Source organism: Prionailurus viverrinus, chromosome A1 (genome assembly GCF_022837055.1).
Source record: "Prionailurus viverrinus isolate Anna chromosome A1, UM_Priviv_1.0, whole genome shotgun sequence".
NCBI lineage: Eukaryota > Metazoa > Chordata > Mammalia > Carnivora > Felidae > Prionailurus > Prionailurus viverrinus.
The window spans coordinates 112,965,984-113,073,374 of NC_062561.1; the positions used below are offsets into that span (position 1 = coordinate 112,965,984).

Sequence of the window (107,391 nt, forward strand, 5' to 3'; positions counted from 1 at the left end):
GCGAATAGGTGACATAGAGGCCCTGGGGCAGGGGCGGGAGGGACAGGGGGTGCGATGCAGATGATGCTGATAGGCAAAGAGGTGTGGAGACCAGAGTGGGCAGGGAGGTGAGGGTGGAAGAGAGCCAGGCTCTCCAGTAAGAGCTACAACACTCTCAGGTGGCCCTGGTACCATTCCTGGGACTGCTGTCTGTAAACGCGTGTCTTTGGTTTGTCAGTGTTATAAAGCAGACAGCCCTTGTTAAGTGAAGGTCTGTCCTGACAACTGCAGACTTATCTGGATTGCACAGAGGGTGGGTGACCTGCTCACCTGGTGGCCTGGCCGAAAGGGGAAAGTAAGCACATCATCAATCCTTGTGGGAAGAGATAAACGACATAAAAAGTACTGGGTTATTATTACATCTTGAAAAGGCCCTAGGAAACTTGGCATGCTCCTGCCCTGAGGTGGCTTAGAATATCAACTTTACTGGAGCTTTTCCCTGGAAGACAAAAGAAGTTGAGAACATCTTGAGAGAGGTCAGAAGACACTAGAAGCTTGGGGGAGGGCTTCCCAGAGGCAGGAGGCGAGTTCCACCCCTGGAGGGACCCTCAGGGCACCTATTTCCCCTCCCCCCCCCCCCCCCACAGAGCAGCAAACCCTGGGGGCAGCCTCCAGGTGATAAAGGTGTCACTCCTGGCCCGGCTGGAGGAGGAAAACGCAAAGAGCCATTTTGGCAGCAGGAGCACCCAGGGAGGGGACGTTGTTTTTTCCCAGGGAAGAAAACCAGGTTGGCAATTGACACAGAATCCGCCTAGTGGTTGAGCTCCAGAGTTTAGTCTGACTTCTCGTCAAGCGTGAGGTCCCCATGTGGCCTCTGCGCCCTGGGCCTTGTCCATGCTTTGTGTCCTCAGCAGGGCCATTGCAAGGGCATTTGTTCCTCACGTACATTCCCTGGTGGGACTGAGGCACTCTGCCTGCAGCCTGGGCCCTTGTGCCTCCTGCGGGTGGCTTCGCTGGTCACCCCGCCTTCCCAAATCTCTGCTTCCTCATCTGGATTGCCCGGGCAGCGAGCGTACTCCTCCTGGACGACAGGGGCTAAAAGCTCAGGCTGAAGGGCCAAAGGGACCTGGAACAAGACACTCAGCCACACTGGCCTCACGTGCCACATCTCCAGAACAGAGATTTGAATCCCTGCCCCCGGGATTGTGAGGGTTACCGGGGAGGGTATGTTCCAGGTGCTTCCTAGGCGCAGTGCTCAGTACCCGGTCCTCGCTCCACGTTCTGTGACTCCAGAAAAGTCAGTCCGCATCTCTGGGCCCCATCGTTCCAGCTGGTCCACGAGTGTGGGGATCGAGAGGGGATATGCAGTGAAGCCACAGAAGGCCCATGCCTCATGAACTGGCGGCAGCCCCCAGGGGATGGGTCCCCAGTGGTAGAGGCTCTGCTGAGCCAGATGCTTGCTTGAGCTACAGTTAGAGTAAGTGGCACAGCAGCTGTGAGGAGGGGGCCCTCTAGAAGTCGCCTGAGACTTCTTGCATGTGGGGAGGAGCACCAACCCAAGGAAAAGCCAGAGGGGCTGGCTTTAAACTATATGGAGGGGCGCCTGGGCGGCTCAGTTGGTTGAGCGTCCGACTTTAGCTCAAATCATGATCTCAAAGCTTCGTGAGTTCGAGCCCCGCATCGGGCCCACTGCTCTGAGTGCAGAGCCCGCTTCGGATCCTCTGTCCCTCTGTCTCTCTACCCCACCCTCACTAGTGCTCTCTCTCGCGCGCAAAAATAAAACACTAAAAAAAAGAAGACTATACTGAAGGGGACGGGCTAAGTCCAGCACATATGGAATGAAGAAAGCACATTGTGACGCCTGAGTCCTTTTATGTAAAATGAGTTACAGTCATCCACGTCTACAGAGGCACGTGGACGCAGGGGCCAAACTGGAAGGGGTGAAGTGTAGTACGTGTGGCCTGGAGCACAGGTGTTCTCACGTCACCTGTGTGTTTTTGCCGTATCTGATGACAGCTTGTGATCAGTATGCAAGGAGACTCAGCATTTTATCGAAAAACAGTCTACCTTAGTCTTGTCCCAGGCAGAAATACCTGAAAAAATCATGGCTTTGATGGGACAATTATATTTTTTCTAATATGCGGTAAATCAAATGTATTTGCTGTTAAAATAAAAACTGATCACATGGTCACCTAAAATAATTTTCTTTTCTTTTTCTTTTTTTTTAATATGAAATTTATTGTCAAATTGGTTTCCATACAACACCCAGTGCTCATCCCAGAAGGTGCCCTCCTCAATATAAAATAATTTTCAATGGCAAAGTGATTAAATACTTTGGCCTCAGAATCCAGCTGCCTAAATTTGAATTCCAGCCCTGCCATTTACTGGTGGCCTTTTATTGCCCTCTTTAAACCTCCTTTCCTTATCTTTACAAAGGGGTAATAATGGTACCTCGCTGATAGGATTCTTAAGAGGACATAAAGTAATCAACAAAAAATGACCAGCATGGATCTCGGCCTAGAGTGACCACTGAAATAAATGTGACTATTAAAAACTGGTTACAGCGATTTCTGCTTCTAATCACATCAATAGTGCTGGTATTAGTTGTTCTCCCACTGTGAACAACTAGAAAACTGGATAAAATAGGAAGCCACTATTTGAAGACAGTGGAAAACAGAAAGTTCTGGACAGTGATCTAGGAGGGAAAGGGAACAAATGAAATGGGCCCTAAAACCCCCCCGCCCCCGGCTTTCTGCCTGATTTAGAATGCAGCGAGAAGGGACACTGGTGCAGAGTCCGTGGCCTCTGGCAGTCCAGAAGGCAGAGATCTATGTTCTAGAGGATGGGAGACTGGAACTTGCATCCGATTCTACTCATGTGAGTTTGGGGAAAGGCAAAACCACAGGGACAGAAAACAGATTGGAGGTTAAATAGAGGCGAGAAGGGTTTTCAACTGAAGGACACAGTGAGTGGTGCCCTAAGAAGCAGCTTACAGGTGCCCAGTCCGCACCCCTCTTCCCAACTGCACATTTAGTGATGCCGTGTCAGCAGTTTGAAACTGGCCAGGGTGGGAGTGTTGACACCAGGGAAATGAGCCAACAGTCAAGGCTTAGTTGTGTTGTCTTCTTTGTTTTTGAGAACCGGTTTACCAGCACACCACTGGGCAAAAGGGAATTTGGGGAGTAATTGGACTGGTCTTTATCTTGATTAAGGTGGTGGTTACTTGGTGGGATGATTGGTTAAAATTCATAGATCTGCAAACTATCGAAGGGGTAGATTTTACTAGCTAAAAAAGAAAGTGCAAAAAGCTTGAAATTTAGAGATAAATTCAACATAAATTTCTATGAAAGTGTGGACATAGGCTTTTGAACAGTATTTAATATTAATAATGTGTTAACATTAAATATTTAATATTATTTAACATTTATTTAAAAATTTTAAAATATTTAATGTATTTTTTTTTGAAATTTTTTAATCTTTATTTTTGAGAGAGAGCGCACGAGCACACACAGAAGTGGGGAGGGGTAGAGAGCGAGGGAGACACAGAATCTGAAGCAGGCTCCAGGCTCCAAGCTGTCAGCACAGAGTCCAACGCAGGGCTCAAACCCAGGAACCGCGAGATCATGACCTGAGCTAAAGTCGGACAGACACTTAACTGACTGAGCCACCCAGGCACCAGTGAACTATTTAATGTATTTTTTAAATGTTAAAGTATATTTTGAAAAAAAACGAAATTGGCAAACTACCCTAGCTGATTTCAAGGCATAGAGTAAATTTGCAGCTGTCCACAGGACAGCTCCCACATCAAAGAGTAATCTGGCTCAAATTGTCAATAGTGCCAAGATTGAGAAACACTGATCACGGTAATCAAGAATATGCCACAGTAATGGTCAGTTGGATAGAGCAGAGAGGCCAGGATGAATGGACCTGTGCATATAGTACTGATTATGAGAAACAGGAAAAGTCTTCATCCGATGACATTGACATAGTGGAGATCTAAATGGAAAAATAGATCCTGATGCCTACCTCAAACCGTATCAATTAAATAAAAAACAATTATAGGAGACCTAAACATAAAAGGTAAGGGTATAGAACATCTAGAAGAAAACATAGGAAGAAATCATCACAGTCTTAGGATAAGCACATGTTTCTTCGGATACCAAAAGCCCAAATGAGAAATGCAAATTGGATTTCCTCAAAATGAAAAAAATTTCCTAGAAAGACATTGTTAGCAAGATTGAAGTCAAGGCACAGCCCAGTAGAAAATATTCACAATACGTATTTCTGACAAAGGACTTGTGTCCAGTATATATAAAGAGCTGTTACAACATAACAATATGAAGACAAAAAACTTTATTAAAAGTGGGGGAAAGGAGCTTCCAGTGTTGGCATGGTAGCGTAAGCTCACTTAGTCAACTCCTCCCACTAATTATAACAAAAACTTTGAGCCATATTAAAAATCTAACTACCGGAGAACTCTAAAAAGTAAACAAAAACAGATTTTGGAGATGACGCTTCTAGACAAGTGATCCATTCAGGGGGAACTTTCCCATCTTCTCTCTCTCGATCTCTCTCTGTCTCTGTCTTTGTCTCTGTCTCTCACAGTCTCTTGGCTTTACCCAGAGGGCAGGCTCCACCTTGCACAGCAACAATGCAGCAGTGGCAGAAGGGGGGCCCTGGGAGGACGCAGAGTGTGGAAGGAATCCAGGAGGAGAGCCAGGAAAGTGGTCTCTTAATTCTGTGAATCAGTGCACACGGATGGCCTAACCTCTGAGCTCTGCCTGTACGGGACAGACCCAAACCAGCACAGCAAAGCTTTGAAAACCAAACTGAGCTTTAAACCATGTGCATGTACTTTTTAGCCTAATCACTAAATAATTCATGCTCAAGAACAGAGCCAAGCCAATACAGCACAGGCTTAGAGAACTGAACTGAGATTTGAGTCGTTACGTACGGAAGGCAAGACAGAACATGCAGCTTGAACCTAACCCAGTTGATTGTCTGCTAGAACAAAAATATAGACTTCTCTGGAGGATTATTTACAGGACCCAAAGTCTACACAACATAACATTCACAATGTCTGGGACAATTCAAAATTAGCCAACATACAAAGAACCAGGAAAATGTGGCCACTTCTCCAAGGAAGAAACAATAAATGCCAATGCCAAGGTGGCCCATGCATTGCAATATCAAACCAAGAGTTCAAAGAAGCTATTATAACTGTGCTCCATTAGGTCAAGAAAAACACATTTGGAATGAATAAAAGGATAGAAGTTCTCAGCGTAGACACAGGACCTATAAAAAGGAACCAGATGGAAATGTTAGGACTGAAAAATACAAAATCGGAATTTAAAAATTTACTGATTTCAATAGCAGCTTGGTGATAATGAGAGGGCGAAAAAAACCTATAAACTTCAAGATAGATGAATAGAAATTATGCAATCTGAAGAACAGAGAGAAAAGAAAATTAGAAAAAAATGAGCAGAGCACCAGGGACCTGTGGGAAAATATATTTAAATTTTTAAAGTTTAATTTGATAGAGAAGGCATCAAGGATGTGTCACGGAGAAGAAAGGGGCAATGCTGAGGGACTGGGCACAGACAGGTCAGGAAGGGTAGGCAGATCTAGGTCTGAATCCACAATGGGAGGTCCTGGAGCCACTCCAGGGAGGGGAGAGCCCAAAGATCTTGTACCCAGTCTGCCCTGTGACTTCAGGTGGGACACTGGCTTGGAGAGGGGCAGATGGTTCTTAGGGTCACAAACATCAGGAAGAGGCAAGAGCCATAAAAGGGATAGTTAGAAGGCCCAGGAAGAACTCCCAGCTCAAGAGATTCTCCAACAACCCCCACTGCCATTGCAGCTTGGTTCCTGTGCCCAGCCCCCACCCCATCCAAACAACAAGGTTCTAGACCAGCCCCCACATGAGTCCATGTTCCTCAGGGTGGAAGCCCAGAAACAGGGGCTAGGTGGTCCCTCAGAGGTGTCACTGGAGTCCCAGCAGGACAGGAAAAATCAACTGCAAAAAAATATTGGAAGAAATAAGCCTTCCAAGATTTGGTGAAAGATGTAAACTGATATATTCTGGAGGCTCTGCAAACCCCCAAAGGATAAGGTCATTGGAAACCATGCCTAGACACATTATAAATGGCTGAAAATGAAAGCTAAATACCATCAAAATAGCTGGAAAAACATGACACGCTACATATTGTGGAATAAGGATTGTGATACATCCATACAATGAAACAGCACTCTGTAAGAAAAAAGGAACAAACTATTGGTACATGCAAAAACATAAAGGAATCTCGCAAATATTATGCTGTGTAAGACAAGTCAAAGTAGGGGCATCTGGGTGGTTCATTCATTCGAGCGTCCAGCTCTCAGTTTTGGCTCAGGTGATGATCCCAGGATCGTGGGATGGAGCCCCACATCAGGTTCTGTGCTGAGTGTGGAGCCTGCTTAAAATTCTCTCTCTCTCCTCCCCTGTCCCCCTCTCCCCCATGTCCTCTCTCTCTTTCTCTCAAATTAAGAAAAAAGTTAAAGTAGCTGGTGTATGATTCCATTTATGTAAATTTCTAGAAAATACAGAATAATCTATAGTGACAGAGAGCAGATCAAATGGTTGCCTGGACATGGGAGGGACAGATTACAAAAGTGCATCAGGAAATTTGGGGGACTGATAAAAATACTTGGTATCCTGATTGTGGTGATGGTTTCCCAGGTGCGTACAAATGTGAAAACTGGGCAAATTGCATACTTTGCATATATGTGGGTTGTTGTACTTTATAACAATAAAGTTGTTAAAATATGCAAAAGATTCAAACACTTAACAGATGAAGGTATATGAACTGACGATATGCACATGAAAAGATGCTCAACATCACGAGTCATTATCGTAAACTAAAACCATAGTGCTGTCCTCGTACATACCCACCAGAATGGCAGAACTTTTAAAGTGATGGAGAGAAACTCCATCTTTCACACACTGCCCCTGGGAATGTAAAAGGGCGCAACCTGGCTTGGGAATCAGTGCGTCAGCTTCGTAAACACGTGCTTACCGTGTGATCAAGCTATTCACATCGTGAGTGCTTACCGAAGAGAAACGAAAACTTTGCCCTCGCCGTCTCGTACACTACCATGCCCAGCAGCCTAATTGCTAATGGAAACAACCCAACGGTCCACCAACGAATCGACAAACACACTGTGGTGTAGAAAGGTGCAAACAGAATGCCGCCAACGTGGGTGAATCTTAAAAACAAAATGCTGAAAACTAGGAAGCTGCGCACAAAACTACGTACTGTGTGATTCCATTTATTCTAGAACACACAAAATGAATCTCTGGCATCAAAACGCAAATCAGTTGTTGCTTGGGGCTGGAAGACCGGGGCGGGGGATACTACGTGAAGAGAGGCATTTCTGTATATTAATTTTGGGGTTGCTACATGGATTTTTAGGTTGGGAATGATATGCTTTATAATGTATATAAACTAGACCTCAGTAAAGCTGATTTTTTAAAATATGGCTGTATAAGGGGGTGCCTAAGCAGCTCAGTGGGTAGAGCATGTGACTCTTGATCTCAGAGTCATGAGTTCAAGCCCCGCATCGGGCACAGAGCCTACTTTTTTTTTTTTTAATGTTTATTTTTGAAAGAGGCAGAGACAGAGAGACAGAGACAGAGCGTGAACAGGGGAGGGGCAGAGAGACAGGGAGACACAGAATCAGAAGCAGGCTCCAGGCTCCAAGCACAGAGCCTGACGTGGGGCTCGAACTCACAACCTGCAAGATAGAGACCTGGGCTGAAGTCGGATGCTCAACCGACTGAGCCACCCAGGCACCCCGGAGCCTACTTATTAATAAATAAGTAAATAGGGGTGCCTGGGTGGCTCAGTCGGTTAAGCATCTGACTTCAGCTTAGGTCACGATCTTGCAGTTCATGGGTTTGAGCCCTGCATTGGGCTCTGTGCTGACAGCTCAGAGCCTGGAGCCTGCTTCGGATTCTGTGTCTCCCTCTCCTGTGTCTGCCCCTCCCCCGGTTACACTCTGTCTCTCTCTCTCTCTCAAAAACAAACAAACAAACAAACAAACATAAATAAATAAATAAATAAATAAATAAATGTATAATGTATGGAATTGGTACCAAAAGAGACAAAGAGGGACAGAGCAATAAACAAATTAGAGAAACTGACTGGAGTTTAAAATAGTTATGAATTTCAAATGTGGTTACTCTGGCTTTTCAAATCAGGTTGGTGGAGAGATCCATTATTCATCAATGGTATTGAATCAACACATATAACTCATAAAATAAAATTAGAGCCTTATCTGTTACCACTTACAAAACATACATTCCACGTGGATTAAAGAGTTAATTCCATAAAACAAGAAAAGCAAGCTTTAATGGCCCTGGGGTATGGGTGGGGGGTCCGGGGCCTGGCCACGAGGAGCCCTGCTGGGTCACACTGTGCTTGGAATCCAGCAATGGAGAAGCTTGAGGTCCTGGAGATACCAGGGCCTTGTGGCCCTCGCTGGGGTTCTCCAGCCTCCAGCCCTAAGGCTAAAGACTACCTCTGAAGGCCGTCCTAGCAGAGGCTCAGCTCCCCAGTCTCTAACACGGCACAACAGTGGTACTATTTCCAACTTGAAGGTCTGTAGAGAGGGCTGCATGTGGGGAAACGCCCAGTGCAGCAGCTGATTCTTGGGAGGTGTGACAACAAAGGCTGGTCTCTTCCCTCTGTGCGGGACCATCAGGCCTGGGACAGAGCTGGGAAGGGTGGCTCTGTGGGGGAAAGTGGGCATTAGGCTTTGTGTCTCACTCTGTGCTCTCAAGTGACTGGGAAAGGCCCACAGAGGAGAGGGGGCTAAAATCAAGTGGCAAGAGTAGAAACCCAAGGGGACTGAAGCACTCAGGTACGGAGCGGTCTAGACAGCCTGAGACAACAGCATGAATCCTTGGGGTGCCCCCTCACCTTCCTGGGGAGGCTGCTGAGGCGCTGAGGCACTGAATCTCTGGGCACAAGTCCTTGATTGAGCTCACTGGATCTGTCATGGAGAGCTGTTCTGATTCCAGAAGATGCCTGCCCTCCCTTTGTATCCTGCAAGTCCCAGGGGGGAGATCTGGATTAAGCTGAATTAAGAGGCAGGTGATGATCACAGGTGTTGGGTGCTTGGGCAGGGGTCTCCATGGTAACGGTGCCATCTGGCTTTCTTGCCTGGCAGCAGGCCTTGTGACTTCATGGTGGAACCTTCTCTGACAGGCAGAGGGGGATTTGCCAGGGGGAAGAGCAGGTCAGGAGGAGGGGATCTGCCAAGGGCAGCTTTGTCTTTTCCATCAGAGTCTGAAGATTAACCTTGATCATGGCACAATGTGGGGCTACCACTGACTCCAGAACGGATGCCGAGACAGTGGCTGAGGGACAGCATAAGCCCCTCTGGAGAGTAGGTGGGGACATACCTGGCCTCCTTGAATCCAGAACCCACTGGTGAAGTGGAGCCAGGGCCCAGGCGGGCAAGACTCGGACATGGGAGAGCCTCTGGGCCAACACCTCTGGATGGCAGGAAGGGTAAGGTCTAGGGAGACCCAGCCCCTGCAGGGAGACTCTCCCCATAAACTGCTCACGAGGCTCTGCAAGCCTTCATTCTTGTGTAGACTCCCTTCACTCACACAATCAGCCATCCAACCCACCTGTATGTGTGAGTGTCCTGGGGCTGCTGAAACAAGTCACCATAAACTGGGTGGCTTAACACAACACCAGTGTATTCTGTCACAGTTCTGAAGGCAGGCTCCTTCTTGGGGGCTCAAGGAGAAGGTGCTCCTTGCCTCTCCTAGTTCCTGGTGGCTCCTGGCGATCCGTGGCATCTCTTGGCTTGGGCAGCATCCCTCCCGTCTCTGCCACCACTGTTGTATGATGCTCCCCTTGTGTCTGTGTCCAAATTTCCCTCATAAGGGACACCAGTCATTGGATATAGGGCCATCCTGATCCAGTATGACCTCATTTTACCTTGACTGCATCTACAAAGACTCTCTTTCCAAATAAGATCCCTTTCCCAGGTACCAGGAGTTAGGACCTCAACATATCTTATGGGGGACACAGTTGAGACCACAATACCATGTAGGTCATTGTGAAAAGAGCACAGGCTTCAGAGCAGGGTAGGCTTGGCCTCCAACCCTGACAGGGCCTCCACACCATCTTGTTCCCTAGGCCCAGCAAAGTTGGGAGGGGGCTCCCGTGGTCTACCTGCAGAGGGGCCGTGGTGTGTCTGGGGAGGAGGAGGAGGTCTGGTCCCTGCTTTTCAGGAGCTCACTGTCTGTGGGGCCATGGACCGTCACCAAGGGTTAGGACTCTCAAAAGGGACAGTGGTGGTCAAGCTGCACACAAGGAGTTAGGACAGGCATGACCACACATGTGGCTGGGGTGGGGAACTCAAGGCCCAGAGACCCCAGCAAGGATCAAGAAGGCCAGGGCCAGACCATAAGTCCTTCCTATGGGACTCAGAATCCACGGGGTACCCCTGCATGCCACATGTACCCATGGGCTCTGGGTCTGACCCTGATGGGCAAAGGTGGAGGAGAATGGGTTGTTTTTTCACTGACGGGTGCTCTGGGCTTCTGTGTCCCACTCTGGGCCTGGGAAGTAATTCCTTATTTCCCTTCCCAGCCTCCCCACAAGACCTGCCTTCCCCTTCCTATTGACAGGGAGTCTGGCAAGGACTTTGCTCCCGGACAAGCCCAGTTTAATATTCTCTTTCTTCCTCCTTCTCTCCCACCTTTCTTTCCTTTATTGCAATATCTGTTATCTGCCATATGCCAAGGCTGTTCTAGGCCTTGAGGATACAGAAGACAGATGGGCCTAGCCTCAGTGGAATTTATAACTGGTGAGATGAGAGATATTAATCAAGTCACCATGCAGATGAATGTTTCACAGCAGAGGTGTGGGTGCTCCGAATGAGGGGCATCAGGGTGGTGGAAGTCAGCAACAGAGTGAAGCAGCTAAACCGGGGAAGGATGGCAGCCTGGAGCCACAAGCTGAAGTTGTCAACCAGGAAAAAGGAGAAGGAAGAGATTCCAGGCAGAAGCATTAGCATGAGCGAAGGGCCTGTGGCAGGAGGCTGCTTGGCGAGTTGAGAAGGACTGAGAGGTCTGTGTGGATGGACTGGACAGTGCAGGGAATATGAGATGGCCTGAGAGTCAGCAAATTAGCCCCGTCATTTGTTGGAAAAGTATCAATATTGCATGCCCACAATGAGACGAGACCACCACACCCCAGAATAGGCAGGCTCAGACCAAGAACGTTCCAGCGTGGGAGATGTGAGGCTGGAGTGATTGGGAGTCAGTGCAGGGATTGGGGGAGGCAGGGGCTGGGAAAGCTCCTTTGAACTGAGAGGGGAAGGGCAGATCTGGGCATAGGTTCTAAAGCAGGGCCAAGCTTTGTGTGACCAAGGAAGGGCAAGGAGGCCTGTGTATACAGAGTGGAACCAGATGTGCGTGGGGGAAGGATGCAGGTGCTGGCAGGGCCAGGCCCTCCAAGGCTCTTGGGTAACCTGACTGTGGCTGGCAGCTGCCGCTGGGTTCTCCTGGAGGGGAGCACACTCAGGTTTATGCTTTGGAAAGACCCTTCTGGCCTCCAGTGTCAGCAGGAATGGGAGAGCGGGCTAGGGGGCGGGGACTTTGGGCTGCGGTAACAGGTGGAACACCATTCTCTTTCCAGTCATCCCAGAAGAGCTGTGAGCCTGAGCCCAGCGTCTCGGCTTCCCAGAGCCTCCTGGAGGCAGCTGGCCCAGAGCCCGTGTCCCAGCACCCACAGGCCAGCTGTTCAAGGGGCAGTGAGCCCCTCAGCAGCCTTGACCTCTCCCATGGGTCTCCGGTGGCCTTAGAGTACCTGCCCTTCTTTCGCACCTATGGGACTCTCCTGGCTGTGGGGGAGCTGGTCCCACAGCCTGAGGCTTGCAGGGACCAAGAAGGAGACCAGACTGTCAGAGATCCAGCATTCCATGAGGACTCAGAACCGCCCAGCGGCTTTTTCCCTTTCTACCGCTCCAAGGAGGAGTGTTTTCCCAGGCTGGCCCTTCCTGGCAGGTCGTGCTGGGGCTCCCGAGACCCATGCACCAGGAAGGAGGGGCTGGCCGGCTGCGTCTGCAGGATGACCGTCAGCTGCGCGTGCTCTGTGAGTGGGCGTGGCCCCGGGGAATGTGTTTAAGCCCCTTGAGCTTCAAAGTCCTTACAAAGGGAGGCAATAGTGGAGCTACTGGGGGAGCCATTGTGAGAATTACGTACAGTAACGTGGTCATTACACCAGGCTTAGCCGGTGTTCCCCGACAGAAGCACCTGTGTAGTCCTTATGACTCGCTCGGCACCCCAGCCAATGCTCCAAGTACATCATCTCACCTGTCCTATTAATAATCCGATGAGAGACGGCTGATTGCTGCTCCCACATGACAGAAGGGAGAAAAATGAGTCTCAGGGCAGTTAAGCGACTTGGTAGCAAGAGCAAACCTGGGCTCCGACCCCAAGCCGGTGCCCTGTCACGTCACTACCAGTCACAGAGCTGGGGGCCGTGCCGTGACCACAGAGACGGAGCAGGCGGGATGAGTGGATTGTGATCCCAGATGCACTCCTTCCAGCCGGGAGGCCCCGGGGGGCTGAATGATATTGCTCACTGTTCTCCAGTCTGCAGAGTAGTCATGCACCCTGCCTCCTTCCCTACCGCTCCTGGGGTGTTGCAGGCACAAGGCCAGCGCTGGATTTCTAGCCAAACTTGGGAGCCTGGCTGACTGTCTTGTCTCCTTCCCACACAGGCTGCTTCGGCAAGCCCAGATCACCTCCCTGGGTCCTCTCGTTTGCCACCCTGCTGCCCCATCCTGCTGGTCCCAGAGGGGCACTGCCATGACAGCGGGCTGACTGCCCCTTCCTCCAGTGATGCTGCCTTCAGGGACTATGCCCTTGGTGCCTCGGGATTCGTGCCTTACTACAGAACCCTCGAGGAGGAGCTGCACGCCAGCCCTGGGCCTCTAGTCTCTCCGCTGGGGAGCCAGGAGCCCACAGGGATGCTGCCCAGGCCTGGTGCAGCGACTTTGTGAAGGAGTGTGAGTTATTAGCAGCTGGAGCCGCTGAAGATTGGGCCCCAGCACCTGCTCATCCGCAAGAGGTGAACGTGGCTGGGGGTGAGGGTTCCAGAACTGGCCTGGGACCACAACTCTGCCTTACCTCCCCCTCTGCCTGGGTGCCTAGGAACCACGGAGCTGGCAGGAGGAGCCCAAACACTGGCAGGCCCGTCCATCCCCTCTCAGTCTACTTGGGTGGGCCAACAAGAAGATCCTGTGCCCTGCCAGGGTGCACCTCCACACCAGTGTCCGACTGAGCAGGCCTGGGGCAGGAGCAGTCCTTCTCCTCGAGGACTGGAGGGGAGATGCTCAGCCTGTGCCCCCCGCAGCCACAGCCTCAGGAAGTGACCCCACAGCCCTGGGTGCTCCCTTGGCCCTCCTAGCTGGAAAAACTGCCCGAGGCCAAGGGGACAGCAGCAGCCCCCAAAGGCGCTCCACCAAGGAGATGTCTGCCCGGCCTAGCACTCAGACTGTCCCACGGTCCTCCTCTGCGGTAGCCTATTCCAAGCTCAGAGGAAGGGAGCAGGACCAGGGTCCTCTGAACAACTGAGGGATGCAGACCAGAGACTAAATAAATCACTTCACTACAAGGATTGGAGCTGGTGTGCTAACGTGGTGCTTTGGAGTAATGTGTGCAGCTTGCATTAAGTGAGCATTTGCTATGTGCTAGGCACCTTACAGAGACCGTCTCTGTATCCTCATGGGGGTAGACCCTTGCATCAGCTCCATTCTCCAGATGAAGAAACAGGCTCAGAGAGGTAAGTTGCCTGCCTGGGCTCACACAGCTCACAGACAGCAGAGCTGGGGTTCATAGCCAGGGCTGTGTGGGCTCAGGGCCTGAGTACTTAAAACCCTTCCCTACACACCCCTCCTCAGTGGGTCTTGATGCAGCAAGGAAAGAGCCAGCTGCCAGCCATCGAGCACCGTGGAGGCCACCCCACATCGCCTTTCCTCCTTCCCCCTTTCCTTCCCTGGCTCCCCATGCTTTGCAGCCGCAGGTAGGGGAGAGCAGCATATGACACATCTGCTGAGGCCCTGCCCTCCCTGGCCTCTCTGGATACCATTTCCTGGTGTCCCAGCCTGACCCCAGACTCCAGGCTCACCCCACACCATGGCAGATGGCTCTGAGGCTGCAGCACGTGGTTATGACGACAGCATGCGCTCACCCACCCCACCCGCTCCTGGGACTGTGCACCGTGGTACCCACGTTCACAGCCACTCTGTCCCGGTGCACTGGTTCCATGGCCCCCCTCCTCCCTCCCCTCCCCGGTGACCTGATGGCTGCCCCTCACCTGCTCCCTAGTCCTCCTGAGGACGGTGAAGTTGAAAGGCCATGGGAGAGGAATCATTGGTCATGTTTCAGTTATGTCCAAGAATTTCTTTTTTAAAATGCACTTTTAAGTATTTCTTGAGGCATTCCTATGACTTCCCTTTGGGCTGGGTTGGCAATATGGTGAAGAAATATATGTGCCCTCGCTGCAGGACTCCTTGGCTTTGTTCTTGGAGGGGGTGACTGGTCTTTCCCCTCTTAGATTCCCCATGGCTGGGTCCAACCAGCTGGCATCCCTGGGGTGTCACCACCCTCAGGGATACAGATTGGGTGGGGAAGCGTCTGGCTGCGTGTTAGAAACTGGGGCCACTCTCTCCCCGTACAGCCCAAGCTGGGTCGGCCATATGGCTCCCTCTTCCCATACAAGTGGCCTCCCAAGCATCAGCAGGGCCCAGAGCCCTGCAGGTTCTAATCGCAACCGTCCTGAGGGGAGATGGCACAAACCTGACTGGCTAGCAGGCTGAAGAGAACCTCCAGTGTTCAAGACTGAGAGTTTTCTTGAGGGAGCTATTTGCAGGAAGGATCTGGGGCAGGAGAGATCCTGAGTGAGGGAATGAGCTTATCTGGAAGATCAGTCTGCTTCTGGTCGGTCCAGCTGGTGTCAGCTGCGAGTTGTTCTGTGCTGACACAGACCAGGCATGAGTACACGTCAGGATGCAGAGGCCTAACAACGGTAAGAGCTAACTTTCATTGTTGGCCCTGTGCTGGCCACGGGGCTGAGCACTTCACGTGCATTGATTTTCAGTTAAGAATGATTTCATGTAGGGAGGCCTGGGTGGCTCGGTCAGTTAAGCATCTCTTGATGGCGACTCAGGTCATGATCTCACGGTTCCTGAGTTCGAGGCTCCCAATGGGCTCTACACTGACAGTTCGGAGTAGGCTTGGGATTCTCTCTCTCTCTGCCCCTCCTCCACTTGCACTCTCTCTCTCTCTCAAAATAAATACACTTAAAAAAAAAGAATGATTTCATTTAGGTACAAGTAGCACCCCCATTTCACAGATGAGAATGTCTAGGCACAGTTGCTTAAACGGCTGACTGAAGACTACAGAGCCAAAAAGCAGTAGAGGCAGGCTTTGAACGTATCTAATGTAGACCCCATGGTCTTGACCATTATGCTTAGATATAATACACGTTAATAAATGGTGGGCTTACATTAGCTTATAGTAGACCTCTAGTTCTGTGTAATAATAAGTCATCTCAAAATGTAGTGGTTTAAAATAACGACATACGTGCATTTTCTGACTGTTGTGAGGGTCAGGAATCGGGGAGCAGCTTGACTGGGCCGTTGTGGCCTGCGATTTCTCGTGAAGTTGTGGTCAGGGTCTTGGGCAGGGCTTGGTCATCTGAGGGCTTGATGGGCTGAAGGCTCTGCCTGCTCACTGCCTCGGCTGCCAGGTTGGTGCTGGTTGTTTGGGGAGAGCCTCACAGCATGGTGACTGGCTTCCCCAGTGACCCTAGAGACTGAGACAAAAGCTGTCATGACAGTTACAACTTAGCCTCAAGAGTCACTCTTCTCACCGTTGTCATACTCTGTTGGTCACGCAGATTAGCTGCAATTCAGTGTGGAAAGAGACCTCACGATGGTAAGTCTGGGGGGCCCTGTTGGAGACTGGCTGCCATAATGGTCTAAAAGAAGATAGCCAAATTCTGGTGATTCACGGGGAGAGAGAGCTCATTCACCGCGGCTGGTGCACAGGAGGAGAAGGGGCGGCTTGGCAGGCAGGAGCCCTGCGGTGGAGAGGTAGCCGGCTGACGTCACAGGACGCCGGCTACAGCAGAACCACGCAGGCTTGGGGGCAGTGGGTGACTTCCCTTCTGCCCCCGCCCCAAGTGGGCTTGTACCTCGTTTAAGTATGGTTCTCCTGAGCCTTCTCCCTGGCCAGAGCTTTTGTCACTTTGCAAATCTCTATTTTGGAGAAAATCTAATCCATATGGTTTGGGGGGATTTTGCTCTTTTAAATTTTTCCTTTGTACTTTGTACAAAGTTGAGAGTTCTTTGGAGTCCTTTAAAATCTCTCCTCCTTCAACCACAGGAAGTATGCTCTTTGCCATGTACACAGGGACCCTGGAGCACAGAACAGTGGGATTTGGGTGGGTTCAGAGCTGGGGGGTTTGTCATACCCTGTGTCTTTCCTGAAGGTGACTCACAGCAAGTGGGAAGACCTGTACTGTCCCTGGAGGTGGAAAGTAGCTCTAATTCCTGCCTGCCCCTCCCCCCAGTCCCCGGTCCTGGCCCCCGTTCTCACACAGAGGGCGTTCAGGTCACACGTGCTGGGGTAACAGTGAACTGCCCAGGCAGCTGCGGGGAAAGAGACCACAGCTCGAGCTGGTTTGCAAGGAGCCAAAGCCTGCCTCGGCGTGGGCCCGGGGAGTTTGTCTCAGTGAGATGCAGGCAGATGGCTGCAGGACAGGTCCTATGTCCACTTGCGGGGCAGCATGAAGACTGAGGACTGCCCACAGTCACTTTGCTGGCCAAGGTCCTCTGCCATCAGGCTCCCAGCCTCAGCCTCCCCTCCCACAGCAAGGAGCATCTTCCAGGCATCCTGCTTTCCCCACTTGACATTGTCCAGCCTCTTCCTTCTGGCCACCTGTCCTTCTCTACTACCTTCATGGGTCAAAACCCAGCTCATCTCTTTAGGACCGGCCCAAATGTCACCTCCTTCCCGAGGCTTCTGAGTCTGCCCTCAAGACTTTCCCCTGTCCCTACTGGCCTGTTTTCTTTTCAGGTGAGGCAGGGTATGGGGTTTTCTGGCCGCCCCTCAGGGTCCTGCAGCTGATGCTTGAAGAACACATTATGGGGGAGACCTGCCCATGGCGGAGCAGGTAGACATCTTCAACACAAACTTGTCTCTGCTATCAGCGTCTCGCGCCCTCTGCACCCCCAGCAGGCTGGCCCACGGTAGGTGCTCCGCAGGGGCTTTGGGATGTGATCTCAACTGCTGTACTGGATCCTCCCCCCACTCCCATGTCCCTTTCCTCCTACAGAAACTCCTCCAGTCTAGATCTACTGGTCCCTTGACCTGCCTGGCCTCCACTTCTCCTCAGCACCAGCCCACGTGCGTCCATCAGTTGAGAAGAAAAGGTCAAGGAGAGCCAAGCTTTCCTTCCTCTCAGATGAGCACAGAGCCAGCAAGGCCCATGGGAGTCTGTCAGGAAGGAATGGATGGAGGGTACCCCAGGGTACTCCCCTTGATGACCATGGCATCTGCTCCAGAAGCCCTGAGAATATGAGTGTCATTGGCAAATGTTAATACCAGCTTATTGATGGTGGGGAAAGTGAAGCACAGAGGTTAGGACATTTATACAGAGGGGCCAGGGCAGGGATGAGAGCAAGGGCTTTGGGGAAAGTCACCTCCACTTTCTGAGTCTTGGCCAAGAGGCAGCACCTTGGTTAAGAGCTGGTCCTGGAGTCCTACAGCAAGTGCATAATCCTCCATTCACTGCCTGTGTGGCTTTGGGGAAATTGCTTAACCTCTCTGAGCCGTACTCTTCTCACCTATAAAATGGGGAATTTCTTCCCAGAATACAATGAGATGGTATAGGTGGAGCATATAGTACTGGGCCAGCTTAGAGCCCTGGTTTAAAAAAAAAAAGACCGTGGTATATTTGAGGTCTTGATGAATCAAGGCAGGTGAAGACATTGGGGCTGTCACCTGTCTTTCCTGAGGCATTCTCCCTTCAAGTACAGTTAACTCCAAAAATCCTCTGCTGGGTCCTCACCAGTCCCCTCTGACACCCTCAGACTCCTCTGAGTCTCCCAGGTCTGCACCTTTTTCAGTGCCCAAGTGCATACTCCGCCAGCCCAGGGCAGAGGAAACCTGACCAGAAAACTCTCCCCACTGGGGCAGCCAAGCGGTTTTTCCCCTCCCTCCTGGGAGTCCCAAGTGCTGTACAGCAGCGCCCTCTGCTGGCACATCTTGACAAGACACGCATAGCTGGTGGTGCTGTGGCCCAGAAATTTCAGACCTTTTGGACACCACCTAAGAGGGAACTCATCTGCACTCACTCTCCAAAAGACAGAGGGGGAAATTGAGGCCTGGACTTGCCCAAGGGCAGCGGCAGCCCCAGAAGCAGAGCCCAGGCCGCCCAGCCTCCCAGTGGCTGCTTGGCCCCACTTCACAGCCCTACACCTCTTTTCTTGACTGGGAGTCACATTGAATAGACGCTGGGCCAAATACAGTCTGAACATGCTCTGAATAGACTTTCTCAAAGAACTGTCAATGAGAAGCTCAAATAGCAGCTAGAAAATCACCGTATGCTCCTTCCCTTCCCGTCAGAATCAGGAAGGGACCCGAGAGCTCCCATTATCTGAGGCCAATGCAGGACTGCTGCAGCAGGTGCAGCTGGAGGGTAGACGGGACGGGGCAGAGGGCCTCTGTCACCATGATCCAGGCAGAGACGTCAGAAAGGGCTGCACGTCAGAGCCATGGAGGAGATGGCTGTTGGGATGGGGCCCAGGGAGAGAAAGGAATCGCAGACGGCATCCAGGATCCGGCCTGGGTGACTGGCTGGGTGGGGACACGGAGTAAGGCATGCTTGAGGAGTTAAAGAGGTCATCAGGGACGTGTCACATGGGAAATGCTGTGGGGTCACCCAAGTGGAGGTGTTGAGTAAAGATAGGGAGGCTCAGAAGTGAGGTCTGAGTGGGAGATGAGTGTGGGTTTCCTGGCCTCCCCCCTCTCCCCTCCCCCCCTCATGGAAGCACCGGGGAGGAAGCACCAAGGAGTGAGAGCAGGGCAGCAGAGAAGGGGAGAACAGCTGAGGGGTGGGGGATGGGCTTCCAGGAGGCGAGAGAGCAGGAGACAGGGGCACGGCCACAGGTCATCAGACTGACTGGAGCAGCCGGCTCAGGACTGTGCTTCTCCGCTGGGCTTGGCTCAGCAGGTGGGGAGCGAGGGCTTGGCCGAGGGAGAGTTGAGGAGCTGGAGCCGTGGGGCTGGATGGACTCAAGGGCAGCTGGGAGACTCGAGGCCTGGGGGCCTTCCCTGAGCCCTGCCTGCCACACAGGTCCCTCCCCCGTGCTCCCACAGCCACCTCCGTGTGGCAGCTCAGAAAAAGTGTCTCCTCTCTGACAGCTCCCAAGAACAGAGGCTGGCACACAGTGGGTCCTCAGGCAAGTCCTTACCTGAAAGGGCAGATGAGAGGTGGGAAGTGGTGGCTGTCAATCGTTAGCAGCCCATCCCGTGTGCACCCCCCCCCCCCCCCCCCCCGCACTGCAGCGGGAAATGCTCCTGGGGGCTACCTTCCAGGAAGGAGCTGAGGGAGCAAGGAAGTGAGGGGTGTTTTTCTTGCCCTGGCAACCCCGGAAGCTGATATGTCTGTGCCTTAGTTTCTGTACCTGCTCTCTCCCGAGGGCAGAAGACACGTGTGTGTGGCGACATGGCAAATGCTCCAAAGCAGGGAAGCCAGGTGTAAGTGGCAGGCCGGATCCCACAGCCTGGTGGTCTGGGATTCTCCAGGCCTGGCCCTTGACTGCTGCTGGACCTGGGTCCTCCCCCTGCCTGGCGGTCGGTGTGCCTCATGGCCAGACCTGTGACATACATTTGGGAATGGAACATGGACTGTGGTTCCTTCTGGAAAGGAGTCTACTCCTTCCCTCCTGCTGCATTCATGAACGGTGCAAAGCAGCGGATTTCGGGACTCAGGCGGCTGTCCCAGAGCTGCCGGAGCCACTGCCTGCCAGTTCGTGCTGACACGGGACCGAGGAATGACAGTCCGCTCTAGCACCCCGTAGGTGGTCCTCCAAGAGAGTGGGTCTTTCGACCTGTTGACTTGCTCAATAGTGATGGTAAAAAAAGAGCCATTCTTTGGAGACCTTTCATTTATTCTACTGTCCCGGCACACATCCCAGGCCCGGTAGGTAGGCCAGTGCTGATGGTGAGCCCCGACTCCTCAGCAGCCTCTTGGCCCTTAGGATCAAGCCTCAGTGGTCAGACTTTGTCTTGCTTGGGAAGAAGGAGGCCTGGGTGACATGATGTGGATGTGCTGGTGGGAGAAGAGCAGGCCCAGCAGAGCCCCCTTCTTCTAGACCATCCCCTCACCATTTTGGGTGCCAAGGTTGGGTTCCTGCCGGGCATTAGCATCGAATCATCTTCCTTCTTGGAAGGGGATCAGGAACTCCCAGTGCACCAAAAGAGGCCTCTCCACACAGCCAGGCCAAGCTGGGTCCCTGCTGGGTTCAGGGCCTCGCTGCAGAGAGGATACCTGAGGAAGAGAGGACTACCCCTCTGCCTTCCTGGGAGCCCAGGGTGGAAAGTGTAGGCTGAACCCGGGGCTGGAGGGAGCTGGGCCCCTGGAGAGCTGGAAATTAGACATGACCCTGAATCCCCAGGTCTTGCTTGGGCCCAGGATGCTGAGTGGGACCAGGCTGCGTGACAATAAGCATCACCCCCTGGGGCTGGGAGGGGGAAGAGAAAGCCCCCTGGGGCTGGGAGGGGGAAGAGAAAGCCCGCAGCTGATTGGAATCTGTACTGTCGAGATTGTGTCAGGTGAACAGAGGGGTCTACCAGAGAAACAATCAGCAGGAGACATATATATTAGGTAAGCGTGGGGTCTAGCTGGGAAAATCTGAAATCTGGAGCACAGGCCGGAAGGCTGGGAATGCTTAGGAGCCGACATTGCATTCTACAGGTGAAATTTCCTTTTCCTCACGGATGCCTCCATTTTGTTCTTTAAAAACAAAACGAAACAAAACAAAAAGCAAACAAAAACATTGGGGGCACCTGGGTGGCTCAGTTGGTTAAAAGTCTGACTCTGGCTCTGGTCAGGATCTCATGGTTCGTCAGTTCGAGCCCTGCATCAGGCTTTCTATCCCCTCTCTATCCCTCCCCCACCAGGATTCTCTCTCTCTCAAAAATAAATAAACATTTTTAAAAAAGATTGTATTTGTAAGTAATCTCTACACCCAACTCACAACCCTGAGATCAAGAGTTGTATGCTGTTCCAACTGAGCCAGCCAGGCACCCCTCCATTTGGCTTGTAAGGCTTTTCAACAGTTTGGGTGGATGCCACCCAGATGATCAAGGATAAACTCCCTGACTTAAAATCAGCTGGTTTTAGGTATTAACCATACCTACAAAAACACCTTCGCGGTCCATTAATGTTTGACTGAATCACAGGGTGCTGTTGCCCACCCAGCCAAGTTGATACAAAGCTGACCCTCACTGGGGGGGATAGTAATGCCTGGTCACAGCTGCTATGAGGGGGAAGCAGGACCACGCATAAAGCACCCCCCTCCTTCCACGCACAGACCCTGGCCTGAAGACATCCTCATAGCTAATGTTTATTTAGAGCTGACTTGGAGCCTAGCCTGGGGCTAAGTGCTTTCCACACACTATTTGTTACTCATGGATAGATAGGGTTCTGCAACCTGGGGCTAGCCAGAGAGGTGTGGAGGGTGTGTCGAGAAAGAGTCCCTAACCTCTAAAACAGGCAAAATCGTGTGTCCTGTGTCTAGTGAAACTGTCTCTGGCTTCCAATCAGATCATCACAACTAAGAACTTGTGGCCGAGCTGAAAGCCGCTCATTCCGTTAGAATTCTTTCGGTGTTCTTTTGGAAAGAGGATGTGTCCTCACAGGTAAACAATCCTATCACAGGTCTTGGTGTTTGTAATCAAATACTTCCCGACCTTGGATAAGGCCTTTCTACCTCTTGTAAGGATTCCGGCCAAACTGTCCTGGACACCACTTGCAGTGTCTCGGAGGAGGAGTGAGCGAGGCGGGGGCGGGCATCTGGGCCTCGAGGCGCCGAGGACCTGTGGTGGCAAGGAGTGGGCGCGGGAGAAGGGCGGGCTAAGGGAACGCCCCGCGCGGGCCCCAGCGTCCCGGACGGGCGAGGTGCGGCGCCTTTAAGGTCCGCTGGGGGCGTGCTAGCAGCGGCCACGGGCTCTTGGAGAGGTGAGCGCTGGCGCCCCGCGGGTCCTGTGCTCCGAGACGGGACTCGAAGTAGGACCTACGGCGCGCCCGAGTCTCCCACCTCCTCCCCCGAGCGCGGGCCGGCGGGTGGTACGCCCCGCGGACTCTCACTGGGCACCCACCCGGCTGCGGGAGCGCGAGGCGCCGCTACTGTGGCCATGGGCAGCTTCCAGCTGGAGGACTTCGCGGCGGGCTGGATCGGAGGTTAGCCCGGCCCTGGATGGGAGGGAGCCCCCCCACCCCCCCACCCCCACCCCCACCCCGGAGGTGAGTGTGCTTGTGGGAGACGCCCGGGCCAGGGAGAAGGAGAGAGAGCCGGCCGAGCTCACACACGGTGCTGGGGTCTGGGGGCTCCGCACCGGTGCGCCTCCGCTTGGCGCGCAGTGTGCGCGCCGCCGGCTGCCCGAGCGCCTCTCCGCCGCTGGCCTCGCTGTGCTCGCGGTGCCTCGCCTGTTGCCGGGGCTGACCCCCGCCAGCCTCGCAGCTGCTCTCCGAGCTGCGGCTTTGCCTCGAAGTGGGGACCCGCCCAAGCGGCTCCGGTAACGATTAAACCGGCCGTCGAGGCCGACAGCCAATGGAGAGTCCTGGCGCGCACACACCCTTCGGAGACTCGGTGTGTGCCTGAGGTTGGGGTCCTGACTGCAAGAGCTTGTGGGCGAGGGTGGCGATTGCTCCCGGCGCGGGAGGGCGCCTGGCTTCGCGATCCGGCGGCTCCCAGGAGGAGCGCTGGCTGACGCGTGCCGGCGGTCTGGGAGCCCAGCCCCTGGCGGCAGGTGCCCGTTGCCAGATAGGAGGAACCCTTCCCGTTTTCAGCCTTTGTCGGCTGTCCGGTCTCTCCTCCCAGCACTCTTGGACGAGGTCGTCCCTTTGAGCGGCAGCTGGAGCCGCTGTTTGCTGGACCTGGGATGGGCTTGCGTGGGCGAGAGTTGCATTGATTTCCTTACTTCTCTGATCTTCTCTTTCCAGTAGATTTAGTTCTCCTCTTTTCTCAGCTACTGACCAGGTTTGGGGAGGGTTTGAGAAGGACTTCCCTTTTTGTTAAGTATTAGCTTTCTTCTGGCCCCATCTAAGAGGATCATCAGAAAAGGGGTGCTGGCAAATGCAGCCGCTGCCCAAAGACAGAATCCAAAACAAAACTAAAAACCTGAGGGACTGAGGCAGAGGCTATAATTAGCATGTTTGTGCCCCACCAAGAGTTTTGGAAATGGAGAAGACCAGGAGATTTGTAGGAAAATGAAAATGAAACGAGAGCCACAGACCAGATAGTATTCCCGCCCCCCCCCCTTCTGTCCCTTTCTGGTGGCCCCTCCCACCTCTGTCCACCCACAGGTGGCTGCAGGGCCCCTGCTTCTTTCTCCCTGTCATGAGCAGAGATCTTTCCTTCTACCAAAAGCAGGTTTTTTTGTACAGGCTGTCTTGAGTCAGACTGAGACCACCGTGTCCTAACTTTACCATGGGGGGGGGGTGAGGGGGGGTCGGGAGGCTGTACCCAGAGGCTCATTGGCCATATCCAGGCCCTCTTCTTCTTTTTTTTTTTTTTAATGTTTTTAATGTTTATTTCAAAAGAGACAGAGCGAGTGAGGGGCAGAGTGAGAGGGAGACAGAATCCCAAGCAGGCTCTGCAAGCCAGATGCCCAGCTAGAACTCCTGAACCTCTGAGACCATGAGCCAAAACTGAGTCAGATGCTTAACCTACTGAGGCACCCCTTTGGCCAACCATCACCCACCCTGAGGGAGAGTCTTCCCTGCTTAAGGCTGTCCACTGAAGTAGCCAGACCAACTTCAGGAGGGCTGCCCCTGGGCTGGGTTTGAGAAATGCCCTAGAGGGTGAAGCTGTCAGAGTAGCTCCAGGTCTGTGATGACTCAGGGGCCTTCCCCAAGTCACACAGTAAGCAGTGGATGGTCCTTTATTCTGCGATGGTCCTTACTTTCTTGATGTCAACATTTCTTGTGTTTTGCTCTCGGGGCTTTCTCGCTTCTGTGAAGTGAGGAGAGTGTAGTAACTGAATACTTAGTAGGTAGCAGAGGCTGTTTAAGTGCCACATGTATTTGTTAATATTTATTTATTTTGAGAGAAAGTGTGTGTGTGTGAGCTGGGGAGGGGCGGAGAGAGAAGGAGAGGGAGAATCCAACCACACTCCATACCCAGTGTGGAGCCCAACGTCAGGCTCAGTCTCATGATTGCAAGATCACATCCTGACTGAGCTAAAGTCAAGAGTCGGTTGCTCAGTGCAGGGGCCCTCACATGTGTTTTTTAAAGTTGTTATTTATTTATTTATTTATTTATTTATTTATTTATTTATTTAGGGGGAGAGAGAGCAATTGCTAGTGGGGGAGGGGCAGAAAGAGGCAAGAGAGAGAATCCCAAGCAGGCTCTGCACTGTCAGCTCTGAGCCGCATGAGGGGCTCGAACTCACAAACTGTGAGATCATGACCGAAGTGAAATCAAGAGTCGCTCAACCGACTGAGCCACCCAGGTACTCCCCACATACATGTATTTTTAAAACAACTTCACTGTGGGGCACCTGGGTGACTCAGTCAGTTAAGTGACTCTTGATTTCGGCTCAGGTCACGATCCCAGGGTCATGGGGTTGAGCCCCTCATGGAGCCCATGTCGAGCCCCACATTCAGCTCCATGCTGAGTATGGAGCCTGTTTGAGATATTCTTTGTTTCTCCCTCTCTCCCCCTCTCCCCCTCTCCCCCTCTCCCCCTCTCTCCCTCTCTCCCTCTTTCCCTCCCCCTCCCCCTCCCTCCCCCTCTCCCTCTGCCCTTCACCCACATGCATGCTATCAACATAAATAAATAAATAGTAAACAAATATTAAAATAACTTTCTTGAGGTTATTTTACATATCCTAATATATACTCATTTCAAGTATGTAATTCAGTAATTTTTAGCGACTTTACCAGTGGTGCAGCCATTTACCATAAATTTGTTTTAGCCCATTTTCTTCCCTGTGAGATCCTTCATGCCCGTTTACAGTTAAATTCCATCCCCTCCCTCTGGGCAGCTGTGAATTTCCTTTCTGGCTGCATAAGTTAGCCTTTTCTTGGCATTTTATATAAATTGAATCATACAATGTGCGGTCTTCTGGCTATTTATATATTTCTTTATAACCCCAGTGACGTTTTACATCCTCATTGTACAGATCCTCATTTCACAGACGAGGAAATGGGAACAAAGGGGCATCCAGTGACTTGTCCAAGGCCATGTGTCTGGCATGAGCAGAGAGTCTGATGCCAGGCCGTCTTAACCCCTGTACTCATCTGTACCTATTTTCTTTCTTAATGAACTTGCATAATAAAATCTCACCATCGTATCCTTTACATTTTGTTTGAAGTTTCACTGGTCTGTGAGGTCCTCGGGTCTGGAAACCACTGGCCTGATTGTGTTGTTTCTTATCTTGCATTTCCTGCTTTCAGGTGGGTGGGCTAATGAATGAGCAGGGAGACACAGGTCCAAGATGGGCTCTGGGTCTGCTTCCCTGGGCCAAGAGACACCTGTAGTGAAGGCTGCACTCACTAGGGAGGAAACAACTGGAGTCTGGGACCAGAGGTCCTTTCTTCCCCTGCTGGGAGGGGTTCCTGTAGAGTGAACTTCCCGCTGTCACCTTTCTGCCTCTGCCCACTTCTATGGGAAGGAGGGGCTGAGAGGGATCTGGAGGTTCTAGACCAAGGGTACACCTGTTCTGGTGTTAGCTGCTTCCTCTGCCCCTCTACCCATCTAGTATTCCAGCACTGTTTTACCTGATGAAATCACGGCTGCTAGTAGAGAAACTTCCTCATCTGGGTGACAGGGAATTTGTCATAGAGGATTGGTTCCCATTTCAACCTCGCAGTCACCAGCTTCTATAAGGGCGTCTTCATCTGTGTGGCCTCGGAGCAGCCTTGCTTCCCTCTGAAACTACAAGCCTTGTGATTATGTGTGTCAATTGGCATTTTTCTGTGAGAAGAGAACTCCAGAGTATCCTTTAAAGGAGAGGCCTTCTTCAAAACAAAACTGGATAGTGGCAGCATCTCTCTCTCTCTTTTTTTTAATTTTTTAATGTTTATTTTTGAGAAAGAGAGAGACAGACAGACAGAGCATGAGCGGGGGGAGGGGCAGAGAGAGAAGGAGACACAGGATCTGAAGCAGGCTCCAGGCTCCAAGCTGTCAGCACAGAGCCCAACGCGGGGCTCGAACTTAAGAACTGTGAGATCATGACCTGGGCCAAAATCAGACGTTTAACCGATTGAGCCACCCAGGTGCCCCCGCATCTCTCTTTCAACAGCCTATAAGAGCCAGGACTCTGCTGGTACTTAACAATCATTACCTCTCTTCATTCTTACAATGGAACTGTGAGGCACGTGCTGATGGCTACTCCCACCTACATGTGCTAAAAGCGAGGCATCGAAAAGATGAAGTAACCTTTCAGGTAACCGAAAAGTTTCTGGGTTTTCTCCTCACACCCTCCCCTTTTTATTTGAGGTGACATTCACATAACGTAGAATTAACCATTTAAAGGTGCCCGATTCAGTGGCATTTCGTATGGTCACAGTGTTGTACAACAGCCCCCTCTGGTCTAGTTCCAGATGTTCCTCACGCCCAAGGAAGTCACTGGACCCAACAAGTCATTCCTATTTCCCCTCTCTCCAGGCCCTGACAACCACTTGTCCGCTTTCTGTCTCTCTGGATTTGCCTATTCGGGATAATTCACGTAAACGGAGTCAGATGATACGTGACCTTCTGTGTCTGGCCTCCTGCACTCAGCATCACATCTTCAGCATTCACCCACGTGACGGCGAGCATCGGCCCTACATTCCTATTTATGTCGAACAACATTCATTTTATGGATTTACTGCATTTTATTGGCCCACTCACCCCCTGATGGGCATTTGGGCTGTTTCCGCCATTTGGTCATCATGAATAGTGCTGCTATGCTCACATATGTTCATGGACATGTCTCAGTGCCTGTTGTAGTTCTTTTAGGTATCTATTTAGGAGTGGAATTGCTGGGCCATGTGATAATTCTTTAAGTTCTTGAGGAAACGACACGCTGTTTCCACAGTGGCTGCACCATTTTGCATCTCCACCAGCAACGTACAAGAATTCCAGTCCTCCATATCCTCACCAACCCTTCTTATTTTCCTTAAAAAAAGAAAAAAATTAGGGCCATCCTAGCAGGTGACAAGGGGGACTGCCTCTCACTGTGATGTTGATTTGCGTTTCCCTAATGACTCGTGATGTTAGGCATCTTTTCATTTACATGTTGGCCGTTTGTATATTTTGTATTTTCTTTGGAGAAATGCCTATTCAAATCCTTTGCCCTTAAAAAAAAATCCTTTCTTTTTTTTTTTTTTTTTTTTTTTTAGTTGTAAGTAGTCTTTATAAATTCTGGATACTAGAGCCTTATCACATATATGATTTGCAGATATTTCTTCCCAGTCCGTAGGTTGTCTTCACTTTCTTGATAGTGTCCTTTGCTGCACAAAAGTTTTTAATTCTTATGATACCCACCTCATTTTTTCTTTTGTTATTTGTGTTTTTAGTGTCCTGTCTGAGAATCTGTTGCCCATCTAAGGTCGTGAAGATTTCCTCCTGCATTTTGTAAATGATTTTTATAGTTTTAGTACTTCCATTTAGGTCTTTGGTCTATTTTGAATTCATTTTTTGTGTATGGTATGAGGTAGGGGTCTAACTTCATTTTTTGGCATGCGGGTATCCAGTTTTCCCAGCACCCTCACTGCCCTTTTTTGGGATGCTCGTTTCTCAAGGCAGAGCCCAGGTTTCACTTCCTTTTCTCTGCCTTCCTCAGTGCCTTTGCCAGTGCCCGGCACATTCCGGGTGGGGGAGGCAACTGGGCATTGAGTGAATGAGTGAATGTGAGTGCCTGAGCCCCTGTCTTATCCCAAGAGGCAGCCTGCGCACGTGAGAAGCCCAGGGGCTGAGTGACCAGGTCCTTTTCTTTGATCTACAGGTGCAGCCAGCGTCATTGTCGGTCACCCTCTGGACACGGTCAAGGTACTTCAACCACGTTTGCCATTACCTCTTGGAAGGGGGCCTGGAGTGAGTCTGCCTCCAGGAATGCATCTGCTGTTTCTGATCCCAAGACAGTCTCCAGCCCAGGGCAGATTGTGTGTGCCAGCCCAGGGGGGGTGGGGTGCCAGGAAGACTGGTTTGGATCATCCTTCTCCTCTCATTACTTGGCAGTGATTTTGTTTTTGTGAATGTTCCATTTCTGCCTTGAGGTTCTCATGGGCTGTGGGGGAGGGGGCCAAGGCAATGGTGAGTATCCCCTTAGTCTCTGTGGAACTAAGAAACTGGGAAACGCTTCAGATGTGAAGCGGCCTCGGAGTCCAAAATTTAAGGTTGGGTTTTAGGTGATTAGAAAAGATGTTCTAGGCATGGAAAGCAGTGCGGGCAGAGGCGGAGATGGGGACACTGCCTGGGGGCCATGCTTGGGAAAAGCGTGGCCAGTGTTGCTGATGCATCAGGTTTCTGAAAAGCACCTATAGGATCAGAGTCCAGGAAAGGTGGGCCAGCACTTAATCTTTGGAAGCCTTCAGTATCAGGTTAGGACTGTGGATCTGGGCTGGGGTTGGCAGCTGTTGTAAGGTGATGTAGTGCATGGAGTGTGAGGACTCAGTGGGGCCATCTGACATTGGGATCGTCCATTCTCCTTGTTCTACAGATATGGAAACTAGCCCGAAAGGGGAGGGGGCTTGCCTTAGGTCAGACAACAGCTTAAAGCATTGAAGAGTGAGGTGAGTGCCCCCCGTCCTTGCCACCTGTCCCCAGGACTCAGAGCCTTACCCTAAGAGCATGGTCACGAATAGTGCCTTCTCACCCCTGGCTTGAACATTCACGTCTAAAGCTCTGGCTGGATCGTGCACAAAGAGGAGCTGTTCAGGCCCTTCCCAGCCGGCTGCTGCAGTCCCTTTTCTCCCCGTCTTCCTCCTTTTGGGACAGTGCGCCCCTCTTAGGTCAGAGCCCCGGCCTGCTCTCTTCTTGACGGGGCGTCAGCCCATTTGTCTTGAATAATTGAAGATATTTCCTAGCTCCTTGTCTCCCCCTATGGCCCTGTCTTTTGCTCATACACCTACTAGACACTTGTTTTTGCAGGCAGTATGGGGATAGCAAGGCATCAGTAGGAGACAAAACATGTCCAATCCCTGCCCCGGTAGGCCTTCCGGCTACATTCCTGGCACAGGCAACCATTGTGTCTCCCGGGGAGAGTGTCCTTCCCTTACCCTCAGTAGGACCAGGGGCTGGTGGAGCTTTTGGAGGCATGCCCTCCCCACACAGGCAAGTCTGGCCACCTGAAAAGGTGGAACTGTCCTCCTCTCCACTTTGCCCCTTCCTGATACATCAAATCCAGTCTCTGCCCAGCCTGAGAACCTCTTCACTCAGCACACCAGCCTGGTGATGCCAGCTTGCATGGCTGGCCTTGCATCCCATCCGGGGATGTGGCCCGGGGCCCTCGTAACTGCTCAGAACAAGGAGCCTTCCTTCCTTTCTTCTGGCTGATGTTTTCTCTGAAGTTTCTGAGAAAGGTCCAGGCAAGAGGCTCAGAGTCTGAATCACCTGGAGGACAGTCTCTGCCTCCCCACCTATTCTCCCGTGCCCAGGGTGCAGCCCTTACCCTCCCCACGCCTTGCTTTTCTCATCTGAAAAATGGGCAAAGAGCATCTCCCGGCAGGGCTGTCGTGAAGATTGTCGCTGTGGCACCGAGGCTAGAGTAATGAGAGAGACTTTCCCATCCTGATGAACACCCCTGCTGGGATGTTGGGAGTGCGTTGTGACTTGTCCGAGGTCCCAGGGCTTGCCCTTGGAAGAGCCCAGCTAAAAGGACCTGGTCAGGCTCCTTCCCCTGCCCTTGGCTACCTCACCCAAGTATGAGAGCCAGCCCGTGGCTGCTTGCTGGCCATGGAGCTGGGATCCGGATTCTCACCTGGCTCTCGGCACAGCTGGGGCATTTGGGGTGTATGCCTGATGCAGTGTGACTTACCAGGGTTTGCTAATCAGGGCTCAGCTGCCTTTAGACCAGCTAGTGAACTATGGGAGAGCAAGTAGGCATTGTTGCAAGCCGCTACGTTTGTCATAATTCGTTACAGCGGCAACAGGAAGCGAATAGAGGAAGACAGCTTTGTCCATCTGTGAAAGGGGATAGTATCCATGCTGCCTAGTGTTTGTGGGGTTCCGCGAGAGAAGTTCTGTAGGATGCCCCATGTTTCCCCAGGAGTGCAGTTGTCCTACACTGAATACAGGCACCTGTTATGACGGTGCACTGTGCTGCTGGCCACAGGGGCGGCCTCCTCAGGCACTCAGCGTGGCGGGGAGACCATCACTCCATGGTTTTGAAACTATTCTGTGATCTGGGTTTGACTCTTGAGTTGAGTTTCCTCATGTACGGTTTGCTTGAGTGATTCAAGCCCGCGAGTTTTTCAGTGGAACTTGATTCTTCTTGGGGACTCAACCTTTTTGTGGATTCGGTACCCAGAGGCATCCCTGTCAGCGCTGGGGCCAGTGGGAGAGGGCATTCGGCCTCTTTATGCCAGTCTTAAATGGGGACGAGAAAGAGGCCCGTGCCTACCTCCCCTTGCCTACGTTCTCATCCTGGTTGGGGATACCCCACCCCCAGGTAGACCTCTGTGGGTCTGCTTAATGGGAAGACCATGAATGCCCTGTTCTCATCTTGCTACACCTTCCGGGGTGTCTTCACCTCCACCTGACTTAATATTGCATTTCCTTCAACCAGCCCACACTCTTGACCCTGGGTCTCTTTTTCTCCATGGCACCTGTCATCATCTGGCATATATATTTGATTGGGAATTACCTTTTATTGGCTGTTTTTTTTCCATCCCCACTTGGGTATAAGTTCCAGGAGGCCAGTAAGTTTGTTTTCTCTACCGCTGAATTTCCTGAGAGTAAATCAGTGACTGTTATAAAACAGGCGTTCAATAGTACTGGTTGAGTGAGTCAATCAATACATTTCTCTGATTATGAAAGCAATCTTTATGAAACATAGGATACCATTTACGTATCATACCTGTAAGAGTGCTACAGATTGCCTGTGGCCAGCTGGGTTTCTAACACTGTTGTGATGAATGTCGAGCTCTTAGCCGTGCTGTTAGCCATGGTTATTAGCTCAGAGAGGGGGTGCGGAGGGAGAATGTTGGAATTTTTTTATTAAGAAAATGTATTCCCACATGAGCTGTGTACTGAAAATCGTTTTTAAATTATGTAAGCTAAAAATAATGAAAGTAACTCCTGTCTATCGTAGGAAAGTTGGAAAATGAAATGCAGTTCAGTGCAGAAAAACATCACCCATGATTTTCCCCTCAGAGGCTGTCACTTTTATGATGTGTGTTCTGCCTAAGTTTCTGCTACTTGTCTACAGACTGAGCTCAGGCTGTTAGTGTAGACTGTTAGTCTGCCTGTGGACCCTGTGGATTCTAGGGGGCAGGGTCCAGATCATTCCTTCTGTGGTTCTCAGGGCTCCTTCTTACCAGTTTCAAGGGGGGTGCCCTGGCCCTTTTGTGGGCTTCCTCAGACCCTCTGTGGCTCTCAACTCATGCCCCTGATCACCAGAGCCAGCCTCCATCATAGGACACCACATCTTCCCCTCCAGCCCCTCCTTCATCCAGTGCAAAGGGGACACGTGCTAGGGCCATGCTCAGCTTGGGGACAGGAGGGAAATACGAGACGACCCTGCCATAGAGAGGGAGCCCAAATAAGCCATAATTAAACAGAGAAAGGACACCATTGCAACATTTAAGTTCAGACCGAAAAGATGAGCAGGAGCTGGAGGAAGAGCCTTCTGGGGGGAAGGAAGGGCTGATAGAAATTTCAGGCAGGGAGGGGAAGGGGGAAAGTGACATTCTAAGGACTTGCGGATGTGCCACGTGGTGAGCACAGACGGCAGGAGCATGGAGAAAATGACATGCAGGGGTGAGAGGCAGGCAGTCCCAGGCCTCCTGGACGCTGGCAGAGAGGGTGGGGTTTACTCTAGGTTTGCTGGGAAGCCACCGGTGAACTTTGAATGGCAGTGGTGCGATTCACTGTGGTTGGAAGAGAACAGCGTGACTGCTGTGCAGATGCAGGCGAAGGGGTGAGAGGGAAGACCAGCCCATCCTCCAGCGGGGAGATGCGGGGGTTCTGGGGGGGTGAGAAGGACAAGTCGCTCTGCTAATACTGAGGACGGCAGAGTGTGGACAGCAGACGGAGCAGGGCCACGGATTAGTTTTTGTAGTCAAGAGACAGGGATCACATGTTGATCATTCAGGCATCACTTTGGAACAACAAACGGGCCTTTGTTCTTCTCTCAGACCAGGAAGACTTCTGCTATGTTCAGCAAGGTCTGAATGGGACATTGAGGGAGGCGGTGCAGGTAGAGGACACAGCACAGGCCTGGTGGCGACAGAAACCCAGCCCTCCTCACTGGCCAGGTCACTTGGGGCAGGGTCTTCCCCTCTCCGGGCCCTGGCGCCACAAGGTCAGCGTCTCTGGGGCAGCGGGGATGTGAATGATCCCGGCCTGGGCCCTCACGTCACTGCATCTCTCCGCAGACTCGCCTGCAGGCCGGCGTCAACTACGGGGACACCATCAGCTGCATCCGCACGGTGTACAGGAGGGAGAGTGTAAGTGCCCCCCGCCCCGGGGCAGGGCCTGGAGCCGCACCCGCCAGGGACTCCCACAAATGAGCGGCTCGAAGCCTGCCCAGGCCCGGGCACCGTGGCCGCGGTCCTGACGCCAGCCCATCGGGCGGGAGGCCTGATCATCGCTTTTGGCTCAGCGTTGCCTCCTCCCTCCTCATCTCACACCACCACACCTCAAGTGTCATGCGTCACCTAAACTTAACCCTGACACCTTGTGCAGTGTTACTGGAGAGAGACCCGATTTTGTATAACCTCTCTGGAGAAATTCTAAGGAATTTGGAGTCACAGGAAGGAGAAGTCCTGTGAAAACAGGGTGACCCGTGCATTTTCAAAGCCAAACGAGAGGTCACTAAACCATGCACTCACTGGCTTCCCTTCCTGTGGTGGGAGCCAGGCCCTTCTGATTCCGGATGTCCAGCGCTGACTTGTACCTCAGGTTTCTTGAGACCAGGAGGCCCAAGATTTTCCCTTTCCAAGGGGAAAACTGAATAATATTTTTTTAAGTTTGTTTATTTTTGAGAGAGAGAGAGGACACGCATGCATATGAGCGGGGGAGGGCCAGAGAGAGACAGAGAGAGAGAGAGAGAGAGAGAGAATCCCAAGCAGCTTCCACCCTGTCAGCGCAGAGCCTGACTCAGGGCTCGAACGCGCAAACCCTGAGATCATGACGTGAGCTGAAATCCAAAGTCGCACACCTAACTGACTGAGCCACCCAGGTGCCCCAGTTTTGAATAATATTTTATAGAGGGTATCAGGTACCCTTCTTGAGAATTAGCGTGTGCTTTCCGAAGACTTTCTCAGGCCCCTCTTTGGGGAGTTTAAAATACATTTTCTGATTTGTGATGAAATGACTATTTATTTATTTATTTATTTATTTATTTTAACGTTCATTTATTTTTGAGACAGAGAGAGACAGAGTATGAACGGGGGAGGGTCAGAGAGAGGGAGATACAGAATCTGAAACAGGCTCCAGGCTCTGAGCTGTCAGCATAGAGCCCGACGTGGGGCTCGAACTCATGAACTGTGAGATCGTGACCTGAGCCAAAGTCGGATGCTTAACCGACTGAGCCACCCAGGCACTCCTGAAATGACAATTTAAAGAACCGGTCAGTTACAAGCCCCGTGGCAGCCCTGGGCTTTCCCTTGAGTCCCTGGAAACCTGGCCCCATTGCTGACCACCACCTTTTCCATGGCCTCCATCATAGGAGGTGCCCTGGGGCTCAGGAGCCTCCCATCTGCACTCAGAGATTTTCCTCAGAGGTGTGTTTTTGTTTGGGTGTTCTAACTCTCTTGATAGGCTGCTTGACAACGGACTACAAACCTCACTCTAGCTGTTCCCGGCCATGTGCAATTCGTCACTCCCCTGAAAGGTGGCCATCAATTCTCCTTTTTGGCACACATGGTCCCCATTGCCTGCCAGCCAATGTCCCAGCGCCGGGGCTTTTGTGGGAACTGTGGGCGTTCCTTGGAGACACAGCACTTTGGGGCTAAGTGATGTCCCACATTATCTGGAGGAGCTTGTTTTGGAGGGAGGATCTGATGCAGGCTGTGTGTGAACGTGTGCGTGGGAGGCGTCCTGCCTCTGACAGATAGGGTGCAAACACCTAGGTCAGGATTAGCAGGTTTGTGTTGGCCCTGGAGTTTGTACAACAGCTTCCTGGTGCTTTTTCGCTTTTGGCACAGAGCTAAAAGTATGTGCTGGCCTAACTCCTCCAAGGGCCTCTGGAATTTTCCAGATTTCATAGGAGTGTCTGTGATGTTCCTCAAGAGTGCAGGGTGGAGGGGAGCCTGGGTGGCTCAGTCGGTTAGGCGTCCGACTTAGGCTCAGGTCATGACCTCACAGTTTGTGGGTTCAAGCCCTGCACTGGGCTCTGGGCTGACAGCTCAAGTTCTGTGTCTCCCTCTCTCTCTGCCCCTCCCCACCTCGTTCTCTGTCTCTCCCCCCCTCTCTCCCTCCTCCACTCTCTCCCTCTCTCAAAAATAAATAAACATTAAAAAAAATTTTTTTTAAAAAGAGTGCAGTGTGGAAAGGACCCTCTCCTCAGCCTGCAGCCCCCTCTCCTGTGGTTTCCGCGTATGTGCAGAAGCCTTCTGAGGACTCTGCTCCCCTTAGACCCTCCCCATAGACTTGGCACATTGAATTTTAGTCACCTGTCAGTTTGTCTGGCCCTGTCCCCCTCCCCTTTCCTGCACCCAGAGCGTAGGCTCAGTGAGGGCAGCGAGGATTTCTTATGGTGTCCCCATGTCTCCCTGGCACCTGGCAGATGTTTCAGAGAATGGTGCTTGGCAAGTCTGTGCTACCCTCTAGGGCTCCTCGCAGCCTGATATCCGTCCAGCCCAAGAACACGGCCACCCTGGTGGCAAATACGGATTCCAGGCCCAGGACACCTAGACTCGGGAAACAAAACTGCATACACGCGCTGATTTCTCCACCCAGGGCAAGAATGCCCTGGAGAGCACCCCCTCACCTGCCATGGCTCTCCTATCTCTCAGCATCCTCTTGTATTCTTTTCGATGTCATAATGATTTATTTTTCCTGTAGTCACCTCACCAGCCTGCAGGCTCCCAGGCGGGCAGGGACTGTGCGGAGGGCAGCGTGGGGAGCTCGGCGCCTTGGCCTGCAGACGTCCCCGGGCCCTCATGCTCCACCGCCCTCGTTTTCCCACAGGTCTTCGGCTTCTTCAAGGGCATGTCCTTTCCCCTTGCCAGCATTGCGGTCTACAACTCTGCGGTGTTTGGGGTCTTCAGTAACACGCAGAGGTTCCTCAGCCAGCACCACTGCAGGGATCCCGGGGCCAGCCCGTCCGGCACCCTGTCTGACCTTCTCCTGGCCAGCATGGTGGCTGGCGTGGTCTCTGTGGGGCTGGGCACGCCCGTAGACCTCATCAAGATCCGGCTGCAGATGCAAACACAGCCATTTCAGGAAGGTAAGAGTAGGGGAGGGGTCCTGATGCCTGGGTACCTGCGACCCTTAGCTGGTTTGCCGGTCTGGGATGCAGTTGTTAATATCCTTTTCATTGAGCAGAGCATCTGCATTGTTACGTGATAGTCTATAATTATTCTTCTTATCTGTAGTATCTGTCATTCATTAGATGATTAATCAATTGTTCTGTGCCAGGCGCCTACCTAGAGCCCTGTGTATGTTCACTTAATTGGTCTTCATAACAATTGTGTAAGGCCGGTGCTATTACTGCGTCCATTTTGCAGAGGAGAAAACCAAGTCTCTTAGAGGTTGAGACACTTATACAAGGCCACACAGCTAATGATTGGTGGGTGAGGAGCAGCTACATAATTTGCAGTGTCCAGTGTGGGAGGAAAATGTGGGATTCCTTATCGAAAAATTATTAAGAATTTTCAAAGAGCATCCCAGAGCATTAAATCAGGCATGGGGACCTGAGGAACTCACAGACGAATCTCAAACCCACATGCTTGTCCACAACACCAGGGTGTGCAGCCAGGACGTCTCATACCTAGACCACCAGCTGTAGGGGGTGAGGGGTCACTCCTCTCCCCCTCCTTGACTTTGTACTTAGAGCTTCATTTCTTGGTGTGGTACACAGCAACCCTGTACCACATGCCGAGTCTGTTACTTCCTCTCTGCTGAGAAAGGAGTTTCTGTGTCTTTTCCTGGGAGTGGTTTTGATAAAGGAGGGTGGAAAGAACGGGAAGGCACTTGGTGTGCAGAGTAGAAAGTGCCAGCTTGCACGGAAGGACAAGCTGGAGGCCTTAGGTTTCAATCCCTCCACGTACGGTTCTTGACTCTGACTGTACTCTGTCTCGTCAGGTTAAGATACGCCCCTGCCTGGGCCACCGTCTCCTTTCTGTATAATGGAAGGGCTGGATCTGTGGTGCTTCCTGACACCTCAGATGTCTGGTCTGGGCTGACAGCTCTCATGGATAAGACTCCTCTCCCTGGCAGCCTTTTGAATGACCTGTATGTGACGTCTCTGCCCTCAGAGGCTGGGGCTCAGCTGGGCTCCACAGTCAAAGCCCTGTAATATACTGGGGAGCATTCCAGCCAGCCCAGCAGCTCTTCTGCCTTGATTCAGCCCGCAGATCTTGTCCAGCCCAGGATGTATTCGGGACAAGGCTGTACATTCCCTGAGCACGATGCTGGTATCCCCACTGGGGCGTGTGGAGGACCTGGGACCAGCGGCCCTAGCCAGTTGCGTCATGCCTCACGGATGCTCAGTACCCCCCAGGCCCATGGTCACTGTCATCATGTGGGTGACACAGGGCAACAAACAGATTGGCTCATCCGGAGGGTTACAGCACACCCCTGTTGGGACCTCTAAGAGACCCGCGGGGCAAGGGGATCCCACCTCCACCTGTTTGACATACTGAGTCATGTCTTGGTACAACTTAGTTGAGTCGAAGGGTTGCACCTCACAGAAATGTCTGAAGCTTGCTGATCTGGTCCTGTCCCAGAGGCAAAAGCAAAGATGTAGAGGAATGAACATCATGAACAGACTGAGAACAGGGAGTCCTGGCCCACAGCCTGGTGTTTTCTCTGTCCTATTTCAGGAAAGCTTTATGTCCATCTCAGGCAGAGAGGAACTCTCTCCTTAAGTCTTAAAACTCTTTGGGTCCGGATGTTGGAAGATTTACCATTGATGAGTCTTCCACTCCTGGGGGCAGACCTGTGTCCTTCACAACCTGGGCACTTTGACCCCGGAAAGGGAGGAAAAAGGGCTAGGCATGCGTGTGCCTACTGGGGGAGGCGAGGCACAGCCAGCCCGGACACCGGGGGAGGTGTTTCTCAAGAAATGCCTTCCTTAGGAAAGCCTGGGACATTTGGAGGCAAATTAAGTGATTCCATCCTCTGTCCTGCCCTCTCCCACCCCCAACCTGCCCCACAGAGGGTGCTAGAATGGTGGCTATAACCTGGCAGGCCAAGGCCTGAACCACAGGGGATCTTGAGGCCAGGCTAAAAGCCTCTGGCACTTGGAGGAAGGATGAGAGACAGTCCAGGAAGGGCCAGACCCAAGAAGGGTCCCAAAGCTGGGTGCAACCAGCCAGTTTTAGGGAGCTGGGCAGCTGCAACAGCTCACTGGATGCCTGACTGTGTGTGTGCCATTCAACTCACACCCCAGCTCGACACTGTAAGGTCTGTATAGCTGTTAGCCCTGTTCATTTACCCAGCACACTAGGTACGCACGTGCTCTGGGCCAGCACAGCACTGAGGGTCACCTGTGCTTGTTCACCAGCAACGAAGAGAGCCTGACGTATAGCCCTCCCAGGCTATAGCCCTCTCTTTAGCCAATCCCTCGAGGCAGCAACAGAAAATGAACATGTGTTTATTCTGTCCTTTTCAATGTGCCACGAAACTGGCCTTTTGTGGACTCAGGGGAGGCTCTTAATAAGAGGACAGGGGAATTTTCTGCAGGCAAATATTTCTCAGCTCTGCAGTTCTAAGTCTTAGCACTTGGGCCCCCCGGGGCTTAGCTGGCAGGTGTGAGGACAAAGGCGGTTTACCTGAGCAAGTGCAGGGAGGGTAGAAACGAGGACTGCAGCATCTGCCTGAGCTGTGCTCCCCAAGCCTCTCGTCTGGGCTCAGCCAGATCACAGCAGTGGGGGCTGAGTAGCTAGTATTTACTGAACCTGTATCCTGTGCCAGGCACCATGTGAAGAGCTCAGTGTGAGTCTCATCTTCCTAGCAACCCCGTTCCTAGACCTTTACAAAGCGGAGCCCGAGGCATGTCCTGAGGTTCCTCCCCTGGGGGGAAGTGGAGTGACTCAGGGCCCACTGGTGCTGTTTCTTTGTCTGCCCGGATGTAGAAGCAGCTTTGATAACACTCCTCCGGCCTGGGCACAAAGTTACCACAAATCTAGCATCGGTCTTGAGGGAGAAAGTGGGCTGGGAGCATGTCTCCAAAAGGACATTGTTTAAAGTAATAGGCCCCGCTCCTGGAATCCAAGGGATGGGTGTGAATTCTGTGTCTGCCTGGTCTGTTGTTCACCCCCAGTCCAGCTGCCTGGGGCGGGAGAGCGGGGGTGGGGGCTGGGGGGAGGTCTTTGGTAGCTATCATGCTGCGGGGTATGGAGCAGGAGAGGCTGGCACTGGGCCACCAGGCCATACTTTGCGCCAGGAGCCTCTCAAGGAAAGCGGAAGGACGCGGCTTTCTTTTCCTTGTCCCTCAGAAACCCTCTAGGCCAGAGATGGAAGGCTCAAAGACTCACTGAGACCTGGGAGGTACCATAAGTGAGCAGAGGTGCCTGGAAAATGTACCCACTTCCGTTTTACTTGACACCCACAGCCCTCCTAACCCACATCTCATTTTTCCTCTTTTGACTGAAACGTGGACACAGAACACGTTTCACTTTCGCTATCACTCTGCCGTTGCAAAAACAGCAGCTCAGGCATGAGTCAGCTTTGGTGCCAGGGAAGGCAGCAGGGAGTGGCGGGGACTGTGGCAAGGGTGGCTCACATCCTGTCTGAGGGGTCAGCTATGACCCCATCCCAGGTCCCAGTTGCCGCATGGCCTGGATTGGAAATTGTCAGACAAACTAATTAAGAACAAAACCAGACACAGACACAACGCCGTGAAGCCCGAAGCACTGTGTGGACTGGATCAGCGTGTGGCTCGTCCTGACTTATCGGCTTGTGGTCTCGGTTCTGGGTCAGGCCCGCTCCGTGTGGTGACTGTGCTGAGCTGGGCGTTTGCAGGCAGCCTTGGGCAGGGCTTGTGGGATTGTCCACGGTTTGTGGCTTTACCCCAGAATTGTCCAAACCACTTCCTGGGTAGAGATGATGGGCCATGAGAGACTGTGCCCATATACTGAAGCTGGGTGCCGGGGGTCTCTGGCATCTTTGCTTTGGGACATGTGACAGGTAGAATGGAGGCCACGTCAAGGTCAGAGTTCAGCTCAGCTGAAGGCTTGCAAATATAGCACCAGGGAGCTCATCCTGATTATCTACCAGTGGTGACCCGTGGTTGAAAAGGTACAAAAGACATGAAGCTCCTGGGTGGCTCAGTCAGTTAAGTGTCTGTCTCTTGTCTTGGGCTCAGGTCCTGATCTCACAGTTTGTGGGTTCGAGCCCCGCATCAGGCTCTGTGCTGACAGTGTAGAGCCTGCTTGGGATTCTCTCTCAATCTGTCTCTCTCTCTCCCTCCCTCCCTCCCTCCCTCCCCTTTTCCCCCTCTCCCTCTCTCCCTCTCCCTCCCTCTTTCCCTCCCTCCCCTCCCCTCTCTGGCTCTCCCTGACTTGTAGTTTCTCTTTCAAAATAAATGAATAAACTTTAAAAAAAATGTAAATAAGACAGAACATTAAATGTAGAGGGAGAATGTCCAAATATAATCACTGTTACTACAGTAATGTGTTTCTTTTTCTAAATAAAGTATGTATTTTAATTAAATATTTAAAGTATTTTAATTAAAATATTTTAAGAGGTTGTCCTTATATAAGTTTCATATTCTGTTTTAAGTCAATATTATAACAAATATTTTCCATGTTATGAAAATGGCATATAAAATTACTTAAAATAGAGGACTAATATTTAAAATCAATGTGCATCTCTGTGCACACAAGGCCCACAGACACACATGTATCGAGAGGGATGATACAGTGTGGCAAAAATGCAGTTTCTGGAGTTAGACTGCCTGCTTCTAATCCTACCTCCGTGAGAACCCAGGACCTCTGGGTAGCTCCCCTAACGTCACCCAGCCTCAGTTTCCTCATCGGCAAAGCAGGCATAACCATACTAGCTACTTCATAACTGGAGTAGAACAGAATGATCTATCACATGTGACTATTTTAGCACAATGCCTAGCTCGTTGAAAACATGAAATAAGTGCTAGCTGTACTATTAAACTTCTGTAACCACGTTTCCTGTGATGGACGTTTAGGTTTTTGACCGTTTGTTCTCTTTTGAAGATAGTAATGTGCTCAGGCAACGTGTCCCTAAGGAGTTGCTTTCAGTTAGGGTTGTTGCCCTAAATGTGTGGGCTCTTTGATTCATGAATGAGTCAAAAGTTCTGGTCATTTTTAAGATTCTTGGCACATACTGTGAAATTGTTGTACAGAAGAGTTTTACCAAATTACATCAGCAGTTGCCGAAGTTGAGAGGGAAGTTCTGTCTGGCTCTGACTGCCGCTGCATACTAAACAGCAGTTACCCGGCATGAAAACTCTTGTAACTTAGCAGAGGTTTTCTGTTGGTGCCCCTGCCGCTTGGCTGGCAAAGAAAGGCTGGCCTGAGTTCAGCTGGATGTGGCCTGAACTGTAAGACACCTGTGAAGAAACCCTCCCTTTTAAGTCATCCTTACCCTGTGTGTGGGCATGAGCCTCCCTGGGTGCCCTACTGGGCCTGAACTGGAATTCAGGGCTGTGGTCCCAGAGGCCAGCAATCCCTCTGCCGCCTGGGCCAAGTCATATCCTGGAGGTCTATGGCCATTCACACTCACTTCTCCATCTTCGAGCTTTCAGGTCTGTGTTTTAACTCAGAGCCTGGTTAATGTGCTTATCACAAAGACCTCAACCCCCCAGGAGGGCAGAGTTTGGGGCCTGGAGGAGGAGGGCTCAGCATTAACTCTGTGCTGACCAGCCTCTAATTTCACCAGGCCCGGTTGAAGGCAGAGAGCTGAGTGTTCTACCTGTTGGAACACAGTCTCTGGTTCTTTCATTCACAAGCCTTTCCTGAGCTCTTGCTGTGAGCCACGCAGAGTAGATAAATCAGAGGTATCAGATGCACAGCCCCTGCCTCCAGGGAGCACACAGTCTGGGGTGTAGCAAAATGAGAAGGGCCTATGGAAGGCTCTGGCACCTCGGAGTCTGGCTCTGCAGGTCAGGAAGACTCCAGAGAGCAAGTGGCCATTGATGGGGTGTTTGAATATCGGCTAGGCTTTGGAGAGGAAAATGTGGTGATGGAGAGGGGTTTCAAACAGAGGAAACCTGTAGGGACAGGGTCAGAGGCGGGAAAAAGCAGGCATGTGACAGAGCGAGTGAACCGTTCTTGGTTAGGGCAGGGAGGGGAAGGTGCAGGGTGAGTTGTGAACATCTTGGATTTCTTTTTTTTTTTTTTTTTTAATTTTTTAATGTTTATTTTTGAGAGAGACAGAGTGTGAGTGGGGGAGGGCCAGAGAGAGAGGGGGACACAGAATCCGAAGCGGGCTCCAGGTTCTGAGCCGTCAGCACAGAGCCTGATGTAGGGCTCGAACTCATGAACTGTGAGATCGTGACCTGAGCTGAATTTGGACACTTAACCAACTGAGCCACCCAGGCGCCCCTGAACAGCTTGGATTTCTTAGCCGAGGGTGGGCTAAGGTGCCCTTCAGCAGGCAGCGAGGCGTATTGGACACCAGAATGACCACGCAGAGCTGTGTGGTAGGAAGGTGGATCCAGCCTTCAGAAGAAGGAGAGGTGAATGGGTTGTTTTGGGGGCTCTAGCCTTAGACCAGGGAACAGGGGGCCCAGGGCTTTGGGGACGGAGGGGAGTGGTCCATGGGAGGCCTCTGTGATGGAGAATCAGTGGGCCAAGCAGGAGAGAGGGAAGGGTCCAAAATGACCCAGGACTTGCCATTTGGGTGACTGTCAGGGAGGAAGCCTCCCACACGGGGAATTAAGCGGCACGTGAAGTATGTTGAGGCCGCGCTTGGCATGGAGCAGGTGACCCGTATATGCTTCTTGTCCCTGCTGCAGTTTTGGAGACTGGCAGGAGGGCAGGCTTGAGTGAGAACATGCTGAGTTTGGCTGGGTTCCTGTGCGAGGTACTGCAGCTGGAATATCAGGGTGGGAGCAATAGTCAGGGGTGTGACAGCGAAGTGACAGATGAGGTGAGCCGCGGAAAGGAAGAGGGTGGAGATGAATGGGAAAATGCCAGGAAGGAGCTCCCGCAACACCAGCAGCTGTACAGTCAGCAGTTACTGAGCCCCTACCACGTGCACCCCGCCTTTAAATCATCATACCATTCTCTGTGTCTTACAGATAGGGAAACTGAGGCTCAGGTTGTGTGACGTGTCTGTGCTCCCTCAGCTGTTACATGGTGTCTCGGGGCATTGCTCCCGGCTGTCCACCTCCATGGTCCCTGGAGGCAGAGTCCTGGGAGGCCCCTGTCACCAATGTCGGGTAAAGGGAATCAAGAGGGGAGAATTGCTGACGAGGACGTGACACTGGGGACAGAGACACGGAAAAAGGAAGGAAAAAGCCTTTCGTTTCCAGGTTGTGAGAGAAGAACAAAGCAGATGATGCAGGGCCAGAGGAAGGAGGTTGAGGGAGCCCTCATTGGAAGGCCTGACTCTACCATGTTCAAGATCATATGAACAGAATGAAGGGGAGAGTGTGGCCAGGATTTGAGGAGAAGAAGGTCCTGATTTCCGAACATGCCTAGGTGAGATAAATAGGGCTGGAGTGGTGACAGCAGGGAGGGCCACGTGAGGGCTAGATCTGGGCAGGCAAGATCATCAACCACGCACCAGCATACAAAGCCTGTTTGGGCTCCAGGATCTGCATGATGACAAGATGGGGTAGAACCATTTGTCTGATTTTTCTGAGTCTTCAGAGATGTCCGGCTGGGAAAGTCGCCAACCGTGTCTGGGAGGCCCTGACTACCTCGGTTTGTCTCTTTGGCAACAGAGTTTTATTGCCACCATAAAGATGTGTGGCTGCCAAGAAAAACACTCTTCTTCAGGCAGGTTGGCCTTGGGGAGGAGCAGCCTTCTGATAGAGCAGATCTTTCAAGACTTTCCCATTGCAGGGCAGGAATTATTGATACTAAACTCCCTCACTCTTGGTCCATTTAACTGCTGAAGAAGAGGGCCTATGTGGGAGGACAGGCACCCTTGGAGCATGTCAAAGGACTGGAGACAAGCCAGGACAGTACTGCCTGAGCCTTCTTATGTAGGCTGTGAGCTGCCAGTGGTATGTGAGGGCTGGTGCAGTAACAGCCCTGAAGTGAAAGGAGGAAATGTGTGCAGAGGCCAGGACTTTAGCCATGTAGTTCAAGAGGAGTCCTTGAATTCTGGATGGTTTGGCTGAATCTTTTCCAAACTGTGGTCCCACACCGCTAGCAGAGATGAATGAAGGTGCGTACAATGTAACACATGCCACTGTGCAGGTGATATACCTGGGTGACATATCCATTTGGTCTCTAAATCAATTGACGAGGGCAAATATTGTTCTGATTTCAGACTTGACGTTAGCATTGGTAGCTTTTGGCCCTGCGTGGGCATCCGCAATCTCCCACAGTAGGTTTGGCTGCAGGCCACTGCTGCCCGAGGTTGGTACTACCAGCACTTCCAGAATCTGGAGTCGTATCAGGATAGGGGTGCTAAAAATAGGAGTGACTATCTGCCTCAAGTAAAGTTCATTTGTCAACATGCTCACTCAATTTTCGCAAAAGCCAAAAGAAATTGACAGGCTATTTATCCTTCCCCTTTTGTAGATGATGAGGAAACTCAGGGCCAGTGTGGTTGAGTCTTTTCCACCAGATCGTACAGTAGATAGCAACTGAGCAACAAAGCAAACCCCAGCTGCTTCTAATCCGGGGCTCTTTCTACTAAACCATCTGCCTGTCTTGGACTCTTCAGACTGTAAGGAAACTGCTGGACTCATTGGAAACAGGAAGTGGACGAGAGCTTCCCGGTTGGTAACATTCCGAAGAAGTGCCCTGAGGGGTTTGCCCAGCCTGCGTAAACCCACATCATAGAAGTTACACCCGGCTTGTCTGCTGGAGGATGTATATCCACGGTATGGCATGCTTCCATGACATTTTGGAATAGCGCAGCGGCCGGGACCATGATTTGGGAGTTTCTTCCGGTATCTACAGCCTCAGGGACAAGGACCAGACAGGACCAGGACTGGATGAATGCCAAGCTAGGGAGGGAAACTTTGGGAGGCCTAAGTCCTGAGAGCTGCCTGGTCAGATGCTCAAGTGTTGACTGAGTGGATATTGAGGCACAAAGCAGACACCGTGTCAGGTACAGGGTCACGGTGCTCTAGGACAGGCCGTAGCGTGGGATTCCTGTCATCAGGAAACTCCTTGCTTGGTTAGGGTACAACAACATGTTCAGAAAACAGCAGCATCTAGAACAGAACTTTTAATAGGGGGTAGCGCCTTTGCAGGCACTGGGAGGGGTGATCCCAGCTTTTCGTAAGAATACCTTTAAAATACAGGGGCGCCTGGATGGCTCAGTCAGTTAAGTGTCCGACTTCAGCTCAGGTCACGATCTCGCGGTCTGTGAGTTCGAGCCCCGCGTCGGGCTCTGGGCTGATGGCTCAGAGCCTGGAGCCTGCTTCCGATTCTGTGTCTCCCTCTCTCTCTGCCCCTCCCCCGTTCATGCTCTGTCTCTCTCTGTCTCAAAAAATAAATAAACGTTAAAAAAAAATTTAGAAAAATAAATAAAAAATAAAAAAAAAATACATTAAATGGGGTCCAACTCATAGAAGAGCAGCTGTACTTTAAGTGTCCATGGATAAAGCAAGCACCTATGGCAAGAAGTTACTATGGATAATTAGTATTTTAGGTACATTTTTGTCATGTCCCCCACAATAACTCCTACACATAGGAGAAAAATGGTCATACATGTATGTGAGATATTTTAGGAATTATGTGAATCTATAATGCTAACCGATTTGCGGGTCCCTTGAAATAAGTCCATGCTCCCAACTTGCTAGTCCGCTAGCCTAGAAGTGTTTGAACACAGAAAACTTGGTAAACCTGCATGTCACTGACTGGGACCAGCAGGACCTTGTCCGTGGATGGCTTATTTGTTAAGGATTTTCTGTAGAAAATGACCTGCTGAGAAATAATGTTGTGTTCCCATCCCATCTCTAACTATGCACCCACAGGAAAGGTCTGGTGGCTCTGTCCCTTCCAGAGAATGGCCAGGCCTTTGTGTTCCTTGTGGCTGGTCCTCTTACCGCTGTGGATCAGTGACCCGCCATTGTGTTTCAGCTGACTGTCCTGTTTCCACAGTCATGGCCCATTGAAGAACTTAAACAGCACTATTTGAGAAGGGAAAGAGATGAAACTGTGTGGTGTTTGTGTCTCAGAAGGGCCCAGCAGTATTCTGTGGCTGTATTTGGGCTTCTGAGAAGAGGGGCAACAGTGACAAATCTGTGGGGACCCCAGCCTGCGTCTGGGTTGCTTCAGCCCCTCTGAAGTGGGAGAACTCCCAAGAGGTGGCTGCGTGGTACCTGTTAGGATTGGCCCAACATGCAAACCCCCACCCCATGCAGAAGCATCTGCCTTCAGAGGAACCTCCTGGCCCTGGCAGGGACCAGTAAGCAAGACACCTGACCCTGGTGTGGAGCAGTGGAGCCAGACGGCCTCACTGTGTGGCCTAAGGAGTAATGTTAGGGACCCAGCTAGACAAGGTGAGGGAGCCTGGAGGAGAAGCGATGTTTTTAGGACTGTATAGGCTCTCCTCTGCTCCTGGATGAAGATGACGAGCATGGTAAGGGTCTATTTCATTGACTCTGCGCATCCTGCCTGTCTTGGTATAGGGGGCTTGAGTTTGTCCTCACTGAATTTGGGAAAACAAAACCACAGATGCCCTGAGTGTTTCGGGTATTTAATCCACACCTATCATAGTAAAAGGTAATAGGGTCTTGATTTAGGAAAAAAAAAAGTATCAAGAAAAAATGGTCTAGATAGCAAAGCCTCATGATAAGAAATCAAAATTTGATTTATAATTTATCCTCATTTTAGAACAAAAAACTGTAATTAGAGAAACGAAACATTTTTTGTCCTAGAAGGAAATATGTCTAATGTGAATCCCTTCACATGCACCTGTACACCCCCAAGCCAAGCCCTGAAGGTTCAGGAACAGCAGTCTCAGAGCTGGTGGTTCAGTGTGAACAGAGTACTGACCCCAGCATCTCACCTCCTTTCTCCAGTTCCTTCCACAAACAACATGCAAGTCCACGGATTTCAGTTGTGCACATTTCCCAGCGCTGCTTGCCGGCAACCTCCCAAGTCCGCTTTTAAAGGTCACCCAAGTTTGTTCTAAATAGAGTTAACTGTGAACTCTGATTCAGCGCTTTTCAGAGGTCTGCCAAGCCACGCCTCCCCAGGACCTGTCTTCCAAGCCCCGCCCCCGGACTCCGCCTCCTAAGCCGCGCCTCCCTGGACCAGCCCGTCAAGCCACGCCTTCCCAGGTCCTGTCTCTCAACTTCCTGCCTCCCTGGATCACGCCTCCAAAGCCCCGCCTCTCTTAGGCCATGCTTCCCGGGGCCCAGCCTCAGAGCATCTTTTGGCTGGAGCAGCTGATGGGAAGTGCTGCTGTTTTCTGCTTTGTGGTCCCGTATGAATCATCATGCCCCTGTTGCTAATGCAGATGGGCCCTAACAACCATCGTCCAGTTGAAAGATTTGCTTCTCACTGAGTGACACGTCATTGATGCCACAGAGTTCTTTTACCTTGTAAAGCAAGCAGGAGAGGGTAGGTAGGCTTGGAATCTTCACTGGGACCAAAACAGTTTGTTTCAAGTGTAAGGCATCATTTTTTCAGTAAGGTGTGGTGACCCAGGTGCATGCAATTTTCACAGCTCATTAACTGTGCACCTATAAGCAACATCTTGTATTGAATGTAAATCATATCTGAATTAAAAAGGAAACTAATAAAAACCAGGATACGACGAGGCCAGAGAAGACGACCAGGGGCTCCTGAGAGTCATTAGTCCTCATGGGAGAAGAGGTGAAAACAGGGAGGAAGTGCAGTGGAAGAATGCATCATCTCAATGAGATAACAAGGAAACCTCAAACAAACCCCAAATGAGGAAGGGTCTATTCATCAGAAGTGAGACAGCGTACTCTTAAAAAATGCCTGTGTCATTAAAAGCAAAGAAAAGCTGTAGAAATGATCCAAGTTAAGGAATCTGGGGGCGCCTGACTGGCTCAGTAGGTGGAATGTGTAGACTCTTGAGTTTGGGGTTGTGGGTTGAAGCCCCACATTGGGTGTAGAGTTTACTAAAAACAAAAATAAATAAAGGAAGCTTAAGAGTCATGACAACTAAATGCGGTGCCTGGTTAGACAAGATCCTGCCCTTGGGAGAGAAGGAATGCCATACAGGTCAATATGAGATCAAGTGATAACTTGAGTATAGACACTATATTAGGTAAAGGTATTGTGAATATAGATTATGACTCTGATTACTGTAGCAGGTAGGACAATATTCCTATTCTTAGAAAACACATACTGAAGCATTTAGGAGTAAAAGGCCATTTTGTATCTAACCCTGAAATGGCTCAGAGAATAATGTTATGTATGTATGTGTGCAAAAAATATATACACGTATGTACAAAAGAATTTCCTCATTGCTTACCTTGGGGAAAAGAGTGAAAAAAGTACAAGTTTGGGTCTTGTTGACAATGCCGGTTCAAAGTTCATAAGGTATTTTTCCAACATTGGCACCTCTAAACAAGGAAGATTTTTATCCAACATCTCCTATCAGTAACTCCTGGAAGCCACATCATACCCGTAGCTGATTCATGAAACCTTTCATTCCGGGTCAGGTCACTGTAACCTGGAGAAGAACACAGCCCAGGCAAAGTTTATGCATTGGGACAGGGGCATCTGTTCAGTGATAAGGGAGGGGAGGGGAGAGGAGGGAGAGGGAGGGGGAGAGAGAGAGAGAGAGAGAGAGAGAGAGAGAGAGAGAGAGAGAGAGAAGGGAGGGCAGAGGAGGATAGGGGAGAGAGAGAGCACACAAACCATACATTTTACAAATGAGGTAAGATGTTACAATAGGTAAATCTGGGTAAAGGATATAGAAAGGTGTTCTTTGTACAGTTTTTCTTTTTTGCACTTTTTTTTTTTTACAAATTTGAAATTATTTCCAGATAAGTGTATGTGTGTGTGTGTGTGTGTGTGTGTGTGTGTGTGTGCTTTACCATTGGTGATGAGGGAGCTGGAAAGAGTTCCAAGGCCTTTGCAGCATCAACTGGTGTCCAGAAGGCATTGGCTGCTGGTTCAGATTCGTGTCAGTATTCCAGGTAATGGTAGTCACCATGGCAATTATATTGCTTTCATAGTCATAAATGGATATTTCTCAAGCAATAAAAGCTAGGTGGCTTATGTTACAAACCTGGGAGAATATATGAGAGAATTTCCTTATCGCTTATTCTAGGAAGAAAAGGAAAAATGTTCAGGTGTTTTGTTGACAAGGCATGCTGGAGGTTGGGCAAGTATTTTTTTTAAACATCTATACCTCTAAACAAGCAGAATATTATCAGGACACGCTCCTTCAATCAGTAACTTCTGAAAGCCACATCATACCTTCAGTTGATTCATGAAAACCTTGACTCCTGGGTCAGGTCACTGTTATTTGGACATAAGCATGACACAGGTACAGTTTATATGTTGGGACATTTACATCTGTTCTGTTTCATACCAGAATTTCCCAGGATGACCCTAGCAGCATTATAGTGGATTTGGGAAAGGAAGGGGTGTCCAGTGACCTCTCAGTGGGCTTCCAAAGACCATAGTGTCTGACCTTGCTCTGAGCTCAGTGGACCCTTTGCCCCCAAAAGTGGCCATGACCCCTGCTCACTCCCTGGGGGATCTGCTATGAAAGTGGATGGGACTCTGCCTCCTGCCCACACTGTAGTTGGCCAAGCACACATGACAGTGATTATGACTCTCTTCCCCCCCACACAAAAAGAAAATGTGGGATTCATCTGTTCAGGCACACTTCCCAGGCAGATAGGAAGTTCCCCCTGTACCCCACCTCCTTCTGGGAGGGGTAAAAGGACAGGTTGCACCTGATTCTCAAATCTGCAGTTTGGACTCTGGAATCATGAAGCTGAGTATTTTCTCTCAACCGTTCATCTGATAAAGATGGGACTATTTGGGGAGCTTAGAAATTCACCTGTGTAATGAACGTTGCTGCCTCTTTGTCCGCGTGTGTAAAACCAAACTGAGGTGCCACATTCAGGGAACTAAACCCAGGTGGCAAAATAGGTGTGTGTCACAGGCAGGCTTTCATTCTGTGTCCTTCCTGGTCATGCCATGTGAGTTCTTCAAGAAGAGAGTGTTGAGAATAAGAGTCCACTTTATCTGCAGCGGGTCTGGGAGTCCTCTCTGGTCCTGAAGCAAAGCTGAGCCAAAGGGTCCGTGGAAGGGGAGATGAGCATCAGAGATGGAGACGGGAGAGCCAGCTGGAAGGGTTATATGGAAGAGACGGAGTCGCTGCTTGCTGGCTGCATACAGCCCTAGAAGAAGCTAGGGACACCATACCCCGTAATCTGCCAGTAGACACCCCAGAGGTAGACAAGGAGATAGTGGCCCTGTGCCCCTGGACTTTGAGGAGCCAATGGCATCAGGGCTGCCCTCCAGCTGTTGCAGGGCACGGCCTGACCAGGGCTGGAGTTACAGAATGTTTGGCCCTCCAGCCCCTGTATCCTGCCCCCCTACTTATGCCAGTCACCTCAGTCTCAGTAATAATCTGTTGATAACTTATTCCACTGCTACAATGTACCTGAGCACTTTATAGGTGTTGCCTTATTTATATTCACCTGTTATCTTTTTTCCTTTAAAATATTTTTCAGCTTTATTGGGATATAATTAACATTGATATAAATAACACTGCGTAGGTTTAATATACATGTGTATTTGTTGAGTGGTTAGCTAACATGTTCATCCGTGTCATATAGTTACCGTTTGTGTTTGTGAATCGAGAACTCTTAAGATTTACTCTCTTGGCAACTTTGTGTACAATAAATATTGGCCTGTTCTCTTTTTAAAGATAAGGAACCAAAGGCTGACAAAAGGTAGCTTACCAAGGTTGAAAGGTTTTTAAGTAGTGGGTTCAGGATTTGGAACCAGAATAGTCTGGGTCCAAAATCTCTTATGCTCTTTTACCACACTGTGCACAAGTACACACACCCACACCCACAGACAACACACACACACACACACACACACACACAAACGCACACACACATAAACACACACACACACACACACACATACACACACACACAGAGTATATGGGACTTTGCAACCTCTTTCTTAAGAGGGAGCTTGATACAGCTTGTCATATTTGATCCTAGACAGTCTGCAGTCCCTGCTGCTTACAAAGACATAGTGATGGTTGACCAGAAACCTCTGGACGTCCTATGGCAGCTGGTACTTTATCACCTGGCAGGCATTGTCTCCAATCTGGCTACACATGTTGGCACGGGCTTTCTGCTGGGACTTGAGAATCTTGGTTTGAGCTGCCAAGGTCAGCAGTTTTGGTAAAAACCAACAGGCCATGTGAGTGGAAACGGTCAGTGGGCTGGGCTGGGTCTGGTGCCGGAGAATGGCCAGTCCCTTGACCTCAGGTCGCTTGCCATCTTCTCCTCCCTGTCTTTGCAGCCAACCTTGGTTTAAGACCCAGGACGATGACTCTTGGGAAGCCACCAGTCTACCAGGGGCCTGTGGATTGCATTGCAACCATCGTGCGGACCGAGGGCCTGGCAGGGATGTACCGGGGTGTTGGCGCCATGCTGCTGAGGGATGTCCCGGGCTATTGCCTCTACTTCATCCCCTATGTGTTCCTGAATGACTGGATCACACCCGAGGCCTGCACAGGCCCCAGCCTCTGTGCTGTGTGGCTGGCAGGCGGCATGGCAGGTAAGGACAGCTGTACTGACCCCTGCACTTGTGCTGATCCCCTGTATTGGGAAGGCTGGGGAGCCCATCATGCCCTTCTCTGCCCCAGGGAAGGGCACGGTTCACCTAGCTACTCATCCAGTGAGTATTTGGTAAGCACCTGCTATATGCCAGACCTAGCCAAACAAAGGAAGGGCTGGGAATAGAGAATGGTCTCCCTCTTTTCCGGATCTCCTTCCCTCTGGACCTATGAGAACAGCAAGTCCCTATTTGGGATCGTTGAACCTTTGGTCAGAAGATATATTCTCCCCTTTCATTCTGGGTCAGGTCTCCTTGAGCTCTGAAAAGCAAATCTGTTATCATAGTTCACCTTTTTTCAATGTCGGCACATAGCAAACCTTTCTAATGTGAGCATTTCATTAGCTCTGTGAGGGAGGAATCAGTCTCCCCATTTGTCAGATGAGAAAACCGAGGTTCAGAGAGACTAGGTGACCCACCCAAGGGCACACAGCTAGTGCATGCAGACAGTACAACAGGGACTCTGTAGTCAGTGAGATCCCAGTTCAAATCCACACTTACTCAGCTTGTGACCATGGACTGGTTTCTTCACCCCCCTTCTCAGAACTCATACGGCATCCCCATTTCCTTTAGGGTAAAAATCAATGTTCCTGGAGTGGTTTTCAGTCCCTCTATGATCCAGCTGTCTCTTGCCCGTCTGCACTCAGCTCCTGCTCTTGCCCCTGTACGTGCTCTGCTTCAGCCACGCTGGTCTCCTTGCTACGGCATGACCATGCCTGGCTCCTCCCCACCACGAGGCCTTTGCACCTGCTGTTCCTGCTGCCTGGATTTAGCCATATGTAGGTCATCAGGGACTGTGACAAGACCCATGTTGGTGAAGGGTGTGAACACCCAATTGAAGAGAGATCGGGAGAGAAGGGGATGGAAGAAACAGGACAGTCCAAGTACACACGACACCTCTGAGGGGCTTGGTGGTGCTGTGAGGGGGACGGGGACGAGAGGTATGCAGCTAGAGCCAGAGCAGGGTGTGGAAGCCAACAGGGGGTTGCTTCTTAAGAAGGCTGAAAACGTGGCATGTGTGATGCTGTGGGGAAAGGTCTGGAAAGAAGAAAATCGTCGTTGCTCCTCCACTTCCTGCTTCTCCTCCCCCTCCTCCTCATTAGCTATGCTCAAAACTCAGCAAACACATAACAAAGCCTGTGTCTTAGCCACCAAACACCAGTGTCCAGCCCGCTGCCCCCATGTGTCTGTGGCCTGGCCAGAGCTAGCTCCTAGTAAGGGCTTAGTAAGCACTTGCCGACGGAGGACAAACAAGGCCCCATCCGCTCTCATTTCTGGTGAGAGCAGGTATGAGGGGCCTGGTAGGCAGACCTCACTTTGTAATACCCTTGCCCATGGGCTAAGGAGCCAGGTAATATGCCAGGGCAGCACCTGGACAGACTCCAGGAGAATCAGCTTTGTTATTCTGGCAGGAGTCAAGAGGAAGGGGAGGTCTGGAGGGTTCCCAGAGGGTCACGGGCAGGAGGCCATGGGGGTTGGAGGCTGGGATGGGCAGAGGGCCCAGGGCAGGCTAGGGCCGCTTTTGGGAGCTCCTGGGCAGCAATTACAAAACCTTGCAAACAGCTGCCTTGGACTTTGGCATCAGTTTGTTTTTCTCTTCCTGTCCAAAAATGTGCCAATTTCTGTGTTTATACAATAACCTAGCATTGTTTTCCTAGAGTCCTTTCAAGTCACAAAGGTGCTCAAACTGGGGCACCTGAGCTTCTCCACCAATGATGAGCCAGGCTTGTGTGGTCCCAAGGCCTCTATGTCACACCTCTGGAAAAGTCACAAGATTTCTAAAGACCTGCCCCTGCTCTTTTCCATCTCTGGGCTGGTCCCTCCCTGGCAAGCAGCCTACCTGCAAGTGTTTGTTTAGCTTCTCTGTATGCAGAGTTGCTTCTGTCTCTGGGGAGCTGCAAGCCTTCAGCCTCAGGCGTCGCTCTGGGCTCTCACCCTTGGTGTCCTGGAAGGGCGCTGCAGAGTATTGGTGGGGCCTGTTCCTGCTTCTCCAGTAAAAGCTGCTAATAAAGGCATCCACTTAGGAAGCTCTGGCTGTGGGCCTGGCACTGTGCTAGACGTTCACGTGCGTCCGTTTATTTGTCCTCACAGTAACCCCATGAAGATGGGTGCTGGTGCCCCACTTTACAGATGGCAGACCCAAGGCCTGGAGGAAGAGACTTCTGTAAAGTCCCACACACAGCAAGTGATGAGTGAGGTTCAGAGAAACCTTTGCAGCTCCCGACTGAACTCTTTCCACTTCCCCCAGCAGCTTGTTAAGCCTGTTAGTGGTGGAAATGGGCAGGGAGCCACGTCCCCTTCAGATCCCAACCAGCCAGTCCCTGACACTTGTTTGTCTCTCTCTTTACAGGAGCAATTTCTTGGGGGACAGCGACTCCTATGGATGTCGTGAAAAGTCGACTCCAAGCTGATGGGGTTTATTTAAACAAATACAAAGGTGTCCTGGATTGTATCTCCCAGAGTTACCAGAAGGAAGGTCTTAAAGTAAGCCCCACAGTAGTCATACGGGGTCAGTGTCAGTCCCTGGAAGGTGGGCCAGACGTTTGGGGGGTATATGAGGTTACAGAGAGGGGAATCAGGAAACTAAAGTGCTCACAGTTACCATATCAAGCACGACTTGAGATTCTTGTCTCATTTAGTCCTTGCCCCAGGCTGGTGGAGGAGACAGAGGTTCAGAGAGGACTAGTAACCTACCTGAGGTCACACAGCTGGTGCATGGCAGAGCCAGGGCCTAGACCCACATCTGTGTGTCACCAAAGCTTCTCTTTCATAGGGATAGGCTGAGAGCTGCTTCCTCACTCACTACTCAGTGCCTCACTCTCCTGCAAGCTGGGGGCCCCAGAGCTACCTGAGTCATCACATCTCCCAGTGTCTGGTCACTTGGTCTGTCTTCTCTCTCATCCCACTTGAGTCCTTACACCATCACCTCTGGTCTCAACTATGAGGCAGCCTCCAAGATGGCCCTGTCTGCCTTCTCTTTCCTCTTCCCTGCACCCAAAGGGCTCATTTAAATCCATGCCTCTTCCAGTCAGCAGACTCGAGTTTAAAGGCAGCCTGGCAGCCTGAGCTGGGGGGAACATCCAGGCAAGTTGCTTCACTGCTCAGCCTCTGTTTTTCCAAGGATAATCATCCCTACCGTGAACAAGGGGGATATTTGTCAGTGAAATACAAAACGTGCCTAGCTTCGTGCATAACACAGTATATTTAAAAAGAGCTACTTGTCATTGGCTTTAGTATTAGTTTAATTAGTGCAAATGTCACTACTGAGCATTGGGTCTTTGCTTATATGTGTCGCATCCCCAAATATATGCATACGTATATATGTATATATGTATGTGTATGTATGTGGATGGATAATTTTTTTTTTTGCTTCAGTGGAGTACTGGAACTTCTCTGGAAACCTGGACTTCCACAAAGCCTCTTTTGTCTGCACATACATGTACATGTACATGTATATGTATGCATACACAGACACACACACACACACATATATACACACATATACTCACATATATATACATATATGTATATATATGTATATATGTATACATATATGTATATATATGTGTATGTGTATATATATGTATATTTGGCTTCAGTGGAGTGCTGGAACTTCTCTGGAAACCTGGACTTCCACAAAGGCTCTCGTCAGTAGGTGACTAACCAAGGCAGTGTTCTCCAGGTGCTCCCAGACAGCAACTGAGGGGGCTGGAGCCAGGTCATACATAGGCTGCTGCAGGTTCCACTGGCAGTACTGAGGTCTGTCTGCCTAGTACCTGATACACAGAGGGACAGGACTCTGGGGTACTTGACATGTGATCCTGGATCCCATGACTCCCTCAGAGGCACCTGTCTTTGTGGATGGATGTCCAGTTTTTGTTGTTGAGGTGGGGTCAACACAGGGACGTCTTGTACTGCCATGATACTGACATTACTCTATGTATTTACTTTTATTGAGGTCTTTATATCTTCATACAGCTTCAAGTTACTCTCTAGTGCCATTTCATTTCACTCTCCAGGACACCTTTGAACATTTCTTGCAGGGTAGGTCTTGTGATAATGAACTCCTTCAGCTTTTGTTTATCTGAGAATGTCGTAATTTCTCCCTCAGTCTTGAAGGATAGTTTTGCTGGATATAGGATTCTTGATTGACTGTTTTTTCTTCTTTTAACACTGGATATGTTGACCTACTGCCTTCTTGTCTTTCAAGTTTCTAATTAATAATCTGCTGGTAAACTTATTGAGGATTCTTTGTATGTCATGAGTTCCTTCTATCTTCCTGTTTTTAAAAGTTTGATTATAATGTGTCTTGGCTTGGATCTCCTTAAGTTTATTTTGCTTGGAGTTGGTTAAGCTTCTTTGATGTTTATATTCATGTCTTTCATAAAATTTAAGAAGTTTTTAGGAAGTAATTTAGGAAGTTTTTGGCCTTTATTAAGCAAGTTTTTAGCCTTTATTACTCCAAATATTCTCTGCCCCTGTCTCCTTTTGCTTTCTGGGATGTCCACAATGCATGTATTGGTTTGTTTGATAGTTTCCCACAGATCCCTTAGGCTGTTTTCACTGTTCTTCAATCTTGTTTCTATTTCTCAAACTCAATAATTTCCGTTGTCTTATTTTTAAGTTTGCTAATTCTTTTTTCTGCCTGCTCAAATATACCTTTGAATCCTTATTGTGAATTTTTCATTCCAGTTATTTTATTTTCAGCTGCAGAATTTTTGTGTTTTTTTTTCTGGGTTTTCTATTTCATATTGATGTTTTTGTTTTTGTTCATGTATTATTTTCTTGGTTCTCTCCACATTTTCGTGTAGTCTTCAAGCATCTTTAAGACCCTTGCTCTAAAGTCTTTGTCATGTAAATCTGCTGTCAGGTCTTTTTCAGGGACAATGTCTCTTGACTTATTTTTTCTTCTTCTTTAAATGGACCATACTTTCCTGTTTCCTTTGAGGCCTTGTTATTTTTTATTGGAAACCTGACATTTGAGTCTAATAATGGGTTAACTCTGGAAATCAGATTTGGTGTCTTTTGTTATTATTTTTGTTGATTGTTACATTTTTGTAATTGTTTTAGGCCGTCTCTATGCCAAAGATCAGCCTGAAATGTAAACTCGAGGTCTTTTCAGGTCTTTTCTGAGCCTTTCTTTGGGTATGCACGGTTACTTTCTAATTTTCCCCATACATGCAGTTCCTTTTTAATGTCATAGTCTTTAATGTCTATCTCCCAAAGAGGAAAAAGAGAAAAACCAAGGGGGAAAGGGTCATCAGCCAGAGGAGGAAGGGTTTGCATCAGTGAAACAATAATGACTACCTCCCTGTTTACACCTCTGTGATCAGAAACAGCAGTCAGTGATCAAAACATAGATCTCTAATATTTGGAGAACAGGGTTCTTATTGCCCACTCTGGCTTCCAAAAGCTATGTGTGCAGGTTGCTCCTCCAGCATACATCCAGCTGCCTGCCACAGGTCTGGGGGGTGAGGGAGGGGTAGCTGCTACCTTGCTAAGAGCTAAAATTGTCTGCACTTAACCATATTTACTGTGCAAACCTTCTCCTGGAAGTTGTAAGGATTCGCCAAACTGTAGAATTTCAAAAAAGTTACATCAGACAGATTCCATCAGTGCAAATTTTATCTAGGTAAGGAAACAGTTGGCTGGCATTTCCTATTCTGCCACCTTCCTAGAATCCTCACCTCACTTGTCTTTTGTATTATTTTAGTAGAAGCACAGTTTGTGATTCAGTCAACTACAGAGGGACACATAAGAGACATTCGCATAGGATGCTTCTTTATTTGAGATACTTTGTCTGCTATTAATTAATGTTTCAAAAAATTCAAGTTAATGTATCAAAATATTAATGTTATAATTCTATAAAGTCTATAGAGGCTAAATATATTGCTGATATTATTTCCTCCAAAAATTACTGTGCTCTGTTAAAAACAAAGTCTGGGAAGGCAACTGAGGTCAGATTATAGATTTCTTAATCTCAGTAGCATTTGGTTCAGTTTATATTCAGAGACAGGTTTTAAACAGAGGCAGCCGTATTTAGCTTGATTAACCACTCATTGACTGAAATTAATTTTTTAAATTTTTATTAGTTCATTTTTAAAATGAATAATATATTAACATAGGAAGCTTCAAAAGGTAAAAGATGATATACTGTCTAAATGTCCCTCCTTGGTCTTCAGTCTTCTCTCAAAGATAATCACTGTTATGAGTTTCTTACAATATATTCCAAAAATAGTCACAGCCAGTGTGAGAATATATGTGGGTAGGTATATTTATATATGTTTGTATTATGTGTTTGCATATAAACAGCAATCATAACATGAAGAAAACATGCCACACAGTCCTGGACAGTTGGGTTGTCTCACAATCAGATTTCTGGCAGCAAGAGGAATGACTTTTCCTGGGGCCTCAGGGGTGTCCCCAGTGACAGATGGCTGTAGCACTGGCTCTATGGGCCACCCACTCCCAAATAGTTTTTACTGCCACTCACTGAGGCATGGTAAGCCAACCTGTTCCCATTTTACCATGGAAGAAGAACTCAGTGAAAATAAAGAATTAGAATGGAGTAAAATAATGATGACGGTACCCATATCTGGTAGTTCTTTGTAACTCACTTAATGACTACCAGTAAAGCATTCCCTTTTTGATAGAGGGAATTAGAAGTCTAGGACTTAGGGGGCATTCCCAAATCAAAAAAGAAAGCTCTGGAACTTTTGGGTCTACTCTGCCTGCTGTGATGATCGTCATGGGCCACATGGGCCGTTGCTCACACTTGGAGAGCTACCATCCGAAATAAGGAGGCCAGAGGAGTGACTTGGCATCTTTGAGCTGCACAGAGAGGGCTGTTGTTGAGGGGGTTTGTGATAGTGGATTGAGAGAGGTGGAGGAGGAATATTTAGGCAGTCTCTATGCCTCCCTAAGGAGAGGTGGAGAGGAATATTTGTAGGAAGAGAAGTTTCCTGAGGCACCAGAGTTGATTGCCCTTTGGTTCTGCCATCCGGGGACTGGAACCCTCCCTCCACTCTAGGAATCCCTCACTACTGCTACCACCACCAGCCCTCTTTCAGCTTGGAACTGTTTCCTTTTCACAACAAGGAATTTGTTCGTTCATTTATGTGTCCATCCATCCATTCATCCATCCACCGATTCATTTAGTGAGACTTATAACAGACCCTCTGGGCCAAGAAAAGCATTTGACGCTGGGAGTTCCAAGGTGTAGATGATGAGGGTTCCAAGGTGTGGATGCTGAGCGTTCTTAGGTATAGATTCTGGGGGTTCCAAGGTGTAGATTGGGGCTCCAAGGTGTGGATGCTGAGGGTTCCAAAGTATAGATGCTGGGGGTTCCGAGGTGTAGATGCTGGAGTATAGATGATAAGTTCTGAGGCAAACCACACCGTAGGCCCTCTCTCACTGCCCTGACTGGGATTATTAATGGGGGTACAGACAAATTATGGGTGGTTAGGGACAGTGTGAGAAGTGTTGTGACAGCAGAGATGCTGAGTGCACAGAAGACAACGGGCCACAGTCCAGCTTGGGGTGCCCATGGGAAGACTGCTAGAGGTATAGCCAGGTTTGGGGAACATTCCAGCAGAGGGAGCAGAAGATACCCAGTGGTGGGAAAGAGCTGGCTCCTTAGAGGAATGGCAGGCTGTTAACCTACCCAGAATGTCAGGTATAAGAGGCAGCCCAGATAAAGTGCAGGGCCAGAGCAAAGGGGTCTTGTCAGGCCAGAAAAGGGTGTAGACTTGACACTGGGCAGTGTGGAACTATTGAGGCTTCATGAGGACTCGGTCTGGTGGTTTTGTATTCAGAAAGCTTGGGATAAAAGCCACCAGGTGTGTGCTTTGCCATCTTCGGGCCTTACAGCAGAGCAAACCATGGCTGCTGGAGGGAGGTCATGTCCATATGTCTGAAGAGTCCCATGGTTCCTTCAGGGCCCAGCACTGTGGGAGAGGAGATCCACATTCCAAGCTGGGCCCTGCCTGGCTCAGCCTCACAGAACAGAGTCAAGCCCAGGCCCACAGGGGAGTGTCTGTTGCACCCAGCATGGAATTTTCCTCTCGGAGCTCGAGCCAGTTCCTTGCTGTTATTCAGTCACTGTGGGTGAGCTTGGGGAATTCCAGAGAGGTTAGGCGTCAAAGAGCAGCCCTGATGTTAAAGGGTCCTCCTTGCCTTATGCCTGCATCACTCCAGGGTTTGGCTGAGCCACTTGCTTACCTGTGGGGGTCCTTGTCCATCACCTCCCTTCTCTGTGAGGGTCAAAGCTTCCCCCAAGTTCACAGAAGCCATTCTCTTCCCTTCACAATCAAGCTACATCTTGCAGGCTGCCATGGAAGGCCAAGGTGCAGGTGCCTCTCCTGCAGAAAGACATCCTGACATCCTGACCAATGACAGAGGCCTGTACCTACCCTGAAACCACAGTGCCTGACAGCTGAGAAAACTGGGGAAATATAAAAGGGCTGGATTTCTCCTTCCATAAAATTACAGTATCAGTTCTATTTATTACACTTGGTAAATATACAGGGGTCAGATAACAGGTTTATATCATAGGCTTGACAGTTCTTGGGTCCTTTACATTTGAGTAGGGCTTCCTTTAGATGTGTTGTCTAGGGAAGACAATTAAGGACCACTCCTCCCCACCGCACCCCTCACCAAATCCCTTAGCTGTTCTTATCACATTCTAGATTATATTGTAATTATTCCCAAATGGGGCCTATCTCCCCGCCCCCAGGAGGTTTTAAACTGGGCAAGGGCCGGAACTACATCACACTGATCAGATCTACTCAATGGGAAGATTCAGGGAGGAAGTGAAGTATCTTATCATATGCCCTAGGGATGGAATACAAATACCCTGTTCTTGTATAAAAGGCTGAGTTAAGCAGCTCATCAGTACAGGCCAGGCCAGGACTCCTCCGCACTTGTACTAATGATCTAAGGTTGAGTGCCATCCTGTGTAAAGATGGCTGATGATGATGATGATGATGATGATGATGATGATGATGGAGATAGTCAACAGGTCCATGGCAGGTACTGTACAAGCGCTTTAAGAGCTTCTTCTCATTTATTCCCTCAACAGCCATATCAAGTCAATAGTATTACCCCCATTTTATAGCTGGGAAGTTGAGTTCTAGAGACTTTGCTACTTGCCCAAGCAAGAGCTATTAAATGGCAAAGCTGTGTCTCAACTTCATGCCTAGTGTCTGAAAAGTATGGCCTGAGTTCTTCCCCAGTCTGCCCCTTGAGGGACATCCTGTCAAAATGGTTGGTCCTGACTGGGTGCTCTGTCTACCATTGCAGAGTGAGTGGAGTGCAGAGCTCGGATTTCCAGGTTCCAGAGAATTGTGTGTGTGTGTGTGTGTGTGTGTGTGTGTGTGTGCGCGCGCGCGCACATATGTGGGGGTACATACATGAGAAATAGCAGCAATTAAACAAGTGTATGTGCGTGTTCATGGTCAGCAGCTTGCCCACAGTATTTAGTTGTATGTGTACCAGGCCTGGGAGGAGAAACCCCATCACAGGTGACATGGGTTGAGACAGGAGCATGACTAGGGGGCATCCGGGGTGGTTTTGGCTTGTAAGGGCCCTTTGGGCTCTGTGGGGTCCAGCCTGGGACAAGTGGGCAGCATCCCCAGCCTCTCTCTTCACCTGCAGAGGGTCCAGGTCAGTCCCCTGTGATAACGTTACCTTCTGCCAAAGGTGTTTTTCAGAGGCATCACTGTGAACGCTGTGCGCGGCTTCCCCATGAGCGCTGCCATGTTCCTCGGGTATGAGTTCTCGCTGCAGGCAATCCGCGGGGACCACGCCGTGACTAGCCCCTGAGCGCCAGGTCAGTGTGCTTCCTTCCCAGCCCGTTGTACCTCCTGGGAGCTTGACACTGTCTTCTTTGCCATGAACACGTTGTGACTTTCTGAAACATCCCTGCCATTTGTTTCCTCTCTGATCCGTGTGAGTTCTGGGGCTACAGTGGCCAACCTTCTTGTCATCAAAAAGCCCTTCTGAAATGCTCGCCTGTGACTGGTGGTGAGCTGGGTGCTCGTGAACTGAGATGGGCACAGAATTTCCCTGTTTATAGTAAGCTCGCCCATCTGTTTTCCCATCCAGCAGCTTCAACAACCCTTGAAGGGAAGTGTGTTTCACTTTATTATACAAATTCAGTGGCCCAGGGCCAGAAGTGAGGCCTTAAGTTAGAGTGTCCACCCCCTGCCACAGGGCACCATCTCTCCATCTTCCTACTGGACTCAGATCTTGAGTCTGAGAGCCAGCGACGGGCTCCCACAGCCCTGGAGGACAGCCTCTGTCCTTGTTCCCTGCCTCCCCCCTCTTTCTTTCTCCCGCTCTCATTGCAGAAAGATCACTACAGCCCAAGGGATCTAAAAAAAGAAACCTGACCAAGTGACTCCCTTAGTCACATGCCCTCTGTGGCTCCCCATTGCCCTTTAGGTAAAGCGTTAGTCCTTAACCCGTCATCACCAGCACCCTAAAATAATTTTCTCACTCTTGCCTCTGGATCTTTGCACATGCTGTCCCTGCCTGACCCCCTTTTGTCACACCCTTCCTCTTGACCTTGGCTTTACTAACTCCTCTCTGTCATCTGGGCTTTGGTCAAGAAATCTCTTCCTCCAGGAAGCCTGCCCCGATGCCTCCGCTAAGATGAGTTGTGCCTGCTGTAGGCGCTCCCTAACAGCCCCTTCTCAGCCCCTACCACATCCCCGTGCATCATACCTGCTGATGACTCTCCTCACTCCTCAGCCAGCGTGCAGTCCTGGGAGAGCTGCCACCGTGTCTCCACCTCTGTGTCACTGGTGCCTCACGCGGAGCCCGACACCCAGATGGCCCCTCAGAAACATCACTGAGAAGACGGGCAATCAAGTGCCAGCGTCCCCTCAGCTCCCCCCCTTCTTTTCCTCCCCGTTTCTCCTTCTCTGGCTCCACATGGGTGTCCTGCAGAGCTGAGAAGACAAGGTAGAATGAGTCACTGAATTTTCTAGTCAACAAGAAACCATTTTGCTTCAGCCTTGGCGACTACGAATTCTCTCAAGAAGGATGGCTTTTGCCAGAAAGGTCTCGCAGTCCTCTCTGCTGCCTTCCCTGGGCCAGCAGAGGCCTGCTAGCATTCGTGGATGGGCCCAGACCCTAGACCCAGGGGAAGGGTGTGATGGATCAGGCCGATGAGACTGAGCCCAGGACAAGGCTTAGAATGCCGGCTTCATCAGATGATTTAGCTTTTCACTAAAGCACCCACATTCACAGCTCTCCCGGCTTTTGGCTCTCTCTTACAAAAGGAAAAGAGTAGTAACACATTTTGCATAATTAAACGTCTTGAGTGGGTTTTGTCCAGGGCGAGGAAGAAGAACGACCTGGTTCTTAAAGCTTTGCTCAGATATCAGCTGCTCTCCACCTTGAACAGGTGAAAATAGCTTTCAAAAAAAAAAAAAATCCTATGATAAAATCCGTGCCTCTTTATTGCAGAAAAAAATAGAAAATACAAACAGAACACAAGAAAATAACCTATTTTCTGCAATACTTTGTAACTCATCCTTCCCATTTAATAGTTCAAGACCATTTTTTCCGTGTCATTAAATATTCAGCAGCAAGGTGGTTTTTGTGCCAAGACCTGGCAGATCCCAGAGTGGCTGGACGCTTGCCCGAGCTGTCACACCCGGCAACTTGTGACCGCCCTGGTGGTTGGCTACTTCTGGAGGAAGGAAGAAGTTTCTAGCAAGCCAAATTCTGATCATCCTGGATTTAGCCTTTCAGAGCAGCGACCACCCCAGTTGGAAGCCGCCCTTTCCGGAAGTACTCTCACGGTACAAGAGGCACAGATGTGTGTAAGCCTTGCCTCTGCTGGAGTGAGACAGGAGGCTGTGGCCCCCCGGGTGGAAGAAGGGGTTTCCCAACGACTTTTCTGGAGCCTCCTCTTGAACAAGCCTTCAGTTTGTTTCAACTTCCTGCTCTAACCTAACAGCCCCAAGGTCCTTTATCAAGCCCTGGATTTGAATTTGCCGAGTAGCTCTGAGATCATGGGCAGGTCCTCTAGGCAGCAGCAGCAGTAGCATCTACTCTTTGAAGACTTGGAAACCAGTGCCTCCCTTGTGATCTAGACGGGGGGCAGAGTGAGAGGTGGTGTATGTTAGAGAACTGCAGAGCCCTACGGTCCCTAATCGGTGGCAGGAGGGTGCCCATCTTGAGTCCCTGGGTGCAGGTGGTAGGATGGCATGGAATGGTTTCCATTGTCTACACTCCACCAGAGCAGCGTCCAAACCACAGTACCTACAGCCTCCTTCCAACAAGCAGGGGCAGGGGCAGAGCTCTCCCTCAGCCCCCACCAACTCCCATGGAGGAGGAACACTTCACTTTCATTTATCCTCTCCCCCAATTCACACACACGAGTGAACCAAGGACCATGGCAAATCCAGTAAGTGGAGCATGAGGTCATTGTTTGGGATGCGGCTAGTTTGGCCTGTTCTCAGGGAGTACCAGACTCAGACAACATGAGAAAGATGACCCTGGGTGGTAGAAGTGGGTCCCAACCCTGGTCAGAAAGTCAGCTCTTAGGTTTGTTGGAAGCCCATGAGTCCAGCTGGGCCATCCCCACCGTCCCACCAGGATCTCCTATCCCAGAAGCTTCCTGGAACAATGCTGGTCTGCCTCCTGACTTGACATTCTTGCTCCACACCTCATGGATCTACCTTTAAATCCTGTAAAGTCCATTTCCCAGGAAATAAAATACGTTCTTCCTATAATACCTTTTTTTGAGCATTTATAGATGACCTCAGACAACCTCCTAGCCCTTCACATCTGCCCTCATGGTGATGCCCTGCCAACTCTTGCTTCATATACACAGTTTTCCCAATGGATTGTTGACCCTTAGATCCTGCTTGATAACTTGGGTTTGATGAAAGCCTTATTTTTCATCCTGTTCCCCTAGGGCCAGCGTCACCTGGCCAGAGCTGGTGTCATCTGACCAGAGCCTCTTTTTGCTACAAGTTGGTGCTGGAGGCATGGCATCTCTAGACTCCTCAGTAGTGAACTTAAGAGAAAGAAGGCCTCTCTTCCACCCGTGCTGTGGGTCAGGTGGGCCCTCAGCCATCGGCGCCGACCTCAGAATCCCTTCTTTCCTGAGGACTCTGCTCCTTACCTCCCAGCTGCGGCCACTCACCTGCTGCCTGGGAAGGAACTGTTGGACCATTGGACCACTGACTGACCACCAGCTCTTTCAGATCTCCACTGGCCCCAATACAAAGCAGGATAAAATCGGCCCTGTCCCCATGCCTGCTGTTACACTCACTGGGAGCTCATGGAGGAGCTCAACTGTCTGCATGTTTCCAAATAAAAACACTGAAGACCTCTTCAGGTCATTACCGAATCAGATGCTTCTGCCTGGCTTCCACAGGATACTGGCCACTCTCGTTCTTCCCTCTGTTTAGATCTCTATAGATGGTGCTGGCCCAAAGAACCCGCTCCACACAAGTGAGAGGAGAAACCAAGGATGGCCGTCATGTTTCTTTATGCCCTGCTGCCTCCGGTGGGCACGGAGGGCACCTGACTCCGGTGGCACTTGCTGACGGGGCGCCTCAGAGTGGTGTTAGTGAGCGTGCTGGGATGGGCGTTCTCTGGGCCTTATTTCCACATGGAGAACAAAACAAAACAAAGTACTTTGTCCACAGCTTGGTTTCCAGAATGGTTTCATTATTCTAAATGTTCTCTCTCATTAGAACCATGTTGGAAGTCCATTGCTCTTTTACTGTCCTGTGGCCTGTGTCCATGACCCCTCTCTCACTTTTGTGCCTACGACAGGCATCCCTAATCAGTCGTAGAGGCTTTTCCTGATATGCCGAATGCTACTTCAGAATCCTCAGCTTAGGACCCTGGGCAGCCATCACCAGTCAGTCAGAACTGGCGCACAGATTAATCTATTTGCCATTCTTAGCTTACATCCCAGTGGGGAAAACATCCTTAGATTATTTTTCTTTCCCCTTTGAAAGTGTCTTCCTTGATTTCTCTGTTCCCTCCCACTGCTGTACAAAAAAAACAGTCCCCCAATGGTTCTCTTGGCTGATAAACTGCAGAATCACCACTTGGTGGCAGCAGAGGTCAAGAAAAGCCTCCACAGATGTCAGCTTCTGGTAGCTTGTGACCATGGTCCTCAGTGGTGAGAGCATCTGAACTCCATGACACTTCTCTTCTGGTTTTCTGGATCTCACCATCTCCCTTGTTGTGGTCCTTCTTCTCTGTGGTGGAACGAACCTCGGACTAGGGAGAAATATACTTTAGGTTCCAGGTCCAGTCTGTCATTGGCTACCTTCCTTCGTGATCTTGGCAAACTTTTGGCCGCTCGGGGCCTCAGTTATCTCATCTGTAAAGTGGGAGAATTAACAATAGGTCCCCATTATTTGCCTTCCAGGGCTTTATTAAGAATCAAATGCAAACAGGGTTTTGTAAATTGTAAAATAAAACACACACACACACACACACACACACTCACACTCACACACTAACAGGAGTTAAAGAAGGCAGAGGAGGGGAATGCTTGTGTGACTTTTCTGGTTTCTGGTTTTGACTTGCCTTCTTGTCTGTGAGTCTGGGTTGTTTGCAACACAGGGTAGCTGCAGTGGTGTTCCTTGGGCCTTGTTTCTACAGCTCAAACTCTAAATGCTACAGATGCCTGGCCTCTAGGCCTTTAGACTTCCCCATGGACATCCAATGCCCATGCATAGGTCAGGATGGATATAGACACTGCTGTGGTTCTTCTGATGCCTGGGATGTCTGATTAATCACTGATGCAAGCCCTCCAACCTGCTGACTTCCAGTGCCCCTTGCTGCCAGGCTCCCATCAAAGGGGTTTCCAGGAAGCATTTGGTCCAGCAGAGGAGTCCAGCCCATGAGTTCCCGGAGGTAGAAAAACCATCCAGAAAATTGCTGCTTCTCTCCTCTGGCTAAGAGTGGGGAGGGGCCAGCACGCTTTGGGGTCAGTCACTCCTGCCAGTCATAGGACCCATCCCCAGCTCCTGTGCCTCCTGCCTCCCAGCAGTGCAGACCAGGTCGGTCTCTCCCTCCACATCCATATATTCTGAAGACGTCCCTATAGGTTACGTTTGTGTTGAGTCCGGGACCTGCGCTCACTGCCTGCCTCACCCCCGTTAGCTGAATGATTCCCCCACACCCTTGTGTGTACAACACATAAACGGAGCTTTTAAAATTTTTCTTTAAGTTTAGTTTTTCCAGGCCTCCGTTCTATCATGAAGTAATCTTGCCATTTTCACGGACAACTCAGAAGCTCCCAAGTTGAGGGCAGTCAGTTCAGGGTTTTCTCCTTCTCCTCCCTCTCCTAGGGATGACTTTAGGTTTGGCAGCTTGGGGTACAGAGAGAGGCTCCTGGCTCTTGGGAGGCGCTCCGTCTTATGCTGGTCTAGTCCAGCGTATCTTCTTCCTGTCTAGTCCTAAGTGTGGCCTTCCGTCCACGGTGGCTTCTGTGGAAGCCTCTTTATTCCTCTCTGGTCCTGCCCCCATGGTCCTTGCATGCCACATCTACCAAGCCTCGGGCCTCTGTCCTGTGGAAAGTCTTGGCTTCTCCATCAGAACTCGGGGGCCTGTGTTAGACCCACCTTTGGGGCTGTCTATGCCACACCATGTGCTAGATGGCAGGTGGCATTCTCTTTTCAGTGTGCTATCTTCCAGGACAAGAAATCCAGAGCCCTCCACTCTCAGGTCCTCACCCCTCCCCGGAGTCCTGCCACCACCGTTCCATGGCTCCGCTGTGGGCACAGTACTCACCAGTGTCTGCTGTCGTCCTCTCCTCTCCAGTGTCTGTGTAATACTTGTTTGTGATAAAAAATGCTCCACAAATAGAATAGAAAGGAATTTCCTCAACCTGGTGCAGGGTATCTATGAAAAATCCACAGCCAACGTCACACTCAGTGGTAAAAGGCTAGATGCTTTCCCACCAAGATCAGGAACAAGACAAGGATGTCTGCTCTTGCCACTTTTATTCAACATTGTATGGTGGTTCTATCCAGGATCATTAAGCATGAAGTGAAATAAAAGGCACCAAAGTTGGAAAAGGAGAACTAAACCACCTCCTGTGCAGATGATAGGATTTTGTACATAGAAAACCGTAAGGAATCCATTGAAAAAATATTAAAACCAATAACCATGTTCAGCAAGATTTTAGGATACAAGATCAATGACAGAAGTCAGTGGTATTTCTATGCCCTAACAATAAACATTCCAACAATGAAATTAAGAAAACAATTCCATTTGTAATACCACCTGAAAGATGAAATAACTAGGCATATTTTAGCAGAAGAAGTGTAAGATTTACACACTGAAAACTACAAAACCTTGCTGAAAAAATTTTAAAGATCTAGGTAAATGGGAAAGTATTCGATGTCATGGGCCAGAAGACTAAATATTGTTAAGATATTAAGACTCCCCTAATTGTTCTGCAGGTGTAGTTTAACCCCTCCCAAAATCTCACCTGGCTTTTTTTTGGGGGGAAAGGGGGTGCATAATAAAGCTAATCCTAAAATTCATATGGAAATGCAGAGGACTGAGAACAGCTGAAATGAACTTGACAATAAGATTGGAAGACCAACACTTCCCTAAGACTACAGTAATCAAGAGAGTGTAGTTCTGGCATTATGATAGATGTGTGCATCAATGGGATACAAGTGAGAGTCCGGAAAGAAACCCTTAGATTTATGATCAATTGATTTTTCCCAAGGGTGCCAAGACAATTCAATGGAGAAAAGAATAGTCTTTTCAGTGAGTGGTATTGGGACAACTGTACATCCACATACAAAAAAAAATTTTTTAATTGGACCCTTACTGCACACAATATATGAAAATTAACTCAAGATGGGTCACAGACCTAGATGTGAGAGTTAAAGCTATAATACTCATGGAAGGAAATATAGTAATAAATCTTTATGACCTTGCATTTAGCAAAGGTTTCTTAGAATACCAAAATGTAAGTGACAAAATCAAATATAGACAAATTGGGCTACAATTAAAAACGTTTGTTGCTACAAATGATACCATCATTAAAATAAAACAACCACCCACAAAATGGGAGAAAATATTGCAGATCTTAATTCAGATAAGGGACTTATTTCCAAAACATATAAACAACTCTTAAATTTAACAATAAAAAGCAAGTAACCCAATATAAACATGGGCCAAGTATTTAAATAGACATTTCTCCCAAGAAGATATACAAGTGGCCAGGGAACATATGAAAAGATGTGTCTGTAGTTATTAGGGAAATGTAAATCAAAGCCATAAGATATCACCTTATAGATGCAGGGAAGGCTATCGTTGAAAAGATAGAAAATAGCCAGTATTGACAAGAATGTGGAGAAATTGGAACCGTCACACCCTGCTGCTGGAAATGTCAAATGGTGCAGCCACTTTGGAAAACAGTTTGGTAGTTTTACCATATTACCAGTCAGAATTACCATATAACCTAACAGTTCCACTCCTAGGTGCCCACAAGAAATGAAAACATATGGAGTCACCAAAGCCTTTACATGAATATTCATAGCAGCATTATACATAATGGCCAAAAAGTGGAATCAACCCAAACGTCTGTCAACTAATGAGTGGATCAATAAAATGCAGTGTATCCACACAACAGAATATTATTTAGCAATAAGGAAACGAAGTATTAATATATGCTATGACATGAGTGAAAACATCATACGAAGTGAAAGGAGCCAGTTAGAGAAGAACACATATGATTCCATTTATAGGAAAAATCCAGAAGAGGCAAATTCACAGAGAAGAAAGATTATTAGTTGATTAGGCCGGAAGAAGGGAGAATGGAGAATGGCCGCTAATGAGTGCAGGGTTTTTTTTGGGGGTTGATGAAAGTGTGCTGGAATTAGCGGTGATGGTCACACAGCCCTGTAACTACACTACAAACCGCTGAAATGTACACTTTAAGTGGGTGAGTGGCCTTATGTTTCTGCCGAGGGCTCCCTTTGCAGAGGAAGAGAGGCCTTGGTCTGGGGTAGGTGAGGAAAGCAGGCTAGGAATGGAATGGAACAGTTGAGCCTTCTTCACAGTATCTTCCTGCTTCAAATTGGTTGGATGTGCAAATAAAGAGACGGATGGATGGGGATTGGTCAAGACCAGTAACGTCTGGGCTTAGTTTGGTCAGCATCAGTGTGCCCTGGACTAGAATATTCTGGAAACAACTCTGCCTGGGCCCGGCCAACCTGGACAAGGCTACTGGCGCTGTGGAGAGCTTCCATGCTCCTGTCGGTTAGATGTAAATATGGCCCTAGAGTTCAGTTACCTGAGTGGGAACCTTGGCTTCACTTCTTTTGAGCAGCATGCCTTGGACGAGTTATACTAACCTCTCTGGTCCTCAGTTTCCCCATCTGTGCGCTAGGAATAATTATATACAATAATCCTATATCTACCTCACGAGGTTCTTTCAAAGATCCAACTAGATATTCCCCAAAACATGCCTAGCCGAGTGCTTGGTACATTCAATACATATTCGTTCTTCTTTCTCCAAGGTGCTTTTTAGATAAATCTCAACTCTCCTGACACAGGCAGGAGAGTAATTATTGTGCACTTCATCACAGGCCCTGAGAACTCTGGGTTGAGCTTGTCTGCAGGGGTGTATCCTGTGGGTTATATGACTTTTGCAGAACAGCTGAGGGAAACCACCAAGCTACACTGGTGACTAATCTGGGACACTGGGCTGCCGTTCATCTCTCTGCCCGTCTTCTCCGGCAGCCGATTGTTCTGAAACCATCTCCAACCACCAGCGTCTGTCTGTCCTTGCTATGATCCCTGTGTGGGGCAAGCACTGGTGACGTGGCAGCTCTCAGTGCTGCAGGCTGTAAACCACAGCGTGTGACTTGTGTCTGAGGCCATTCAGAAAACGCAGGTGGAGGAGACGAGAGAAGGCCCTGTGGCCAAGGCCCATGTCCCGGCCATCCAGGGAGCTACAGGAGCCTCTGTCCCTCCTGGAGATGCCCCGACTGGCTCCAGATAAGCCCTTGGGAAAGAGTGCCCCCTATACATGGGGCCAGAGCTACGGAAATATCACAATTCTGAAATCCAAACGGCTCTGAAAGCCCAAGATTTGTTGAGACGCATTTGGCTGCCAAACCTGACGGCTTTGAGTACTCCTGTGTGTTGTTTTGTTTGTTTGTTTGTTTTGCAGAATATTAATGTATTTAATTACAGAATCCTGCCCCAGGTCCTGGGTGTTAGGTAACATATGGCTCACGAGCTATGGGTGCCCCATCTAGAAGGCCAGTTTAATTTCTGAAAACGATCTGGTCCTCAGGTGTTGGGATAAGGGCATGTGGTCCCATATTATTTTGAATCTATTTTACCCTCAGACTGTAATCAGAGGAAACACACCTGCTATACACAGAATAAGAAAAGAACAGAGAGGAGAGAGCCTTGGGTTTGGGATGAGACAGCTGGGGCAGGGGTCCTGCTCCAGTTCTCACCAGCTGCAGGACCCTGGGAATGTCTTTATCCGCTCTGAGCCTCGATTTCCTTGCTTATATAACAGAAATAATAATCCCTACCTCCTGTGGTTATTAGGGGATTAAATGAGATAATGCATGCTTAGCACATACAGAGTAAGGGCTTAGTAATTGATTACAGGCTTAATATTAATAGATAATGATATATGTATTACCTGGGTGGACTCTTTTCCTCAGTGCCATGTGCACAGGCGTCCACAGACCAGCTAGGGAGCCAGGCCAGACAACCGCACCTGGACTCTGTGCTCAGTGTATGGGAGCAGGATCCCAGTTTTGGGAACCCTGTACAGGAAGGGGGGTGAGGCGCTGAGGACACTTAGTGCCCAGAACTTCCGGTCTTAGAGAGGAAATTATGTGGAGGATATTGGAATACGCTACTAAAAAACAGTAATAATGGTTGGGTGCTTGGGTGGCTCAGTCTGTTAAGAGTCTGACTCTTGGTTTTGGCTGAGGTCATGATCTCACAGTTGGTGAGTTCGAGCCCCACATTGGGCTCTGCGCTGTCAGTGAGGAGCCTGCTTGGGATTCTGTCTCTCCCTCTTTCTCTGCCCCTCCCCCACTGGTTCTCTCTCTCTCTCTCTCTCTCTCAATAAACAAACAAACTTAAAAAAAAACAGTAATAATGGAACATGAAGTCTCATACCCACTCTTATGGGAGATGATCAGAAATCCTCTTGGGCAGAATCTGTGCCCCAGTGCTGCCTACCCACCCCCCCCCCCCACACACACACACACCAGTGCTACATGATGCTGCTCACTTATCTGGGGAAGCAGAGGGGTCAACAAGATGTGATGACTATTTGTCTCAGGGTCTGTGTCCCCTATAACATGTTGGCAGCCTTCAGCACTGAGGACAAAGGCTAAACCAGTGGTCTCCTTCTGAGAGCCTCTTGACCGCGAAAATCTGACTTTTGGCCCTTTCATATGCATGCCACTATAAAGAAATCACTGAGAAACTTTTCTTTCTGTGCAAAGTAAAATAATTATAATTGGATGTCCACAAATAATTATGATTGTGTACGCACCATTTCTGCAGCCCAGAAGATAGCAGAATGGCTCAGCTGACCTTGGACGCTCCTCGCTAAAACCGCCGCATCTGCCCCAGGCAGGAGGGGCTCAGCCACAGGTGCAGGACCCAATTTGTGGCACTCCATCGCTAAAAGGTTTGCACAACTCCGGGGACTGGGGCTACTTAGAGTATCAGAGAATCTCACCTTTGGCCAAGGGCTGTTTAAAGTGCAGATCACATCTGATATTGCTTGACATTGTGACTGATGAAAGGCCTAGCAGAGCTCTTTGAGGAACCTTTGATGCTCTGAACTTCCCATATTATTGTGGTCAGAGGTACTCAAGGATGGTTTAGCTCAATGGGGGAGGGGGGGACGATTCTAATTTTGACCGTACCTGGAAAAATACTCCCCACGGGAGATTCTTCCCCAATCCTCTCACCCGTCAGGTAGCGGGGGAGAGGGCGATTGTGATTGTCAGACCATCCCAATCCAAGACCTAACCCGGCCTCCCCCACAACGCATCACACACAGCTGGCAGGTGGCTCCCTCCCCAGGGGCCAGATCATGTGAACCCCAAGCTTGGAGGCTGCCTGGAGCTCTGTGGAGGGACCGCTCCTTTCTGAGCACCTGTAGCGTGTTTCTGGATACCATCTCTTCTCCAGGTGAGCACTTTCCTGACCTACAGACCAGTTCATACTCTGCTTTGGCGTCTCAAAGGGCTTTCGTTCCCTCGGCCAATATTTATGGAGTGCCAGCTCTGGTAGAGGGGTAGTGCAGGCTCAGGAGAGGCAACCGGGATTCAACAGTGGGCTAGCAAAGCTCTCCACCCTCGGGGAGCTGCCCTTTGAGCAGGGAGAGACAACGAACGGGGTAAAGTCATAAGTGGGAGGGCATCTTAGAAGGTAGTGAGTACTGTGGAACAGAAGACAGGATCTGGGGTACTGGCTCAGGGGGCAGGTTGAATATTAAGGTAAGATGGATAATACATTAGGGTCCTTCAGAGAAATAGAACCAATAGGCTGAATAGATAGAGGGATAGATAGATATACAGATAGATAAGAAGAATTTGGCTCGTGGGATTGAGGAGGCTGAAGTGCCCCAAGAGCTGCTGTCTGCAATCTGGAGGCCCAGGAAAACAGCTGGGGTGGTGATACGCATCCACAGGACTGAGAGCCAGGAAGCTGCTGTGTTTTAAGTCCCAGTCCGAGTATAGAAAAATGTCCCAGCTCAAGCTGTCAGACAGAGAGCCAATTCTTCCCCTGCCTCTTCAGGGCCTCGGTGGGATTGAATGAGGCCCACCCACACTGGGCAGAGCATTTCAGTCTACCAATTCGGATGCTCATCTCATCCAGAAATGCCCTCCAGACACACCCCAAAGCAACGTTTAGCCAAATATCTGGGCGCCCTGCGGGCTGGTCAAGCTGACATGTAGAATTTGCCATCAGAGACAGCCACACTAAGCCAAGTCAACAACCTGGTTCAGGGATCCCTTGGGTAGACCCTCCATTAGGCTCCGCACGTCAGCCGGGCACTCCGCCTGGCTGGTGGCGGGCTCTTACCTGAAGGTCTTTGGCAAGTGAACAGGTGACTGTATTGATCCCAAGCTTTCTGGGGTTTGGGCTCTAAGTCAGGAGGTCTGCTCCTCGGGTCTTCCCCTGGCTGAGCTTCAAGTACTTTCCTCTGTTCTGGGTGTACGTGCCTACATTCCTGGGTTGGCTCCTGCCTCCTGGCCTTACCACATTTCAGGGATGCAGGTGGCTTCTCAGGACCCCAAACTCCCTGGCAGTGCCCAGGGAGCATCCTTCCCCCAGCGCCCACACACAGGGTGCTTCAGGCGTGCCTTCAGCCTCCCTAACAGCATTGGTCAGACTGTCCCCACATACCCTTCACAACTGTGCTTTCTCTGTCCCCAGGCACAGCTAGTTGGACTTCCAGTCTGTTTAGGGTAACGGGTCTTAGTACAGGAGCCTTTGACCCGTTCAGTCCCTTGACGGAGTTTGTAGGGTTTTTTTTTTTAACTTTATTTATTTTGAGAGACAGAGAAAGTGGGGGAAGGGCAGAGAGAGAGAGAGAGATATGGAATCCGAAGCAGGCTCCAGGCTCTGAGCTGTCAGCACAGAGCCCGACGCGGGGCTCGAACTCACCAACTGTGAGATCACCACCTGAGCCGAAGTCAGATGCCTAACCGACTGAGCCACCCAAGTGCCCCTGTAGCTTGCTTTCTTCTGAGCAGCAAGGAGTGAATAAACACCTAGCGACCAGATTGTGTTCTTTTTCTTCATATATATTTATTCCAAAATACAGAAATAATTTTAAACACATTATTACAACTGAATTTGATTCATCATGGCTTTACTTAATGTTTTTACCTGCCCCAACTCAAAGAGGAGGCTTTTAAATTCAATAAATAGCATAAATAAGATTTCACTTCATACTGTGCCTTTCACCCTTTCTTTCTGTAAAATTTCCTGGAGACTCTTCAGGAATGTCAGCACGTTGCCTGTTGCAGTTTGGTTACACGGCTGTTCACAGGAAAAAAACTGTGGGGAGAAAAGTTAATGGAGTGACTAAAAGAGTGTGGACCAGGAACCACCCTGCCTGCAGCCCTGTGAGAGGCAGGGTAGGGGTGCAGTGGGGTGGGGTGTGCACACAGCAAGGGCTTGAGACATAGAGCAAATGCATGGGGAAGTCCAGAGCTAGCATGTCGTGTAGACCGTGTAGATGGCTGGCTTTGTGCTACCATTTCAGGGGTGCCCCCCACCCCCACCTATCAAATAATCCTAAATCTCATTAGAGGGAACCTTTTCTCAGGAATCTTTGAATCCTAACGTTTTATTATCCTTTTTTGGTCGTCCTTCCAAGGTCCCTGAAGAGCTCTATGGCTGAGAATGGGAATTTGGCATCAGGTAGACCAGAGTTCCCATCTCAACTCTGCCACTGCTTAAGTATCTAGCCTTAGGCAAGTTAGTTAACCTCACGGAGCATCTGTTTCCTCCCAATGAGGTGAGGGTGGTAAATGATAATTGCAACAATTGTTACTGAAATGCTATTGTCATGAAACAGTATATATTAAGCATTTAGAACTACAAGCTGTTGATGGTAAGTAACTCAGCTGAGTAGCTGGGTGAAGGCTCTTAGCCTTCTGAGGACACACATGGATTTGCTAATTCCCAAAGAGTTCACGTCCTCCCTTCCCTCCAGGGACCAGGGCACATACAGAAAAAGAAAACATACTGATGGGCACTTAAGGCAAATGGCAAGCTTCCATCTGGATCTGAGTGCTCCTTCCTTTAAATACCTTCTTAGCCAGTCGGAAAAAAAAATCTTCTTTTTACAGGCCATAACACCCACTGGGTTAACAAAGCGACAGCTCTGATTCTCTAGATCTCAGCTTCTTATTACAATCAGGACAGATTCTTTCATTATTCAATAGGTGGAAAGAAGTAAACGGTAACATGGGTGTGAGTGTTTTTTTAAACCAGGGGGAATTACAGGGCTATAGGGGCAGATCTCACTTTAATTTTGTTATTCTGAGTACATTTCTTACAGGTCTCGTATTGGCCTCGAACTACCAATTCCAACTTGATCGCCGTTTCTCATTTAGCTAGAGTCGTCATTGACCTTCACATAAAAAGAACTAACCAGAGCGGAAGACAGGGAAAAACAAATTCACCTGGCACTTGCTGCTCTTTAGGTCTTTGACGGTTCTTTTTAGTCGGTTGAAGATCAGGGGGAAACTTGTTTGCACCGTGGAGTTGGTCATCTGGGACAGCCCTTCCTGGAAGCACGGTGTGGTGCAGTCGTCCTGGTCAATGAAAAGAATTTACTAAAAGAAACACCTTGAGGACCACTTTGAGAAGAACCACAAAGAGCTTGCTTTCAGACACTACCTTAATTTAAACAATGTAACCTAAACTGGTATTATTTTTAGACAGGTCCCTCTCCCCATGTAGGAAAGGACTTTCAGCATTTCAAGTCAAGGCCATTTTTCCACAGTGTCACTGCCTGGAGATTTCCAGTATGTTCCAGCAGAGGAACACAAAGCCGATGGACTCTGGGAAACAGCTCGTTCTAGTCTCCGTTGCAACCGATGTTCCTGGGCTCCGTGTCTTGTAATAGTAGGTTCCCAAGGAGAAAGAAAGGAAAAGCTTTCTCACACCAATCTGATGGCATGAGGCAGTTGAATACAGCCAGTGTTTCAGCAGTAGCTAAAATCACGGACCATAAACTGAAGGGCGGGACTGGGCTATAAATGCGTGGTTCCTCCTCAGAAGGCCCCCTACCCTAGTCTCGTGTAATGGATGCAGCCTGATGGGGTGTGATATCTGACCCCAGCGAGGATGACAAGTTCAGATTCTCCCAGGCCTTGCTTGGGATGATAATAATACAGGAGGCAGCTTCCTCCTCCCCTGAACCAGAAAAATTCCTGCCTGGCTTACTCTTTGTGAAAGTGGGGAATCACCTTCTGGAAGTGCTTTTCGTTTTCGCTCTACCTTAGACACCCTGTCCTCCCAGCATTCAAACCATGAGAGGGCCACCCCAAATCAGCTAAAAAGACAGACAGGAAGGGAGGAGTGAGGGAGAAGGTATAGCACCCAGAGAGGTTTTGTAATAGGAAAGAAAAAAAGTTATTTTACCTCCTTGTTGTGCAACCCTTGAGTTTTAGGAAATAAATTAGTAAGCAGTATGATATAAGCTATATTTTTTGTACATTCTCAGCGCCAGTTTGATTTAATTGTGCACATGGCCACTAATCTAAGAAGACATACAAGATTCTTTTTAAAGTATTGAATAGTGTTCAAACTTCCCAAAGGGCATAAAAGCAGACCAAATACAATGTATACTAGTGATGTATCTAGTATAGAATTCAAGGGCCTGGTTTTAAAAGGAAATCCTGAACTGTAACAATTGCAATTAAGCAACATTTTCTTATTTCAAATATCAAGTCGAGCAATTTATTTTTACTTGAAAACTTTTTAAAATTACACCGTCAAGATTATATTGTTTTACTGTACTTACAGAAGGAATGGGCAGACACAAACAATCGGTCACCTGCAAAAGAATAATCCCAGGGTGAAGATTCCAGATGCAAACATTAAAATAAGTTTGGAAAGTTCTTAAAAGAGCATTTACTCACGTTGGTGCCACAGCCACATTTTGAAGGTGGATGTTCCTGAAGTAAATAGAAAAACAAGAACCCATAATGGGTGGTGTGCTTTTCATCCTTTTGTTTCACCTACATTTTTTTGTTTCTTTGTTTCTTCTTTTTTTAAGTGAGAGTGAGAGAGAGGCAGAGGGAGAGGGAGAATCTTAAGCAGGCCCCACACCCAGCACAGAGCCTGATGCAGGGCTCGATCCCACGATCATGACCTGAGCCGACATCAAGAGTAGGACATACAACCGACTGAGCCACCCAGGGGCCCCTCACTTAAACTTTCAAGAGTTCCCTTTCCCACTGGCGCCCCCCTCTGCAGCTTACCTGCAGTTTGTTAATGAGGTACGTGACATCATGGATCCCTGACAAGGTCAAACACCTCTGGCTGGCCACAGAGCAGAGAAGCAGGGCAGAGGCAAGGACCACGGACAGGAGCATCTTGACTTGGAGCTGCAGGGTGGCTTGTAGTTGCCTTGAAATCGAGTCGTATTTAAAGCTCCCTCTTGCAAACCTGGAAAAACCCTGACATCAAACTGATACCAGGTGCCCACTTCTTCTATGTAAGTTTGGGCCACTTGACATTGAAAAATACATATATACATTGAACTGAGTCACTTGGCAAAGACTATGTTACACTGTGCTAGGAAATATCATTCCCCAGAAAAGATGCTTTTCAAAATTTGGGTACTGAGATGCTGTAGGAAAAGTTAAAGATCTAAAAACCATAATTTTTTTTTTAAGGCAGATATTCTAGTTGTGAGAGTTAGAATACTTTCCATGAAAGCCCAGGTCTGTATTTTCCCCTTTTTACTTTATTGGAAATGCTGATATAATAGCCAGTCACAAGTATTATAATGAAGGGGCCAGGGAGGGGGCGGGAGGGTGAGAAATCATGCAGGAGAGCTGCTCTGTTGGGGTTTTTGCAAGCTCAAGCTCGATGAAGTCACTGCAACTTTAATCTTACTACATTTTATTCTCAAATCTTAACAGCGTTTTTCATGCCTGGGGCCAGATTCTCCGCCTAGCACAAGGCATTTTTGTGCCAGTATCTCTTTAAACAGGTGTCTGAAGGAGGGAACTCTTCAACTGTACCAGCAAGAATGTAGCCACAGTGTCTGTTAAGATTGGTCTTGAGGATTCCTTAGTGTCTGTAGGGAACTTATGTCACCCTGCGCAGCTGTCAAGTCAAAACTCGGTGCTTGAGATAGGATAACGGCTCACCTGTATTGAGCGCTTACGGCATACCAGCCACAGTTTTCAGCTCTTTACGGGAACTGCGTCATGTAGTACAGCCACCAAATGAGGTAGGTACTAATTTGCCATTCCCATTTCTTCATATCTTAGATTAGAACACTGTCTGTATCTTAGCTTCCCAGCCCTTGGATGAAGCTGTTCTTAACCACTGTGAGCCAGAAAGATGTCTCACTGTAGCCCTATAGGTATTATGGTTATTCCCATTCTTTTGTAGATGGGGAAATTGAGGCACAGAGATGCAAGTAATTCACCCAAAGCCACACAGCTAGGAAGAAACAAAACAAAACAAAACAAAACAAACAAAACAAAACAAAACAAAACAACTGCATTCAAATCCAGAACTCTGGCTCCCAACTTCAGCTGCCCCCCTACTTCTCTGTTTTTTGCCTGCCTCTCCCCCTGGGATATATGCCCCATATGGGTCTGGTTCACCCTTATATCCTCAGCCCTTGGAAAACTCCTTGAGGAGCAGTGAGCTATCACTAAATGCCTCTTGAATCAAAACGTGAATGTGAAAGGCAGTTTTTGAAGTAGTAAGACAGGTACTCAAAAACTATGATTGTGTAAGGTTACAAATCTAGTTTCTGGGCGTGTATGTGGAGGTGTGTGGGCTTAAGAAAATTTATCTTCTACACGCTAGAGGCTGAAAAAGTGGGAATTCTCTGGCTTAGCATTTTGAGCCATACTAGCAAGTGGGACACACTCGTAAGATTTTCTCACCACTGCTGGAAGAGTATGTGGTAATATTGCTTTTCTCATTGCATGCTGTTCCTTAGGAGCGGTATTGGACTATGGGGAAAGGGGGTGTCTTGGTAGCAAAGAAGGTAAAAAAATGGCTTCTTGCTAACTTCCCCAGATCCTCCTGCAGCTTGGCCTCCATGCCTGCCCTGTGTATGCACCAAGGAGACGTTTCAAAGGCCTGCCAGCCTGTGCCGAATACTTTCATGCCAGAGTCTGGTAGCGATGCCCTTTTCTTGCCAATAGAAGCTCGATTAGTTCAGGATGGCAATGTACCCAGCCAAACACCCACTTTTTCAGTCACTCTGCTGCACTGCTGCAGGTGGCCATGTGACGTGTTCTGATGGTTGCAACGTCTGTAGAATTCATTTGCTTTTCCGGTAACAGGAGACAAAAGTAGCTGAAACCCGTCGTTACCACCTTATTGCGATCTGAGCGTGAATGTGCTAGCAAGAGCTTCGGAAGCAATCTTCTAACCATGCAGGGATGGACCAGAGAACTGTAGCAATAACAACTCTCACGTTTTACATAAATGGGAAAAAGTCCTGGAAAACAAAAATAAAACCATGAAAGTGACGATAGAAAATAACAGTAAGAATACCAAAGTGGTACTAAGTTCCAGCTAGATATCACTGCCTGCTGAAGACCGTGCATCTTGACGCTCAGGAAAAATGGAAATTAGCATGTACTAGAGTCATTGCAATCTGCATGATGCTGTCTTGTGTCTCTTCCTCCAAGCGGGACTGAGTTCCAGGAGAACTGATAGGATGTCAGACTCTGGCTCATTATTGTATTCCCAGGGCACAGTCCATACTCAGTGCTCAGGAATTGCTGGTTAAGTGAATGAATGACAAATAGCTGTCCTTAGAATGTATTAAATGTATGTGATTTGTGAAATGACCAAGATGTGTTCCCAGTGGATCAGTAACAAAGAACAGACAGAGCCTTTACAAACCCTGAGCAAGGAAAGCACTTGAAGAGTAAGCAATGAACAAAATACACCCTCCTGCAATGCAGTCCCTTCAGAACTTTGAAGAGTTCTTCAAGCTCTTCTCCCTTTCAGTTCTCTTAGCAACCGCACGAAGAAGGCAGGTCAGGTGAAGGAACTCCGAGTCTGTACAGGATGAAACGGAGAGAGAGAGAGGTAGGTGACTGTTCTTTGCAATTCTTTTCTATCTTCCCAGCCACTTCAGTTATAAAAATGAAAAGAATTAAGAATATTTAAATGGCAGCTCTGTATTTTAAAACACCGTTAAAACAGCAGATGTTTATCTAGGCAAAGTCTACAGCTTTTGAGGTTTAGCTTCTAGGATTTATTGCGATACCGGAATGTGAGTATGCAAATGATCTCCTGCAGAGGAAATACACCAAGCTCAGAAATGAACTACTCGCTTGTTTTAAATATCAAGAAGATTGGAGAGTGGGATGCTTACCAAGATGTAGCGTAGATAACATATTTTACAATAAATGACAAAAGACAATACTCCACCATTTATTTTGTTTCAAAGATAAAGTTTGACATTTTTATTTTGTGATTAAACACCCATGTGTCAGGGATTATTTCTCTAATAAAACAAAAATGGTTATTTGTTCTAGGAAGCCACAGCATGAAATGACACACACAAAAAGACACTAAATTTCTAAGTAAAACCCATTCTGTGTTTTCTTCTGAATAGCCAAGAGATAACGTTATGAGAATCCTTGAGCACTAATTTCTTAATCAAATAGTTCTTTCCAAGTCATTATTTCCCAACCAACTGTGAGGGGCAAGCCTCGCTGGGTGCACTGTTATCCCTACTGGGGTTTCTCCCCCCGGAAGGGGGATTTCTATATGGGAGCTCTGCACCTCTCCTTTTGCAGCTCCTAAGCAAATTCCGGGGCCATGGACCTGGGGCCCTGTGCTTCCCGTTTAGCTTCCATGAAGTTTCCAGAGTTACAAGATGCAGGCTCCACTCCTCTCAGCCCCCACCCCTTCTACACTGCTACTCCTCACCAAAGGTGACTAACGACCCGGGATATCCTTGTAAAAGGAATTTTTACATTCTCCCACTGATACAGCCCTTTGTTGCCTGAAACCTGCCCCTGTGTTTCTTAAGAGTCTGTGGGACCCCACCCCCGCTTTGCTGTGGACAATTTACTGGTGTTCATCTACTAAAGAAAGGTATGAAAGGGGCGCCTGGGTGGCTCTGTCTGTTGCGCGTTCAACTGTCGCTCAGGTCACCATCTCATCATTGGTGAGTTCGAGCCCCGCGTCGGGCTCTGTGCTGACAGCTCAGAGCCTGGAGCCTGCTTCGGATTCTGTGTCTCCCTCTCTCTCTCAAAAATAAACATTAAAAAATAATAATAATAAAAAATTTAAAAAAAGGATGAGAACTCCTGTTTTGGGCCACATTGGGGAAGGCACTACCATTTGTTGAACCCTTACTATATGCAAGGTAATATATTAAACACCTCATATGTATTAACGCACTCAGCCCTCTCCAGTCTTTATTAGCCTCACTTTATAGATGTTGAAGCTCAGGAAATTGAAGCTCAGGAGGGCTAAGAGGGTCCCCTTAATCACACAGCTAACAATTTGAACTGGATTTATCTAATCCTAGAGCCTGTGCTCTCATGGCCTATGCCATATATCAATCTGTATTTCTGCTGACCCACCTATACGGCATTGTTCTGGGTACCTGTCGTAACTTGAAGGGAAACTTTCACAATGTCCAGAGCACTTGATGTCCTGCGAATGAAGGGGAGGATGTCCTCAAATTCCTTGCAGCAGGAACCCACTTAGGTGGCACCAAAGTTGACTTCCAAGTGGAACAGTGCATTTGCAATAGGAAAAGTTACAACATATATGTCATGAATCTGAAGAGAACCTGGGAGGTTTCTACTAGCAGCTTGTGCCATTGGTGCCATTGACAACCCGGCTGATGTCAGAGTCCTGTCCTCCCAGAATACTGACCAGCAAGCTATCCTCAAGTTTGCTGCTGCCACTGGAGCCACTCCTGGTGCTGGTCACTTTGCTCCTGGAACCTTCACCAATGATCCCCGGGGGTGACCTCAGCCTCACCCCACATCCAGGAGCCATGGCTTCGGGCGCCTAGTGATCCCGGGGGGGTGACCTCAGCCTCACCCAGATCCTGGAGCCATGGCTTCGGGCGCCTAGTGACCCCGGGGGTGACCCCAGCCTCTGATGGAGGCCTCTTATGTTAACCTGTCTACCATCACTCTGTGTAACACAGACTCTCCTCTGCCATCCCCTGCAGTAACCAGGCTGCTCCCTCAGCGGCTCTGACGCGGTGGATGCTGGCGCAGGCAGTTCTGCGCATGTGCGGTGCTCTTCCCCAGGAACTGGCGAGAGGTCACGCCTAACCCCGACCGCTAGGAGGTCCCTGGAAGAACAGGCCGCTGCTGACAGGGATTGACCTGGGAGGCACGTCAGGGTGCATGGACTGCTCCAGTGCCCCAATTTACTGCTTCTCACCCCCACACGGCAGGCTGGTCTGAAGGTGAGCGGTGCCTCGGTGCTGGTGCAGCCCACCCCGCGGAAGCCTGGGTGCCCCCCCCCCGCCCGCCGCCACTGAGGACTGGCCCGCGGTTAATGCGTGGGAGCAACCACTGAGTGGTCTTAAGCTGTTTTTCCAGACTCTTAAGTAGAAAACGGAAATAAGCTTGATGGAAAACGAGGTTTCTTTAAAAAAAAAAAAATTTTGCCGAATGAATTGAGTTCTGATAAACTTGTCCAGAAGACGTGCATCTGATGGCTTTCGGGCGGTAATTTTTTGGAATTTTATGCTTTTTTCTTTTTAGTGCTATTTTAGGTTTTCTCCTTCTTAGTTTTCTGTGTGTGTTTTCCTGGAAAATGATCCCTGAATAATGCTAACAAAGTAGTAAGATTGTGCATTTTACCCACATTTTCTCTTTGATGAAACTTGTAAGAAATGTGTATATTTGATTATTTTCAGATATTTAGGTTATGCTTTTTATTGATCATTTCTGGATATGATTTTCCTCATCTTTCCAATTTGGCATTTTATGCACGTGCATTCCTTCTTAGGTGATTTGGATTTCCTAGATTGTTTTTTATTTTTATTTTTTAGTAATCTCTGTGCCCAACGTGGGGCTGGAACTCATGACCCCGAGATCAAGCGTCGCATGCTCTACTGACTGACCCAGTCAGGCCACCCCCTAGATTTATCTTCTTGTTCCTCTTCTAGCTTCTTGAGTCGTATGTTTGCTTCAGTGTTTAAACAAATATTAGCATCAGTTACTGACTACACCGTGTGGCAAGCAGAGCGCAACATGCTTTATTTGCATTATCCCACTGAATTCTCACAATACCGTCTGCGGCTTCCTAAGAAATATTTGTAGCTTAGTGGTGGTGAGTGCAGACTTGAGCTAGATGGTTGCTGCCACTTCTAACTCTGTGGCTTCATGCACGTGACTTCTCGGCGCTTCAATTTCCTTGGCTATAAAATGGGATAATCATATAATCCACATTACAGGTCTGTTGTGGGGGATGAATAAATTAGTTCTTAGAGCCCCTAGAACAGAGTCCGGCACGTGATCAGCACTATGGAAGCAGTCCATATAATTATTTAAAGATGAGGGATTGAAGCTTTAAAAAGTTAAGCAACTTTCCTAGGATTACACAGCTATTCCCAGATTAGGGGCCACCTTCTTTTGAGCACAGCCTGGGCAGCATCGCGTAGATTTTGGTATGTGGTTAGCTCACTCGCATTGATTTCTTAACAGTCTATAATTTCAATTTTGGTTTCTTTTTTTTTTTAAAGAAATTTTTAATGTTTGTTTTTGAGAGAAAGAGAGACAGTGATAGAGTGTGAGCAGGGGAGGGGCAGAGAGAAAGGGAGACACAGAATTCAAAGCAGGCTCCAGGCTCTGAGCTGTCGGCACAGAGCTGGACGCGGGGCTTGACCCATGAACCATGAATGAGATCATGACCTGAGCTGAAGTCAGACACTCAACCGATGGAGCCACACAGGTGCCCCAATTTTGGTTTCTTCTTTGATGAAGTTCCCATTATTTTTTCCTCTGTAGGAAATCGTTTTGGGAAACCCTTTGGTTTCTACCTGCATGATCTTCATCCTTGAAACTCAGAAGTTTTGCCAGAATTTGTCTAGTTGTGGCTATTCTGTTTTTATCCCTGATCAGCACATAGCCCATTTAATCTTAAGATCACAGTCTTTCTCCCATAAAAATATTTTCCTATTTGTTCTTTGATCTCCACTTCTCTTTTTTCCCCTTCTGTAATTTCTATTGTACACAGGTTGAAATCTTCTAAGCTTATTTTCCATGGCTTTGTTTTCCCCTTGAATTTCTTATCATTGTTTTTTACTTCGGATTTCTGGGGGGTCTTCTGGATTGGGTCTTTTAATTACCAGTTCAGTTATCTGCAGAATCCATTCTGTTTTTAACCACCTCTACTGAGTGTTTTTGTTCCCACCAATGCATATTTCCATTTTAATATTTTTAAATTTTAATATGCATCCCAAAAAGCGTGTAACAAGCTCATGAGGGCCACCCTGCACCATTTTTTAATGAAAATGTGGAAGAAAGATGGTATATACAAATGGCAAAGACACACAAAATGGCCTTGCATTTTCCACTAAAATTAAATGAATTGAAAATTCCAGTGAAACGTTCACTTCTACTAAAGTTTTTCTGTCCTGGACACAGCCATCCAGCCTCTGTTTCTCCAAAATCTGACACCCACTGCCAGACCTTAAAGGCAGCCTACACTCTGCCATATTTCACCAGTGTCTTTTGGTCTTCTTTTTTGAATTTTATTAAAGTTTTTACCTTAGAACAGTTTAAGATTAAAAGACAATTGTTGACGTACTACAGAAACTTCTCATATACCCACATCTAGTTTCCCTGTTGTTAACATTTTAACATTTGTTATATATACACGATACATTTGTTACAGTTAATGAACCAATATTGATAACATTGTGGGGTTTTTAAAATAAGTTTATTTATTTGTTTTTGAGAGAGAGAGAGAGAGAGAGAGAGAGAGAGAGAGAGAGACAGAGCACAAGTGGTGGAGGGGCAGAGAGAGAGGGAGGTACAGAAACGAAAGCAGGCTCCAGGCCCTGAGCTGTCAGTGCAGAGCCCGATGTGGGGCTCGAACTCACAAACTGTGAGATCGTGACCTGTGCTAAAGTCTGATGCTTAACTGACTGAGCCACCCAGGTGCCCCTTGGTACATTATTTTTAACTAAAGTCCATATTTTATTCAGATTTCCTTAGTTTTCACTTAATGTCCTCTTCTGTTCTAAGATCCCATCCAGAACACCTCATTACATTTAGTCATTATGTCTCTTTAGGTTCCTCTTAGCTGTGACCGTTTCTCAGGCTTTTCTTTGTTTTTAATGACCTTGATGGTTTTGAGGAGTACTCGTTAGGTATTTTGTACAATGTCTCACACTTTGGGATTTGCTTGATGTTCTCATGATTAAACTGAGGTTAGGGAGGAAGACCACAGAAGTCAAGTTTTATTTTCATCACATTGTATCAGAGCATCAGCGTGACTTATCCTTGTCGATGACCTTCATCCTCTGGCAGAAACCACCTGTAGATTTCTCTTTTCCCCTCCTTCCATACTGTACTCTTTGGGGAAAAAGTCACCATACAGATAAAGAGTGGGGAGTTATGTTCACTTCCTTGAGGACTGAGTATCTGCATAAATTACTTGGGGTTATTCTGCCTGGGACATTTGTCTCCTCATTTATTGATTGATTCAGTTATTTATTTAATTCAGTATAGACTCATCAGAATTTGTTTTCCATTTCGGGTTGCAATCCATTACTGCTTTATTTTGTTACTTGGATTTTTCCAGCTTTGGTAATCGGGAGTTGTTTCATTTGTCCTCTGTGTCCTTTTCGACTCCACCGTTGTGCCTTTTTTGGTTCTGTTTTGTGAGCACCATGTTACTTTCTGGCACCACAAGATGTTCCAGGCTCATGTTGTCACTTTGCTGTGCCAGTCCTGGAATCAGCCATTTCTGCAAAGAGTGCAGATTCCTTTTATTGGAGTCTGGCATCAAAAAGCAAGATGGAAGCTATCCATGCTTAGTGTGACTGGGATTCTGTTTTTCTTTTCAGTTGTGCAGTTATATTTCTTATCTTTCTTGCCATTTGCCTGCTCTCGTCTTCTCGTCTTATCAATGCAAGAATAAGAATTATACATACATATATATATATATATATATATATATATATATATATAGTGAGAGAGAGAAAGAGAAGAGAAAGGAGAAACAGAGGAAAGAGAAGCTCTTTTATGTATTTATTTATTTATTTTTTTACCCTGGGTTATTCACTCTGAATGTTCTAAACTGCTGAGGTTTTACATATCTGGCAATGTTTTGCTTTGCTGATACATATGAACAGTCGTTCGGAAAGATAACCTGAACGAGATGGGTCCCAACAGAGCCTGTGGCAACCATTGCGATTTCTTTCTGTCCTTAACACAAATAGGAGACAAATTTAGATGTATACTTTTTCTCTAGCAGCTGAGAGGGTGGGTCGTTTGTTCAGGGATAATGCAGTCAGCAGGGCTGAGAGCTACTTGATTTGGAATCTCACCTTAGCTCCGGACCCAGGTCTCCCTCTTATCTGGGAAGCTGGACATCAGCCAGCACAGAGGCCCTCTCTGGTCTCCATCGCAAAGGAGGCGGGGTTCTGTGTACCAGCATTTCAGGATTGTAGGGGGATCTACTTCTTGCACACCCCCGCTGATTGGTTAACTCTCTAGTTGGCCCTAAACGCAAACTATTGGCTTCTGTTTCTACCTTTCTATCCTGCTCCCTTAGATAAAGCTCTTCAACAAGACTCTCTTTTTAGTTCCTGCCTCAGTCTTTTTCCCCAGAGGGAAAGCTCTGCTCTCCCTCCATGACTAGTGAGAGGTTCTAGAAACCCAGCCCAAGTTAGCGGCCAGGCTTCCCACCACCATTCCCGATAGTACTATATTACTTAGACCTCCGAGGTCATTCACCTAGCGAGAGGAACAGCCAGGATCCAACCCACTCTCTTTGCATTACCGTTTGTGCTGCAGAGGCTGACCAGTAAATTAAATAGATGATTCAAACTCTGCACTCAAACACCATTCAGGAATTATTATTTCCATGGTGTAGATAATCCAGTTTGATGAAATAGGTAAAATGGGATAGAGAAAATGAATAAAGTTCCTACTGTGCATAGTCACAACTGAAAGCGAAGGTCAGGGGAGGAGCGGTAGGGCTGCGGGAACTCAGAACCATGGTGAGTAGGGATATCATGCACACCCCAAGGGTTTACTTCACAGCTCCTTTTGGTGGGAAAGGAGGCTCCACCTCTGGCTATACCTCTGCGTCTGCACAACACCAGGGACGCCAAGCATAGCACCCAGAAGGGCCCCACCCACAAAAGCATGTGCTTTGGTGTCCATCTGAAAGAATGTGTTTTTCAAGTTGGTTTCAGAAAAAGATAAGCAAAACAAAGAAAGAAACCGTTACTCAGCTTCCCATGATGCTTCATCAGAAACCAACTGAAGGATCCTGTGGAGTACTTCTAAAAGTTCTCAGTAACAGCAGGGGATCCCCACTCGCCAGTGCTCATTACCTCAGTCATCCCAATGGGGTTTCCGTCTGCCTCAAACAGCACAGCACTCTCTGAATAAAGCATCGTATTAATTAAAAATGGTGCCATGATTTTATGAAGCTTTATTACCACTGGTCCTTTTACATGGCATATTATTATTATTTTTTATTACTGTTATTAATTTCCATTTGTCCTCATTATCCTTCTAAGGAAGAGTGGAGAGTTTGTGGCAGGGCAGGGGCAGGCTCAGAGTGTGGGTTAGGTTCCTTTTACAGTCTTGACCTCCTGGGAACTTTTGATTCCCCTGAGTGCTCCCTTCCTCTGGAAACCTGCTCCTCTCTTGGCCTCAGTGGCACCACATACTCTTCTCCCTACTTCATACACCATCTCTCTGTATCCTTTGCTGGCTCCTTCCCTCCTTTTCAGCGTCTCCATACGGGGTTGCCCCGGTACTCATTCTGGGCTCTCAACTCTCCTTTATCATGACTGAGATGTCTCCCTAAGTCCTGGCTTTGCCCCATCCACATGCTGATGATTCTCAAATTCTACCTCTATTACTGACAGCTTCACTGAGCTACAAACTACAAATTTGCATTACAAGTGTAGTATATTTAGGGCACCTAGGTGGCTCAGTCAGTTGAGCATCCAACTTTGGGTCAGGTTATCATCTCTTGGTGCCTGGGTTTGAGCCCCACATCGGGCTCTGGGCTGACAGCTCAGAGCCTGGAGCCTGTTTCAGATTCTGTGTCTCCCTCTCTCTGCCTCTTCCCCACTCATGCTCTGTCTCTCTCTGTCTCTCAAAAATGAATAAATATTAAAAAAAAATTTTACAAGTGTAATATATTTAAATATGCCCAGATTCTGCCTCTCTGTGAAGGATCATATCACCACTTCTTTTTTTTAATTAAAAAAACATTTTTTTAATGTTTATATGTTTTTGAGAGAGAGAGAGAGAGAGAGAGAGAGCGAGCAGGGGAGGGGCAGAGAGAGAGGGAGACACAGAATCTAAAACAGGCTCCAGGCTCTGAACTGTCAGCACAGACCCCGATGCGGGGCTTGAACTCACGAACCATGAAATCATGACCCAAGCCTAAGTCGGGCATTCAACCAACAGCCACCCAGGTGCCTCTCATATCACCACTTCTCACACTCCCTCAGCCATCAAGGTTTAGCAGTGAGACCAGAAGGAATTTTTGTATCTTTCAACATATTAGGATTCAGTATGTAAAGAGAAGATTGCCCCCTGACTTTGCTGGCTGGACTGTGAAGCTTGCTGCCCCGGGGCAGGAGAGGCATGGACCAAGAAGAATGAAAGTTGGAAGCCCACCTCTTCTGGTATTGAAGGATTGCAGGGGAAAGAAGGTGGGGCAGAAGAGGCAGAGGGAGACACAGGGATGCTGGTCTTCCCTCTCCACTTAGGCAGAGGGAGGTGTGTTGTCACTTTTGAGGGCAATGCTGAGAGTCCTTGCGCATTTTACTTTGGAGGCTCTGAATGGAGAACATCACCTAGTTAGCCTTTGTGCCAGCCTTGGTGGTGGGAGCAGATGGTGGATGAACATAAGAGTAAAGCCAGCAGTATGGCACGGTCAGGCGGCGATAGGCTGGATGGTAGCTCTCTAAAGCGATCCCCAGTTCCCACTTAGTGAGGATGCAACTCAGAAATCCCCACATGTTGGCCATGTGTCCACGGGTCATGGCTGGATAGGGAGCTAGTAAACATCCACAGAGCCAAGGTGGGTATTTGGACCAGGAATTGGGGAGGAGCACATGGCCGACACGCAGATGGGTGTACAGGGCCAGCTCGCATGAGGCCAAGTCTGCCAGGGAGTCTCAGAGCCTTCACCAAGCTCTCACCAAGCCACACTGGCTGCCAGGGTCATAGTCAATGCCAGCAAGGCAGGCAGGGACAAGGCCTTGTGAATAAGGCGCATTGCTATAGAGTTTACAGGAAGTAGAGGATGCCACAAAATACAAAGCCTGCTTCCAGGCACAGTTGGGAGAGCACCATGGGTTCCCACCACCCTGGGGGAGAGAAGTGTTCAGAGATGGAGAGCTGAGAGTTTGAACGTATTAAAAATCTTCCCTTGGGCAAAGAATACCAGACTAGACTAACTCCAGTTCCTTCCCTCTGCCTGCCTCCAGTCCCCAGTGGGTCAGGAATCATGAAGAAGATCTGAGAAGAGGCTATAATTTCTTTGTCCTTTGAAATTACAGATTTCCTCAGCTCATAAATCTGACCATTGGACATCAAACGTGTATCTTAGACTGTCTCTAGCTCAAACTGAATTCTTGACCTCTCTCCTAAGAAAGAACATGGTCCACTGCCAGTTTTCCCTACCTCAGTCAGTGATAACAGCATATCCCCATGGGTTTAAGGCTCACTGTTGATTTCTCCTTTACCCTCAGTCTCCCAACCAATCATCAGTAAGTCCTGCCCGCTCCACCCCCGCAGGTGTCCTAGACCCACTTCTCTCTTTCTCCACCATAACTTTTATCCTTGCAAAGATTATTGCAATTTCTTCCCCCACTGTTCTCACCCATGAGGTTGCTTCCTGCCCATCTGGTGCCTTGTATATGATAGAAAAAGATGCCCCTTGGTACAGGTGAACATAGCCCCAGGCTGGACACGGGCCCTGGTGTGTGGCACAAAGGCTAGGTTGCAACTCCCCACTCAGCCTCTTTGCCTGGCACCATTGTGTAGGATCCAAGCTACAAAAACAGCCGGTACCCCTTATCCCTCCTGTGCTCCAGCCTAGGATTCATCATCCACCTGCAGCCACAGTGATCTTTTTAAAACATAAATCAGATATCACTGCCTTGCGCGAAGACCCTCAACAGCTTCCCCAAACCCTTAGACAAAGTTTCAACTTGCCACCACGCCTGTGGCGTCCTGTGTGCTGGGATGCCTGCTTCTGTCTCTAGCCTTGTCGCACTTGCTCACAGCCACTTTCTCTTCCTCTATGCAACGCCTGTCCATCTTTTGGGGTCTTGCTATTCCCAGACTGGGAAATGCAGGCTGGCTGCTTTCCTTCATCCGGGTTTGGTCTCAGTTGTCACCCACTCAGTACGGATTTTTCCGAATGACATCTTCATGTTGCCATCCTCCCATCCCTCGAATCAGATGACCTGTGTTGCTTACTCGATAGCAATTATCAACCTCTAAAATCATCTTTTTCATGCATTCATTCATTCATTCCTTGTCTCTTCCCTCTCACGCAGGAATAAAGGTTCCAAAAGCAGGGACCATTTCTGTCTGGTCCACTTCTGGGTTTCAGAGTCTTGAACAGTGAATGACACGTATTTGTTGAATGAACAGTTGAATGAAAGAATCAATGGTGAAAATTGCATGTGGTGCTATTGTCGGCATCTCACAAAAGGACTGCACATTGCTGACCAGCTAAGCTAAGATTTTAGTGTTTCTTCAAGAGACAGTATTGCGGCACCACAGACATACATGTGGACAAATAATCACCAGAAACCAGTGAACAGTTCGGATGGCAAATCATACACTCACATTGTAAGTGTTTCAATAACAAATGACATCAGAGGTTGATGTCAGTGCCATCAGTGACTCTTAACAGCATTTATACTTAAGTAAAGTTTTGTAAATACTTCAAAAGTTCAAAAACTTTTGGAAGTTACTTTAATGGACTCTATATCAAATATAAAACTATTTACAACTGAAATTAGATCTTCTAGATTACTCTGTGAGGTGGGCTAAAGATTTTTCACTTAAAGAAAACCTTATTTTAATAAATAATTCAGGCAATGTACTCTATCATGCTAATTCAGAGCGATAGTGAAATATCTCCCCCTTTCGTTTTTATACTGTCTAAATTGTAGCTGAAGATAGAATGATCAAAGATGCCTTTCAGCTGCATGATGAGGATGTTACAGAATCTTTTTCCTTCTCTTACTCAATTTATTATTTTTTTTTAGGTTTTATTTTTTAGTAATCTCTGCACCCAACATGGGGCTTGAACTCACAGCCCCAAGAAGTGAGTCATACGCCCCACCGACTACTGACTGAGGCAGCCAGGAGCCCCTCCATTGCTCAGTTTAAAACTAGAAAAGACCCAGTTTTAAAGTGGTTGAGTACTTTCACGTGGCCATGAGAAACACAGCCTTTTGATGACCATCTTATTTTCTGACTCTGAAACTTTTTTTTTTCACTATTTCTCCATATCCTGTTTGTGGTTTAAAAATTCTGATCACAAAGAATGATATAACACACACTAACCAATAATTCAAATAGAATTATCTTAACATCTATTCATCATCAAGGGCTCAAGTTTCCTAAGATATTATTCATCGTGTTACTAAATCCAGGAATGGCCCACTTGCACACCATTTACTCTAACATACAGCCCTGTCAATGAATATTACTGATTATGGCTGAACCTTGTTGTAACCAGTTTGCAGAACTACTGCGATCAGGGTATTTGTCAAGTGTCGCCATTGTCAGTTACCTCATTTGCTGTTAGTATTCATTCCTACTGAGATGGGCTCATGGTCTGTGGTTCCGACTTGATACTTCTGGTCAATTTAGAAAAAGCAGTAGTTGTATAGTAGACTGGGTTTCATGGATACGTTGTGAGATCACTCTAAGACATTATATAATATAAGCGCAGTTGAACAAAAGAAAAAAGAGTTAATTTTGACTTGAAACCCACTCTACTTTTCTTTGCCTTCCCTGTTTCTCTTCCTTCTTATCCCCTTTCCTTCCTTCTCTCTTTCCAATACCTTTTGATTTTCAGTTATGCATGAGGCCCACTGTGAGGTAACTACACAGGAACATATTTATCGAAGACCCTATCGGCATGCCTAGAACAAAGTAGATCATTCCATTAGTGGGGGGTGAGGAATAGAACCAAGTGCGTGATTTCTGCCTTTGATCCTGACGTAGTTGAATCTTTTATTTGTACTTGCCTAGATGCAAAGCAGTTAGTCTGAGCTTTCTTCTTGTATCACACGATCCCTTTGTTGTTGTTGTTAAGTTTATTTATTTATTTTTTTGAGAGAGAGAGAGCAGGGGAGAGGGAGAGAGAGAGGGAGAGAGAAGATCCTAAGCAGGCACTGTCAGTGTAGAGCCCAATGTGGGGCTCGAACTCACAAACCGTGAGATCATGACCTGAGCCAAAATCAGGAGTCGGACACTTAATCAATTTGAGTCACCCAGCCACCTCGTATCAAAGGATCCTTAGTAAATGATTCTCCATCTTTTGTTTAAATGAATGAATAGATTTTGCCATGATATAATATGGTGTGAAAGGAGACCTGTAGTATCACTCAGAAAATGTTGGACAATTCACAAGCTAGAATATATAAAGCATAGTGTAGTAGAAAATGCATTGGACTGGAAACCATTAGACTGGATTTCAAGTCCCAATTTTGTCCCCCGTGTGCTATATAACTTGAGTCCATTACTCCCTTGGTATGAACCTCACTTTCCTCATTTGAAAAATTAGAGGATTCTTTTAATCAAAAGTGACAGAAACCCAGCCAAAACTATTTCAGGAAAAAAAGAGAATTTTTTGACTCAATCATCTTCAGGCATCATCAGGTACCAGACAGTATAAGTGAAACATTGTCTTTCTCTCAGCTCTGTTTATCTCTGTGTTGGCCTCATCTCCCCTCCTTTATAGAGGGGCTTCTGCTATGGGCCCAAGGGAAGGAGCCACTGTAACTTTAAGCCTGCATCATTCCAGCTTGTTAACTCTAGAGAAAAGGAATTTTATTTCCCAATATCAGTATGTCAATCTGAGAGAAGAACTTAGATTGGGTCTGCTTTGATCCTATGTCTATCTTTTGGACCTATCTCCGTTGGCAGGGGAGTAGGTATCATCATTGGCCAAGTATGGATCACATGTCTATCCCTGAAACTGGGTTGGGGAAAGGTCTTCTTGTTTCCTGCCCTGGTGTCCATTCTCTGACCAAAGAAAGGAGCTAGAAAGTCTTGGGATAGCACGAGTGTACTCTCAGACTTTCCAGACAATCTGTTTCTCTGAGTCTCTGCTAGATAAGGAGATACTGAACCAGAGCGGTATTTCACCTTTGAAGCAAAACTATTGCCCGTTTGCTTTGCCCATCAATCTATCCTGTCCTACCAGATGATAGTAAGTTTGGATACTAACCAGGAGGGTTTCTCATTCCCAAAGCGATGAAGTGCCTGCCCAAAGTGAAATCTGGGCCCAAACTCACATCTGTATTCTCCCATCCACTGTCCTCTTCACACCTCTTCACAGGCTTTTCCTTTGGTCATTCATGTAATAGCGACCTACCACCTATGCCTATGGCCATGGGATTAATCTAGTTTAGAGTCAGATGACAAGTTAGTTCCTCCTGGCTCCCCCTTGGAAACTTCTCTTTTTGTTAATGTGTATTTATTTATTTTGAGATAGAGCATGAAAGGGGCAGAGTGGGGAGGGGAGAGAGAGAGAGAGAGAGAGAGAGAGAGAGAGAGAGAGAGAGAGAGAGAGAATCCCAAGCAGGCTCCACGCTGCCAGTGCAGAGCTTGATGCAGGACTCGAACACATGAATCGTGAGATCATGACCCAAGCTGAAACCAAGAGGTGGATGCTTAACCGACCGAGCCACCCAGGTGCCCCTGAAAACTTCTTATTGTACAATTTATATTCCTAGAACATGGCATTTTAGAGCATCCTGGTTGACAAGCTCCGTCAAATATTACTATTTCAGACACAGAAGATGTGCAGAATGACTATGCTGAATTACAGAGCCTTTTGCAAGAAATGCAGTCCAGTCATTTCCAAGCATTCATAAAAGCAAGATAAGGAATGTGTGTGGAGGAGATCACAGGCCAGCAGTTAACTCTTTGGAACCTTGATTTCCTTATCTATAAAGTGAGAAAGTTAGACAAAGTGGTTTCTAAGGTCCTCCTGAAGTCTGTGAGTACATGCTTTAATGCCTGATGGATTTCTTTCAGAGATTAGACCCTTGAGCAGAGATAATAATTTTAAGTAATTTTAATTTTAATGTTAATTCCTAATTTTAATAATCAGAGCAGGGACATGCTTGGGGCATAGGGGCTGTGAGTGTCTGTATACGTGGCTTTATCTCTAAGACACTGGCAAAATCCTGCCCCCTAAAGCAGAGGCTGGGCCTGGCTTGTTGATTTCTGATGCATCACTGCATTCACTTTGCTTCTCTCCGAAAGGACACATAACAACCGTGGAAGAGGCAGCTTGTTTGAGCTGTGATCAGAGGCTTTCCTATGTGATAGTTTTGAAAGGAAGAAGAGTCAAGGTTCCGGGTTTCCAAAGAGGCGATTAACAGTCCTAGGGGCATGCCATCAGGACGCCAGGGTACCACAGCCGCATTCTAGACAGTCGGCACACTTGTAGGGGCTCAGTCTCATGAGGAACACTTGTCTTTTCACTGTAGGTGTGGTCAACACAGAGGACATGTGGCAATCACACTTTGACCTCAGAAAAACACTTTTGGTTAACCGCCAAGAGTGAGCCCTGCTTCCTTCTCAGAGCCGTCCCTGACTAATTTGTTCAACCGTGTCGTGCCCACACAGACTGGAAGAACCGGCTGAGGTTAGCCGAGGTAAGTGACCGGCCCGGGGTCACCATGGCACTCTGTTGACAGTCTATAAGTCATTTCACTTTTTTCTTATGCTAATAAGCCAGGCAATAATAGACTTTCTAAAGCTTAAATGACATTTTATAAATGTCAAACTACTTCTTGGGCCCACCTTACATTTTCTGTTCCAATACAGGGGTGTCAAAAGCTGAGAGATACATTAAGACTTCCACTGCTACCTGATGTATAATAGTGATATATAAGTGCAGGTAATTATGGGGGGGGGGTTGTAACACATTTTAAGGTGTTCCGATGAAAGGTGTTATTTAATACTCAATTTCTGAGAAATATAAAATGTATAATGATTATATGCTGTCCGTAGCCGAACATGGGAGATTTCTCTCTGTAATTCTGCCTCGGTACTTGTGCTGCTTTACCTGGAGGAGGCTAAGGCACAGTAGTGATGGGTCCTATGAGCCTGTCTACAGACTCATTTTATCTATCTATCCATCCAGATCCATCCATCTTCTGTCTGCTGGGACATGATGTAGTGTAAGATGACAAGATATTCATTTACTCCTCCCCTCCTCAACTGTGCGTTAAGTACCCACTACGTGACGGGCACTGCTCTAGGTAATGCTGATACACCAGAAAGCAAGACAGGCAAAGGTCTGTGACAGAGACAAAGGTCTCTGCCTGTCTGGAGCTTATAGTTTAGTGGGAGTGACAGATAAGCAAAACATATAGCTTATTAGACAGTAGTTAGTGTATAAATAAAACAGCATTTGCGTAAAGCCCTCAAGGACAATAGGGAGTGAGTCTTGTCAAGATCTATGGAAAGAGCACTGTAGACAGAGGGAAAAGTGAATGTAAAGGCTCCAAGACAGGAGAGTACCTGAAGGGTTTGGGGAGCAGGGAGGAAGAGGCCCCTGTGACTAGAGGAGAGGGTGGGAGGGAGAGGGCAGGTAGTAGAAGATGAAGTTGAAGAGATGGGGTGGGAAGAATGGATTGGGGGAAATTTCATATGTGCCGTAAGGATTGGTTTTTACACTGAAGGCAAGGATGCCACTGGCTGTTTTTGAGCAAAGGGGTGACATGAGCTGACATTCTAACAGGATGACTCTGCATTAAGATCATATTATAGGAGTAAGAGTGGAGGCGGGGAGGCCAGCTGGGAGGCCACTGCACACTCCAGGTGAGAGATGATGGTGCCTTGGACCAGGTGGTAGTAGTTGAGGTGGTCAGAAGTATTCAGGTTCTGGGAGCACCCGGGTGGCTCAATCAGTTAAACGGCCAACTCTTGATTTAGGCTCAGGTCATGATCTCATGGTGTGTGAGTTCGAGCCCCACATAGGGCTCTGTGCTGACAGGGTGGAGCCTGCTTGGAATTCTCTGTCTCTTCTCTCTCTGCTCTTGCCCCACTTGGGCTCTCTCTCTCTCTCTCTCAAATAACTAAATTAACTAACTAAAAAAAAAAAGTATTCAGATTCTGGACATGTTTTGAAAATAGAACAGAGAGGATTTGCTGACAGACTGTGCATAGAATAGGAAAGAAAATTCAGGAATCAAAGATGATTCCAGAGTGTGCCCGAACAACTGAAAACGTGGTGCTGCTGTTTACCGAGGTGGGGAAACAGCAGAACAAGCAGGTTTTGAAGGAGACGAGCTGCAAGTCACTGTGCATATAAGTTTGAGGTGGCTTTTGGAAGTCCAAGGGAAGTCAAATAGAGAACTGAATATACAAGTCTGGAGTTGGAGAGAGAGGTCAGGACTAGAGATACAGATTTAGGAGTCAGGAACATAGAGATGGAGCTTAAAGCCCTGAGATGGGATGGGATCGCCCCGAGAATCACCATGGGCAGAGAGGAGAAGTGCTCCTACAACTGAGCTGGGGGCACTCTAGTGCTGAGAGGGTGAGGAGATGTTGGGGAAGCAGGCAAGGAGAGGAGTGGGCCAGAGCAACTGGGAAAGACTAGGGATTGTGTTCATGGTCTTTCACCACGGAAGAGGACGTAATTAAATAGTGTACTCCAAAATTCATTGTATGTTATTATCCTCTTTCTGGAAAAACTGTCTGGGATTTGGGCTGGGAGTCAGACAAACTAAAGCTAAAAGAATAAGATAATATGAGATCATTTGGTCAGAGAAATCCAACTAGAGATGCCTTCCCATTATTCTTCCTACTTTATAAGAGACTGTACCCTGAAATTTTAAAAGTGGAAGCATTTGATTTAAAAATTATTTGGGTATATTTTTCTGCATAATTCGGGAGAAGTCATTACCATCCTTGAGATATTTCTATGGAATAATAGCAAAAAAAAGTAAATTAAATTTAGGCTATTTGAAAATAGGTTTTATTACCACTTCCAGAACATAGGGGAATCTGAGTTTGTGAAAAGGACCTTTGGTCAAATCCATTGACCTCATAGTCAAATTCATTATCTCCTGTGGTTGGATAATGTTCTAGCTAGTTCTATACTGAGAAAAATCGGGAAAAGTGCTAGAGATGCTATCAATGTTGGATAAGAAAGTCTGTGATTTATTGATTACTGTTTTTAGCACAGTTTTCTAGGTACAGACATACCTTGCTTTATTGTGCTTTGCTTTGTTACTCTTTGCAGATCTGGTGGGGTTTTTTGTTGTTGTTTTACAAACTGGTTTGTGGCAACCCTGTTGTCCAGCAAGTCTCTTGGCAACATTTTCCCAGCAGCATTCGCTCATCTCATGTCTCTCTTTTTGGTAATTCCTGCAATATTTCAACCTTTTTCATTGTTATGATATTTGCTGTGGTAGTCTGTGAGCGGTGATCTTTGATGTTACTATCGTTAATTGTTTTTTGGGGTGCCATGAACAGTGCCCACCTAAGATGGCAAACTTGATCAATAAATGTGTGCGTTCAAGCTGCTCCAACTGACCATTCTCCTGTCTCCCTGTCCTCAAGCTGCCCTATTCCCTAAGGCACAACAATGTTGCAGTTTAGGCCAATTAATAACCCTGTAGTGGCCTTGACATTCAAGTGAAGGGAAGAGTCACACATCTCTCACTTTAAATCAAAAGCTAGAAATTATTACGCTTAGTGAGGAAAGCATGTTGAATTCTCAGAGAGGCCAAACACTAGGCCTCTTGCATCATACGGTTAGCCTAATTGTGAATGCATGGGAAAAGTTGCTGAAGGGAATTCAATTTTTTTTAATGTTTATTTATTTTTGAGAGAGAGAGGGGAGAGAGACAGGGTGTGAACGAGGGGGGGGTGGGGCAGAGAGAGAGGGAGACACAGAATCTGAAGCAGGTTGCAGGCTCTGAGCTGTCAGCACAGAGCCCAACTCGGGACTTGAACTCACAATCCGTGAGATCACGACCTGAGCCAAAGTGGGTCGCTTAACCGACTGAGCCACCCAGGTGCCCCTCGTTGCTGAAGGAAATTTAAAGTGCTACTTCACTGAACAAATGATATGAAAGCAAAACAGTCTTATTGCTGGCATGGAGAAAGTTGGAGTCATCTGGATAGAAGATCAAACCAGCCACAACATTCCACTAAGCCGAAGCCTAATCCAGAGTAAGGCCCTAACTCTATTCAATTCTATGAAGGCTGACAGAGGTGAGGAAGCTGCAGAAGAAAAGTCTGATGCTATTAGGTTTAAGGAAAGAAGCAAGCTCCATGGCATGAAAGTGCAGGTGAGGCAGCGTATGCTGATACGGAAACTACAACAGGTTTTCCCCGGGGGATCTAACTGAGGCAGTTTGTGAAGGTGGTTTTACCAAAAGTACATAAAGTAGCCTTCTCTTGGAAAAAGATGCCATCTAGGATTTTCATAGCTAGAGAGAAGTCCATGCCTGGCTTCAAAGGACAGGCTGACTCACTTGTTAGGAGCGAATGCAGCTGGTGACTTTGAGTTGCAGCTAATGCTCGTGTATCATTCCACATATTGTAGGGCCCTCTGGTCATGCTAAATTGACTCTGCCTGTGCTCTCTAAATGGAACAACAAAGCCTGGGTGACAGCACGTCTGTTTACCACATGGTTCACTGCATGTTTTAAGCTTCCTGTTGAGACCTACCACTCAGAAAAGAAGGACTCCCTGCAAAATATTATTGTGCATTGACAGTGCACCTGGGTAATCAAGAGCTCCGATGGAGACGTACAATGAGATTAATGTTGTTTTCCTGCCTGCTAACACCACATCCATTCTGCAGTCCGTGGATCAAGGAGTCATTTTGACTTTCAAGTCCTATTCTTTAAGAAATACATGTGGTAGGGGCACCTGGGTGGTGTAGTTGGTTGAGCGTCTGACTTCAGCTCAGGACATGATCTCATGGTTCGTGGGTTCGAGCCCCGCATTGGGCTCTGTGCTGACAGCTCAGAGCCTAGAGCCTGCTGCAGATTCTGTGTCTCCCTCTCTCGGTGCCCCTCCCCCACTCATGCTCTGTCTCTCTCTCTCTCAAAAATAAAGATTAAAAAAAATTAAAAAAAGAAATATATGTTGTAAGGCTCTAGGTGCCATAGATAGTGATTTCCCCCATAGCTGGATCTGTGCAAAGCACATTGAAAACCTTCTGGAAAGGATTCACTATTCTAGATGCCATTAAGAATATTGGTGATTCATGTGAAGAGGTTAAACTATCAACATTCACAGGAGTTTGGAAGAAGTTGATTCCAGCCCTCCTGGATGACTGTGAGGGGTTTCAGACTTCAGTGGAGAAAGTCACTGCAGATGTGGTGGAAACAGCAAGAGAACAGAATTAGAAGTGGAGCCTGAAGATGTGACTGAATTGCTGTCATCTCATGAGAAAACTTGAATGAATGAGGAGTGGCTTCTCATGGTTGCACAAAGAAAGTGGTTTCCTGAGGTGGAATCTACTCCTGGTGAAGATGCTGTGAAGATTGTTGAAATGACAACAAAGGATTTAGAATATTCCATACCCTTAGTCGATAAAGGTGTGGCAGGGTTTGAGAGGATTGGCTTTAGTTTCAAAAGAACTTCTGCTGCGGGTATAATGCTGTCAGACAGCATCACATGCTAGAAAGAAATTGTTCATAAAAAGAGGAGTCCATCAGTGTGGCAAACATCATTGTTGTCTTACTTGAAGAACCTGCCACAACCACCCCAGCATTCAGCAACCACCAGCCTGATCAGTCAGCAGCCATCAGCATTGCTGTTGGACCCTCCACCAGCAAAATGATGCCAACTCACTGAAGGCTTGATGATGGTTAGCATTTTTTAGCAATGAAGTGTTTTTATTTATTTAATTATTTTAAAAGTTTATTTCTTTTTGAGAGAGACAGAGAGAGAGAGCAAGAGAGAGAGCCCGCACGAGTTGGGGGGGGGGTGCAGAGAGAGAGGGAGGAGACAGAGATTCCCAAGCAGTCTCCGTGCTGTCAGCACAGAGCCTGATGCGGGGCTCAAAGTCATGACCTGAGCTGAAGTCGAGTTGGATGCTTAACCAACTAAACTGCCAGGCGCCCCAATAACAAAGTATTTTAAGTTAAGGCATATACATTTTTTAGACACAATGCTGTTGCACACTTAATAGACCACAGTATAGTTTAAACACAACTTTTAAACAATGTGAGCTGTAGTGAACATTATTATTGTGAGCACCTAGCTGTGTTGCACAACAGATGACTTGGTGGCTCACGGTTTGTTCCTTTGTACTGTTCCTTGTCCTGAATTGGTTACCATCATGGTTGATTGACAAACCTTCATGTTCAGGTTTGTGAGCCCAGTTTTTCAGTGTCCCCCAGTAACTTGCACTGGGAAACCAAGAAGTTCATTTGATTCAATTTATTGTGATATTTGCTTTATCACTGTGGTCCAGAACTGTACCTGCACTATCTCTAAGGTATGCCTGTAATTAATTTAAGGAAGTGCAACTAAATTATATTTAAGAGTCAATGAAGTAGATGCATCATCAATACCACTTGTTAAAGGCAACCTACATACATCATTCTACAAGTTTCATGTTTGTGAATTTTTCTGGATTGAAAATGAAAACTCTGTTCCAAAGGGAAATACATCAATATAATAAGAGCTTGACTGGGTTCTCTTCTGAAGCCCCTGTATAATAACCCTGCTGAAAGTAACGACTCGCTTTCAGGATATGACTCAACAGCAATTTTCTCTTAATGAAACACACTTCACTCACTAGTGGACGATGTCGTGATTTCCTCTCAGAGATTGGAAAAGTTCCCTAAAGGTAAGAGGGTATGATTGATGTTGAGAAAGGAAGATGGGTAACAAAATTTTCTCCGAAGAGAAAACCCTTTTTATGAAGCATAAGAGCAAAGATGCTTAACAAGAGTTTGAGGATCTAAACACACTCTTTTACTATGATTCAACCCAAATGGGTACATATGCTGTGAATCATCACTGTGGGAAGAAAATAGCTTCAGCTCTCGCACAGGAGATCTGCTCCCTCCTTTGAGAGGAAAGTCATTCCCCCTAAACCCAGAGCTGTGTGCATTCTGAAAAGCCTGGGCTTTCCCCCAAAGCCCATCTTAGATCCCATGCCGTTCTAAGTACAGGATATACATGTGGTCAGGAAAGTGGTTTTGCTGAGATTTTTATCTGTACATGTTCTGCATACCTCATCCTATTTTTGAAAGGCGCAAATAGGAATACTCATAGGAAAGATTTGAAGATATAACTCTCCCTGTAAAACGTTGAGCTTTATACTTTTACTCCATACAGGGAGTCCTTACAGAGAAATGGAAAAATCAGCCTTGCTGTGCTCTGTTTTAATTTCTACTGTTGTAATTAATGTGATTACCACCACTGTCAAGCAGCCGTGTGGGAGGTGTGTGTGTGTGTGTGTGTGTGTGTGTGTGTGTGTGTGTGTGCAGCAGTGATGTGAGTTTCCTTTATCATTGTGAGCACCTACCTGTGTTGCACAAATGACTGTGGCTCACAGTTTGTTCTTTTGTACTGCTCTTCTCTCCTGGATTAGTTACCATCATTTCTAATTGGCAAACTTTGTCCATGTTTGTGAGCCTGTTTTTCAGTGTCTCCTTAATAACTTGGTAGCAAAGAGCTCTTTGGTAGTAAAGAGCTGCCCTATTTCTGTTGGAATACTTGATTAGTTTGTTTGCCCGCGGTTTACTGCTATCCTATGGCATTTTAAATGTTACTTCTATTAAATATCGTGGTATTTTTCTATTTCCTCTGATGTTTCTAATTTATGATCTCATTGCAATTGACTGGCAATGCAGTATATTCCTTATGTTAGTGAACAATAATCATTAGGGAAAACAAAGTGAAATTAAACTGCTGTGTACTTAATTTTTAATTTTAGATATGTCGTTTTTAAAAGATTTTGAATTATCCCAGCAAAGCTTGCCATAAATGAAGAAATTTAAATTTAGTATTTTGAAAGGGTTTACTGTTTTTTAATAAGAAAAACAGCTCAGTGTTAGAATGTTCCGTTTGTTAAAAATACTAAGAAGTTTTCATTTTTATTAATGACTACTTTTTGAAATGCCCGCAAAAATGGCTGCCCACCAGAACAGCTAGAAAACATGACCTACTAACCTACTTTTATTTAATTATTTGGAATGACTGTCCCTGTTTCTCTCAGTGATCCCAGATTTGTGCTGACAATCAAATTAACAACACAGGTTTTACCTTTCATAAATAAAATGGCTGCAAAAAAATGACCTCTAGATTGACAAAGTATTTACATGAAATGTTAGTTAAACAAAACCAGACAATAATTGCATTCATTGCTTTTTAAAACAAAATGTATTTGCAGAATTTTTTACTTGAATGACAGCTTTTAAAACCAGGTAATCTTCAAAATTGGAAAACCTAATTCAGTACATTTCATTTTAAAGACTTTGCAGTGTAAAGGCTTGACTAGAAAAGCATTAGTGAAAAGCAACAGCTTAAAAAATAACTTCGCTTCTTTGTTTTAAGAAATGAAAAGTTCAGGGGTGCCTGGGTGGCTCAGTCGGTTGAGCGACTGACTTCGGTGACTGACTTCAGCTCAGGTCATGATCTCACGGCTCATGAGTTCGAGCCCCGCATCGGGCGTTGTGCCGACAGCTCAAGGCCTGGAGCCTGGTTTGGATTCTGTGTCTCCCTCTCTCTCTGCCCCTAACCCATTTGCATCCTATCTCTGTCTCTCTCAAAAATAAATCAACATTAAAAAAAAAAAAAGAAATGAAAAGTTCAGACCCATGAGACCCGTAGAAGACAAGGCTACTTCATACCTGATAAAATGTGGGATTAAGGAAATCGCGCGATCCACTTAATCCTCATGATTTTATTCACTCTTCAAAACAGGTAATGGCTTTGAATGAATGTTGTCAGTGATGACTAACCCTGACCCATTTAGAAGTGCTCATTTCATAATTCCCCCTACTTACAGGGGCTTCGTGCTGTGTCTGAATACCGTGAAAACAGCAGCAAGTTCTGTCACATTTATAGAGACGCCGCTGGCATTTGTGGCTTAAAATGAATAGCCTTACGTTTTCGGTAAAGTTAAATGTTTCCTTTACTTCCTTTGGGGAAACTTAATCTAAAAGAATATGAAGTGAAAGCTGAATCTTTAGAAAATATTTAGAATATCTAGAAAATAGATTATCTTTTTAAATATTGAAAATCCAAATTCTTAAAAGAAAGGCAGGATGGATCTTCAGAGCATGTTTAAATGTATTCAACTGAGACAAACTATAACAAAGCAAATCTCATTTTCTTTTAATGTTTATTTATTTTTGAGAGAGAGAGAACGAGCAAGCAGAGGAGGGGCAGAGAGAGGATCTGAAGCAGGCTCTGTGCTATCAGCACAGAGCCCGACACGGGGCTTGAATGCACTAACCGTGAGATCATGACCTGAGCTGAAGTCAGATGCTTGACTGACTGAGCCACTCAGGCATAACAAAGCAAGTATCTTTTTATGTAGGTATTGTGTTTGGCAATGTGTGAGAGGAAAAAAGTGGGAAATGTATCTGAATTTTTCTCTGCAAAGTGGACAAATTAATTAAATTAGGCATTTTTTCCCTGTCACATTGTCAAAAATAAAGACTTTTTATTAAGTAGCAAATATTACTGACATAATTCAAATGCATTTTTCTTCCCAATGGGGTACATAGGCAATTTCATTGCAGAGTTCTGAAATCATGTTTAATCTAATATGATTTAACTCTGTGTAGTTAAGAATTATCCTTACCTAAAGAGAGGCCTGGTCTTTATCCTCAGCTCCTATGGTATGATCCAAGTCCTTGGAATGTTCGGCCTGATAAGAGTACCTTTGTGTATCTGGAGCTTTGGGCCACACCAAATAGTCTAACAATGTGATTTATGGTGAGGGTTTTGGGCCGGGAGGTCTCATCTCAACATCTGGAGGGGCTATGGACTCAATAAAGGTCAGCCACACAGTCAACCATGTCTACCTGACCCAGCCCCAGTAAAATCTGTGGACAATAAGGCTCAGGTGAGCTTCCCTGCCAGGCAGTACTCCATGCATATCGTCATACATTGTTGCCTGGAGAAGTCAGTACAGTCCATGACTCCACCAGGAAATGACAACTGGTAGCTCACATCTGGAACTCTCCTGGATTCTGCCCCATGCATCTCTTTCCTTCATTGACTTTAATCTGTTGTAATAAATCATAACAATGTAATAAAGCATAACAGTGTAACAGCTTTCACTGATTTGTGTTAGTCCTTATACTGAATATATTGAATTTTCAGTCTGAGGGTGGTCTTGGGGACCCCTGAGCTTGTTACTGGTGTCAGAAGCAGGGTGGTCTTGGAGAGCCCTGATATCTACTGTTGGTATCAGGAGTGACTGCTGTCTTAGGAACTACCCCTCCCCAAACTTAAAAATTTTTTTTAATTTTTTTTTTTTTTTTTTTTTGAGAGAGAGAGTGCAAGCGAGGTAGGGGCAGAGAGAGAGGGAGACAGAATCTGAAGCAGGCTTCAAGCTCCGAGCTGTCAGCGCAGAGCCCGACATGGAACTTGAACTCACAGAGTGCAAGATCATGACCTGAGCCAAAGTCAGATGCCCAACCCACTGAGCCACCCAGGCACCCGAACCCCTCCCGAAACATTATAAAACTCCCCAAAATGAGATATCTTTTTATACATGAGAATATTTTTGGTGAGATTTGGGTTGCGCATTTTTACCAATGTGACAGTCATTCTGGCTGTTCCCAAACATTACAGGTTTCTCCTTCCTAGGCATGTGGTAAGGTTACATTTTCTTACCCACTTAAAGGTAGGCATGGCCATTTTGACTAGCTTTTGCCAATAAGAGTGGAATTGACATACGGTTAGAAGCAGAAATTGCAGTATATTCATCCCACTCTCTCTTTCCCTTTGTGACAAAATGACACCTTGCTAGGTACTAACCACTCCATCCTCCTTGATCCTGGAAAGAAGACAACAGGGCCCAGAGCTTTCAGCTGAATTGTGAAAGAAATGTCGTATTACTGAGAATTAAACCTCTGTGGTGTTAAATCCCTGTGATTTGCAGTTGTTTGTTCCTGCAGAATAACCTAGACTATACTGATTCCCACTGCCAGAATCACTATCTGCTCAAAGCGTGACAAAATTACTACACAAAACTGCTGTTTAAAAAAAAAAATTATTCCTTGTATAATTCTGTGCTCCTTAGTTTGAAATGAAGTACAGTAAAACCTTGGTTTATGAGCATAATTCCTGCCCCAAACATCCTTGTCATCCAAAGCATGTGTATATCAAAGTGAATTTCAAGAACTATTGGCTCAGTTGTGATCATGTGACATTTGGGATCACATACCGCTGGTATTGCAAGACATCCCTTGTTTATCAAGTAAAATTTTATTAGAAATGTTTGCTCATTTTTCTTTTTATTTAGAAAAACATTTTTTTACATTTATTTATTTTTGAGAAACAGAGTGAGACAAAGTGTGAGCGGGGGAGGGGCAGAGAGAGGAGACACAGAATCTGAAGCAGGTTCCAGGCTCTGAGCAAGCGGTCAGCACAGAGCCCGATGCAGGGCTCGAACCCACAAACTGTGAGATCGTGACCTGAGCCGAAGTCAGAAGCTCAACCGACTGAGCCACCCAGGTGTTCCTGAATGTTTGCTCATCTTGAGGAACACTCACAGACCAAGTTTAGGAGAAAATCTTTGTGAATTTGGCTTAGGAAAAGATTTCTTAGTTTTGACATCATGATCCATAAAAGAACAAACTGATAAACTGAACTTTATCAAAATTAAAACTTACGCTCTTCAAAAGAAGAGGAAAAAGTCAAGCCACAGACTGGAAAGAAAAGTAGTTATAAGTCCTATGTAAGAGAGTCAGCAGTATTAACTCCACCTTTAGTGCTCTATTTGTTTGTTCATGTCCCACTGATGACTCCTCTCTCCCCCAACTGTTGGGCTTCATGTCCTGGGACCCCTTGGAGATGAATATACTTACCTTAGAAATGCCCACCAAGGCCAGGATGGGGGGGAAGCTTGCTTTGGCTCTCCTTGAATTTGTCTCTCCCTTTCCTGAATTTGTTGGAGATAGTCTCTCCCCTTCCTGTCATACAGATGGTGCCACGAGAGCTAATAGAATTTTTGATGCCCATTAAATGCACATAAACCCTCTGAAATACACATGAACCCTTCTATCTCACTACAGTGCCCTTCTGCCAGTTCCCTTGCATTATAAAATCTGTGGACTAAGGTCTACAGTCCAGACTTTATGGAGAATAATTGCACAGCTGGACTGTTGCCCAGCAGATATTCCTTGTCTGTAAGTTACCCTGAAAAAAACCTCTGTGTTAACTGTATGGTGTGGCCTCCTTCATTTTTAAGTCTCAAAATGCATTCTTGGTTTGGGCAATACTTTCTAGTCCCTCCCCTAGCTTCTAACAGTCATATATCTGATAGAGGAGTTGTACCTAGAATATATAAACAATTTTCCAAACTCAATAATGAGAAAAGCCAACGTATTAAAATTAGGCAAAAGATTTGAACAAACTCTTCACCAAAGGAAATGTAAAGATAGTAAATAACTACATGAAAAAATCAACATTGGGTGGCC

The 107,391-nt window shown here is 47.8% G+C and overlaps 3 protein-coding genes, 1 long non-coding RNA gene and 1 pseudogene across 10 annotated transcripts; 3 read left to right on the forward strand and 2 right to left on the reverse strand.

Annotated features, from left to right (window-relative positions):
• Positions 1-8,338: 8,338 nt before the first annotated feature.
• Positions 8,339-9,148, reverse strand: LOC125174095 (uncharacterized). The gene is made up of 2 exons (XR_007155253.1): positions 8,940-9,148; positions 8,339-8,749 (listed from the first exon to the last, which is right to left on the reverse strand). It is a non-coding gene; the product is annotated as an uncharacterized LOC125174095 (long non-coding RNA).
• Positions 9,149-9,239: 91 nt separating this feature from the next.
• On the forward strand, positions 9,240-13,664 carry LOC125169565 (uncharacterized). Its single transcript, XM_047864995.1, has 3 exons — positions 9,240-9,533; positions 11,679-12,134; positions 12,766-13,664. Exons 1-3 carry the CDS (start codon positions 9,492-9,494, stop codon positions 13,045-13,047), a joined length of 780 nt encoding a protein of 259 aa, XP_047720951.1. The 5' UTR covers positions 9,240-9,491; the 3' UTR covers positions 13,048-13,664.
• Positions 13,665-22,406: 8,742 nt separating this feature from the next.
• On the forward strand, positions 22,407-64,901 carry SLC25A48 (solute carrier family 25 member 48). 7 transcript variants are annotated; one of them, XM_047879207.1, is made up of 9 exons: positions 22,438-22,520; positions 28,274-28,317; positions 28,988-29,060; positions 32,865-32,936; positions 35,623-35,881; positions 51,252-51,509; positions 53,917-54,050; positions 61,266-61,395; positions 62,319-64,901. In XM_047879207.1, exons 5-8 carry the CDS (start codon positions 35,644-35,646, stop codon positions 61,386-61,388), a joined length of 753 nt encoding a protein of 250 aa, XP_047735163.1. In that variant the 5' UTR covers positions 22,438-22,520; positions 28,274-28,317; positions 28,988-29,060; positions 32,865-32,936; positions 35,623-35,643; the 3' UTR covers positions 61,389-61,395; positions 62,319-64,901. The 7 variants fall into 7 exon arrangements, 3 of the variants coding, with proteins under 3 accessions (XP_047735143.1, XP_047735150.1, XP_047735163.1); XR_007156513.1 differs by lacking the exon at positions 28,988-29,060 and having other exon boundaries at positions 22,407-22,520; positions 61,277-61,395; XR_007156514.1 differs by lacking the exon at positions 28,988-29,060 and having other exon boundaries at positions 22,407-22,520; positions 61,277-61,395; positions 64,498-64,901.
• Positions 64,902-74,522: 9,621 nt separating this feature from the next.
• On the reverse strand, positions 74,523-79,575 carry IL9 (interleukin 9). Its single transcript, XM_047875132.1, has 6 exons — positions 79,533-79,575; positions 77,573-77,759; positions 77,231-77,266; positions 77,113-77,145; positions 75,767-75,898; positions 74,523-74,633 (listed from the first exon to the last, which is right to left on the reverse strand). Exons 2-6 carry the CDS (start codon positions 77,684-77,686, stop codon positions 74,523-74,525), a joined length of 426 nt encoding a protein of 141 aa, XP_047731088.1. The 5' UTR covers positions 77,687-77,759; positions 79,533-79,575.
• Positions 79,576-81,947: 2,372 nt separating this feature from the next.
• On the forward strand, positions 81,948-82,603 carry LOC125164264 (40S ribosomal protein SA-like; annotated as a pseudogene).
• The last annotated feature ends 24,788 nt before the right edge of the window (positions 82,604-107,391 follow it).

What these genes read in the sequence shown, in the direction of transcription:
- LOC125169565 (XM_047864995.1), top strand. Translation starts at nt 9,492, where the DNA reads ATGGGAGAGCCTCTGGGCCAACACCTCTGGATGGCAGGAAGG. An exon ending in ACCTCTGGATGGCAGGAAGG is followed by an intron (nt 9,534 to 11,678) that starts GTAAGGTCTAGG and finishes TTCTCTTTCCAG; the next exon opens with TCATCCCAGAAGAGCTGTGA. An exon ending in CCGTCAGCTGCGCGTGCTCT is followed by an intron (nt 12,135 to 12,765) that starts GTGAGTGGGCGT and finishes CTTCCCACACAG; the next exon opens with GCTGCTTCGGCAAGCCCAGA.
- SLC25A48 (XM_047879187.1), top strand. Translation starts at nt 22,475, where the DNA reads ATGGGCAGCTTCCAGCTGGAGGACTTCGCGGCGGGCTGGATCGGAG. An exon ending in CGCGGCGGGCTGGATCGGAG is followed by an intron (nt 22,521 to 28,273) that starts GTTAGCCCGGCC and finishes TTTGATCTACAG; the next exon opens with GTGCAGCCAGCGTCATTGTC. An exon ending in ACCAGAAGGAAGGTCTTAAA is followed by an intron (nt 54,051 to 61,265) that starts GTAAGCCCCACA and finishes CTTCTGCCAAAG; the next exon opens with GTGTTTTTCAGAGGCATCAC.
- IL9 (XM_047875132.1), bottom strand. Translation starts at nt 77,686, where the DNA reads ATGCTCCTGTCCGTGGTCCTTGCCTCTGCCCTGCTTCTCTGCTCTGTG. An exon ending in ACCTCATTAACAAACTGCAG is followed by an intron (nt 77,267 to 77,572) that starts GTAAGCTGCAGA and finishes TATTTACTTCAG; the next exon opens with GAACATCCACCTTCAAAATG. An exon ending in TAAAGAGCAGCAAGTGCCAG is followed by an intron (nt 74,634 to 75,766) that starts GTGAATTTGTTT and finishes TTCTCCCCACAG; the next exon opens with TTTTTTTCCTGTGAACAGCC.